Source organism: Pipistrellus hanaki (assembly GCF_964339955.1).
Source record: "Pipistrellus hanaki genome assembly, chromosome: 7".
In the NCBI taxonomy this organism is placed as follows: domain Eukaryota; kingdom Metazoa; phylum Chordata; class Mammalia; order Chiroptera; family Vespertilionidae; genus Pipistrellus; species Pipistrellus hanaki.
The window spans coordinates 79277493-79421671 of NC_140509.1; the positions used below are offsets into that span (position 1 = coordinate 79277493).

Below are 144179 nucleotides of genomic sequence, written 5' to 3' on the forward strand. Positions count from 1 at the left end.
CAGACTGGAAGTTTTTGTAATTCCACAATTATATTTCCATCTAATATTCCTTGCCCATCGCCAAAACACTAGCAGTCTCAGAAAACAGCAAAGGATGTTAAGTAACTTTCTTTTAGACCATACTAATTTCACTTTCTCAACTTCAATTCACAGCCTATTGTGGAATTACCCATTTCAACGTTATTAAGGATTAAAGGTGTGCTCTGAAATATTATCTTGGACCTCTTAGCTGAGTTTTGCTCAAGTTTTGGAGATCCTGTTTGGTACAAGTTGAGTAAGAGAAACCTCCCTCATCTCTACTTCTCTCTCTATTGCTATCCCTGACTGTCTCTGTCTCTATACCTAATCTTTAATTAGAAATATACATTTTTGGATTATGTATTTCCTGATGACAAACCTTTGTTTTCAAGACTTCTTTCTCAATGTAGAACAGAAAAAACGAATGAAATATTTACAGCTCTTTTATCCTTAAGTTCATTCATCAGCAAATGAAACCTCTGAACTCCAAGTCTGAGAAGCTGGAAAAGCTGTTAAGTGAGAAATAACAGCAGTAGCAGAAGGTATTATTTCTTAAATCTGTCCCACGTTTAATAAATGCTTCCACTGAGGGCACTTGTCTCATCTGAGCTATATGCTCTGTTTAGCTTAATGGCTGTTTCAGTTCACTAGAAACATTCAATCAATGCAACCAGCAGTGCACAAGAATCTCCTGTGTGCCAGCACTCAAGATATGAACCCTGGAAAAAGGATTTATCAGGAAAGAGACAGCAGTCCTTGAGTTCCCCCATTACTGTCAAAGATGTCAAGAAATCAGAAAAGCAACAGGGAGTAGCAGAAAGAGCTTTGAAGTCAGGCAAACGGAGTTCATATCCACATCCCATTACTTACTAGCTATATAACTTTAGGCAAGTCATTTGACCTCTCTGAGATTTCCTATCCCTACAGTAAAGTGAATTCTATCTATGTCATGAGATGACTTCTATTAATGATCAAATGAATGAATAGTGGTCTATTTCTAAGTCAACCTTTCCCACATTTTTTTTTAAAAAACAGATGTGCATAGAATGGGTTGCTCACAAACCAAAGGAAGTTGTAATATCATCTGAGAGTCAAAGAATTCACAAGGCAGAGTTCACAGCTAATGGGTGAAGTGTTATGACAACCAAAGTATCAAGTTAGATACCATAGTAAGAACTTTTCGGGTTGAATTAATTTTTATGTAGAAAGTAGAAAATGACTTTGATGAAACCTGGCTTAAAACCAGAGAGCTGTTTTTGTTCTTTTTTTTTTTTTTTTTTTTTTTTTAAATATATTTTATTGGTTTTGTACAGAGAGGAAGGGAGAGAGATAGAGAGTTAGAAACATCGATGAGAGAGAGTCATCGATCAGCTGCCTCTTGCACACCCCCTACTGGGGATATGCCCGCAACCAAGGTACATGCCCTTGACCGGAATCGAACCTGGGACCTTTCAGTCCCCAAGCTGACGCTCTATCCATTGAGCCAAACCGGTCCCGGCTGTTCTTTTTTTTATCATGAAAGTCTGGTTGTTCTAAAAAGGTTCTTTGACCTTGGGACTGTACTCACACAGAAAACTGTACTGATATTTCTGTGAGATTATGTATTAGTTCTGGAGTTTTAATGAACAGTGACAACACAAATTCATAACAATGTTAAAAAGTAGCTACTCATCTAAACTTCATACTATCCACAAAATGGAAGGTACATTTTCTCTTGTATGAAATTTCTTATCCTCAGGATTTTGAGATGCTCTCAAATATTGATATAAAAGTCATGTTTATTAAATGGTTTGACAATTTTTGGTACTGTACCAAAGAAATAACTATGATTCACGGTGACTTTTAAAAATCTATTAGCCTGGCTGGCATGGCTCACTGGTTGAGGGTCAACCTATGACCAGGAGATCAGGGCACATGCCCAGGGTTGCAGGCTTGATCCCCAGTATCGGAAATGCAGGAGGCAGGCGATCAACAATTCTCTCTCATCATTGATGTTTCTCTCTCTCTCTCTCTCTCTCTCTTTCTCTCTCTCTCTCTTTCTCATTTCCTCTCTGAAGTCAATAACAATGTATTAAAAAATAAAAGTAAAAATATATGTAATTATTTTCATTGTTTCACATACATTATTTTTATTTTATTTTAAATTATTTTACCTTACTAAAAACACATTAAGAGTTTGTCCCACCATGCATACATTTTATTATTTAAATGACTAATGAAATTATATAAAAATTTCAACTAATACTTCCTGCATTTGACTCATTTAACTTCCTTTCTATGAAGGGTAATGGCTCAGACACATTTGCAAATTATTTTAAATCTATAAGCTTTGCAATAAAGAGATATAACATCTGGATTATCTTTTTGATACCGTGTTTCCCTGAAAATAAGACATCCTCCGAAAATAAGACCTAGCACGTGGAAAGATAAGACATCCCCTGAAAATAAGACCTAGCGCAACTTTGGGAGAAAAAATTAATATAAGACACTGTCTTATTTTCGGGGAAACAGGGTATTATGTGAGCCAGTACATAAGTAGTTCTAGTACACTTAATCCTACTTATAAATGCACAATTTTTGCACACACACAAAAAAAATGCTAGCTGAAAAAATAAATTTTCATGAGTAAATTTTTCCTTAATACTTTTATAAAATAATGCCGGCTACCTCATGGTACAGCACTTTGGGTCTGGCAAGCCCTCTTTTTTTCTACCACCTGAAGAAATTATACGCATAGAACAGCATTGTCCAGCAGAACTTTCTGCCGTGATGATGCCATAAGCTGCCCAGTACAGTAGCCACTAGCCAGATGTTGCTACTGAGCACTTGAAATGCAGATAGTGTGATGGATGAACTGAAATTTTCATTTTATTTATTTTAATTAATTTGAATTTAAATAGCCACATGTATTTAATGGCCACTATATAGGACAGTGAAGATCTAGAATGCATGCTAAAATAGCTGGAGCAGTGGTCAAGTATGATTACTGTGTCTTCATGCCTCTTTCTCAAGCTATTCAACTCTTACCCATAGTAGGATAGAAGTCTCATTTTCTCCTTGAAACTTTCACTGATCACTCTAATCCACATGGATGTCTTTCTTCTCTGAACTCCTAAATACTTAACTGTTTCATAAGGGAATTTAGTGTACAATAGTTTTAGTATGTGAGTTTTAGCATAAAATTAAAAAAAATACTACCAGCTTCTATTCATTGAAAGCTTATAGTGCTAAACACCTTACAAATTTTATTTCATCTTCTTAATAGGCCCACAGTATAAAGTATGTATTATAACCTCTATTTTACTATGAGAAAATTATGGCTCAGAGCGATTATGTGACCTGCTCGGGTGAAACAGGTAATAAGTAGCAGAGCTCAAAGTTGAAACTAGGTCCATGACTCCAGTCTGCACAGTAATAAGCAGGATCATTTGATACTTTGGCTTAATTTGATCATTGGAAGCCATCATAACAAACCTAAATCTGCTTTAGAAAATGACTTTGTAACAGTTACAGCTTAGTGGAAATAACATATTATGATTCAATTTAAATTATGAATATTTCCTTTATAGCGAAAGATTTTAAAGTTCTTCCATCATAGACTAAGACATATCACCTTCTTAAAGACCAATTACTCCATCTAGTGGAACCAATGGAAATACCATACCCACCAAGTATTTAAAAGAGATTCCCAGCAGGAGCTGTACCTTCTCTAGGGCAGTGTTTTTCAACCTTTTTTGGGCAAAGGCACACTTGTTTCATGAAAAAAATCACGAGGCACACCACCATTAGAAAATGTTAAAAAATTTAACTCTGTGCCTATATTGACTATATATAAAGTAATTTCTTGAATAGGAATCAAATAAACACAAAGAAAGCATTTTATAATTACTTTATTATGAAATATTAAGTAAACAAAATAGTGAAAAATTATAAAATTCTTGTCTTGTCTGCACCTACAGCACACCAGGCAACATCTCGCGGCACACTAGTGTGCCGCGGAACAGCGGTTGAAAAACGCTGCTCTAGGGGATCTCTTGGAAATTAGTGGAAATATATTTTGGTTATTACAAAGAATGGGGGTTTTATTGGCTTTCATTAGATAGGATCAGGAAGGCATGAAATCCTCATCAACAAAATATTCCCACTTCCAAGGGGGAAAACCCACTTGTATTTAGTTATCTGAGCTTGAAATTTAACATTATTTTACATATAAAAACAAAAAGTTTACACTGTTTTACTACTCGATGAATTTTCCAGGAAGAAGATGATGGCATTTCACCAGTTGTAAAACACAGTATTATTTAAATATCACCAAGAAAAAAACAACAACATTCCCAATTAAACTAGGATGCAATGGCTCTGGCCAGCGTGGTTCCGTTGGTAGGATGCTGTTCTGTCCACCAAAGGTTGCCAGTTTGATTTCTGCTCAGGGCACATGTCTGGGTTCAGGCTGGAGCCCCAGTAGGGGGCATGGGGGAGTCAATCTGTGTATCTCTCTCATTGAGATGTTTCTCCCTTTTTCTCCCCCCTCACCTCCTCCCTGCCTCCCACTCTCTCTAGAATCAATGGAAAAAATATCCTTGGGTGAGGATTAAAAAAAAAAAAAAAAAGGCCTAACATACACCTATCTGCTTTCCCCTCTCAATCCTTGCTTCTCACTGGCCCTTCTCTTACTTAAAAGTGAGCATAACCTAGGCTCACCATCATCTACAATGAACAGTTATATATAATCACAATCACTTCTCTACTGTGACTTTCAGATAATTAAAATTAGAAAAGAAATTATTTTTCCTCACTTTTTGTATGAAGTCAATCAAATATTTCACATCACTGCTTTTCCAGTGATTGAAGGTAAGAGAAGGAAGAATTTCTCCAAAGTGTCTCAATACCATTGGGGGAAATTATACTCACCAGAGTCCTGATTACATTTACATGTACCATCTATCACCGGAGTTTCTCCTAACATTACCAGTTAGCACATGTGTCAAACACAAGGCCCGCGGGCCAAATCCAGCCCGCCAGGCCTTGCAATGTGGCCCGCACCGCGCTGTCATCACTGCACTCCGCTGTCAGTTTATGACATTGTCAGTTTATGACTGTTCAGTAAACCATTCGGCCCGCGATTTAGGCTGGATTTTAGATTTTGGCCCCTTCTCTGATTGAGTTCGACACCCCTAAATTAGAGCATTCATTTTCCCAATAAGCAGTAACAGAGAAAATATCAGGCTAACACTATGTAGACAGCATAATGGTGACATTGACAAATAAAGACATCTTCTGGGACTGGTCACAGCCTGGCGCTGTCTTCTGCTTAAAGGCATATTAGAGTATTAAATTAGAGAAGGCATATTAGAGTAAAAAAGTTTCACTTCAGGCCAAATTAAATTATTCCAGTTCCAAGACTGAGAATAATTTCATGGCAATTAGTAGTGGGCCTTATGGAAAATTCCATTATTCATTTCTTTTTAAAAAGATATGTTTTTATTGATTTTAGAGCGACAGGAAGGGAGAGGGAAAGATAGAAACATCAGGATAGACAAACATCGATTGGCTGCCTCCTGCATGGCCCCCCACTGGGGAGATGACACTTACACACTGGGCATGTGCCCTTGACTGGAATCGAACCTGGGATCCCTTAATCCACAGGACGACACTCTAGCCACTGAGCCAAACCGGTTTCGGCCAAACTGACACTCTTACCTCCTTTTTATATGGACCCATCTACCGTGTTTCCCCGAAAATAAGACATCCTCCGAAAATAAGATCTACTTATAGGTTTCCTTTTGAGTGAAATATAAGGCATCCCCCCGAAAATAAGGCCCCTCCCCTAGGCTAAACATGAGAGATTTGGTCCACTGATTCTGAAAGAAATGGAGTCACAAGAAATTCACCAGGAAATTCAGGAATTGGATTGTTATGATGGTGTTCCAGAAGATGAGGACATGATTGTCACTGACTAAATGAGTAAATTCTTGATACTGTAGGATTCACAGTTTGTCTGGTTTGTGTTGACAACTATCGTACTACTATACCGTATACAGGTATTAAATTTCCTTTATTTTCATTTAACAATAAATGTGTACTGTATTCTTCTTCATGGAAAAATAAGACATCCCCTGAAAATAAGACCCAGCGCATCTTTGGGAGCAAAAATTAATATAAGACACTGTCTTATTTTCGGGGAAACAGGGTAGTTATAGAGGGTCCACCCAGATAATCCAGGATAATCATGCATCTCCAGATCCTTAAGCTAATCATATCTGCAAAGTCTTCTTACCAGGTAAGAAACATATTCATGGGTTCTGAATATTAGCAATTGAACACTCTGGGAGCCATTACTCAGCCTACCATAGAAAGCAGAGCAAATAGGAAAAAAGTGTTTGCCTCTTTTACACTCTAACTGCATGTTGGCATTCTGCAAGTTTGTAATTCTATTATTTTTTTAAATTTTTTTTTTTATTGATTTTACACAGAGAGGAATTGAGAGGGACAGAGAGTTAGAAACGTCGTTGAGAGAAAAACACCGACCAGCTGCCTCGTGCACCCCCCCCACTGGGGATGTGCCCACAACCAACGTACATGCCCTTGACCGGAATCGAACCCTGGACCTTTCAGTCCGCAGGCCGACGCTCTATCCATTGAGCCAAACCAGTCCCGGCTGTAATTCTATTTTAAGACCATTTTGGTTATCCATTTTCATGGGCTTTTCTTCATAAAAAGGTGGCAGCTGGTCTTTCTCCCAGGCCTTGTGAATCTCTAACACCCGTTTTCCTCACAAACCAGCACTCTGAAAGTAAAGCAACCGGAGACAATGGCATAACTCTTAAATGAACTCTGTGAGCTGATTGCCACGAAGACACACTTCATTATGGCCAAACTTTCCTATCTTCTTGCAGAACTAAATTTGCAAACAGATGAATAATTTACGGGGCTGGAAATAGCTTTTCTGTTTTCTACAGCGAGGGGCCACTGAGCAAGATTTAGCAAATTGATCCTGGCTTAATTCTTGCAGACATTATGCCGCACAAATGCTTGGATGCAGGTTATAAATTTAGGATGGGCAAGGAGGAATATGCAACACCGACTGGCTTGTGCTCCCAGTGATGTTACAGCCAGATATTGGTATTTTCATGTCACTTCTCCTTGGAGAAAAGGGAAACAAGTGATTCATCCTGGTTTAAAAAATACTGAGGAGATTTTTTGCTTTCGGACATGATGGAGTAACAGGGGACAGACTTACCTTCTTGCCAAAATATTGAAAACCAGAGACACACATTTATACCAAGTATACGGTGTAGCCCTGTGGCCCCTACAATTACCCCAGCTTATGTGCTGGAGGCAGTTTCCAGATGCATTGTGGGGAGGCCCCTCAGTGCTATCGGACTCTGAGTTCCTTATACATTTATTTTATTTGGTTTGTTTTAAATATATCCTATTGATTTTTAAAAATATATATTTTATTGATGTTTTACAGAGATGGAGAGAGAGAATTAGAAACATTGATGAGAGAGTCATTGATCAGCTACCTCTTGCACGTCCCCTACTGGGGATGTGCCTGCAACCAAGGTACATGCTCTTGACCAGAATCGAACCCGGGACCCTTCAGTCCGCAGGCTGAAGCTCTATCCACTGAGCCAAACCGTTTTCGGCCTTATTGATTTTTTTACAGAGAGGAAGGGAGAGGGATAGAAAGCCAGAAACATCCATCAGCTGCCTCCTGCACATCTACTGGGGATGTGCCCACAACCAAGTTGCATGCCCTTGACCGGAATGGAACCCGGGCGGATGCTCTATCCACTGAGCCAAACCATCCAGGGCCCTTATACTTTGATTTGCGTGAGTCAATGTATCGCTCCAGCCGATAAAACTCCTCGGAGACAGAACTCGCTGGCGCCTGGCAACAGCCGCACCAATCCCCGGGAGCAGCCCAGTCGCGCGGGGAGCTCCGCAGCCGTGACGTCACCCTCACGGAGACCCTCGCGAGACCGGGGGGTGGGCGGCGCCATTCGCCGGTGGACACCAACTGCGCGGCTTCTGTGAGGAGAGCGGACGGTCACTGACGGTTGGTCTGGCTGCTACGAACGCCGACATGAGCGGCCTAGCCGGGGCCGAGGGGGCCCTGCACCCCCAGACCTGCAGCCCCGGTGCCCCCGCCCCCGGCCCCGGACAGCCGGACCCGGACCAGAGCCCGCAGCTCCGTGAGGAAACCGAGGCGTCACAGGTGATGGCGGAGCCGGGGGAGGGAGGCTCGGAGGCCGTCGCCCTCCCGCCGGCCCAGCTTCCAGAGGAGGAGGAGGAGGAGGAGGAGGAGGAGGAGGGAGCGTCACCCGACCCTGCGGCCGGTGGGGCCGGCGGCCGTGCCCCCCAGGCCCCGGGCGGCGGGGGTGACGGTGTCGGAGCGCCTGAAGCGGAGCCGGAGCAGGCCCCGCCCCCCGCCGCGGCCCCGGCGGCCGAGCCGGTGACCATGGCAACGGGCCGCGGCCCCAGCAATGGCGGTCAGCGCGGCCCCGGGGCGGCGCAGGCCGTGGAAGCCTGTGGCGCAGAGAAGCCGGGGTCGGAGGCGGAGGCCGAGGCGAAGGCCGCGGAAGTGAACCCGGTCTTGGTAGCAGTGGCTGAGGCGATGGTGGAAAAGGAAGGCGTGAAGGAGGAGAAAGGAGATCATGAAATGGAGATGAAGGAGGAGAATGTAGAGGAAGTGAAGGAGGAGAAAGGAGATGAAATGAAGGAGGAGAAAGGAGATGAAGAAGTGAAGGAGGAGGTGGAGGTAGAGGAGAAGCCAGTAGGTGAGGAAATAGAAATGGCGGAGGAAAACCGAGCGGAGGAAAACAGAGCGGTGGAGGCGGTGGAGGAGGGGGCGGAGGGGGCAGGGCTGCCCCGGCCCCTGAATGTGAATTTCCGCGTGAACCTCCGCATGAACCCCCTGGAGGCCATCCAGCAGGAACTGGACACTGTGAATGCTCAGGCCGACAGGGCCTTCCAGCAGCTGGAGCAGAAGTTTGGCCGGATGCGTCGGCACTACCTGGAGCGGAGGAATTACATCATTCAGAACATCCCGGGCTTCTGGGTCACCGCCTTCCGAAACCACCCCCAGCTGGCCCCCATGATCAGGGGCCAAGATGCCGAGATGCTGAGATACATCACCAATTTGGAAGTGAAGGAGTTCAGACACCCGAAAACCGGCTGCAAGTTCAAGTTCTTCTTCCGGAGAAACCCCTTCTTCAGAAACAAGCTGATTGTCAAAGAATACGAAGTCAGAGCCGGCCGAGTGGTGTCTCTCTCCACTCCCATCGTGTGGCGTCGGGGCCATGAGCCCCAGTCCTTCATTCGCAGAAACCAAGACGTCGTCTGCAATTTCTTCACCTGGTTTTCAGACCACAGCCTGCCGGAGTCCGACAAGATTGCCGAGATCATCAAAGAGGACCTGTGGCCGAATCCTCTGCAATACTACCTGCTGCGCGAAGGAGTCCGTAGAGCCAGACGCCGCCCACTGAGGGAACCAGTGGAGATCCCCAGGCCGTTTGGGTTCCAGTCTGGTTAAACTTGGTCCTTGGGACTACCTCTGCACAAGGTCCCCTGGCACTTCTTGCTGAAACCTGTGCTTGAGCAACAGAAATGGGTGGTATACCTTCTACTTTTTTCCCCCTGACATTTCTAAAACGTTTTTTTTTTTTTTCCCCCTCTGGACATTTGTTTTCTCAACCGCAAGATTGGGACCTTCATGGCTGTGCTTCTCCACTTCTATACAGCCTGACTTTTCCACTTAAATACAACCTTCATGCTGTTCTGCATCACTGTCACATCCTACAAGGCCATATTCACACTGCTGCTAAGTCAAGTAAATATGCTGTAAATTTCACTGCCTTTTTCTGCACTGCTTGGACTCTGTTTGTTTCCAGGGCCTCTGGTCTGGCTCTTACCATCTGGGATTCTAGCTTTTGTGTTGAGGCCTGTTCTACCCACTCTGTTCTGCAGGGCAAGCATACAGCCTATGGACTTTAGCAGAAAAGAAAACCACCAGAGACACTGAAGAGCAGCAGTGGTCCATTTGGTCTTCGTGATTCATGTGACTGCATTGCTCTCCTTGCACCTCTGGTCAGCTGTTGTTGCCTGCTTCTGGCTGTGCCCACTCCTCTTAGCCTGCTGCCTACTCGATGAACATCTTCCAGACCATTGTCAGCTCCTCTCATTTCTGGTAAACCAGAATCTCTAGAACTGGTGGTGGACCCAAGTTTCCTGCTAGCACAAATTTCCTTTCCAGTCTTTCCATTCCTCATCCTCTTTCCCCTTGATCCTCATCATCCAAGAGCCCTACTTCAGAGAAGTGGTTGAGGTGACAAGTTTAGACCTTGTCCTTATGACAAGTATAAGGATGGTGTCCAGGCTTTCTCAGTATCTAGTGAATTCACACAAAACTTCGGTACCTCTCTGTACCTCCTTTCCTCATCCTGATGTAATTAGCAGTACACTTTGTGTGTGTTCCTTATCTCAAAATAAAAAACAACACTTAGAAACATCTGCAAAAGCAGATCTTGTAGTTAATTTGGCTCTCCTTGATTTCCAGGGACACTTCGACTGGTTGCCTCCCCACATGCCCTGACCCAACGAGGGCTGGGGATGAATTTGCAACCCAGGTTTGTTTTCTTGACTGGGGATTGAACCCCCAGTCCTTTGGTGTAGTGGGTCAGTGCTCTAACCACTGCACATACTGGCCAGGATTTTTTTTTTTCTTATGTTGTTAATCCTCACCCAACGATATTTTTTCCATTGATTTTGAGATAGTTGGAGGGAGGAAGAGGGGTGTTAAAGAGAGAAATATCCATGTGAAAGAGAGAGCGATTGGTTGCTTCCAGGGCCAGCATCAAACCTGCAACCCAGGTACATGCCTTTGACCTTGACTAGGAATCAAATTGGCAACTCTTCACTGCTTGGATCAAGGCTCTAATCACTGAACCACACTGGCAAGGGTAGAAGAATTATTTAAAGAAATACAACTTTTGATGTTTTTTCTATATTTTTATTTGACTTAATTTATGGAGATAAATACTTTTATTTCACTAATACTTAATAAAATCCTGTTATTTTCTGTTTTTGCTTACTAGGAAAATTGAGTTATACAAGCTTTCTTTGCTTTTGTTTAGGAACATTTAGAAAAATAATCTTTCCAGATATATAGAGACTTAAATGAATATTCATAATGGTTTTTAAACTTGTTCATGTTTCTGTCAAAACTACATTCTTAGAAATATAAATAACTTGATTTTGTCAGATTATCAAGACTTTGGAAATTGTCTTCATGGAAAAATAACCTGTAAAAACAGTGTGGCTTGATTGTCTTGCTTGATAATTTGCCCTGCTAACAACTTATTAACAATTTAGCTTAAGTACTTGGAAGATTGCTCTGTCAAATTGGAAGTGTACCAATAACATATTTATATTTACATATATGCATGTTGTTAAAATAAAAGTATGTTGTTACTCAGTTAAGAGTTCTTATTTTTCACCCTGTTAACAAACATGCTTGAAGAAATTATTAGAGATACAGATTATGGAATTTAATAAAGTTCTTCAATGAACACAACAGGCATTATCCCAAAAGTAAAAATATAGCACACTACCTTGAAAAAGTAGGGAGGAATGTTCCTTTTGTTTACTTTAAAATGTTAACAATTGTAACTGCTTATTCCTGTCAGTTTTTCCCCATACACTTTGTGCAGTACCCCCATTCCACTCCAACCTTCACTTCCTTAAAGTTTCCATTTTTGTCTATATAGATAATAGTTTCAGGTCACTCAGGCTTGTCTTAGTCATTTGTGCATTTAATAAGCACATATTCAGAGAATTCTTATCATAAGTGATATACTCTTCCCATAATTTCTCAGCTGTAGAAACTTGTTTTTCCTTCAAACCTCACCACCTCTCTCTGTCAAATCCTTCAAGGTCTGTCATAAATAACTCTTCTGTTTTACACTTTTTTCTGTTCCCCTTAGAGAAAATGAAACTTTTAAAAATATATATATATTTTGTTGATTTTTCACAAAGAAGAAGGGAGAGGGATAGAGAGAAACATCGATCAGCTTCCTCCTGCACAACCCCCACTGGTGATGTGCCCGCAACCAAGGTACATGTCCTTGACCTTAATCGAGCCTGGGACCTTTCAATCTACAGGCCGACATTGTATCCACTGAGCCAAACCGGTTTTGGCTGAAACTTTCATGTACTTGGTGTACTTTGTAGGACATTCTGTTCTAGAAAATAACACAGTAATTCATTATGTTGTTAAGGCATCTGTCAGGCCCCAGGAAGATAACAAGTGTAAGAAGAGAGAATGCATTCCATTTATTGTTAAAGAACTGGGGAAAGACTAAGGGAAACAAATAATTGACATAGAGTGACAAAGATTTATTCACATGTCTTTCACTGTCCCTTTCTGGTTTGGAAGTTTTGTGAAAGCAGAGATGGAAAAGGATGTTTTTTACCTTCCTCACTACATCTAGCTTAATGTACATAGTTGTTACCAGATAAATACTGAATGACAAAATGAACTCAAATGGAGATAGACAAAATAACCTAGTACCCAGCCAAGCATGTCAAACTTGAGGCCTGCAGGCTGCATGTGGCTCACAAGGAATATTTTTTCGGCCCAGCCAATACAATGGTATGTAAGGAATGCTTTAATAAAAATTTGTAACTTAATTTTTACAATATCCTATTATATATAACTAGAGCCCCGATACACAAAATTCATGCGAGAGTAGGCCTTCCTCCCCCTGACTGCCGGCACCAGCTTCCCTCGGGCACCTGAGACCCAGGCTTCCCTCGCAGTCCCAGCTTCGTCCAGAAGGACATCAGGTCTAATTAGCATATCATGCTTTTATTATATATTATTAATAACGAACTACAATGTTTGCTAATGACTGATTAATCTTGTTGCATTCATTTCCCTTACGCCCCATATGTGCAGGTGGACCATTTCTCTCCACTGATACTAGCAGCGAATATTTAAGCAGCCGATTGCCATGTCATTTGCACTGACCTGTTTGGTGTGCGCAACAGGAAATACTTCGCTTTCAGAGAATAAGAAAAATAGGTTTATTTGCATTATGCTTATTAACTTGTGCAGTTATTCAGTGTCTGGTAAGTTAATGTTCAAGGAAAAATTTATTTCTATTAAAATGTTCTATTTTATGTTAACGATTACTCATTTATTTCAGCCCTTTGCATTCAGCTAAATAAAACTTTATTTAAATATCTAAATAAAGCTGTGTTTCCATGAAAAATGAAGCTTTTTTTTTTTTTTTTTTTTTGTGGGGGGGCCCTCACATAAACTTTAACCTTATTTATTTGGCTTTGTTAGCCTTTGAGTTTGACATGTGTATTAAATAAAAGCAAAAGTTAGAGAAAATCCAAACACTTAACATTTAACCTTTTCACTTGCCATCTTAACAGAGCATCAACTTTGCATCAACTTTTACGTGCTTTGTTTTTGTACATCTTAAGGTGACTATTCACTTGGAGATTGAAGTTCATTACATTCTAGACATGTGCTGTCTAATACAGCAGCCATGAGCCATCAATGACTATTAAGCACTTTGTGGCTAGTCCAAATTCAGATCTGATTTCTCATACTTAACCATTTTTTAACTGTGTCTATTGGTAAATTTTAAATTACATGGGGGACAGCATGGGTCTAGACTTCTTGAGTATCTCAAAGTATATAAAAAAAATCTAAAAATAAACGTTATTCTTTCTCCCTATGAAATTTTTTGTGACTTTAGGACAAGGATTATCTAGTCTAAATTCAAGTTGGGTAAAGTATAATTAGAGTAAGGTGACCAGATCGTCCCACTTTTGGCCAGACAGTCCCGAATCGGGACTTTTTAAAAACGCCTCGGGGAAAAATTGTTAAAAATCGGGACTGTCCCGCCAAAAGCGGGACGATCTGGTCACCTTAAACCAGAGGCCAGTGGGTAAAAAAGGATAATGAAATAAAATGTCTTTTATAATCTTATTCTAAGATATATCTTGCAAAACGTATTGTGTAAAACTATTTTTCTGGATATAAGTAAGGTAGATCTGGGTGCCAAACTGGCACTGATGGTTATATTGGTTAATAAGTTGCTAGTAATATTTAGACCTATAGCTTCATATTTTTCTAGAATAAAATATTCTGTACTTTTTTTGGCTTACAGAGTACATGAAGCTCAGAAAATAAAAATATTTTCAGTCATTAAATATACCATTTTGTGTGTATTACATGGGCTGCAAGTTTTAGCAGTTAGCCAGCAACAGAAAAATAAATCTGAATCTAGCATTCCATCAAGTCAATTCAATGCCCACCACTTGAGAAGCATATTTGATTGTTAAAAATTAATGTGCTAATTGCTGCAACAGCAATTATTTTATATATCGGATACTATATTAAGGATTAAATGGAATATAGATATTGTCATTGCTCTTGAAGAACTATCTTATTGGGGGGATATCACTCCTCGAATGTTTTCTCTAGCAAATCACATACTCAAACCCGGCACATGCACAAGAAAATGGGATTTATGTGGTCAAGAGGTGTCAATGATCAGGACCATCCCTTCAGGCCAACTTCTCCCTCCATGTTAATTTATATTGTAATTGAAGTGCCTAGGCTATAGAAATAATAAGTATAATCTTTATTAGTATGGGAGGTGTTTCATTTGTGAGCAGTATTTTCTTCATGTTTGAAGTGCTTTCAGTTCTAAAGGGCCTCCTTGATACATTTCCTTTGACCTCAGCATTTGTTAAGACCCACCTAAGAATTTACATCGTATCAAATTAGGAAAACAATGTCTATTTTTTGGCTTCATGTTCTCAGTACTTGCATTTAATGTAACTTTATTGAGAACAGGCCAGGAAGAAATGGTTCTATTGAAAATGAAAAGGGGCCTCTGTTTTTCTCTCTTAAAATCCATAAGGGAAACATAATTTTTTTAAATTAAAAAATAAAGAAAAGGGTCACTTAAGCTGCTAACTATTGTAAATACCCAGATGTCTTCCTACTGGCCAAGAGGCAGGGAAAACACATTAGCTTTAAGTTGGGATTAAATCACAGTTTTAGAATCTTCCCCCAAGAATATTAGGCAAAATAAACACCTTCTCTGAGCCTCAGTTTCATGTTCACGATGCAGGGATGATAATACCTATTTTATAAGCTGAGAAGCTACCCACCCCATGTCCACCTGGCCCACAGTGAATTATCACAGAAGCCAATTTTGGTAAATATTTGCTGGCTTCATGCCCACAGGCATTATGAAGCAACAACTTTTTTAGATTAAGATTATAATCTGGGGATAAGCAACATAGAGTATGCCTAATTTTAGAAATTAAAATCTTCCGAGATTACATTTCTTCCAGTAATGCTTAAAGGCTGAATTTGCACACTTGTGTGTGTCTAAGTCACCCCTAAATAAGGAAAATACAGTATCTTTCTACTTACACAGTGAAGAGGAAATATTGTCCAATTACTTTGTAGGTGTTGGCCAGAGTATATAAACTTTAAAATATGTACGGAAAATTGAAATTATCTTTTAGGACGCCTTCTGGGGATGAGCAGGTTTCCCTTTCAGTTGCTCCTAATGACTTAAATGCTCACACTTCACACAGTAACACTTCACTTTTCTTAAGCGTCAAAGTCTGTTCATCTCAATTCTTTGTAAAGAGCCATGAATCTCTGCCTTAAAGAAGGAAGGCCTGGGCATTGCTGAATCCACTTTATACAGGAGAAGCCCTGGGAGCTGACTTGAATATACAACAACGAAAGCCTTAGGAAATCCGCGTGAACCGAATTCGCACATGCTGGAGTTTGCTCCATCGATTCACGAAAGCCAAACCTCTCCCAGACCGACGAACTGAAAACGTTTTGTAACCTAAGGACAACGGACTACCTGGGATGGCCAGCATCATCCCAGGGAGCAGTTGCTTCTCGCGCAATCGCGAGACGCTGCCGTCCTGACGTCACCTGTTGCCATGGCAACATCCTCCGGGATGCAGGCGAGAGAGGGGTGGCGCGAAGGGCGGAGCACCACTGCTGCAGCGGACCAGGCTCGCTCTCCTGCAGGTCTGACTCCTTCCAAAATGAACGGTCCGGAGGAGGCCAGCAGCCCTTCCGCCGCTAAAACCTGCGGCCCCGCCACTCCCGACCCGGCCCCGGCACCCCCGGACCTAAGCCCGCGCCGGAGGAGCGAGGACGCCGCCGAGGCGCCGCGGGCGATGGCGAAGGCGATGGTGATGGCGATGGCGCCCACAGGTGAGGGCGAGGGCGGCGCGGAGAGCCCGGCGGAGGGGGGCGCATCCCCGGCCCCCGCGGCCTGCGGCCCCGAGCCCGGCGATCAGGTGGCTAAGGGTGGTGATGCGGCCGCCAAAACGGCCCCGGAGGAGGCTCGGCCCCCGGCAGAGGGGCCGGGCGCAGCCCCTGCCTGCCCCTCGGCGGCTGTGGCTGCCGACCAGAGCCAGGAAAATGGCTGTCCGCCGGGAGAGCCGCGCGGCCCAGCTGGGGAGAAAGCTCCAGAAGCCCGTGGCGCAGAGGGACCAGGGTCTCCGGCGATGCCTGGGGCCACGGCCGAGGACGGGGTGACCGAGAAGGGCGCCGCCTCAGCCTCAGCCGCGGTGGGAAAGGAGGGAGTGGCGGAGGAGGCGGCGGCGGCGGCGGAGAAGACATTGGCGCAGAAGGAGGAGAAGGTGGTGGGGGGAGGAGTGAAAGAGGAGGCGCGGGCTGGGAGCCCGAAGGCCAGCCACTCCATGGACTCGCTGGAGGCCATCGACCAGGAGCTGCTAAACGTCAATGCCCAGGCGGACAGGGCCTTCCATCAGCTGGAGCGCAAGTTCGGCCGCATGCGGAGGCTCCACATGCAGCGCAGAAGTTTTATCATCCAGAACATCCCCGGTTTCTGGGTCATCGCCTTTGGGAACCACCCCCAGCTGTCACCTATGATCAGCGGCCAGGATGAAGAAATGATGAGGTACATGGTCAATCTGGAGGTGGAGGAGCTTAAGCACCCGAGAGCAGGCTGCAAATTCAAGTTCATCTTTCAGGGCAACCCCTACTTCCGAAATGACGCGCTCGTCAAGGAGTATGAGCGCAGGTCTTCTGGCCGCGTGGTGTCCCTCGCCACCCCGATCCGCTGGCACCCGGGCCAAGACCCCCAGACCCATAGCCACAGGAACCGGCAAGGGAACGCGATCCCCAGTTTCTTCAACTGGTTCTCAGACCACAGCCTCCTGGAATTCGACAGGATTGCTGAGATTATCAAAGGAGAGCTGTGGTCCAATCCCCTCCAGTATTACCTGATGGGGGAAGGGCCCCGAAGATTTCGAGACCCGGGGAGGCAGCCGGTGGAGAGCCCCCGGGCCTTCAGGTTCCAGTCTGGCTAGCTCCTGGCCTGGGAGAAGCTTCTGCACCCCGTTTCTTGACCACCTCCTCTTGGATCCCGTGCTTAGCCAGTCGCATGCACGCTCCCGTCTGTTTTCTCTTCACCCTGGATTATTTTGTTCTTTGGTTCTTCTAAGTCTTCAATCAGTTGCAAGATTATGGCTTCTATGTCTGTGCTCATCTTCCTCTGGTTCTGCAAAGCGTTACGTGATCCAAGTGCATGGCCTTGTATTGCTTTTGTGCCAAGCACAAGATGCCACGGATATGCACTGACTTCCTTTGCATGCCTTGGGCCCCGTCTGTGACGATGGTCTTTCCCCAGGGTCTCCAGGGGTTATCTGCCACACGTTAACTTGATATATAGCTTTGCAAATAACCAGCTGGGCTTCATACTTTATGCTGGCTGTGCTCCTACACCTGGTACTCTGTGGCAAGATCTTTTGAGCTTCACCCCTGCAAGATGAAGCTGATGTAGATGGTGCCAGCCATCAACCCAAACTGGACATTCCAGGCTACCGCTAACTGGTTCCCAGCTGCCTTCCTGGGCGTATGCCATCCAACCTGCTGGTTATCTGGCAGAATAAGCAGGTGGCTGTGGATAGCTGATGGTCTTAAACCAGGTAGCAGATGACAGGGATACTGTGTCATGTTGATCTTTTGCCTTTGGTCACTGTACTTTGACCAAGTTCTGGTGAGTATGAAAGCTGGGCTTGTGGCCTCCCAAACCTGGTTTCAGTCTTTTGGATGTGCTTTGCCCACGTACCATAGCCTGCCTCTTCAGGAACTACCTGTGGACTGAAGCCCCTAGGCAGCACACAGGAACACCCCCCTTCCCCTGAACCCCTCCAAATGGTTACCCATAAACTCACTGGCTGTCAGTGTGACAGTGCCCAAAGCAAGGCAACAACCTTTCTGAGTCCTGGCCAATAAACCCCCCTTAATCTAAGCAACTTGGTTAGGCATCCCCTTCCTTACCTATTCTAAGCATGACGAAGTTGCTAGGCTGGGGGCACTGAGGACCATGTATTGCTACTCCTCTTCCTCCTACCCCCCTTCTCCCCCTCCTCCCTCAAGAAGCAATTACAGTTCAGAAACAAACAATACTAAAGCAGGGTTTTGGTTTCATTTGCTCTCCCCTTGACTGTGTCCAGAGGGAGAAAGCTACTGTATAATGGATTCCCCAGGTCTCATTGCCCTCATGCCTCCACCCACTTCCTTAAGCGAGATCTAAATGTTTCAAAGGGAGACCTATGGGGAAATTGTTTAGTTAGGCAGCGCTCTTTTGGACCAACTCTGACAATCTCATCCTTCCTCATGATTTACCAAAACCTCCTGTGTTTTTTCATCTTTAGTGTGAGAATCCGGGAGGAGAGACAGAAGCACTTCATAGAGATGGGTTCAAGACTCACCGCAGGTTGTGATTTAAAACAACCCAAAATTAGTTTGACTCTACTTTCCTAAAGATGGCAAAATTTTTTTTTTTTTTTGGGGGGGGGGGGGGGGGGGGCGGCCTTGGACAACTTAGAAATAATGCCAAAGCAGCATTTTGTGGGTCAGCCCTGTGTTCTATACTATTATAGCCCCGATGTCTTAGGGGCCTCCATCTTACTGCCTGGCCCTTGGCCCTCAGTTCTCAGCTTCCTCTTTTCCTTCCCTGCTTCTGCCCTGACAAAAGAGGGAGCAGGCTGCTGTCTGCATTGTGGCAAATGCCAAGTCTTCCTCCTAGCGTGTAAGGAGGTTTGTGGGCCCTCTGGATCTTCAGACAAGTTCTAGCTGGGGGGACAACAGTGTGTCAGGGCTGTGTTACTTCTGGAGGGGTGTGGTGGTGCTGATGACACCCATCCTCACCCTTTCTCCTTCCTTTGTGAAGGTTTGGCCATAAGCTACCCAGGGCTTGGGGAATCTGGGTACAGAGCAGTGGGGAGTATGCTCTAAACTGGAGAAACTGGAAGCCCAGAAACAGATGAGCCTGCTGTGGAGTGGCCTTGGGAAGGCAGGCAGGGAAGACCGGAACCCTGCAGGTTCAGGGAGGAGAGAGAGAGGCCCAAGGCTCTGCCCAGGAGATGTGGGGAAATTAAAAGTGATTATTTAAAGAGGATGCTTGGGAGAGGGTCTCCCCCTAACTTTTCCTATATCCTCCAATTCACCAGATTTTTATACACACAAATGCAAGCCTAGATATTTCCTATTATTCTAGGAGTGAACTTTTATATGTGGAAGATCGATGGTATTTGCTTATTTCACTGTGATTGAGTAAAATTCTATTCCTTTCTCCATTTTTGCCTTGCTGCGAATTGAATTGACATTTACAGACCTGTGTTGTTTTGTTTTTGTTTTTGCTTGTAATTGAGAATGTGTGCAAAAATATCAAACTTGTTTCCTGTGCAGAATGAAGACTTCTGTGAATATTATGAATATATCAGCTTGTTCTGGTCTATCTTCGTATATAGCTCTCTATCCTTAGAAGTAGAATTTGAATAATGTGATCTTTGAAGAGTCTGAAATTATGCAAACGTTGCTGTCTTGTGAAAGTAATCTCAAGAAGAAAAATGTAACCTTATTTGATATTTCTTGCCCTAGTAGTAATGTGGTACTTGATATTTTATGTTCCTAATCAGTGTAAGTGCTTGTAGAATTGCTCTGTCCAATTAAATAAGGGTCCTTTTGTCTTCATGTGCTCAAAGGAAAAGTAAAATCTGTCAGTCTGCTGTATTTCTTGTTTTCACCAAAATAAAAATTAATAAAGTTGTATGTTGTCTAGGTAAGCATTATTCTGAAGGTTAACAAAAGAGGCAACAACCACCAAACTTCCTAAGATCTTTTTTTGGCTTGGAAAATGGTAAATAGGCCCATTGCAGCTATATACTAATGGACATAATTTTCTTTCTGTACAACCAGTGATTCAACATGGTGATTCCTTTTAACAGGCACTTAGGAATGTATCCCCCTTCACTAATGTATTAAACTTTGTTAAGCTTTGATCTTTACCAAGAAACTACTAAGGTTAAATACCAAGAAAGTAAAATTAAGTTTTTGTTTTGTTTTGTTTTTGTTTTTAATGAGTCTGAGAATAGACTTATATGGAACAAAAACCTGATTATCAAGCAATCTGTGCTGTTGTTAATTTAAGTAATAACCCAACTTCTCTATAGGCCCAGATATCCCCTATCCCATTAAGTTTCCTTGGACCAGTTTTCATTATTCCTTCTCCATTTTGGTTTCCTCAGCACAAGAAAGGGAAATTTGCTAAGTATTCAAGGTGAACATTTGAACTTGACTACAAAGAAAGAGTAAATCTGCTTATTGATGCCTTTAGCATCTTGTGGCTTGCAGAGCAAATTTCATTCTATTCCTGTGACTCTTGGTTCTCTATTTTACACTTCCAGATAAGTTCCGTTTTAGTATTTTAAAGTTACACGTTATTTTAGGACAGAGCCCATGTCTTCATTTCTAATCCCTTACATGTCCCAGCATGGTGATCATTAAATTGAAATGTAGTTTTAGACAGACTAAGAATCAGTCTAAATCCAATGTTGGAAGAGTTAGCCAACCAACGAAGAGCGTGATTTTGGGGATCAGATTTAGGCTCATGTACAGAATCTGTTGCTTAGTAACCAAACAACTTTGAAGGAGCATATAATCTAACCTATGAATTTTCATTTCCTCATCTGTAAATCAGTAATTATACTCCTTACATGGTTGCTGTAAGAAGTAAATAAGGTATATAAAATAGCATGGTAAGGTGTCAGCACACATTGATTGCTATTATATTTTTACCATATTTCTGAGGATGATTCTAGAGGCCAAGAATTTACCTTTTTTTAAAAATATATACTATTTTATTGATTTTTTTCAGAGAGGAAGGGAGAGAGATAGAGAGCTAGAAACATCAATGAGAGAGAATCATTGATCAGCTGCCTCTTGCACACCCTTACTGGGGATAAGCCTGCAACCAAGGTACATGCCCTTGACCGGAATCGAACCTGGGACCTTTCAGTCCACAGGCTGACGCTCTATCCACTGAGCCAAACTGGTTTTGGCAGAATTTACCTTTTTGAAATTACCGTATATGGACTGGACCATAGCCAAGGGTTTTTAAGGGAAGCAACTGGACCACACCAGGTGAGCACTCTCAAATATATCCCAGTCTTGTAGTGATCCAGTAGCCAACGCTATGATAACCTTGTTATCAAGCGCCTGAGAAGAGGTACGGAAATGCTACTGCAACATCCTATTAAAAAAAAAAAAAAAATCTACTCATGTGATTCTAACAGTTATATCCAAAGAGACAGATTTACATTCCATTTTTTGCTGGCTGGTTATATAAAATAACCAGTTTTTTTTTTTCTTCATTCAAACAAGTTCACTAAAAGTATGTGTATACATATATAGTACATATATGTGCTTTAAATTGATGTAAAGTTCTTATGGGATGTGAATTGAGTTTAACAAACTCAGCAGATGGTTTTAGATTGTAATTCTAGGTTCAGTTGAAGTTTCCGCTGCCTCAATATTCTAAATACCAAATTCTGAGTTGTTTGACCACTGTGTCATTCAGAGTTCTCTGCTAATGAGATCAAGTGGCTGGCAAAGGAATCCCCAGCTCCCTTGACCATTATTCTTTGGTACCTTTTAGATTACGAATGTTTGCCTGTATACTAATATTAAACTTAAGTCTTCTGCCTATTTGCACAGTTTTCCTGCATTGTTAGTCATGACTTTATTAAGAAGATATAGCTTTTCTTTCATAAGATTCTCTTTTTAATTTCTGTAGTACCATTTTTTGGATGATTTTAAATCTTCATGCCCAATTAAAAACACTGGCACTTTTTAAAAGTGAAATAAAAATTTTAAAAGTCTAATTACAGCCCAAGAGAAAAGCGGCATTCATTATTATCAATGACTGTCCCTGTTGTAAATTGGAAGACAACTTGGAAGTAAACGCTAACATCTTTCGACAAGATAGGGAAAACTGAGGTCAAATTAGGTGGTTAACTTGTTCAGATTCTTTAGGTAGATACTAGTAAAAGTAGGACTAGAACTTCTTTCTGACTTGATTGAATTTTTTCACTCCTCAGTGGCCCAAAAAGGACGATTAACTTGTTTTAGGACTAGAGGCTCAGTGCATGAAATTCGTGCACTGGGGGGAGGGGGGGGGGGGGGGGGGGGCAGGGTCGGACATCCCTCTCACAATCCTGGATAGCTGGCTCCTAATTGCTCACCTGCCTACCTGCCTGGTCGCCCCTAACTGCTCCTACACCCCTACAGCTGGTCTAGTCACCCCTCACTGTCCCCCTGACAGCTTAATCAGCCCAAATGACACCGCCCCCCCCCCCCCCCCCCCCGCCAGCCTGGTTGCCTCTTACTGCTCCCCCCCTGCTGGCCTGGTCGCCCAAAACTGCGCCCCCCCCCCCCCTGCCAGTCTGGTCATCCCTAACTGCCCGCCCCCCCTTCCCCTCACCATGCAGTCTGCTTCAATCGTTTGGTCATCCCTCACTAACCCCCCTGTTGGCCTGGTCGCTCCACGCAGCCATCTTGTGAGGGTGTGAGAGTTAATTTGTATATTACCTCTTTATTATATAGGATTCTATATTAGCAACAGTAGTTTATAAGCACTTAAAGATGCATTCTTTGCCATCTATAAAATAAATGTCTAAGGAAAAATAGCTTTATTTTTTAAAAAAAATCAAATGTGTGCTGAAAGTATATATGAGACAGTATCTATTATTCAGCCTTAAGCTTGATTGTCATAGTCCAATGAGATTTTGGAAATAAAGTTCCAACACATTATTCTTACCAGTTGATATCAAAGAAAGTTATTGACTTTGAGGAAATAATTTCAGTAATTGTTTACCTACCCTGAGATACTCATCCCCACAATATATCTGGGGTTATTTTTGAGCATTTAAAATGCTTTAAATATCTTTCCATTGTATGCATTAATATGCTAAATTCTCTACTACAGTTCAAGTAAAATAATGATGGTGATGAGTGTTTTCTGTTATTGCTCATGCTGGACAGAGTGAAATTACAACATACAGAGTAGCCAGGATTGATATTGTAAACACCATCTGGCTCCAAACATCTTACAACAAACAGCTACTAATATGACTATGCACAGCACATAGAACACAACAATCTGGGATTGTCATATAACCATACACCCTCTTGAAGCAGTTTTTCTCAACCTTTTTCCCCCCCCCATTATCACCCCTCCTCTCCCAAGGAGAAAAATTAAATTTAACTCAAATTAAATTTAATTAATAAATTTAACCTTATATTCCTCCTTAATGAGAAAAATACTAAGGAACAAGATTTTATTGGGTAATGCTGAGCTTTGAGGGGCTATATTCCATTTGCATTATCTTATTTTTTTTCACCCTAAGAACTATTTCCTTTTCCTTTTGAGAATACATGCTTTAAAGTGAATGAAAATGAATTAGCCTTTAACATTATTGGGGGGTGGGGGGGGGAAGAGGAGAGGGTGAACCCTAAGGATAACATTGGAGGCTGAAATAGTTGGTTTCTGGTATCATCTCTGTCCCATCCTGGCTGCATGGTATCAGAAGCAATCCTGTCTCTATTCCTAGCTTTGGAAAATAAAAGAACAGCATAAAGCCTAGTAGCTTGGAGAAATCATTAATCTTGCTGGACTCAGTGTCTAGGAAAACTGAAGGAGGTGTGGATGAGTTTTCCCAATGCTGACCACATTTTCCTGGGGCATCTAAAAGATGTCAGTGTTCATGTACATACCCAGACTAAATAAACCAATCTCTAGAAGTTAAGGCCCAGCCAGTAGGTCTCAAACTTGTGTGAGAATCAAAATATTATTAAACATAGATTGCTGGGTCCCATTTCCATAGCTCTAATTCTCTAGGTCTGGGTTGGGGCCTGCAAATTTGCATTTCTATCATATTCTCAGGGGATGCTATGCTAGTGGTTAGAGACCACACTTTGAGAGCCACTGGTTTAGAAGTAGATGTAAATATGTGTGTGTATATGTGTCCCCAGGTGAATTCTAATCTCAGGACTATTGGTATACACACTGTTAGCAAAGTTCTTTTCAGTTCTAAGACACCGAGATTTTGACATAATGAGAGTTGTTGGACATCTGTAGAAAGAGGACCTATGGAAAAACATCAATTTCTTGATCAATTTTCATTAAGAATCTGTTCCTATAAAGCATTTTACAGTATTTGTTTTACAGTACATTTGCTGCATATATGGTTCTTCACTTCAAATTTCAGTAAAGGTAAGTTATTTGTTTGTCAATGTTTCAAAGCTTGATAAGGCCAATGGAGGGTTTGGATAGTAGCCAGCTGTTTTTGAACCATCTGAAGAGAATCTTGTAAACTTGTGGTCCAGGGGTAATTCTGGGGGGGAAAAAACCACACAACTTGATTATTCTGCAGGTCTCAAAAGGCCTTTCATAAATATAAACATCAATATTTGATAATCATCGATAATAAAACTTATTTTTTTAGAGTCTAATAAGTTTAATATTTCTTTTGTCAGCTGGATAGGTTGTACCTAGGATGAAGAGTAACGATGTCTTTCCCTATAAAATTTACAATATTGAGGTCAAATTACATTTAAAGATACTGTAAATCATCTTCAGAACTCAAACTAGTAAGTTTAATTTTCATACCCTCCATGCATAAAAGTTAATAAATAAAATAAGGATGATCATCTCAATTTTTTAAATTTAAAAATCTCTCAGGCCCTACTCAGAGGATCAAGTAATTTGTAAAGGAAAACTAATCTTCATACTCCTTAAAAATAAAAGTTACTGCCCGGCTGGCGCTCAGTGGGTGAGCATCGACATATGAGCCAGGAGGTCTTGAACCCAGGTTGTGCAGGCTGGAACCCCAGTGGGGGGCGTGTGAGAAGCAGCCAATCAATGATTTTCTCTCATCGATGTTTCTATTTCTCCCCTCCCTCTCTGAAATAAATTAAAATTTATTACAAATAAAGTATTTTCCCCTTTACCTGCTATTGCTTCGATACTTGGAATTGCAATGGTGCTGTAAGTACTGATTCTTTTACAGGACCACGTAGAAATCAAAGAGTCTTCTGTGTTTTCCAGGCCCGAAATGGAATCAGTAAAAAAAGAGCCCCATTTTTTAGATAATGAATATAGAGGCTTTCCCTTTTGTCCCTAAAACGAGAGGATAGAACAATAAAAACTGATTAATGTTCAATTGCATTATAATTTCCCCTGCTAAGTAAATAAGATTAGAAATCAGAAGGGTTTGTTTCCCTTAACCAAACTATATGTTATTTAAAAAGTACCTTCCTCTGGCTTTGTCCGGGAACCCTTCTCATCCTGTGGGATCGGGCCTTTTCCAGCCCTTCGCATCCTTTGGGTTTGGGCCTTTCCCAGGATGTTTTCCTTGGTCTTCTTCACGCAGGCTGCATTAGGTCACTTCCTCCACTTTCCTCCATCCCGAGTTTATCCCGAACATACTACTTCTCATACTGTTTCACCCTTGACAGATCATGATTCTTAACTATGATACATAAAGCTAAGAACTCATGTATTTATGTATCCCTAAATCTTAGTGCCTAGGGCAGAGCAGGCACATAAAAATTGCAGACTAAATTAAAGACCCATTCAATAAAAAATACTTCTCAGGGTTTTATGAATATGGCATAAAATTAAGGATTGAAAAAAATCCTATCTCATCCATATAATCTATATATATAAAAGGCTAAGTGACTGACCACCTGTCTGTCCGACTGACTGGCCAGTACATATGATGCGCACTCGCAATTTAAAAATAAACTTAGACTCACACATGCACAATACATATAAAACTCTTGCTGGTGCCAATTGCATGCATTGTATCTGAAGACCAACTATCAGCACTTTGTTGTTTTTATATCATGTCTTTTTATATCATGTTATTATTTATTAATCAATTTATATATTATTTTCATATACATTTTCTTTCAGCTCTGACACTTCTACTTAGAGAAAGGATGAATAGCAATATTAAAATATTTTGTATTTTAATTAATTTTATAATACTATATTATATATATTATTTTGACATGTAATTTTTTACAGTAATGTAATTACCACCCGAATCTTTTAATTAATTTCATTTCAATGTGCACGAATCCATGCACCAGGACACTAGTCTGAATTATAAAATCTGTCATGCTCTTCTGATGAAAATTTTATTTTGGAGCACACAGTGCCCCTAATGTCTCTAGATTCACAATTCTTTGTGCTGGAACTCGCTTTGTGAAGCAAATGAGAATGTATGTTTGCAGATGATGGTGTTTGGAAATCATTTACCAAGAGCCTATTTGGGTTTCACCAAAGAGCAGTATTGAAATATGAATATCCACACTCGTATGTGTACATCTAAGGTGTATTTCAATATAATTTCTCAATATCTAAATAGCAGTTTATCGGATAAATTTGATTAATTATCTTTCCTAAAATAATGAGTCTGAAAAAAAAAATGGCTCACATCACACACATATATAGAAAATGGTCCCGCAAGTGAGTGACAGAATCTAGGCTCCTCCCTATTCTTATAAAGACTTAGGGATACATAAATACGTAAGTTCATAAAGAGAGGAAAATAGATCTATCTACCCTTCCTGGTCCAATGTAATCTGGGTGCTTATATTCTAAATGTTTACATTCTCCCAGAATTCATATGTTGAAATTTTAACCTCCGAAGTGATATTAGGAGGTGGGGAGGTGTCTGGAGCCCTCTGAGTGGCTTAGTGCCCTTCTACCAAGTTCACGCTGGGGGCTCAGGAGTAAGTCTCAAGGAGCTGCCTATTGAGTTCAGCTAGACCCACAAGGCGAGCACCAGAGCTTCCAGGGCCAAGCAAAAGAGACAGTGTCACTACCGTGAGTCAGGATCTGGCAGCCTCGGCACCGACCAAAACATCCCCGGCGCCGGGCTGGATGAAAGCAGAGGGCAGGGAACACAGACTGACCCGCGTTTAACAGCCACAGGTCAATTACAGAGCCGAGACGGCAAGGCCACAACCACTGCCACAGAGTTCCCTGCTCTGGGCGCCAACAGCGAAGAGCAGCCCTTACCTCATACTTCCCTTTCTTCTCCCGGGGCTCTGCTCCCTCAGGCCTCCGGTCTCCGTCCCCCTTGAGCTCCTCCAGGATGAGGACTGTCTCCCAGTTGCTATAATGGCGGGCTGGGAAAATATCCGAATGCATGCTGTCGCCAAAGTACACGACCTGTAAGTCAGACAGCAAGTTCTGGGTGAGACATCCCAACTGTGCAGGCGTGGCCACTGTTTCACGGAAGGCAAAGAAAATTCCTCTGAAAGCTGCATAAATGTCTTAAATTGCTTTTCAACTTTAGTGGACAAATTGTGCATTGTCCACTAACCCCCTCAGGAGGTCCCAGGGGATGTGGCATCCTGGGAGCCGATGGAGCAGGGCTGTTACCCACCGCTCTCCCCTGCTCGCAGGGCTCCTGGCAAAAGATGAAAGGTCCTGCTGCTGAAAATGCACCAATGTCCAACATCGACCATGTGATCGGGGTGTCAAAAGCCAGCGTGTCCTTAGGCTAGTCTGTCTTGTAATTTCAGTTACTACTGCTTATCCTATATAATAAAGAGCTAATATGCTAATTAGACCGAACAGCAGAATGACAGTGCAGACAACCTTCCAGGAGAAGCTGGGGCTGTGAGGGCCGAGCCCCTTGCGTGAATTTTGTGCATCGGGCCTCTAGTTTTACATATAAAACCTTTCAGGGATTGTTATCAGGATGGCACTCCTCAGGCATCCCACACCAGTCCAGTGCATCCCCTCCATCTGTGGCCGCTTGCTTGGAATATTTCCTACACTCTGAGACAGATAAAAGTCCCAGTCTACCTCAACAAAAAGCTTATGTAAACCGAAGAGGTGAGAGAAGAGGTTGGTAGATAAGCAAAGGCAGATCATTTCCCCACAGATAACTAAGCTAAATGCAGTAAGAATCATGATTTTAGCCCAGCCGGCATGGCTCAGTGGCTGAGCGTCGACCAATGAACCAGGAGGTCACAGTTCAATGCCTGGTCAGGGCACGTGCCCCGGTTGCAGGCTCAATCCCCATGTGGGATATGCAGGAGGCAACCGATCAATGGTTCTTTCTCATCATTCCTGTTTCTCTCTCTCCCTCTCCCTTCCTCTCTGAAATCAATACAATATATATATTTTTAAAAAATGCATCACTTTTTGGTTTATAAAAGTTTATGTCTGCAAGTGGGCACCAAGCACCCCGCCTCAGGGAGAGAATACCTTGGGTTCAGGTTTGCCGGTCATTTTCTTCAGCAGTTCATACAGGTGGACAGCGTTCCCCTGGGAATACCAGCCAGGTTTATCCAGAGATGGCAGGGCTTCCTGCTCCTCGTCGTTCTCTGAAAATACAGTGTGACGGTCATATCCTTTTTCGTCAAGTGAGAGCACCCTTCTCCCACACTGGGCGGCTGCATTAGTCTGTCCCACTGCCAAGAACACCCATCCTCTGCTCTCCTCATGACTCACCCTTCAGGTCCCTCCTTACAGTCACCTTGCCTGACCTGTTCAGACAGGCCTTCCCGGGCCAGCTGTGCAAGGTGGCCTCTTCAGGCGGCCCCTTCCTTCACAACCTGCAGCACGACCTCTGGGGTTTCCTGCTTTTTACGTTTGTTTATGCCTCTGTCTGGTCACCGAGGACCTCTCAGTGCCCGACACCCCGCACTCTGAACTGAACCTGGATCCCACCGTTTCTGGGCTCCTCAGCGAGCAGAGGACCAAGCTACTGCCAATGCCGTGCACCGAATAGGGCCTTTAAGTAGCACAAAAAAGTGCTAAGGTAAAAATACTGCATCGCTCTATCTTTATTTATTTTTCCTTTTGTTTATAAAATGGTGTTAATAGTTCACACATTGTTTTACCTTTGTTTTTCACCTAGTGTACACCGTATCCCATATCCGTATACACAAAACCTCCTAACCCAGTGGTTTGCACACGGCTGTTAGCCAACAGATTATTTACTGAATAAATGAATGAACAAATCTTAAACAGGAGAAGAAATAAACCAAAACGTGCCGAAACCAGTTTGGCTCAGTGGATAGAGCGTCGACCTGCAGGCTGAAAGGTCCCAGGTTCGATTCCGGTCAAGGGCATGTACCTTGGTTGCGGGCACATCCCCAGTGGGGGGGGTGCAGAAGGCAGCTGGTCAATCTTTCTCTCTCATCGTTTCTAGCTCTCTATCCCTCTCCCTTCCTCTCTGTAAAAAAATCAATAAAATATATATATATTTTTTAAAGAAAGAAACCAAAATGTAACTTACCGAGTGTCTGGAAAGGCCTCTGACTTGGTAAATGGGAGAAGAAACCAGGCTTCAATGCATTTGTAATCACAATGTCAAAAAGATCGGCAAAATCATTCCTGAAAAGCAACAGAATTTTGAAGTATTTATTTTAAGGAATTAGAAACTGTCTATATAAAATTGAACGTAATCTTCACCTATCTACTTGACCACACTATCATTTCTTACCTTTTGATTAACTTTTTAGATGCTTTCTATACATTTTAAGGTCAATCTTACACTGGAAATAAAGGGTGATTTAGCACTAGTATTCCTGAACAATACCTCGACATAAACGTAAGAATGAGCACATTGACACTGGGTGCTAAGCTTTCTCATACTGGTCACAGTCACGGTAAGTGAATTCCATAGTTTCTAACAGCTAGAAACATTCAAAGCTATGTCTTCAGAGTGTTCAAAATGTGAAGAAGATACTTTATTTTGAAAATCAGTGTAGTCTTACAATGTTATTTAGATAACAATCATTGTTTTCAGTCTATTTAATACTATATTTGGGATTATTTGAAAAGGCAAAGGAATGGTAGTTCTTGCTTTTGGGGGACTCCATGTTGCACGGGGGAGACAATATTTATCCAACATTCCCAAATACTTTAAAAAAAACATATATATATTTTATATGATTTTTTCACAGAGAGGAAGGGAGAGGGATAGAGAGTTAGAAACATCTCTCTCTCATCGATTCTCTGCCTCTTCCACACCCACCACTGGGGATGCGCCCGCAACCAAGGTACATGCCCTTGACAGAAATCGAACCTGGGACCCCTCAGTCTGCAGGCCAAGGCTCTATCCACTGGGCCAAACTGGTTTCGGCCCAAGTACTTTTTGGGAACCATTGAAAGTTCCTGGGGAAGGCACGAAGCACATGTGTTCCATTTAGATCATCAGCAAGCATGAGCACACTATACCCTGGGAAAGCTGCTTACTAAAATGTACTTGAGTGTGCTGTGGATGTTGAGAGATGTTATGAGAAATGACCATTTGCCATTCAGCGTTGTTTAATGTACTGATAAGGTCGCGATGGAGCACATTTGAAAAAGCATTGGCCCAATTTGCTACCAGTATTTTATAAGACCATGAAAACAGAATGTCTCATCACTTACCCCAGGATGTGGTTGCAGAGAAGTCTACAGTAGTCACTGTGAGAACTGGTGATTAACATAAGAATCTTCCCAGCATTCTTTAGCTGTCGAAGCCATTTCTTTACAGACTCGGGACAACTGTGTAAATACTTGCCTGGGTCTCTTTTTATTTCTGGAAAATATAGTCCACAGTTTTCTGAAAAATAAAAATATCAAGGAGATTTTTTTTTTTGACTCAGCATGTTAATTTCTCTCAAAGCTATAAATAAAACAATACAGCAGTTACTACTGCTTCTTAAGAATATTTCTTTACTTAAAAACATAATGGTGGTTGAAAATGTCAGTTGAGAATATTTTTGGCTACTTCACAAGAACTGATAAACTGGTAAAACATAAAGAATTTAGTCAGCATTCTCAAATCAGAAAACCTTACTGCATTTGAAAATATCAACTGATATTTTTTCCTTACCTCTACTTGTACATGTGTCTAGTGCCCTCTAGTGACCAAAATGTAAGTTATTATTAAAATGCTACTGTCCCATTTCCAAATGAATATTTTAAAAACAGCATATAATTCGGTATCTTAAAATTATTGGCTGGATTAATTTTATTAGTATCCCTTAATAAGCCTAATGGAAAGTATGCAATCATAACAGTTTAGTTGAGAAAACTACTCTGAGATAATAATGGGAATTGCTGATTTTGTTCACAAGCAGATTGAAATGAATGAACTAGACAAATGCTGTAAAGATACCTAATGGTGCATTATGGGTTGCTCCTACTATAAAAGATCATTGACTGTTTCTGGGGAAAATACACCCATCTCCTTGAAACTTTAAAGAATTGAATAGGCGCTATATTATACAAAGACATCAATTTTTTTCCCTAAAATTTATTTTTATTAATTGGCAGATAACATGCAAGTTTAAGGTGCACAACATGTTGACTTGCTACATTTATATATTGCAATATGATTGTCACCTATCACCTCTATCATGTTATGTATTTACTAGAGGCCTGATGCATGAAAATTCGTGTAAGAGTAGGCCTTCCTTCCCCCGGCTGCTGCCATTGGCTTCCCTCCAGTAGCCCGGACCCAGGCTGGCTTCCTCTGGGCCGCCTGCAGGCACCCAGGACCCAGGCTGGCTTCCCTCCAGCCCCAGCTTCATCAGGAAGGATGTCCGGAATGACATCCAGAAGACACCTGGTCTAATTAGCATATTACCCTTCTATTATTATAGATTTTGTGACGGAAACAATTAAGATCTAGTCTCTTAGCAATTTTTTAAGTTCACAACACAGTGTTGTTGTCTATAATATCCTCATCTTTATACTGAACTAAATCAAGCTGTTGAACCAACAGAAGAGTTAGGTTAATCAGACTATAATTAAATTATTTCCCCAAAGAGATGGTAAAATTCTAAGGGGAGCATGTCTGTCTCTCTTCTTGGCACAGAGCAGGCATTCAGTGAATACCTAACTTAGTGCAGGGATATTTATGTTTATTTACATTCAAAGTAATAGTAATATGGTTTGTAACATATAACCTGTGATGACAAAAACATTGCCCTAGCAAAGTCATCCTATCTAAAGTACCTTCTTTTTTTTTTTAATCCCATAATAAAAACACATCATGTTTAATTATATTATGATACTGATAGATTAACACTGACTGCACAAGACAGGGAATTTTGACCTAAGGTGGAAAGAAAGGAATGGTTTTGTTTGTTTTCAACTCACAAAGTACTCCGTGTTTTCAGTTAACCTCAGATGGAATTCTATTTCACTGCCATTTTATGTAACTCGTTTTCCTGGCCTTTCCACCCCTCCAATATCCTTAGATGCTGATATTTTCTGCAAACAGATGGGATTAAAAGTAAAACTTAAAAATATTTTTATTTATTGAGAGAGAGAGAGAGAGAGAGAGAGAGAGAGAGAGAGAGAGAGAGAGAGGAAGAGAAGAGAAGAGAAGAGAAGAGAAGAGAAGAGAAGAGAAGAGAAGAGAAGAGAAGAGAAGAGAGATGGCATTCTGTTCTACTTATTTATGCATTCATTGGCTATATGTGCCCTGATTGGGGATCGAACCCCACAGCCTTGGCATATTAGGACAATGCTCTGACCAACTGAGCTAACCAGATAGGGCCAAAAGTAAAAAATTTAAAAAGCTAGTTCTAAAGAATAAAAGTTTAACTCTCCTACATTAAAAAACTGATTAATACAGAGTCATGGAAATAGACAGCAAAATGTTGCAACAATCTGATCCGCACATAAAATGGCCTGCATATATCAAACATAATTTTGGGTTTAGATATCTCTTTTGATTAAAAAAAATTAAAAAGTACAACTTGAATATTAAAAATACCTTTTAATGTAACAGACATTTGTGCCATATAACTAAATCATCACAGAATAAGTAACCATTTTCTCTTACTAACTGTATCACTACTATTTGTGTGATCTGTGGCTGGAGCTATGAACTAAATGTATTTGCTGTAAGGAACAATATTTATGAAATATACAATTTTTTTCTTGGCCAAGAGATACTGAAATATGTTTAGAAGGATAAAAGAAATAAACTATAGATTAAGTGTGTTCTGAATTTCTTTGGCTTACTTATAGGAGGCAAAAGATAAAACTGAAATTTAACATTTAAACAAATATTTTCTATTTATGATCCCTATATGGTTTGTTTTAATCTACTATATGTATAAATGAAGAAATCTAGAATACCTAGATTGAGTAAAGTAGAAGAACCAATGATTGTGAAGATTTGACAAAACAAAGGGTTTTTGCTAAGGTAGCAAGTTAACGGAGAAGTAACAAGGTCTGTTTCCTTTCTCGGCCGTGAATGCCTATCTCTGGCGATAATTCTATCCTCTTGGGACAGGGAGGATACATTCACATGGGAGATTACTTCCTGCTTTTGGGGAACAAGGACAGTCACAGTGTTCTTGCACTGGCTGCTTCTCAAGTAACTGTAATTCAAGATAATACGTCAAAATGACATGTTTGGGTCTGCCTTCCCCGAACCCCATCACCTCTAAAGAATAACTCAAAGGTTTCTATCATGTACACATTTACAGAATGCAAATGCATATACAGCTTATGTTCAGTGTCATAGCTGAACAATTCCAAACATTTTAATGGTTTTAATTTAATATTGAATTTTATAAATGGATTATTTATAACTAGAGACCTGATGCACAAAATTTGTGCACTCGGGGTCAAGGGGAGGTGTCTCTCAGTCCGGCCTGTGCCCTCTCGCAGTCCGGGACCCCTCAGAGGATGTCCAACTGATGGTAGTCGGACATCCTTAGTGCTGCCACAGGGGTGGTAGTGGCTCCCGCCACTGCCGCTGCACTCGCCAGTTATGAGCCTGGCTTCCGGCTGAGCGGCACTCCCCCTGTGGGAGTGCACTGACCACCAGGGGGCAGCTCCTGCGTTGAGTGTCTGCCCCTGGTGGTCAGTGCACGTCATAGTGAGCGGTTGAGTGGCCTTACCATATCATTAACATATTATGCTTTGATTGGTTGAATAGCTGACCGAACATTAGCATATTAGGCTTTTATTATATAGAGTTATCTTAACTTGTAATAATAACTGACATACTTTAAGTGATTACTTTTGCCAAACACAACTTTAAGATTATTAATGTATTTACTTATAACAACCATGTGAGTCAGGTCCGATAGCGTTTCCATTTTGCAGATGAGGAAACTGGGTTATAGAGAGGCTAGGGAATGTGCCCGAGTCACAGAGCTAGAATGTAGCCAGCCTGCCTCTCTGGGGATATGGCATGTGAGTACTCTGTAACTCCAAGAATACCATAAATTCTTACTTTTTTTTTCTTGGATGGTATCATAGTTCAGAGGCTATGGGGTTGATTGGAACTTGAATAAGTGGAATTTGGCAATATGAACAAATCAAATTAGATTTCTGCAGAGGAAAAAAGTAGCTATTAATATCAATTTGTCTAATTATAGTCATAGCACCTAGAACTGGAAGGGGCCTTAAAAATCATCTACTTCAAACCTGTCCTGTTAAAGACAAATTAACAGAGACCACAGATTTTGCTTAAAACGACAGTTGGTAACAAGCTTCGGAAAGGAACAGAGGGCTCAAGAATCCTAGTCCACTAAACCTTATTTAACCATATCACTTCTGTGTCTAAATCTAATCACACAATAATATAATCTATATATATATTATTGATTTTTTTACAGAGAGGAAGGGAGAGAGCTCGAGAGCTAGAAACGTCCATGAGAGAGAAACATCGACCAGCTGCCTCTTGCACACCCCCCACCGGGGATGCACCCGCAACCAAGGTACATGCCCTTGACCGGAATCAAACCCGGGACCTTTCAGTCCGCAGGCTGACGCTCTACCACTGAGCCAAACCGGTTTTGGCTAAATCTATGGGTTTTAGGTCTAAGTTACCTGGTGATCCAGTATCTGTTAAAGAAAAACAAAGTTTTCATAAGTCAAATGCTTCAAATGGTATGCGTGCTTTGCTCTGTAATTACTGAATTATGTGCTCTTCCTCAGAATTTCTAGACATTCTTCATAGCCAATGGACTGATGTTATCTATGCTATTATCTGGGAACTGAGACCTTATATTGAGATGGGGGAAAAAGCCCTCAAATACATGTCTTACATTAAGGAAAAGATAAATATATTCTTGGAAGGCTCTGACCTTGCTTTGCTGCTTAGGAATGTTTACAATTCATAACAGGGCTGTTCTCTGGGGAGCCCTCCCCCTCTCCTCCATCCGTGCCACCTCTGGACATCAGTGTGCTACAAGGCACTAAGTACTTGCAGTGAGCGTGTTTATGTATTTTTTCTTTCTCCTGAGACTGAGATCTTTTAGAAAAGGAACTGTCTTTACATTCATATTTCTATTCTTGATGTAAAGCAAACAGCAGAGGATTGATAATTGTAGAAATGTATGTGTGTGTGAGGGGAGAGCTACCAGACAAAGACTGAGCCAGGTTGCTGGAAACCGAACATTGTCACTAATAGTTAAATGTGAAAAGGGAATCCGAAAGGCTGGTAGCTCTGAATGGTCGGAGCTATTAACTCATTATTTAGTTGAGACATTGGTAGTTGAAGCAACTTTCACCTGTTAATCATATGTAAATTATTGCTGATTTTGTATTGTTGGAATTTCCTGCCTAAAGGATATGGGTGTTTCCCATACCCTCAATAAAAAGGATATAGCAAGGCCAGAGTAGTCCTCCCCCTAGAGGTGGACTCCTCCCTGGCCCCCCATTTTCCCAAATTTACTCTTTTCCAGGCTCTTTTGTGTGTGGCCTTCTCCAGAACACGAACCCTGGAGAGGAACCCTGAACCATGCGGGATGTGACAAGGGACCCCACACCAGGTGATCATCATAAAGAGCAGAGGTTGGCAAACCACAGGCCACCAGCTAAGGAAGGTTTTACCCTTTTAAATGATATTTTATATAAATATCTATGTAAAGCCTATAATCTTTATAATCTGGTCCTTTAAGAAAAAGCTTGCCTATTCCTGATATAAATACAGTATTTCTAATTATAGGCCAGTAAGAATAAATAACAACTGATTATAAATCAGTATTAGAAAGTGCCAGGCCCTGGCTGGTGTGGCTCAGTTGATTGGGTTTCATCCCATGCAACGAGAGGCTGCTCTTGGCATATGCCTGGGTTGGGGGCATGCAGAAGGCAGTCGACTGATGTTTCACTCTCATGTCAATGTCTCTCTCTCTCTCTCTCTCTCTCTCTCTCTCTTTCTCAAAATCAATTTTAAAAAAATCTTAAAAATATAAAAAAGACAAAAGACTGATTTTAGAGACTTTGTTTAAAGGTTATGAAGCCTCTCAGCAGAATGAATATTATAAAATCTTTGTGATGTAACTGCCTTCTGAAAGTTGCTATAAATACCTCTGTGTATTGATTCGCCACAGTGGAGCCCCAGGCAAGATGTCCGTGGCCCTCTGCCATTCTCTGGCCTGGGTCCCCCAACAGTCTCTTCCACTGAGCCAGGAGAGGGCTCCCTTCACTCTGCCACTTTGTCCAAACAAACCTGAATCTGCCTTTGCCACTGCCTCCATGACTCTGGTGCACTCTATTTCCAGTCTCTGAATGAAATGTCTTCAGGCTCGGCTGGTCTGTTTACTAACACAGCAAGAGTAGGGGCCACAGTAGGGCAGTGCACGCCTTGGACTGAAGGCTAACAGCTGGTAGTATTTTCCCTTGCTAATGTCAGAGGAAGTAGGAAGATCCAAGAAATGCACATGATGACACGATGACATCATCAGAAGGACCTACAGAGCTTGTAACGTGGGATGAATAGAGGCACTGTAGCCGCAGACCAGCCCCACCAGCCCTATCCTGTTTGGTGAGGTGCTGAGCTGTTTTTAGAGATAAAAGACCTAAACCACAAGCCATGCAGCCGAACTCTGGCCTCCAGCTGCACCCAGCACCAGAGTCCCTTCTCCCCCAGCCATGGTCACAACGCGCCAGGACATGGCTGGAACTTCAACACTGGGACCTGTTCAGAAGCCAAGGGTCCGCTGTCCAGGAAGACCTGGTGTTGGCGCGTCTTTACCTTACATGGCCAGGCTCCAAGGTTTTCCAACTTAAACTTGTCCACACCAGCACTCCCCATACCCATTCCCCCAACCCCCTCAGAGTCCTTGGCCTGACCCGGCTAGCAAGATGGATCTGAGGCACCACTAGGTCTCCTGTGTTCTCAGTTGGCGCCTTCTGAATCAATAAACCTTTCCCGGCTCGAGTTTTGGCCTTTCAAAGCATCAGGTGCACGAACTCCGGTTCAGTAAAAGCACTACGGCCTAAATGCAGCTTTACAAATTAGCTGCTAAGAAACGGGACTGTTTTTCTTGGGAAGGCAAGTTCAAGATGCCTCTGGGTAAAACCTGGGACAAGTTTTAGAGGCTAGCTTCAAAGAAATAAATGGAGTTTCTGGTCTCAAATAGTCTTCACATGTATTTGCCAGGGACAAAACCATCTTGGAAGGTTTTGTTTTCACCAGAGGAAGTAGGCCCACTGATTATCCAGACTCCAAACCTCCCTCTCACCTCCTCCAAAAGAAAGAAACTGGAAAAAATTAGGAGAACTAAAACGGGATAGCTTGGGGCAAAACAGGCTCAGTGACCGTGCCAATGATTATTCTTTAAAAAAACAATGTTATGGCTGACTTCTCCAGCGGGAGGCACCAAGATCAGAAACAATAACAGGGACAAAGGAGTTATAAGCTAGACATTAGGGTTCATTTACTACAAGGAAACTTGCCTCCCACTGAGGACTCAAGCTATTTAACAATTCTTCCACAAACAAAAATACAGAAACAGACCTTTCACTGTTTCTTCTAAGCTGGTTTTCCTTCTGGAGCATGTACCCTAACAGAATGTCAAGACAGTTATTTTGTATACACACACTATGCTAAGTTCAGCTCCTAAATGAACATGACCGAACATGACCAGTCATGGGAACCTCATCCTCATTTTACAATAATCTTAAAAAAAAAAAAAAAAAAAAAATATATATATATATATATATATATATATATATATATATATATATATATATATTATTGATTTTTTTTATTTTTATTTTTATAGAGAGGAAGGGAGAGTTAAAAACATCGATGAGAGAGAAATATAGATCAGCTGCCCCTTGTTCAACCCCCACTGGAGATGTGTCTGAAACCAAGGTACATGCACTTGACTGAAATCGAACCTGGGACCCTTCAGTCCGCATACCTATGCTCTATCTACTGAGTCAAACCAGTTAGGGCCCACTTTTTCTTCTTTTATCTTTCCTTTCAATATGCCAACTATGTTGTAGTGCACATACTACAATTCTTATTCATCAATTTTCCTAGAGTTTATTGATTATATAACAGATTTTTATTGTTCACTTTGTGCCATTAGAGCGGTTAGCACTACAGGGATCAGATTCTAGGCACACAGAATACATTCAATAAAGGTAATGTAGTGAAAACTTCTCTTAAGGAGGTTAAATGTACTCACTTGAAATCTTAGTATAGAGCACTATGTGGTTTAACAAAATAAACCATTTATTTATTTTGCTGCAAAAAGCTTATTGTTTCATTTGGTCCAATGCATGGGTGAGGGCTTCAGGGTGACTAAAAAATAGCTAGGAGTTTTGGGGAGAGGCTCACGTAAAAGCCAGGGTAATGCAGAGGGGCCCCTCAAAAGCCTCTGGGCTCCAAAGGCTCTACTGATGTTTGAGGGAGAGCCTTTAAGAAGAGATCCTCGCCCAGCCCAGCCTGGGGGCGGCAGCCTGCGGAGGTGAGTCAGGTGTCGCCCATCTTCTTGATGAGTTTCACCTCCTCACCCCAGAAGTGGTTCTCCAGGAAGTCCCAGAGCTGAGGGTCTGCACGAGTAGAACCCAGGGTCTACAGCTCCACCAGAGCCTGGTTCAGGTCCCTCTCCAAGGCCAGGGCGGCTCCCATGGTGCCCTGAGTTTTGCTCCTCTTGGGGAGGCATCAGCTCCTTCTGGAGGGAATGTGGCCACCACGCTGGCTTTGCAGCTTTAAGAGATGATCAGCACCCTCCCGCTTCTTCTCTGCCAACTCCCGGAATCAGTGGCCCACGCCCTCGGGAGCCACATCATCACAGTGGAATAGAAGCCCAGAGAGAGGTGGGTGTGGGAGGCCCCCAGAGGCAGGATAGGCAGGATGGCCAGGCGGCTGACCGCAGCCTCCCCCCCAGTGGAATAATGGATGAATCTGGGAGCTCATGATTGTTGGGCAATAAGGAAGTTAAGGCAGAAAAGAAACCGGGGTGTTGGCTGGTGTAGGAGGTGGTTCTGAAGGCTGTGACTGGATAAGATGCAGGAGAGTGGCCGGAGGCTGGAAGAAGGGGTGTCTCTGGGTTTGTTCTGTCCAAGCACTGCTGAAGCACAAGGCAGATCTGGGACCGCCAAGGACGCTGCCAATAAACCATTTCTTCCATAGTCAAAGGTAAACTCTATTTCTGCTTAATCCAAATGAGGCCTACTTATCCTAAGTTTGAGTTAAATGGGATCTCAAGGCCAAAGTATTAGAAGCACTGGTGTAAATCTGAATGTTGCTGTATATTTGGTGTCTATCTTCAGTCTTTTAGAAGAAAGCACCACAAATCTGCTAAAAGCAGAACCCAGGACTAGTTATTAACACAGAGATCCTACGAGTTTCCAGAAGACCCGAATAAAACAACACTGTAATAATCAAACTATTTACTGATAAAAAATTATAGTCTGCCTTTCTTTTGACCTAGGGAAAACATCTGTTACGAAAGCACATGACATAAGTGATCAGAGCATTTCTTTTTGAAAGGAAAGGAGGTGCCGACATAAACCCCGAGGACCCACACGCCTGGAATTACTCAATAACCAAGAAAACATTCAAAATTCAATTTAAATGAGGCAAATATTTTACTCACCGTTTGTTTGGCAAAGGTTAGCAACACACACTAAATGAGCTATGTGTACTCAATGAAAAAAAATGCGAATGAAAAGGAAATTGCACCAGGCCTCATAGATGACCAATAACTGTCCAACTTATCTGGAAACTGACAAAGGAAATGTTTTTCCTCCCAGAAAAGAACTCCACTTAAAACTTCAAAAGGAACTTAATTTAAATGTCTCATGCCAGCAAATTAAATCATTATAGAACAGAGGAGATGGGGAGGGAGGAAGGAATTCATGACTTGCAGATGACTTCATTAAGTAATGGCTATTGCTATTAAGGAGAGTGGCTATTCTGTTCCTATTTAAAAATCTTCAGAAGACAAAGCAGTTCTATAAGCAGCAGACACACATATATCAGCTCATTACAGGATGTGGTCCTGGGTGTTCCTGGGGGGTCCTATATCCAAACTGGACAGCTCTGATTCAAGACTCGGTTGTACTGCCGAAACCAGTTTGGCTCAGTGAATAGAGTGTCGGCTTCTGGTCAAGGGCATGTACCTTGGTTTCGGGCACATCCCCCGTTGTGGGTGTGCAAGAGGCAGCTGGTTGATGATTCTCTCTCATTGATGTTTCTAACTCCCTATCCCTCTCTCTTCCTCTCTGTAAAAAATCAATAAAATATATTTTTAAAAAAAGACTTGGTTGTACAATTTACTTATGCAATTCCGGGGATGCAAGGCTGGTACAATATTCACAGATCCATAAACGTGATACATCACATAAACAAAATGAAGGATAAAAACCACATTATCGTATCGATAGATGCAGAAAAAGCATTTGACAAAACCCAGCACCCATTTTTGATACAAACTCTCAGCAAAGTGGGAACAGAGGGGACCTACCTCAGCATAATGAAGGCCATATATGACAAACCTACAGCCAGCATCATACTCAGTGGACAAAAACTAAAAGTGTTTCCCCTAAAAACAGGAACAAGACAGGATGCCCACTTTTACTACTCTTATTCAACACAGCACTGCAAGTCCTAGCCACAGTGATCAGACAGAAGTAAAAAAAAATAAAAAAATAAAAGGCATCCAAATTGAAAAGGAGGAAGTAAAACTGTCATTATTCACAGGTGACATATTGAACATGGAAAACCTTCAAGACTCCACCAAAAAACTACTACATTTAATAAAGGAATTTGGCAAAGTAGCAGGATGCAAAATTAAAATTGAGCCTTACATTTGAGTTTTTAATCCATTCTGAATTTATTCTTGTATAAGGTATAAGAAGGTGGTCTAGTTTCATTTTTTTTTTGTATTTATCCCAACACCAATTATTGAATAAACTGTCTTTATCCCATTGTATATTCTTGTGTCCTTTGTCATATATTAGTTGAACACGCAGGATATATGTCTTGTTTTTCAGAGCAATGGGAAGAGAACCGTAGGGACCAAAACACCCCATCTCCTCACTGTGCAGATGGGAAAATGAGGTCCTGAGAGGGTTGACAATGAGGGAAAAAAGCATGATGGAATACAAATCCTATTCTACAGATTCTTTTGTTTCATACAATATTTCTGACTGTCTACTTCAATTAACCTTATTACCTCCTTTACTAAGGTGTTTTAGAGACTTTTTGTAAAGATATGAGAATGCAATTAGCAAAAAACAACAACAACAACAAACAAACAAGCAAACACAAAAAACCCAAGCAAACAAAAAACATACTTGAATGCTTCCTACAAATATAAAATCAGAACGAAGATGGAACTACATATAGCTGGCTTAAGAAATACGCAGAATCACTGGATGGCTTTTACCCTCTAATTTATTACACATATTCAAGGACCACCACTTGGGAAACTAAATTTAGCAAGCCTGTGCTGGGTGGTGGCTGCGGGGCTCCAGAGAAAGGAGCCCCTCACCCAGCAAATTTCAACCCAGATAACGAGGAAACCATCTTCCCGTAGCAAAATGTCATTTTTAAATGATCTTGTAATTACCCAAGCAATGCAAGTAAACATCCGTTTGCAGATTTGAAACACTGCAGAAAACTCAGGCTTCTCTGAATACCACTCCTAAAATCTGGTCCCTTCCCTTTGTCTACCCTTTGCCTGGGTGGGGAACCTTTTCTCTGCCAAGGGCCGTTTGGATATTTATCACATCATTTGAGGGCCGTCCAAAATGATCAACTTAAAAACTGAGCCTGCTGTATTTGGCCAAACATTTAATTAACTCACCCCTAATGCCTTGGCAGGGCCAGACCAAATGATTTCATGGACCTTATAGGGCCAGGCATTTTCCACCCCTGCTTTAGGGCATTATTGTTGTCATTTTGGTATATATCTTTCCAGGTAAGTTTTTGTAGACGTGCAAATACTCATGTGTATTTTACATTTTGGTATAAACCTTTGCAATAAGTTTTTATGGACTTTCACATATGCATGCACGTTTTACAATACAGATTTTCTGCAATTGCTTTGTCTCCTCAAAAACATGATTTGGAGACCTAGCCATGTACTTACAGATGCATGCAACCAGTAATTTCTACATTCCATGCATAGTTCTAGTTGTCAGAGACACGGGAATGAACAAAAGCAAATTTCCTGCCCTCAGAGAGCTTACATTCTACAGCTGCTTCATTCCTTTCGATCAATGGCATAGGAACCCAATGCATGCATGTTCCACAGATGACTATGTCAGTCCTTTACTGATGAGTTTTTTCATTCTTATAAATTTTGGGGTAAACATTGTTGTGCAAGATTCCTTGTGTACATATGAGTATTTCTCTAGAACTTATACCTACAGTTGAGACTGCTGGGCTATGGCATATGCACATTTCTAATTTTAGCAGGTACACTGCATTCCCTTCCAGAATGATAAAACATTTTAGCAGCATGTATGTGCATGCCTTTGCCTCACACCCTCCCTAGAACATATTTTCAGCCTTAATTTTTCCCAATCCAGTAGGTGAAAAATGGGCATCTCATATTTTTATCTTGCTCTCCCTGACTGCTAATGAAGTAGAGCATCCTGTTGTATCTTGATTAGTCACCATCTATCATTCCTTTCACATTTCTATACTATACAAGAGTGGGAATGAAACACTCACAAAAAAATGTTTGTTGGATTCAACAGAGTGAATTGAGGTCTATTTATGTCAAATTATTATAAAAATTCAACAAACACACTCTGAGAGTACTTGGAAAATTCCAATATTATTAACTCCTCAAGTATTTCTTACCCCACCCAAAGCCTTCAGGGCCACACCAGTGCATCATGCTCTCTTACCCAACTTTTTCCCTGCAGGACCAAGTTGCAAATTATATTGCCAAAAGCAAACTGGGCCAAAGGCACTGTCTTCAAGGTGTTTTATGGATAGGTCTGTGGAAAGTTGGAGGTGGGTACATTTGGTGACCACGGGGTGTGTGTGTGTGTGTGTGTGTACACACAGGGGTGCCTGTGTTCTAAAACCGTTATGCCAGCCTCTTCTGGCTCTTTGAAAAAGCTAAGTTATGATTATCATGAGAGATGTTAAGTGGTTCCCTCCCCAATCCTATCAAGTATTGGTGAGGATCCTAAAAATATAAACTATCTGGAACATTCCTATACTGTGTAAGTACTTTGGAAAACTGCTTAACACTACCTACCAAAACTGAATACACACACACTTACCCTGTAATGTAGTAATTCTACTTCCAGATATGTATCTAAGAGGAACATGTAATTACATGTAAATAATGTTTATAAAATATTATTGGTAACAGTCCTCAATTTAAATTTATGTAAATGTCTATCAGTTATAGAATGGATAAGTAAATTGTGGCATAGCCATACAGAGTGGGGCAAAAGTAGGTTTATATGGAAAATATAATAATAAATAATATAGGAATAAAATGTGTTTCGCATACTCACAACTGTTAACCTACTTTTGCCCCACCCTGAACAATGGTATACTATACAGTAATGAAAATGATTGACTTACTGTTATATTCAACAAGAGGAATGAATTATATCAACAAAATGTTGAGGGGGGGAAAAAGAGACTGAAGATCATACTTATATCAAGTTAAAAATCATACAAAATTAATCTATGGAGAGGATGAGAGAGGGAGAGATAGAAACATCAATGATGAAAGAGAATCATTGATTGCCTCATGCATACTCCTTGGGGATCAAGCCAGCAACCCGGGCATGTGCCCTGACTGAGAATTGAATCATGATCTCCTGGTTCATAGCCACACCAGTTGGGCTAATCTATGTCCTTCCAGGAAAGGGATATTGGCTGCACGGGAGCATAAGGAAGGTTTCTGGGGGACTGGAAATGTTCTATTAGCTGGTAATATGTTAATATTCAACTGAAGTCTTGGTGCACGAAATTTGTGCTAGGGGTGGGGGGTGTTCCTCAGTCCAGCCTGCACCCTCTTGTAATCTGCAACCGCTGGCTCCTAACCACTGGCCTGCTTGCCTGATAACCCCTAACCCCTCTGTCTGCCTGCTCACTCCTAACCACTCACCTGCCTGCATAATCGCCCCTAAACATCACCTGCCTGCCTGATCGTCCCTAACCATTCTGCCTGCCTGTGTGATCGCCCCAACCCTCCTCTGCCTGGCCCCTGCAGCTTCGTCTGGAATGAAGTCCAGAAGGTCGTTCGGCTGTCTGGTCTAATTAGCATATTACACTTCGATTATTATAGATAGTATTTAACAAAAGACGTTATAAGGAACTGATACAATATTTTCATGACCATGAAAATGAATCCAAACAATGAAGTAGAATCAAGTGCTAAATCAGAAATTAAAGATTCACATCAAAGAGAATGGGAGTAACATACCATTGTAAGACTGTTATAGAAAAGCAAGCATTTGGTAATTTAGTTTGTTCAAGTTTGCGTTAAATAACATTTTACATTAACTTCACTATTTCCTGTCTCAGCATATGGAGAGTTGTTTTAATATATTACGTGGCAGATAGTTGTCTATAAGCATTTGTATTAAGCAGTCAAAAGGCATGTTAGAACAAAAAAAAAGTTTCTTATGAGATAGCACCCCACTTTTTTGGAGAAGGCATTTCTATTCCTCCTAATAACGTTCGTTACCCCTTACTTTCCTCATTTTTTGAGATTTTTCCAGTCAAGGAACTGCTAGGTAATTAAGAAATGTCACTCTTTCTAATTTCCGATAGGGCTTATGAATTTATTTGCTTAATTTAACAGTAGTAATAAAAACAGCTGTCATTATTTTAATGTTTATCTGCAACGCATCATGAATTTATAAAACACAGTTCCCTTTTCCCAGATGATAATCTCAGAATTCCATTCTTAGCCTAATGGAAACATCACGTGACTAGCTTTTCGTCTGGCCCTGTAAATATCACTCAACGTCAGATTTAAAGTCTGCAGGCACCAAATAACAGATTTGTATCTATAAAAGCAAAAACGCTCTGCTCTCAGAATTAAGGAAATAAACCTCTTGCCAATAATAATTTTCTAAAGTTTTGGATTCTTAAAGGTAGAATTAAGGACATACATATGGATCACTATCTTTTCAGGTTTCCCCAAAAGAGTATGGTGGGTTAAACTCAGCGAATTTTATTTTTTAGGGTTGATTTAAGATCTCACAGCTTTAAATTTAAGTAGGTCAAAATTTAGAAGCAACTTTGTTCTACCACTTCTATATTCCAAATATCCAAACCATTAAAAAAAAAAAAAGGCTCTCAAAAATAGTTTTTCTCTAAAAAAATGGACAACAAATGCTGAGAGTTAACGTAAAAGAGGAACCTGCATCATAGTGGGGGATTTCTATGCCGTCCTGACCTGCGTTGTCAATGGCCACACGTGGTTATTTTGTGTTAAATTAACTAGGGATAAATAAAACTTAAAAGTCACTTCCGGAAACACCCTAGTCACATCTCAAGTGCTTGAAGCCTACCGCATGGGACAGCACAGACACACAACGTTTCATCAGGAAGGAGGTTCTATTGGTGGCACTCCTCTAGGCTAACTTCAGTTAAATTATCAGCCGTGGCTGCAAAAAGCTACAGTGTGGCGTTTGGATCAAAATAACAAGCAAACAGGATTCAGTCCAGAAATAGAGCATTTTAAAAAGTAGAAGCAATAATTAGAACCATGAAACCATGCCAAGGCTGCGGTGTGGGCTAGTGGGGCAAACACTCGGCCCGCATCAGTGGGTCAGGCGTGACACCTGTCTTTCAGCTGTGTCCTTGTCCTCAACGGTCAGGTGGCGGTGGTCATATGTCACCTTTCCTCCGCCATGGGTGGGATGGGGGACAAGCCTAAATGAGGAGAGTGTTTGGAGAGTGGTAAACACACGCTGATGCTGTTATTTTTATGCCAAACACATTTGGAATCCTCAGTCAACTTGACTAAGGTAAAGGCTCAGCTCACGGAGATGCTCAGAACTGAAGCTCATTCTTGAAGTCATTCCATAAGTCACTGGTCACATTAGGAAAACTTGGCTGGTTAATATGCAACCACTGAGATGAAGAAAATCATATATTAGTGCTTGATGATGTATCCTTCCAGATAAAATAACCATGACTTATAAAAGTGCCTTGACTTTATCTAACTATGGTTTTCTTTTTCTTTTCTTTTATTTTTAAATTTAACTTTAGAATAATTTAAGATTTATAAAGAAAGCACAGGGAATTCCATATACCTCATCCTGTTTCCATTATTACCATAATATATGTTTGTCACAAATAATGAACTAATACTGATACATTACTATTAACTAGAGTTCACACTTCATTTGTATTTCTTTAGTTTTTATCTAATATACTTTTTTTTTTTTTTTTTTCTGTTTCAGGATTCTTCCAGGATACCACATTATATTTAGTGGTCATGTCTCTTTAGGTTTCTCAGGCTTTTCTTATTGATATCCTTGCCAGTTTTGAGGAGCACTGGTCAGATGTTTGGTAGAAGGTCCCCAAATTGAGATTTGTCTGATGTGTTGTTGTTGTTTTCATGGTGAGACTTGTGCTATGGGTTTTGGGTTTTTAGAGGAAGACCACAGAGGTTAGGTGCCATTCTCCACATATGGTATCAAGAGTACACACTATCGTCTGGCCGTGTGGCTCAGTGGTTGCTTGTTTACCCATGAACCAGGAGGTCATCAGTTTGATTCCCAGTCAGGGCACATGCCTGGGTTGTGGGCTTGAGCCCAGTAAGGGGCTTGAAGAAGGTAGCTGATTGATGTTTCTCTTTCATTAATGTAAAACTATCAACATGACTTACCACCGCTGATGTGGACCTTCATCAGCTGGCTGAGGCAGTGCTCACCAGGCCTTCCACTCTGAACTTCCTCCTTTCCCCCCTCTCCATTTTCACAGCCCGCAACCAAGAAGTTAAGGGTGATGCTCTACCTCCTGGAGGGCAAAGTGTCTGCCTACATTTTTGGAATTCTGTTGCCTAAGCACTAAATTAGTCTCTTCTCCCCATCTATTTATTTGTTCAATCGTTTATTTGTATTAGAATTATCCATTGATATTTGTTTTATACTTTGGGTTATAATCTGATTACTACTTTATTTATTTGGTTCTCAACTTATTCCAGCTTTGGCCATTGGGAGCTTTATTATTTGATTCCTGTGTCCCTTCAACATACCCAATATTTATTTATTTATTTTGTTTTATTTTATTTTTTGAGCATTTCCCTTTCTGCATCCAAGGCTACACGATGTTACAGGCTCATTTTGTATATTGCCTGCCCCAGTCCTAGAGTCAGACATTTCTCCAAAGAGCCCTGATTCACTTTATTGAAGAATGGTTTCAGAAACCACACTGGATGCCTGCTTTGATTTAAAAAAAAAAATATATATATATATATATATATATATATATTTTATTGATTTTTTACAGAGTGGGAGAGGGATAGAGAGTTAGAAACATCAATGAGAGAGAATCATCGATCAGCTGCCTCTTGCACACCCCCTACTGGGGATGTGCCCGCAACCAAGGCACATGCCCTTGACCAGAATCAAACCTAGGACCTTTCAGTCCACAGGCCGACTCTCTATCCACTGAGCCAAACTGGTTTCAGCTGCTTTGATTTTTAAAGGTGTTTTCCCACAGACACTTCTCTCATTGCCACAACTTTGACAAATGGGTAAAGTTCTGAGTAATGAAGGGATTTGCTCAAGATCCAGGCTAATGATGGCAGTGGTGGGAAAACTCAGTCTTTTGATGATAGTTCTGTGTCCTTTTCTCTGGATGAGGACTAACCATCAAAAATCAGATGAACAATTTGGAAGCAAAATGAACAAGAAACAGGTATCTCTATAAGATAGTCCTTTCGAGAGGAAAATTTAACAGGGACATCTATCTAGAAGAAACAACTGGAATTCTTGTCTTTTATTATATTATACAATAGCTGTAGTTTTCAATTGGCGGTGATTTCACTCCCTTACCTCCCAGCCCCCTGAAAACTGGCAATGTCTGGAGACATTTTTGTTGGGCACAGGGTGTGCTGCTACTGGTTACTAGTAGATGGAGGACAAATACATTGGCAAGCATCCTATAATGCACAGAACAGCTCTCACAACCAAGAATTATCCAGTTCAAAATGACAACCGTGCTCACGTTGAGAGACCCTACACCAAAGGAGATACCACTGAAGAACTTTATCCAATTTGACACTCTTTCTGTACTTGCTGGGTTACCATCCTATGGGTCATTATGAGGAACAATCATGGAAGATTCTATGTGACCCCATGACTTCATGAGTTAGCCTACCCCTCCCATCTTGGTTCAGAAATGTGGCTCACAGTCAGATAGAAGAGACTCCCTGGTTCTTCAGGGTGGGTCCAATGGAAGCAGGGCTGCTCTTTAAAATGAGTTGCCCGAGTTAAGCAGGGAATGAGCAGAACGATGATGAGCAGAGTTACATGTCACCAGCCTCTGGCCACGCTATGCTGCCTGCCATCTTTTGGTTTAGAAACAAGTTGCACAGAGCAGTAAGGTAGCCTGGGAGAATCTGCCAATGAATCGGTGAACTTTACTAAGTAGATGGCTGTTGCCCAGAAACTGCTCACTGCTCAGTGACCTCAATTTGGAAAGGAAGTGAGTGACCGAGTCCCTGTTTGTTGATGTAGTCAGTCACCACCAGGCCGTGTAACAGAAGAAAGAGCCCTCTTGTTTACCAGGTTCCCTCTGGGAAGCTTTAGAAGAAGCTTGCTCACTCCTGGTGCTAACGAGTTGATGAAGGACAGTTTCTGAGCAAAGCTAAGCTGCCATTGTGCTCTGAAAGAAAATGCAGGGGCAGGAAGTTTTGGGGTAATTCTAGTTGGAGAGCTCCTGATGATGTGAACATGTGTATGTGAAAGCACTCAAAGCATTATAATGTCCAGTACATAGTGACTGCTTGCCAACGAAAGCAACAATAAAGAACAAATATTTAATTAGTGGATTTTTGTTTTCTTAGATGGATATCTAAAAGCTCTGTGTGAAGTGCTTTTAGATATCCATCTCACTGGATCCTCATCACTAGCTTATGAAATAAGCCCCATTTCAGGTTTATTTTCATGCTAAATTTAATAATAATTGTGTCAACTGGCCAATACTAACCAACCGGAAAGCAGTAGAACTGGTATTTGCTAAACTTGGGTAACTTCATGACTTATATTATCCTTTATACCCATCAGAGCCACTAAAATGGTTATTCACCACGCCATCTGGCTATGCGTTCTTACGCCTGGGGTGGCAGAGGTAAGAGCTGGTGAGCACTAAGAATGTTGACAGTCATTCTACCCAGAATTTTCCAAGAACTCCATTCTACTTTTTCAAATTAGACAAGATGGGTAAATCAGAGTTAACAGAGACTAAAGGCCTTTCTGTGGGCTTTGTAAAAAGTCTAGTAATACGTCTTCTGTGGACCCCGGTGAGGGGAAAGGTGTCTACAAACACCTTTAGTCTGCATCCTTCACCAGGCAAAGCAGATCCACGCCCAGAGGCCACTGAAGGCTCAAGCCTATAGAAAGTAAGGCGAAGACAACGGAAGTGAGGAGGACAGCAGGCAGATGAAACGGGGAGAGAGGAGGCAGAGGTGGACAGGAGACCAGAGGATGTCCTGCCCTACAGGAAGTAGAAGAGACCATGTTTCCCACGACCCCCTGCCCCCAGGGTGGTGGCTCTAACCATTCAGCACGGGAAGAGCGAGGAGCCACTAGAGACCGGGTCTGCCTTTCACAAGTAGAAGGGAAAAGAGCAGATCAGGTGCTACCAGACAGGACTCTGGAGAAAACACGCACTTCATCTGAGGATCCTCCAACCCCAGGGCAGGAGAGGGGTGAAGACAGAAGAAGCAAGCCCTGTGTGAGTGTTTGTTCAGACCAGCACACACAGAGCTGCACAAGCAGCAGGAAGAAAAGTGGAGAGACGGAGCCAGCACTCCTGACACTGCAGAATTAAGAGGCAGTAAACATGTTCTACCCAGAAAGCCAGAGCACCGGGGACCTCCTAAAATGTCACAGCACACAGGGACGCCGACAATTTATTTGGTGTCATGAAGCTGCTCCTCCTTTCCCCCTGACCTCAAACTCCTGTATATTAAAATTGGACAAAATTTAAGATAGGTCTTCACATTTTATTAGTTGTATATATTTTGAGAAAAATAACACTCAAGTATTTTGACTATTTTTTCTAAATAAATGTTTTTCACAATTTCTTTGTGCTAATAAAATAAACACCTAATTAAAAAGAAAAAACTGTCTTTTCTAAATCAAACTAGTTGCCAACAGTGGCTTGATTGATAGTTTGGGAAAAACACTGAGGAAATATTTAAATACTATGAAGTATAACAGGCTCAAGTATTTATTAACTAAGGAGCAGTGAGCAGAAATGACAGGAAAAGGAGATGCCTCCAGGCTGGAAGGACTGCAGTAGATCATCCAGATTTGGGTCTGGGTGAGACATGCCAGTATCCATCCGTTACTTTTTGCTATTAGCACATTTCTAAGTCCTTGAATCAAAGTAATATGTGTAGACAGTAAGAATGATACTATAGTTAAGTACCACAGAACAGCTTACAATGGAAAATAGGTTCTAGCCCTGCCCTGGTTAGGGTGGGCAAGGAGGCAACCTATCAACCAATCGATGTTTCTCTCACTCGCTTTCTCCCTTCCCCTCTCTCTAAGCATGTCTTCCTGTGATTTTTTTTTTTTTAAGGGTTTTAGCCTTACACACACCCTCTTCAGTACTGTTCTCAAAGCCCACAATCTTTAGTCATTTGTTATAATTCTTCTGATAATTTACATTCATAACTCTAAATAATATAATTCTCAGCTCATAAGCTTTGAACAACATCTTTGGACTTCCCACCAAGAAATAAGAATTTACTTAACTCATTACCCTTTATTTTTCCTCTCCCTCCTCTTCACAATTTATAGTTACAATTTTGTTCTTTCTCTAATCACTTTTCACTTTAAATAATGCACTTCAAGCTCTAATAATGCTCCATCCATTTTTAACCCCTCGTGACATAAAATAGGCTACTAGTGATTCTCTCCTTCCCAACTCTCTACAGCTTAACCTCTTCTACAGCTTAACCTCTGGCTGCCATCTTATTTATTTTTCAAATGATCAACTAGCCCTTCTATGCTTTGTTTACAAGGTGTTTCTAAAAATTAAAGGCAAATAATCTGTGTTTACTGTATGGTGACATATAAATATTATTCATAGCAGAAATAAGTTATGTGCTAGAATTACATTTCTATTCCAGAGTCCATTTTTATGAATGGTCATTCAAAAGAGCAGCGTGTTCCTAGAATAAAGGTCAAATGATTTCTTAGTGTTTTTTTTTAACTGCTCAAAATCATGCCACATTTTTGTTGCATTGTGATTGGACTATGACATCATTGTACAACTTTCTGTCAAGAATTTCTAGGGGAGAAGTCAACCAAAGGACTTATATGCATGCATATAAGCCTAACCAATGGACACAGACACCCGGTGGGGAGGGGGAAAGGGGAAAAGATGGGAGGGCATGAGTGGGGGGACACTAGGGGGATAAGAACACATATGTAATACCTTAATCAATAAAAAAAAATTGAAAAAAAGAATTTCTAATTGCCTTTACTTTATTCATTAAATCATCACATTTTTATAGCGAAGTTATATATTTGGGTCTAACATGTAAAAATGAAAAAATTTAAACTTTTGAAAATACTAGTTTGTTATTAAATACTTAAATAGAACTTTCTGCTTATGTGTCCACTAACACAGAGACGAGATGTATTCCGTGTATATAAATAAGCTCCATTTATTTGATACTTTCAGTCTATGGAACACTGCTTACCCATATTTTTCTTTTTATGCTCTCAATCCGTGAGGGAGACAATATCTTCTCCATTTCACAAATACAGCGACTTCAGATGAGAGACTGAAAGATTCAGCCAAGATCAGCCAGCAAGTAAACTGCGAATTCCAGATCTGAAACCTGGTTTTCGTTTTTCAAAGGCCAGCGAGTGTCCTTTGCTTCCACCGCAGCTGCCTAACACATGGGCTCTTTCTGCTTTTGGTTCGGGAGTAAAACATCATGTTTTGTTTTTTGTTTTTTGATTTAGAGGTTTTGTTATCAATTACAGCGCTCCTATGGAAAGCAACACAGTATTACTAGATTCTATGGAGAAAGACTTTTGGGAAATAAACAGTGGAAAAGCGGGCAGAATTAGGAGAAAAACACAAATAAGCTAAAAGGCCATTACACAAAGAGCTGCAACAGTAACAAATGGAATAGTCAAGAAGTCCAAAGAATCATAAGCACTAGCTTTCTTAAGTAATATTATGAAAGTGTGTGAGGCATTGGGGTTATTATGTACAGCTTTAATAATGCAGCTTTCATATAAAACGGAACATGATCACAATCACACTCCGATGAACTAAGCGTATCTCACACAAAGAGCTTCACAGGAACAACTCTGAGTATTGACCCTGAAAGGTCAAGGGCGACCGGAAACCATGCAGGAGAACGGGGTCTGGAGAAAACGCAGGTGAAGAGTGGGCGAATCGAGCCCAGAGAAGCAGGCTCACCTCACAGCGGGGTGAGCACACAGAAGCAGGCTTCCCTCATCACCAGGAGGAATTCCTAACGGAGAAAATGTGCCCTCAGAAATAGATGCAAAATATTAGTGTCTGAACCAGATGGAGCCTAGTCAGTTGAGGCTTTATACTCTCAACATAAAGAAATATCTAAACATTTAATTTCAAAATTCTGAGTTCCTTGCTTACCTTTTCACAATACACATAAATGAAAATTCTTTCTTGTCCATTTAGATTTGATTTTTGATTTTACATCAAAAGGGAATAGTTCAGAAAAAGGTTTAAAAAAAAAACACAAATAAGAACCCACCTAACTTAAATATTAAGTCCTCTATAATAAAAAGCTAATATGCAAATCAACTGAATGGCAGAAAAACTGGTGGATAGGATGCGTACTGACCACCAGGGGTCAGACGCTCAACACAGGAGCTGTCCACCCCCCTCAATCCCCCCACCCCCGGGAGTGGAGCTTAGCCGAAGCCATGCTCACGGCTGGCGAGCACAGCAGTAGGAGCCTTTCCCTCATCCGAAAGTGCTAAAGATGTCCGCCTGCCAGCTTAGGCCCACTCCCCATGTCAGTCAGACATCTCCTGAGGGCTCACAGGCTGCAAGAGGGTGTAGGCTGGGCTGAGAGACACCCCTCTCCCGAGTGCATGAATTTCGTGCACCAAGCCTCTAGTATTAATATAAACAGACTCCAATTTGAGAAAGGAGGAATGACCATTTCAAGTCTTTCATTTGTATATGCTTAGACGCAAGTGCCATTTTTTTCCTTTCTAAAATGGGAGAAATGAATATAACTCTCTAAAGCAGAAATGCATTTCATGAGAATATTTGATTATATACAAAAAGGGAATCATACCTTTTCATCAATAATAATATGAGCTGATATTTCCTGAGCTCACTAAATGTTAGGCACTGTGTTTAACACATTATACACATTATCTCACAACAATATGACTTTATCTCATTTTTCAATATGACCAATTGCAGATTTATAGGAGTTAATTAACTTGCCAAAGTCACATAGTAAAGTCACACTCACATCCACGTCTTAAACATCTATCTACCTAGGTGCACTGAATGCCCAAGTGACCAATTCTTATCATGATATTAATACTATATTAATGATTATCAATTTTTTACTGAATAAGGGGCAAAGGGAGATTAATTAGATGTATTTCATACCCATCCTCATATTTGTTAATTTCTACCTCATCTTTATTAAGTCTTAAAAAAAAAATGGGCAGCCCTAGCCGGTTTGGCACAGTGGATAGAGTGTCAGCCTGCAGACTAAAGGGTCCCAGGTTCGATTTCAGCCAAGTGCACATGCCTGGGTTGCGGGCTGGATCCCCAGTGTGGGGTGTGCAGGAGGCAGCTGATCAATGATTCTCATCTTTGATGTTTCTATCTCTCCCTCTCCCTTTCTCTCTGAAATCAATACAAACATGTTAAAAAAAAAGGGGGGGGGGCAATCAACATGGTTAGCAAGTAGCAAAACTGCTTTGAATTTATCTGATAATGTTTCCTGCTTCCTTACTGGTGAGTATTTAAACCAGGAGAATCTGAGAGTCTGAATTTCAGGGAATACAAATACAGTGGTGAGCAAAAGTAGGTTTATAGTTGTTGTATATGTATACACACACACACACACACACACACACACACACACACATATATATATATATACACACACACACACACACAAATGCACACACATATATATCAACACATACACAGTTTAGGAGTAACATTTCAAACTTTAGGTGTTGATTCTAGAAATTTATATAATCTATATTAATACACAAAGATATTAAGAAAATTTAGATGATTTTTAGCAACAGGAATATTTTCATTGACCTGCTGCAGTTCATCCCCTATACCTGGTAGTATCATGCACAGCGATTAATCAAGATGTGGTTATTCTTATGTGTAATTAATCAAATACACACAAATCTTTTTGACTTAGACAGTGATGAAGGCAATTTCATCTTATCAAGAAAGTATAAATTCTCAATAAATGTTTATGAAGCACCTACTGAATAGAAATTACTTGCACTTACATACCCTCTTCCCTCCCCTCCCTTCCCCTCCCCTCCCCTCCCCTCTCCTCTCCTCTCCCCTTCCCTAGAGCAGTGTGATCTACCACACAGCAAGCACAGCAGGGTTCTTTGTTTACTCAAAGTTAACTAATATTTTTTGAAAACCTCAGATGCTCTTCCTTGTTTTGTATCTTGAAGCAAAGGTTTCTGGAGTTTGGGTCAAAGGTATAAATTCTTCCTAAACTACAGAAGGAAGGGGAGGAATTGTTTATTTTCTTTCTTTTTCTAGTTGAAGATACGGACTTGCAGAGTTGAATAATGTTAAATGCGTAGAAGCACACATTCCATTTTTTTAAGTCGGGTTTCTCCTGCTCTGAGCATTTAGCTCAGGAATTCAGAGGCTCAAGTCTTGGCCTTAGTTCTAACATCAACTTGCCCTGTAATTCTGGGGAAGTCACTCTGAGCCTCAGTTTCCTCATTTGAAATAAAGAGCTGGCCCTAGCTGATTTGGGTCAGTGGATAGAGCTTCAGCTTGTGGACTGAAGGGTCCCGGGTTCGATTCCAGTCAAGGGCACATGCTCAGGTTGTGGGCTCCATCCCCAGTGGGGGCATGTAGGAGGCAGCGGATCAGTGATTCTCATCATTGATGTTTCTATCTCTCTCTCCCTCTTCTTTCCTTTCTGGAATCAATTAAAAATATATTTAAAAAATAAGAAGTTGGAGTTAGATAATTTCCCAAGTTCCTCCCAGTTCTGGAATTCTAGGATTTCCTTGGATTGGTCTTTAAAATAAATAGGGGCAACTACTAATGAGGACCAGGGAGAAGCCCCGCACGGGAGCCTTCCAATGAAATCACAGAGCACGCCTCTGGCACCTTCTCGGGTTTCTGGAATCCAGCAGACCTGTCACTTGCCCCTCCGCAGAACGATTCTTTCCAGCCGTTTTATGCACCACAAGATCCTGGCAGTTCAGCTGTCAGGAATCCAGAAACCACTACATTTTTGGCAGCTTCGCAGGTCTAAAGTCTTTCCTGTTTGATTTTGTTTAAGACCCAATAAAGCAAAGACCTGTGCAAAAGCAGAAGCTTTCTGCACTGCCTACCCCACAACCACTGTCATCTGTGTTCCTTTTCACGTACATTTAGCTGCGTAAGAAGAGCAACTAATGTGATGGGGGGTGGGGAAGGTTGTAGGTTTTGTTTTCTTACGGTACATTGCCAGGAACTCCTTTATCTCACCCACTGTCTCTCTCTCCGCTCAATCCTCCTCAGGTGACACTCCACATTCCCCTCTCTTTCTACACCCACTGACAACAGAGTTTCTCTTCTCTCTCAACTAAGAACCATCAGAAATCGCTTCCTTGCATTATGTGGCAATAGCCTCACTTTTCAAGGAAAAAGTACACACCAATATTTCACATAATAATAAAAGACAAAAATAAACAGCTTAAAAGATACTGTTTTGCCCCCAGAGAATGCTAAGCTTTCCCTTGTTGAAAATTTGTTGATAGGAAGAGAAGAAAATAGACATACTACATGCCAGGTATATACCCCATCTCCTGTGACACACTGCTATCCCTGTGACTGCAGACAAGAGCCCCGAGGCTGATTCAGAGGGATGGCACTACGTGTGCATATTTAAACAGAGCTCATACAGTTTCTATTATATCATGCTGCCCACAGTACTCTGCCACTATCCGAAAAGAACATAAATTCCATTTCTCGATTTGAAATGTTTTTACATCTCCTTATTTCAACAAAAGTGCTTCTGCAATTTAATAGATAAAGGAAAAGTAAATCTCAAAATGCAATTGCATACATATAGCATGGTGTACAATAAAATAATGTACTTCCTTTGAATGGATACTAATAAGCATTTTGCATTCAACTTAAATAACTGCTGCCTACAATTACTTCATTGTCCAACCTTCTATATATGAATGGATTTTTTTAAAATCCACCACCTATTAAGGATACAGTTCTATTAAAATAATTTTCTTCACCCTCAGAACATTTTTCCATAGCCAACTATAAATATTTACTCTCACTTGACAAGCAAGAGCCCTTTTAAAGGAGAGAAAAACAGTCTGCATAGCTGGTCTAAACTTTTGAACTTTATTTCATCCACAAGAACTATAAAGAACCAGCAGTTTCATAACTCAAGTCAATGCCACCCAACATTCATTCATTCGTTTGTTAGTTCATTTGTTCTCCTTAATGTAAAAAGAATTTGAATTATTGCACAAAATGCTTAGAAGAGATATAAAGAAGAAACATCATAACCAGAGAACATCAGAATAAAATGTCTATTCTAGGAAGACAAAAAAAAGTAAAGTGCCACCATACAGCAATATTGGGACTATAAATTGGACTCAGAGCTAAGTGGCACTTAAAATCAGGAAAATAGATATACACAATTGATTATACAATTCTAGTCGTCTATGAGAGAGAAAAAAGTTCTAGTTAATTAACCAAAGTAAAGCTTAACTTACACCTGGAAAGACATTTCTCAAGAGTGACACTAAAAAAAGGAGCAAAATTCAAGTAGAAAAGGTATTCCTAAACACTCCATTTCAACCAGATACAATGAATCTTTGGGAAATCCACTGTAATGATGAGGGAACTGAAAGGTGAAGACTGTGCTCTAAGTTGAGAATATGCAAGGCTACAACTTCTTGCATTTTTAAGATCTGTTTTAATAAGTAAACATCTAATGTGTGAATCAATGTTAATGTTTTATTTATCCATTGGAATTACAAACTTAGACTTCATAGGACAATGCTCAACCAACGAAACCACACCAGCTAGGGCTACTAAATTAATTTTAAACAAATAAAAACAAAATAAAATGAAAATCAAGGTATTAGCTATGAAATGGGCATTATATCTTAATTCAGAAACTGTGCATGACTCTTTAAAGAAATTACTGAAATAAATATACATATACATAGAAGCATAAAAACCATAAATCTATACTTTGGTGAAATATTATCAACATTCATGTACCTACTGATCAGAGCAAGAAGCAGAACTTTTCTTTCATTTTTTAAAATGTATTTTTATTGATTGCAGAGAGAGAGAGAGAGGGAGAGAGAGAGAGAAACATCAATGATGAAAGAGAATAATTGATTGCTGCCTTCTGTATGCCCCACACTGGGGATTGAGCCCACAACCTGGGCATGTGCCCTTGACCAGAATTGAACCCAGGACCCTTCAGTTTGCAGACTGATGCTCTGTCTACCCAGCCTATAACTGGTGATAGCAAGCCTCCTTGTCTTATTCCCAGTGTTAAATAAAAGACTTTCACCAAGAGCATGGAGTTTTGGAGATATCCCATAATGGGATTCAAGAAGTTTTTTTTTATTCCTAGTTTCCTACGATTAAAAAAAAAAATTTAATGGATGCTGAGTTTTACTAACTGAATTTTTCTGAATTTACTGACCTCATGACCCCATCTTTAATTTGCTAATGTCATGAATTAAATTATTCTAATGTTAAGCCAATATTGCATTCTGGACAGGGAGTTACTTTTATATACTTCTATATATCCTATATATTGAGTTTGCTAATATTTTTATGATTCTTTAATATCTATACTACCTTATATTCTTTTACATAGAAATTTAAACATTTAATGTTTGTGATATTTATCTGCTATTTCTAACGCTGACACTGTATTTTAATTATTATGAAAGTTTTTAGATATATATAAGCAGGAAAGACAGCATAATAAACTGCTACACCCAGCAACTCAGCTTTTATAGATACTAATGTTTTCATCTATAAATATTCCCTACACATCTGTTGGATTACCTTAAAGTAAATCAAGCATTTTAAATTTACACTGAACTTCATATGTAACTAGAAAGTCTATATTCTTAATATATTTTAACCCACTTTATACTGAAACAGATGGAAGCCATTTATAATATTTAGAGATTGTGAGTTTCAATCACAGAAATAATAAAGTCTAAATCTTACAGTAGCATTTGTCTTTGAATATAGTCTATCCAGTTTTTCCCTTAACGCCCTTGAATGAAAACACAGATAATTGAAAATATGTCATGAATGTTATGAACCCAAGAGAAATAGCAAAGGAATATAATCTGAGGCAAAATTTAATTATTTGTCCTGAGAATTTGTTGGAAATGAAAAGCTCATGCAATAAAAGACAATTTTACAGTCTTGTGCATGAACTCATTCTGTGAAAATACTTAGTATTTATATTGCAGTTATTCTACATATTTTAACAGAAAGTACATTATAAATGAGAACTTCATACTTCATGGTGAGAGAACTTTCATTCATAAACCTGTTATATTTGTACTATAATAATGTCTAGTATAGATCTATGAGGATGCTAATATATATAATTTTCCTGTAATAAGTTGCTTTTAAGAAAACACACAGAGCTGAAACCCGTTTGGCTCAGTGGATAGAGTGTCGGCCTGCAGACTGAAGGGTCCCGGGTTCGATTCCGGTCAAGGGCATGTACCTTGATTGTGGGCACATTCCCAGTAGGGTGTGCAGGAGGCAGCTGATCAATGATTCTCTCTCATCGATGTTTCTAACTCTCTATTCCTCTCCCTTCCTCTCTGTAAAAAAAAAACAACAATAATATATATATATATATATATATATATATATATATATATATATATATATATTTAAAGAAAGAATAAAAAGCTTTAATTCTGTTAACTCCCAAAGCTTAGGGATAAAAGTGACCAGAAAAAAAAATCTGCCTTAAACTGCTACTTACATATTACGTGAGTTTAAAAAAAAGAAAGTAAAACTAAAAGTAATATAACATTTTAGAATATAGCATCATAAATTAATTTTCCTATGCCATATCTGAGCAGTATCAATCGGTTAAAACATAGAGGCAGAAACTATGGAAAAGTTGCAAAAAACAGCATAGATGATGGAGTTCTGCCCTTCTCTCAGTACACCTCCTGTGCTGCAGTCTGAAAAACTCTTGCTCTTCCTCCAAACACTGGAAAATCTGCAACTGCTTCTTCATTCGAGAGCTCCTACCTCACTCTATCAAGAAAACAAATGTTACGTTCCCCCACACACACTGACAAGGTATTTCCTAACAATTCATAAACTTTGCAGGTGAGTTATCTTGCGTGGAAAAAGTTTAGGCAGATTATGAAGTAGCTGAAAAATCAACAGCTAATTCTGAAATATCAATAGTAAATAATAAAGAAGGATGGGGACAACCTTCACTACTGCCGAGAGCACAGCAAACCCCCAGATAAACCTCAACAACACACGTTTCTTTAAAACCACAGAAGAGCTGTGAACACGCACAAAAAGAGAAGCGACTGAAGAGGAAGAGGCCACCTTCGGCCCAGGCGGTGAGCTGGGGAAGCGGCTCAGCGGAGGGGCAGGTGGCCAGATGAGAAGAACCCAGACAGGCTCTGGCTTTGTCTGTGGGCCACTTGCTGGGTTTAAATCTGGGCAAAGACACTCTTCTCTGGGAAGCCACTGCCCCACAACAGGGGAGTTTCAGGAATCAGCAGAGGCCGGGAACAGGAAACATGGATGAGCTCCCTGTGACAGAGCATGGGAGGGAAGGGCCAGCCAGGATCCCAGCTGGTAAGACGATGGCCGCTAACATGTCAAAAACCTGCCCGAGGCCACGTGAGAGTCAGCATCACTCCGAAAGAGCAGAGAGCACTGGACAAAGGGAGTCTCTGCATTCTCAAGGTCTCCATAGGCCTCTTCCAGGTACAGTACATCCCCAGTCAACATCATTGGTAGGTTCTGTGGTTTTAAGGGAAATCACATATGACAAAACCATTTTTACCCCAGGCTAACCGATGTAAACAAGAGTTAAGTTCCTATGGCATCTCATCAGCTATATAATGAAGTGATGTTGAATGAAACGTTATTTGAGAACCTGCTGGACTGACTCCTACCAAGAGCCTGTGGGGGCAGAGCGGGAGCCCCCACTGGCGATGCAGATGAGCAGGTGGTGACAGGGGATGGTGGGGAGGGAGGCAGAACGCCTCGCCAACTTCCTTGGATTCCTCTCTTTTTCGAAAAAATATTTTAAGCCTCGGAGCAGGGACAACAAGTCCTCTAGGCAGCAGGGCTCCAAGGAGGTGATGAGCAGTCATTGGAAGGGGGAAGGAGTCTTCAGGAGAGAGCCACAAAGCCCCAGCTACCTCCTCAGGCGCTACAAGTGAATGAAGGCAGAGGGTGAAGCAGCTGAGAAAGAGCATCAGGTCTCCATAGGGCAAACGGTGTTGTTTTTTTTTGGGGTGGGGGTGGGGGAGAGACTGTATCTTGGAGAAGGATGAGAAAGCTTTATGCCTAAGATCAGATACCAAGCGGAGGTCTCTTCCTGCTGGGAGGGGTGCAAAACACCCGCCCAAAGCCCACTGCAAGTAAAAGGCAGGGAGGAGAGGCAGGAATGCTACAAAAATCTCCAAGGTCCAGGTGTATGTGGCCTTCTCCAAGCTGAAGCCGAGCAAGAACAACAGAGAACCACCTCAGGCCTCCACCCCAAGCATAAGCCTGGCACAGCATGCTAAGCAAGGAGGGAAAACCACTGATCGGCTCCTTCCTAGCCGCTCACGGAACTTCCGGGCTGCTCATGTTGTTCACCTTTTTTTTTCTTCTTAAAACATATTTTATTGATTTTTTACAGAGAGGAAGAGAGAGGGATAGAGTTAGAAACATCGATGAGAAAGAATCATCCATCAGCTGCCTCTTGCACACCCCCTACTGGGGATGTGCCCACAACCAAGGTACATGCCCTTAACCAGAATCGAACCTGGGACCTTTCAGTCCGCAGGCCGATGCTCTATCCACTGAGCCAAACCGGTTTTGGCATGTTGTCCACCTTTTAACAGTTTGGTCCTAGCTATTTTTAAGTTCCAACATCTGGATCTCCTGAATTCTCTCCTCTGTCTGTTCTCCATATCAGTTGTTATTTTTCATTGCCTTTATATCATGAAAGCAAGCAAGAATGGGGAATACTTTCTTCACTTAACATTTACACTCTAAGTCTTATAATCAGTGGCGAAAAATATATTCCATCTAGACCTGGGCATACTGTGAGTTGAATCTTCCATTGAATGTGCATGTCATGTTTTGCCTCAGGACAGAGGGACAGAAGTAACGCTGGAGAAGAGTCTAACCGTGGTCAGAACAATCTGTCTGCAATTTTTTTTTTATAGTGGAATTCCAAGTAAGTTATTCTCCCCTGTTCCAAGCAGGGGAGTTTAACTTGACGGAGAGCTGGACTTAGAGACTTGCTTCCAAGAACAGAATATGAAATGGAGAAAACCAGTAACGTTACAGTAGAGAAACCTGGCAAATGCTATGCCGCTTAGGTAACCAAGGTTAGCATCATCAGTGACCGTATACTGATAGCATATAGGCCTGATATGGGATGAGAATACTTTTTCACCTCTGTGAGTCTTTCTCCAAACCCATAACCCCAGTCAAGTCATGGGAAAAACATCAGACAATGGAGGAACATTTTGCCAAATACTTGGCCGAATACTCCTCAAGACTGCCAAGGTCATGGGAAATAAGAAAGGACTGAGAAATGTAACAAACCAGAAGACACTGATAATAAGGCATGATGTCTAAATGCAATGTGATATCCTGGGTGGATACCTGGCACAGGCAAAGGATATTAGTTGAAAAATTGGTGGAATCCAGATCGTCTGGAGTTTAATTCACAGTAATGGACCTTAAACCATGTTGGTTTCTCAGTTTTGGTGCCCTGGCAATGGAAGATGTTAATGTTAGAGGAAACTGGATGAGGGGTACACGGGATCTCTCCATATTACTTTTTTAACTTATCTGTAAATCCAGGGATTATTCCGAACCAAAAAGTTTATAAACCAACAGAAAATAAACAAAAAAAACCAGAAATAATATGTCTGGTAAAAGTGATGACCAAGTGGGTTCTCTGACCTGTGTCTGGTTCTTCCCTCATGCATCGTCCCTGTCACTGTTGCTTGGATGGGACAAGTGATATGCATGAAGATACTGTTTAGAATGACTATCCTCTCATACAAAATCACTAGAATATTCTTTTCTGCTGCACAAAAATCATGCAGGTAGAAGACACACCTTCTGTGTTTTCATTACTTCTGCACATCATCTGGCCACCACCCCAGATGGATGCAGGAATTTCAGTTTCAGGTTGTTAAAGGCAAATGTGCCAACTTCTTCCTAATGTTTAAGCTTCAATTTTGTAGCCTTTTAAAACAAAATGTTGAGAACCTTGATGTGTACTAGTACTTCTAGGGAGTGGTAATGAGCAGCCTCTAACACAGACGCACAGTTTATTACTTACACGGACACTGCTAGTAGGCACTGTGGTTTTGACACTTACATAGTGTTTTCAGTTATTTTGAGTAGATTGAATTTAATTTATTCACATGATGAACTGCCAAAAAAAAAGAGATAATGCATAAGAACCACAAATTTTGAACTTTAGAAAATTATGGAAGTATGTAAAAATGACTAATCCTATAGGTCCTGCTGGGAACCAATTCCAGCATGTAATAATTACAAGAGTTTCACCAAAAGGTTGGTGAAGCTTGGGCGGCTCAACAAGGGTGAGCCACACATGTAGTTTACCTATTGGAATGGCTAAACGGCACTTCCCTCAAACCTGAATAGGATTGTCTGCTGCCAGACAGCTCAGGGCATTGTATTGCCTCCTGTTGGCCAAACACCTGTACAGCTATAGGCTATTCCCCAAACTGACAATGCTTCTGTATTCTACCCTTTAAAGTGTATATCTCCACCTTACCTTAGGACAAATTGTGTTAAATAAATAGCATGGGGTCCTTAAACAAAATTAGTCTTCAGTTCCTTTAGCTGAAGATCCTCTGATCCCCAATGCCTTTCCAAATTATCTTTCTCTTTAGACTCCTTCAATCTATTCATCAGCCCCTTTCTTCAGAATGCTGAACCCTTTGTAAGGCTAGGAAAAGAACCCCGGCAGGTCCACCCCAAATAAATTTTATTTGTGAACTGTATTTATCTGATCAAATGTCTCATATAACAAATCAAGATTTTCTCTGATAGTTCAGGGGGGGAAATGTTAAAAGAAACAATGTAAAGATGATTTTATTCGAAGTGGTTATCTACATCTTCAATGAGAGATTGTGGGGAAATGCCTGCAAGTAGAACCCTGGCACATTCTTTCCTAACTCATCACTTAGAAACCAAACAGGAACAAAGAAAGCAGATTTTCCTAAAGGTCAAAATGCAGGAATCCTAAACATCCAGACATGAAAATAGTTTTTGACTATTTTTGATGCCTTAACACATAAAAATAATAAACACTTGAAAGGGTTCACAAATTTACAAAAGGTTAAAAAATTTTTAACTAATTTACAACCACCTTGATTTACAGATGGAAAAAACTGAAGCCCAATATTTGTTTAAATTCATACAGGATTTGAATAAGAGTGATAGTGTTAGAGCAAGAACCCTGCTCTCTTTCTCCTTCATCATCTTTCCACAACATAACTTCTCCTTTCAGACACTGCAACCTTCAATCAGTGTCTTTCTAACTTTTTTAGAAAGTATATCCCAAATTTCTGATAACTAGACTATATATTACCCTTTGGGATAGGGTAATATATAGTCTAGTTATTTGTAATTCCTGGCTCAAACCCCTTTACCAAAGGAAGGTTCTTCTAAGCCAGAGCAACACACACACACTGATTTGATTTGATGACTTGTACTATGTAAAATAACCTCAGCAAATAATTAACAAAGACATCAAGTGATTAAAATAAGTGAAACCATAACAGTGGTGACAATTATGTTAACAGTTCATTCAGACATTTATTTATTTATTTTTTAAAAATATATTTTATTGATTTTTTACAGAGAGGAGAGAGGGATAGAGAGCTAGAAACGTCAATGAGAGAGAAACATTGACCAGCTGCCTCTTGCACACCCCCCACCAGGGATGTGCCCGCAACCAATGTACATGCCCTTGACCGGAATCAAACCTGGGACCTTTCAGTCCCCAGACCAACGCTCTACCACTGAGCCAAATTTATTGATTGGTTCAGCAATCACTTAGGGAACACCTACTTATTGATTGGTTCAGCATTTATTGATTGGTTCAGCAATCACTTAGGGAACACCTACTATGGGTCAAGTATTGTGCTGGGGATCGAAGGAAAAGATGAATGTTCACTAGTTTTAAGGATGTTATAGGCCGGTAAAGAGAGACAGACCCCATGAACCAAGTCCAAGGACGAGTACGAGGATAATAATAGGCTAAAATGAGGCCATAGAGGGTGAAGGGCGAGGTCAGTCACAGAATTAGGAGGGACAGATGGGTGTCAGGGAAAGCCCCACAGAGGGATGACCTTGAGCTGGAGTTTGTTGGCCTTGATAGATGAGGATAGGATACTGGCGAAGGGGGGGTGGGGATTGGGGGTGGAGCTGGGCAGGCAGGATGTGTGAGAAGTGCAACATTTTCTAAGATGATCAACTGAGAGGCACAACATACTATAAAGTACACAGAAAAACAGCACGCAAGCTGTCTGGTAAGGCTGGATTTTGGGAACGTGAGGTCCAGCAAAAGCCAGGGCTTAGCTATTGCTAAGAAATATGACTCTATCCACAAAGAGTTCTTAATTGCTCCTGAATATAGACCCTTTTCAGATGTTTCAAGATAACTTAAAAAAACATAATAGCCCACTTTACGAGTCAGGCCCTTTACATACATTTCTCACTTAACATTATTCTCAACAACCTAGAAATAGGAATGATTTAGTTATTTCTGTACATCCACCCTTTTCAGAATTTAAAGATAATAACAACAAAGTGACCAGTGTTTTATTATTTACTACAAGTCAGGCACTATATAGACATTTCTTATTTAATTTTATATTCACAGCAATTGTAGGAATAGGAACTATTTCTATCAGATGATCCAGACTGCTAGTGCCCTGGCTGCTTGCCAGAAGCAAAGCTTAAGTTCTCTCTGTAGAAAACTAACATCAAAATTTCTCTATAATAAGAAGAAATAACTGATATCAATAAAAAAAAATCAGGTCCTCAAAGAGGCAATGTAACATGAAAACAAAATAAACCAAACACACAAGAGGGAGAACAGATGATGGGACCTGATGCACAGTTCCCATCATCTACAATAATGAGACAGACCTTACACTACAGTTTTCCTCTATCCATAGTAAATGCAAGGAGCTACAAGATAAAAGTTAAGATTTTTTTTCAGGGAATTACAAAATGTAAAAGGAACTAAATGGAATTATAGATCTAAAAAATATAGCAACCAAAATTAAGAGTTTAAAAGGAAAGACTTGAAAACAGACTAGATGCAGCTAAAGAGATAAAAAGAAAAGATGTTAGACATCAGATCACAAGAAAACAGACAAAAAAAGAGAGAAAATATTGAAAAAGCGTAAAAGATATAAAGGCTCAGTGACTATATCTATGTCTTTTAAAATATGTGTAACTGAAATTCCAGAAAGAAAAAGAAAACAATATTTTTAGAGGTAATGGCTCAGAATTTTTAAAAAATCAATCAATGGTCTTAAGCACACGTTTGAGAAACCCTGCAAATCTCAAGGGGGATAAAGAAAAAGAAAACTATACAAAGGAACATTATTTTTTAGAATAAAAATCAGTAAAGGTATAAAAAAATCAGAGATAATTGTGTATTAAAAAAATATATCACTGATCCCAAAAGAATAGCATAAGAAGCCAGTCTTCTAACTCCCTCACATTGCTAACAGTAGTCAGATACAAAGTAATTCTCCTCCTAAAATGCACACATCTTGTAGATTTATTGGTTAAAACTTCCGAAGCATTTGCTCGTTGAGCCATCCCAAGGCCAGGGTTCCTGCCAAGGTGTCATTCCATTCTTGCATTAACACATGGGATCAAATAAAATGGAATTCCCCAGCCCCCATCCACGTCTCAGAGAGTCACCGGCTGCTGGAAAACAACAGAAATTTATTTTCTTCTGGAAATGAATCAGAAGGCAGACCATCACTTGGTAGCCAGCATATGATTCAGCAGAGCTTTGTGCACAAAAAAAAAAAAAAGGTATAAAGTTCAAAGACGACCCCAAAAGGCTCTGGAAGTAAGCAGGGAACTGCTTTTACTCTTCCTGGAGCCACTGCTGGCAGCACCTATGAACTTCTGACTGTGTGTAACCGAAGGAAGAACCCACCGCGATGGCAGAGTAGTGGCTTTAGAGAGCAGCCAACGACAAGCACGTGGGCACCAGCCAACACAGGTAGGAGAAACGCTCATGTGTGGCAGCAGGTTTATATGGCCAGGGACGCGAGGAGGTGGAAACCAGGGCATGAACGTTGACTGTGACTATTGAAACCGTTTCTCAGAAAATATGATACTTTTTGTGTCTCGTAAGATTGTGTTGATAGCTTTTTGTCTTCACTAAGCCATGGTTACATAAAGAGCAAATCATTTATAAACTCAATATTTTTTCTGGATTTGACGGGATGTCAGAATCGGCAATTTAAGCAGGAGGATGAAAGCACAGAACATGAAAGCCAGTGTTTGAAACGCCATGCATCTTAACACGATCACCTCTTTAGGGCACTCCCTGATCTGCACTCACGTTTTTGACACTAAGCACCTCCCAGCAATGGGAGACCATCCGTGCTGATAATTAGAGTTATTATGTAATAATAAAAACTGCAGTAGAACAAGTTGTACTTATTCCAGCTGTTAAACTAAAAGTTCTTGGGAGTCTAGAGGAATTGCCTTCTTTTGAGCTCAAACTGGCTACATGTTTGATGATTTTACTCTTTGAAAAGGGAACTGTTCTATAGAAGAGGGGGGAAAATTAGGAAGTATGAAAAAGTTTAATTCTTTTTTATGCTTTTCCTTTCTCTGAATGTTCTTGTAACACGTGAAGGCATTTTGGTTTTCTATTTTAAGAATGCTGTACAACTCTAAGTACTCTAAAAAATGGACAAATCAAGGGCCCACAATAGGGTCCGGTCAGCAACGGGTCTTTATTCATCTTTATGATTTCCTTCTTAAAGCCTCGGAACTGAAGCGAGCTTCCATCTTTCCACCCATTTTCACCATTTCACCATTCTAATGGTTTGATTGGTTTTGTTTAAAAAAAAAAAATGGGCCCAAATTGGGGAGGACAGGGAGATCCTCTTGAGGATTCATTTTGCTATTTATTATGATCTACTGAAACAGAGTAACTTATAAAGATTCAGTTTTACACATACCCGATCTTTCTTTGGATTCATCTTTTCTGCAACTCATGTTAACTATTTTTCAAATAAAAAAAATATTTCATTTTAAGACTTCAACACTGGTTTTTGGCAGACAGCTTTTTCAACATAGTTTCAACTCTTTGAACCTGTCCCCACAATTCATTTCCCACTGTCTCGGCTTCCAAGACAGCAATGGCCAAAGGACTGAGATGAGTGTGGAAGCCCATGAAAGTTATTTTTCTAGCGTTCCGTTGAGCAGGTTACAGTAACAACGGACAGGTCCTGCATAATTTGACAGCTTTACAGAACCTCTTAAATAAATTTAAGAGATTGGGGGGTGAATCCTCATTTTTAAACCAAGTTATTCAAGAGACCATGTGATTGAGGGAAAAGAGGCAAAATATCTGGGACAGAAACTATCTGGGATACACACAAGTTTTGTTTTGTTTTCCCTACTCCCACCCCCAAATAATCCAGGTAACTGCAGCCCAAGGGGAACCTCCCTCCTTTCCTATCTTACTTGTTTAGAGGGAAAGTAGTGTTACAGAGTGTCCTTAGGCAAAGAGGAAACTCAACACTAAGCAGCCTGCAATAGGGAAAGATGCTACAACCATCTTTCCAGGGAGTCATGGCTCCTCCATGGAATAGGGGCCAGTGGCATAAGCTGCCTGAGAAGAACGTGATGGCCTGTGTCCAGAATGGTGTTGTGATGAGAGTGGGTGGGGGTGGGGAAAGGACTTGAAGCACAAAGTTACTGTCATCTAATCTCTATTATCTTCACATCCATGTGGAGCTTTGGTAAACTTTTCAAATGTTCTCATTCAAGATATATTGAATTTTAACAGCAAATGTTATAAAAGTGTCATAAGAATAACCCTAGTGTCATCCCCCTGACGTCTCCCCTCCTTTCTACTCTATCTGTGAAGGCAGCTCTAACTTACCACTGCCTCCAGGCAGACTTCCTTACGCCCTCCTCATCCTTTCCCAAGGAGGAAATATTATCCTCCCTTCCCTGACCTTATCCATGTCTTCTTCATGGCACATTTCTTTCTACTTCTTACTGTACATAGCATGGTAATTCTTAACAGACTATAATAAACCAGTTTTAATACTTTGGGGTTGAAAAGCAGAGACCACCTGTTTCTTTTCAAACCTTAAAAGTCAAAGCTCATTAATTTTGTCAGAAAATTAGAAAGACCGGGACCGAGGGAAACACTACAAAAGTAAATGTCACATGAAAAACAAGAGTCAAATGGAAAATATCATTCTTTTACTTATTCCTCCCCAAAATGAAGGGTGATCAGGAACAAATGGCCACTAATATTGTTTTTTTATTCAGAGTAAAGAAATATTATCAACCTTAACACAACCTCAGGTTTTTATGCAAAGCATATAAGAGTATATTGGCCACTTCATGATATTTCATTACAGGAGATAGTGTATTTCTGAATTTGATTTAAGTCAATGTAATTTTTTCCTAACTTATTGCCAATCTGTAATGCCTTTAGATAACTGCTTATATTAATTTCTTATATCTTCTTCCAGTATGTGTGTGTGTGTGTGTGTGTGTGTGTGTAAATACTTATCCACCCTAATTCCTGCTTATACAAAAAAAGCATAAAATGTATACCACTCTGTATCCTGATTTTTTTATTTGCACTGTTCCTGTTTTAATTTTTAAAAATAATTTATTGTCTTAAGTTTTACATATGTCTCCTTTTCTCTGCTTGACCCCGCCCACCCCATTCCCACCTCGGGCAAGCCCCCACCACCTCAGTGTTTATTCAACTAGTCCTTTTTACATGAACAAATGCCTTACTTATAATCTTTTCATTTTATAACTTTTGTTGTAATAGATACCCTCTCATTAGTGTGTCCTTTCATTGATGGATAGAATACTGATAGGTAAATATATTTGTCATTTTTGATAGATTCAAAGACATTTTAAACTGTTCACTTTAGCCTTGTAAAGAAGATGTTCAAATTTCTCAAACTAGATTTAAGGTGTTATATTATTTAGTTTCAAAATATGGTCTTGGGCAAATTTTGATTTCCCATGGTCCTTTCGGTGACCTAGTAAGAGGCACTGATTTTCAGAAGAAGTGCTTGTGCTGGTGAGTGACAAGAACCTACAATAAAAACTAATACTACAAAGTGCTAACTAAATTGTTCACAATAAGAAAGATGGTTATTTTTCTCAGATTATCCCAGATCTTTGGAGCAGTTTGACGAAGTTAGTAAACTACAGCCATGTTCAATATTTGTAATCTTAAAGAATTCAAATTGAGAAATATTTCAATGCAATATTTATTCAGATGGCCACGTATAAAGTCTATAAACTCCCTGTCAAAGTGAAGTTCTAGTCAAAGAGCCTCAATTCAAATTACCACAAGAAATAAAAACAAAACAGATAAAAAAACAATGTGGTTGTAATTTTTTAAGATCTCAACATTGCTTTCTATTTTTCTCTCCCAAGGAAATACTGTATTTTCTAAAAAAAAAAATTCATTATTTTTCCTCATGTACAAGACATTAGTGACAGGTCAAAAGATGTAATAAGATGTCTCTGCTAAGAAGTACCTCCTAATCAATCTTGAGGCATAAATAGTCAAACATTGCTTTATTTTAGTTTGATGAATGAAATAAAACAGAGCAAATGAGAAATTGTTTAATTCCACCATTAAAAACAGCCAAATATTTCTCTGAGAGCACCTCTTCCTTTCCTCATTAAAGTAACCTGTAAGTTTACCAAATAAACACCATGAACACTTTCAAATCGTCTTATTACCTCACTGTCCTAGCATTAAAAAACAAAACAAAAAAAACCCCACACAAAACAAATACAATTTTTTTTTTTAATAAAAGCAAATACAACATTTGTGTATTTTAAAAAAATCAACATTTTGCTGGAAGGCTTAAAATAAGGTTGACATAAAAATTCCAAAACATGGGTAAGATCGCCCAGAGCAAGGAGTACATGTTTGGGCGAATCTGTTGTCAGAGTTCAGAAAAGTAAACAAGTAATGAGTTGTTTACTTTTCAATTGATCAAAAAAGCATGCCTCCCCGAGGAGAAGCTGGATCAGCGTGGGCGGCAGTAGGATATTGGAATGGACAGAGATCAAGACCGCGAGACAAGCAACCGTAAATTTAGCCCCAAACATCCCTTCCGATATTTTGCTGTTTTCTTAAAATATTAAATTTACCAATTATTTTTAAATTTCACATATTTTGCTATTTTCTTAAAATATTAAATGTACCAATTATTTTTAAATTTCACATATTTTAAATGTTAGCATGACCACTGAGTAACAAAAAAATAAAACTCACGCTCGCGCAAGGCAGAAAAGGACATACAAACAAATGTTAACCTGAGACCCAAGATTTAACACCTTTTTGGCCAATCACTTCAACTAGCACGGAAGCAAAAGAAGCCTAGATCTATGCCCTGGAGACATCATTGTACATCCTGTTTTAAGAGATGATATCTTAATCAATAAAGAAATTTTAAAAAAAAGAAAAGAGAGATGCTCCTGTGTTTTCTGAGTGTGACACATACACCTTCACACTGAAATGGTACCTGGAAACGCTGGCATCTACTGAGACCTATTGTTACCCTGCAGGTTGCTCTGGCACACTGCATTTCTGTGCATGGACCCCCCACAAAACCCTGCGGACAAGGCAAACAACCCCGTCAAAGTCAAACCTCTGCTCACCAAGCTCAACCGCCCTAATAGGGCAGGAACTGTTCAGTTCATTGCAATGTAAGAAACAAAAATGACTAACACAATAAAGAAATGATTAAGTTGAACTACATGAAACCGCTGATATTTGACTGTTTTTGATAAATGAAAGTGGAAGTTCATGGGGTTCAACTTTATATAATTCCTGAAGCCTGACCAAAAATAGACATTCATGACCAAGAGTTGATTCAAGGAGATTTAAAAACTGGAGCAAAAATGGTTTACAATTTAAAATCTAAATGATAAAATAGAGTATTGGCTTTTTATTTCATTTTAAACTCTAGTGAACAGAGATTCTACAAAATTGTATTGAAAGATAAAGTGAATATACTCATCTGACACAGATACCGGTTTTCTAACAGAGCTAAATTCACCCTCATGGTATCTGTGAAACTTTAGAGCTGATGTTTGTGGATATTCTATGCAAGAATATGATTTTAAAATATACTGACCTTTTATATGTCTTAGAAAACATATCTTATAAATTAAAGCAAAAATCATTCAACGCTATAATTTTACAACATTTTCAGAAATAATTCTTAAGCCAATTAACCTGACTATTCAAATATTAAATTATTTATGTGTGGTATATATGCGTGCGCGTGTGTAAATGCATATATTTAAGTGTCGGACACATTTTGTTCAGTGCCACATATTAGGCTGCTTTGAATGATTAAGATTTTACTTCTTTTCCAAACGCAATGTAATTCAGCCATCTAGTGGTAAAGTATAAAGCCATCATTTCTCTGTATTTATTATACTATAAAAATAAGACTAGAAGTATGGAGCGGTATTATAGGTTGTTTAAATTTATGGTTTCCTTTTCCTGGTGAGCTCACGGAGCTTAATCAAGAACCCAGGAGCATTTTCTTAGTGAGTCATGTAAATATTAACTTCATTTTTAAAGTTATTTTTATTTTACTTTAAGGAGCATATAATTATAAAACATTCTGCCAAAAATTCTATTATTTTAACAAATAAGTAAATTTGGCCCTAAGCTTGCCAACACATGTCTTAGGCCTATAGAAGACCCAGTCTAGTGGGAAAGGTACTATACATACATGTAAGTCACAGGAAAAAACTATAGTAAGTACCATCCTAAGGCACCATGGGAGCAGAGAGAGAGGAATGCTTAAACCTGATGACAGCTTCCCGGAGATGCTAAAGTGAAGTTGGAGGATAAACGTTGGAGGATAAAATTCACCAAATGGGCAGGGGGTACTAAAACACTGATCAATGTGTATAAGACAAAGGAAAAAGGACAAGGCACATTAAGAGAACATCAAGGATTTGCCATGGTTACAACAAAGTTTACATGTGAAGATGGGGAGAAACAGCTGGCGGTGGGGTCAGAAATTTGAGTGTAGTGTAGTGTTTACAGAAAGCTGTGACATTGGCCTTCTCTGTGCTCCATGTCTTCAATGTCCATGTCCAATGGTTGCTTCCAAGTCCATTACCTCCATACCAGATCTCTCTGATACTCATGCAAAGTCAAACAAATAATTGAAATCCAACAGATACTTCCAACTTTAAATGTTCAAAAATACAAGCATCATCTTTGAAAGACCTGCTTATTTTTCTACCCCACATCTTAATGGAGCCACAAACCTTCAAATGACCAAGCTTAAGGTCTTCCTTCTCTCCCCAATCAAATGGAATAGAAGATTCTATAGATTCCACTTTCTTACTATATTTTGTAAACACAGCTGCTCTATCCCCTCTGAGACTCCTGAGTTTACTTCATGTCATCTTTTATCAGGACAATTACAACTGTCTACTGATTCCTAACTCCCTGTATCTAGTGATTTCCAACAAGGTGGTGAAAATATGGGTCAGGAGAAGAGACAAGAGATCTTAGGCTGAAACCAGATAAGGGAGCAATGGGCATGCAAATAAATGGGGAATGAGTGTGATCATCCAGGCAGCCCCTGCAGTACAAAGATGAAGTCCAAACACAGGACCTTCAGGGGTCCCAATATTCATGGGTGAGCAAAGTAAAAGAAAAAAAAATCAAGAAATAAGAAAGTCAAAGTTGATAAGGAGATGAGGGAGAGAGGTATTAAGCAAGGCAAGAGAGGAGTAAGTTTTGAGAAAAGTGATTTATAAAGTTAGATATTTAGAAGAACAATAATGTGACTACTGATAATACATCATTGGATCTAGCAAGTTGGAGTTCCCGGTTGACCTTATTAGTAATGGTTGCCAAGAATTGCATTAGGGTTCTAAAAGGAAACAGAATAACGTGGAGCAATTGTCCAAGAAGTATGGCTGTGAAGTGAGAGAGGAAAAGAGAAGAGAAGGAAATATAGGGCTGTAGGAAGATGTCTCTTTTCAGAGCATTCAAAATCTTGAATATTTAAGAGGTGTATATATAAAGATATGGTGAAGACAGGATGGAGAATAAATGTCAGAATAAAAGTTCCACGTGAGATGGAGGGTGATGGATCCACTTGGACTGACTTAGAGAAAGAGCAAGGCACCCCAATTTCTGACATGGTAGTTTGTATAATCACAATCATAGATGAAATTAAAGGTAGAGGAGCAATTGAAAACATTGCTACCCAATGTTTTGTTTGAAACAAGAGATGAAGGAATGTACCTCATGGTGAAGAAACAGAGGCTAAGATGAAAGAGATGGAAATATTAATAAATGAAGTTGACTGCTTAATAAAATGTTGTGTGCTATGTTAAGGCATTAAGACTCTAATCACTAATAGATGAAAAATAATCAAATAGTTCCTGTATTTTCCAATCATGTACTCTCATTTCAAATTCTGAACCTTCAAACTAGTTTAACATTTGCCATTTCAAAAGTCAACTGTACTGAAAGGATAATGAAAATGAACACAGTGCTTCCTTGTAGACTACGAAATACAAACCTCACAAACTCCATCTCCTCCAAAATTTCCATTTCTCTTTCTCCTTTGTAAGGGATGGTGTACAAGAATCAACTAGGACACTGTAATCCTCACTCTTAGTCAAAGAGGTCGCTTAGTCAAATAAAATGGGTGTTTTTAATAAAGTTGGCATCAATTATCCCCAAAGAACATGTCCTTCTAAAGCATTATAAGCCAAAGTAAACACCTTGGTGCTCCAGAAACAAAAGGATATCTGATGAGCTGAAATTATCAGTTTATAAATATCTCAATAATCAAGAAAAGAGCTGTTATTATTTGCAGGCTACAGTAAAGTATTTTGTTGCTGCTTTTTTTAAGTTTAACGTTTTATTTAAAGCTGGTATTTATTATAGAAATGCTAAAATAGACTTTATTCCTATTATTAATGGGAAGCGGGAATAAAGAAGTAACGGTTTTTAACACACTATCTCTATGCCTAACCTTGTATTTAACAACCCAACCTCACATTTCTCAATGTGCAATGTTATCATAGCTTTGTGAATTTAAAAAGCATACCAAGAGACCACGTAAAATGGTTTAAATTTAATAGCACCATATTAGCAAACTTAAATAAAAAACAGCATGCAAATGCTCTATTATTTCAAGTGAATAAATAAATTAATAAATGGAATAGATTTTGCTCTACAAATGCCTTTTAATAACACGGTAAAAGGCGCAACCCAAAAACAATGTAAGCTAAAAGCATTATTTTTTCTTTGTGTTGTTAGCCAAGAAAAATATGTACAGTAACAATGCACTTGTACATATGAATGGGGTTTAAGAGGAGGACCGATAAGCTCATTGGAAGGCACACCATTCTGACATGAGGGTCCTTAACATGTGGGCAGAGAGGGGGAGAGGAGAGCGATGGTTCAGGCACGGACAGTGGGAAGGTGGGCGTGACAATGGTACAGCAGCAAATGAAGGGCTAAGCAGGTGATACAAATTACACCAAGGCGCTGTGAATTCCAATTCCTGAACAAATTCAGAAAGATATGTCAACCCAGAGATGTCAAGATTTCAATCGAGCAAAGATAGCATTTTTAAGTGTCATAAAATGTAAAATGCCATCTCATTCACTAATTTGTCAGTCATATTATCTGAAATTGTTTGTAAAACTTAAATGCCAATAGAATGTAATATTGAAATATATATTACATACAGTTTTAAGTGATATGCCCACCCAAGCTAATCACATTTGAAGTTTACTGTACATATGTGTAAAACTCCAAGACTCTCCAGCTTCCCCAAATTCAGGTATTATATTAAATGACAAGAATATAGTATAAATGACAGCAATAATAGCAAGCAACATCAAATAAAAATAAGTTTACCGAATATTGCCAGGTTAATGCCCCGATCTCTAAAAATCAGCAAAGTGTTTAAATATTGGTCTTATCTAGCTACCTCATTCCATCTACCCTACATCACTTCAGTCCAAAACACTGATTTTTAAACTGATCTCCTAGTGACCACTAATTCCCAAAGGTCTGAATATGGCAGCCAGAGTAATCATTTAAAGACACACACATCTAATTAGGTCACTCTTCTATAAATGTCCGGTAAGCCTGACCAGGGACTACAAAGGTATACGATCCAGCCCCTAAGTCTCATCTTTCATGGCCCACAAATCTTTTTTCAGGTCCTCATCAATATCCTGGGGTAATCCTCCAAGAGAGCTAGCTATCTGAGGGAATAAAGGTCAAATGCTCTATCAACACATTCAACTGTACCTACACTGGACTTTAGGTAAAAAGCCAAGAGTCTTAATCTAATGCTATGTTAATTGGATTTCTTTTCAATTTCCTCATCTCTAAAGAAAGGATATTGGCCGAAAAGATCTCTAAAACCCTTCAAGCTCTCCGATTCTATAATTCTTTCACAACTTATTTTACGTGAAGACTGCAGAGTCACTGGTTCTACCCCATTCTCTACACTGATCTGTTGTACTAACATTAAGTTCAACTATTTCCTTTTCAATTCAGTGTCTGCACTAGGCATCGGGGCACTTTTGGAAAATACCTATTTCTCCAGTTTCAAGTTTAGCTACCTGTTTTGACAGCTGCCCTTTGGTTCACCTTTGTTAAGAGCAACAGTGCCATATGCTTCCCCATTCAAACACCGCTGTGTGGAAAGCTCCATCTCAGACTCAATTTATTTATCCTCCTAGAGTAACATTCGAATAGGTCAGTGTTCTGTTAATACTGGCAAGAAAATAATGTAAAAGATTATAATCCTGAAACTGCAGAGTCAGTCTAGTAAAGAAACACGCCGTCTATTCAATTTCCTGTCATACACAGTGGGAAGAAGCTTAAGTCAGTGCTGGTATATAGAAACGGCGCATTCTGCTCTGAAAATTTACAGTCATGAAAACAGTGTCTAAAGCTCTTAATTATAAAATAGTTCTTAATTTAACCTTAAAAACTCACGGAGTAATTTTAAATTGTGTTGAAACTGCTAATAATATCACCTACACCTTCAAATTCTGAACCAAGTATGTAATTAAACCAAAATGTCCTGCCAGACAAAATATATTTTGAGAATTTTGTTGGTTTACTGTCCACCTGTGTTTATCCATGGATTATGTACCTGTCTTGTAATAAAGAAAGAAAAACTGAAGACACACATGAATTAGGCGAAAAACCCAAACATCTAGGAAAGTTTGAGCAGTGTCAATTTCTATGCCTTTAATTTTGGGTATGTCCTAGTGATAAAAATAAAGGATGTCTCCTTAGTAAACTGTAACTTATAAACCCGTGCTATGTAATGCCTATTACTGAAAATATCTCTTTGGAGGACCCTTACTTTTCCTGCCATGCTTTCATTTTGATTTACTTATAGAAATGACCGCCTATAAAGTTAACCACTCAAGATGTTAAAAAAAATACATCAGTCCACTTAAGTGTATCTTAATACTAAACATTACTTCGCTCATTTAGTTCTTTCCTATTGAGAAGAACAAAGAATTCTCAAATTTTAGTTAATGATTTTGCTATATAAGCCATCCAACTTTTAGCCTTATCTTCCTTAACAAAAAAAATAAAATGGGTGTTCTGAAAAAATACATATAATAAACTTTGCTATCGTCATTGACACTTGTACTAATTAACATGTCTATAGTTTGTGAATACAATGCAAATGATATTCACAATGACAGTCCCAAGGAATGCAAGATTCAGTATTATTAACTGAACTTTAAAATGACAGCTGTATTTCAATGCTCAGAAGAGCAGTCTTTGGAGGGCATGCATGGTAAGCTGCAAGGAAAACAAATGCTACATTCTCTTTTCTTGCTTTTTGCCTTTTTAGATGATGATGTATTCTGGAATAGACTATATTTGTACCTGTTGCAGCATTCAAAGGGTAAAGACCAGCATACAATGAAAAGTCAGTCTCCTTTTCCTCAAAAAAATAAAAATGGAACTCCCATTTGACCCAGTGACCCCACTTCTAGGAAGATAGCCCAAGAAACTAGAAACACCAGTCAGAAAGGATATATGCACTCCTATGTTCATAGCAGCACAATTTACAATAGCTAAGATTTGGAAATAGCCTAAATGTCCATAAGCAAACGAGTGGATTAAAAAACTGTGGTACATCTACACAGTGGAATACTATGATGTTATAAAAAAGAAGGAACTTTTGCCATCTGCAGCAGCATGGATGGACCTGGAGAGCATTATGCTAAGTGAAATAAGCCAGGCAATGGAAAAAAAAATACCACATGATCTCACTCATTTATGGAAAATAAAGAACATTATAACCTGGTGAACAAAAAGATAGATACAGAGGCAGTAAAGCATTGAACAGACTGAAAATTACAGTGGGAAGACTGGGGAGTTTTGGAGAGGGGAAAAAAGATCAAACAAAAGGACTTGCATGCATGCATATAAGCATAACCAAGGGACACAACACACTATGGGGGATGGGGGAGAGATGAGGACATGTGCCAGGGTGTAGGGGAGGCTGGGAGAAGGTCAATGGGGATATATGTACTATATATAAAAAGGAGATACATGTACTATTTATAATACTTTAAACAATAAAAATAAATTTTTAAAAAAAGTCAGTCTCCTTCCCACTCCATATAAAAACTGCCATCTTTGTTGGGTTAATTTGCATAGTTGCTCTGATTGGCTGGTGGGTGTGGTTGGTGGGCATGGCTTATGGGTGTAGCTGAGTGATGGTTAATTTGCATATTAGGACTAGCACCTTGTCTATTACACAAGTTGGAATTTTTTCTCCCATTTTTGTCTTTACTGGTAATTTAGTTAGTATTTTTTCTTATATGCAGGATGTTTTTAATATTGTCACATTCATCCATCTTTTCTTTTATGGTTTCTGGGTTTGGGACCATACTTAGAAAGGCTTTCTGACTCCAGGATTAAACATCAGACTCTAGGTGATTCCTCTTCCCTCAGATCATGTCCCCAACTGCTGGCTACTAGCATTTCAAAAGAAATCCAAAAGCTTTCAAGCAAGTTGTGCAGAGAACAGTCAATGCTATCAGTCTAAGATCTGTTTGAAGTAGTCTCATTCTGAACAGAGGTTTCATTCTCCTGCCCTGCATATTTGTGGCTGGGGAATGGTGAACCAGCTCAAAGTCATCAGGCACAAATCACTGGCTCATCACTCCAGCTTACTTCCTGCTATCACACCCCATCCTCTTAACAATTACATTACTGTCATCAAGTCTAAAAAATAGTCATCCCAAAGTCTGGTGTGGATTACAAATAAACTCTGAGAGTCCATTCACTAGCTTATTGGAAATTGAGGTTAATTTAAATCCATCCAAATATTTGAGTTCTATATTTAGAATCTTATATTTAAAGTAATATGGGAAACTAGGAAAAACAAGTTCAAGCAACATATTTAGCAGCTCAGTGTATATGAATGTTCTTTATGTTTTAATGTTGTAATAAGAATAAATGTATCTTCTCCTATATTGTTATAAAAAGAATTCGGATTATATAAACTCCTAGAAATCTAAGTATTCAAACACCAGTAATTAATATGCTCTGGATATCTTTATTATTACAAGAAAATAAAATGACCATATAAATGTATGTAAAGAATCATAATGAAAAAGTCCCTAATCTCTTTTTAGTAATTTATTTTTAATTGATTTTTAGAGAGAGAGGAAGGGAGAGAGGGAGAGAGAGAGAAATATCCATGTGAGAGGGAAACAAAACAACCAGCTGCTTCCTGCACGCCTCTCTTCCAGGGACCCAACCCACAACCTGCGCATATGCCCTGACTGGAATCAAACCGGCAACCTTTAAGTTCATGGATGCTGAGCCACACAGGCCAGACGGCTCCTAATTTCTCTATCCCCCCCCCCACCCCCCCCGCTCAGGTTGTAAAAAGGTTTAAGATATTCCTAATAGAGAAAAGACATCATAACCAAACACTACTACAAATTCAGCCATGTTGCAGGAATACCACTTAGTAATAATCTTTCTTGATTTTATTATAATAAAATAAGTAACTACAGCTAATTTTTTGAGTGACTTATTCCCTAGGCTTATCCATAAAAAGATCACTTACCTTAGTATACATATTTTACATCTACAAATATGTGGCACCACAAAATGATTAATAGCCATAAAAAAGGCAAACTCTCATTCCTTCAGTATGCCAAAAGGATAACTGTTTCTTTGATGGCAGTTTTTATAGAAAAAATAATAATCTATAAGTAATAGAACAAATTCATTCCAAACAACAAAATCATTAAAATTAAAAAGTGGCAAAATACAGCATTATTGTTCTAATGTTCTCTAAATTGGTGCAATGCCTTCAAATATTATTCATGCCAGAGTCAGATTTAATATAAGTAACATATCAGGAATTTTTATCTTACTTCTAAGTATTATTCAAAATAACAAAATCTTGTCTCCAGGAATTTCACATCAAAATGTGAACGACAGAGCCATACCCTTTTCCAAATAAGATATAAACCCGAATGTCTATGTTATTATTCACCTTTTTTTCCCACCGTAAAACAGAGAAGAGTTTCTACACACACCTGGGAGGATCTGCTTGATCTCCAAGCACTCGAAGTGACATGTATGAAGAAACGAAGGCCGTTAGAACCAGAAAATGTCTCTCAGAGCTGGGTATGCAGAAGCTTGCATCTCCAGTCTGAAGAAGGCAGTTAACAGAAATGAAAGGGAACAAGACATGCAGTGCCAAATGATATTTTTTAAGATGGGAAGAGATCTGCAAACTTATTCCACTGATTCCTTCCTGCTTACCTCTCAGCCATTGCCACGAACCTGAGCTTATTCTATTAAGATCCCCAGGCACTAAAGACACTTCTTACCATAAGCACAAAACTTAATGGTCATCCCCACCACAAATAAAGGCTCTCATTCTCCTGTACATGTTTATTTACGGATTCCAACATAACCCCATAATCTTATCAGAAGCAGGTCAAAAGCTCATTTAACAAATTTTAAGAGTTAAAAATGAGGTGAAGAGTAGAAGCAACGTTGATGACATATCAAATAATTCTAGCTAATAAAAGGGTGATGTGCAAATTAACTGTCACTCCATCACAAAGATGACGGCATCCAGTTCTCTCAGGCCCGCCAGAGTCCCCCAGCCCCGGGGGTGGCCGCTGAGCGCGGGCAGAGTGAGTGGCCTGGCAGAATGCTTACTTACTTCGCGGCAAAGTGTTCCACCCCAGCCATGGAGGGCCTCTGGGCAGCGGGCGCGGAGCGACCAGGCCCCGTAGAGAGCTACTGGCACAAGGATTCGTGCGCAGGGCTACTAGTTAAATGTAAAATATGAAATCTGAAACTGAGCAGGAGATGTTTTTAGTAGACAAATTAGGTTTTGGTTTTTATGTTATTAAAAATAAGCTTTTTTAATTTAATACAACCACTACTACTTTTTTCCTAAGAATTTGTGCAGGCAACAACTTTTTTAAAGGTTTTATAAAAAGCAAAAACGGCCGTGGCCAGGTGCTCAGTTCGTTGGGTATCTCCCTGTGCACCAGAAGGTCACCAGTTCAAGTCCCCATCAGGGCACATGCCTGAGCTGCAGGCTCCATCCCCAGCAGAGGACATGCAGGAGGCAGAGGATTAATGTTTCACTCTCACATTGATATTTCTCCTTTCCTCCCTCTCTCTCTCTCTCTCAAAAAAAAAAAAAAAAAAAAAAAAAAAAAAATCAATAAAAAACACTTTAATAAGTAAATAAAAAGCAAAAATGATATCTAATAAATTGTTTGTGCTCTTCTTATCTTTAAAAATCAAATTACTAAAATTGGTCCCATAAATTCTGAAAAATAATGTGGAATACCTGTGAACTATACTACTAGTTTCATATTTTAGAAAGGTTATCCATAGCCCCCACAAATATTTTATAAATATAAAAGTAATAAGAGTAATACCCTGGCATCAATCTCATTTGTATCATGCATTACAAATAAGCTATGAAATAAAAATCTTTTGGTTTATATCCAAGTAACTTCAAAATTTTCCTGAACAAGGGAATTCCAATATATTTTCTATCTCACACTGACAGTATTTTTCTCAGGAAATCACTTACTGAAACCATCAGGACCCTGTACAAGGGTTTTCAGTGATGAAATGCTGGTCCTAACCCTCCCCTGGAAGCAGTCTTCTGGTAGAAACGCCAATAAAGAGAAGGTGGTACTAGTGATCACTAAGTGAGAGGAAAATACATTTTTCTTGAATTCAAGTGCTGACTATAAACTCACATTAATGATAGATGTCGAACCTTTGCAAGTAAACTTAGAATTGCCAATTCTATAAAAAGAACGATCATCTATCTTCATTAGAGAAAGGAAAAGAAAAATTTGGTGAGACATTCTGCACCACCGTTCAGAGAAGTGCCAGGCCTTTTTTTGAATATACAATGGTTTGGAGTCCCACTGAAAAGTTGGGGAAAATCAACATAAGTAACTTACTGGGTTTCAATGAGTTATTTTAAACAGACCCAGAGAAAGAGATCCAGCGATCAGACTCTCAAACCTCAGAGGGAGGATGGAGGTAAGGGGAAGAGATCAACCAAAGGACTTGTATGCATACATATGGGCCTAGCCAGTGGCCAAGGACAACGGGGATTGGAGGGGGGGGGGCATATCTAGGGAGGGGTTTGGGATGGGAATGGGGGAATAAGGACAATTATGTGAGACCATAATCAATAAAAATAAAAAATAGTCTTTCTTGGCTAGACGATAGCAACGTACAATGTTTCAGACCCCATATGCCTTTCAAAACATATGAAAACCAATATGCAAAAGATGTAAGGAATATTAAAAAACCAATAATAACAACAAAAGACAACCCAAGAAAGTATGCATAAAGATACAAAATAGGTATTTGAATACAAAAATGCATAAAGATACACACAGGCTTTGGGAAAAAGAATTAACACAAATCACCAATAAACATGAAAATATGCTCACCCTCATTAAAAATCAGAAATATACAAGCAAAAATTTAATGAGGCAACATTTTACAACTCCTGATTGGCAAACCTTAAAAAATCTAGACGGTATCAAGTGGTTGTAATTCTTATGCCCTGCTGTAAAACATAAAATGGCTTTAGCAAACAATTTGGCCTTAGCCAGTAAAACAGAAATATGTATACTTAATATTCTGCTCCTAGGAATACTCCCTAGAAAAATTATTCTGCAGGCGGTCTGGACACATGTATAAAAATGTTTAAAGCAGCATAATTTTTAATAGCAAACAAATAAAACTAAGCTAGGTATCCACCAGCAGATAAACAAATTCTGATACGCTCATACCACTGAAAACTATATGGCCCTGCTGTGGTAAACAGCAGCCCGGGCTGGTGTGGCTCAGCTGGTTGAGCACTGTCCCATGCACTGAAGGGTCGTGCCCAGGGCTGTGGACTCAATCCCCAGCGGACACATGTGCGGGAGATGTCCTATCCATGTTTCTCTCTCACACTGATGTTTCTTTCTCTCTCTTTCTCCCTCCCTTCCTCGCGCTCTAAAAAATTTCAATCAAAATGTATTTTAGAAAATGAATAAACAGCCACATAAATCAATATGGGTAAATCTCAAAAACATAATGTTGCATCAAAAAAGTAAGTTACAGCCCTAACCGGTTTGGCTCAGTGAATAAAGTGCCAGACTGCAGACTGAAGGGTCCCAGGTTCGATTCTGGTCAAGGGCATGTACCTTGGTTACGGGCACATCCCCAGTGGGGGGGTGTATAGGAGGCAGCTGATCGATGTTTCTCTCTCATCGATGTTTCTAACTCTCTGTCCCTCTCCCTTCCTCTCTGTAAAAAATCAATAATATATATATAAATATATATATTTAAAAAAAAAAACAAGTTACAGAAACACACACAATATAATTCCTTTTAAGTAAATTTTAAAACATGCAACAGAAAGTTATTATGGAATATATATGTGCATATTTGGGGGTGGGGGTGTACTACCTATGAAGACAGAGAGAATAATAGACAAAATTCATTAAAACCTTTCAGTAGCAGGTACATAGATGTTCACAGTATATATATATATATATATATATATATATATATATATATATATATTGGGTCGGCAGCTAAGTAATTGCGGATTTTTTAAAGAAAATCAAAGACAATTTTTTCATGGAACTAAATAACTTTATTCTTTAATGTATTGCCCATTTTGATCAATGACCTTTTGCCATCTTTCAGGCAGCATCATAATCCCACGTTCAAAAAACTTCTGGTTTTTATTAGCAAAAAACTGAATCAGGTACGATTTGACATCATCATCATTATTGAAATTTTTACCATTCAAGGAGTTTTGTAAAGATCGAAACAAAAAGTAATCAGATGGTGCAAGGTCAGGACTATATGGTGGATGTGGCAAAACATCCCAACCAAGCTCCATTAATTTTTGCCGAGTGACCAAAGATGTGTGTGGCCTTGCATTGTCATGATGGAATACAACACCTTTTCGATTTGTCAATTCGGGCCACTTTTCTTCAACTGCATTGTTTAATTTCGTTAGTTGTTCAATGTAGACATCAGAATTGATCGTTCGGTTGGGTGGTAAGAGTTCAAAGTAGACAATTCCTTTGTAATCCCACCAAACTGATAACAAAACCTTCTTTTGATGAATATCAGCTTTTGATGTTGTTTGAGTTGGTTCACCTGGCCTGCTCCATGATCTTTTCCGCTTGATATTGTTGTAAACAACCCATTTTTCATCGCCAGTTATCAGTCGTTTTAAAAATGGATCATTTTCATTACGTTTCTTTAGCAAATCGCAGCTGCTAATGCGTTGCGTTAACTGTGATTCTTTCAGTTCGTGAGGAACCCATGTATCGAGTTTTTGAACATAGCCAAGTTGTTTTAAGTGATTTTCAATGCATGTATGTGATACATGAAGCTTCTCTGCAATCTCACGTGTTGTACTGTGACAGTCCGAATTGATTATTGCTTTGATTAGGGCGTCATCAACTTCAACTGGACGACCAGAGCGTCTTTCATCTTTGAGTGAAAAATCACCAGAACGAAATTTGGCAAACCAATTTTGACACTGCCGTTCTTTTAAGGCTTCGTCACCATAAACAGCACATAACTTTTTATGAGCTTGTGATGCGTTTTTCCCTTGCGGAAATAAAAAAGCAAAATATGACGAAAATGTTCCTTTTGATTTTCCATTTTTCAACGAACGCCAAACAAAAACTACAAAACAGATCAAAAAACTTTTTTTACTGATTAACAGCTGAATAGCCAACTATCAAATACAAAATGTGTTTTACATTTGTACTACGTCTGCAAACCTAAAAATTCAACTGAAGCCATATATGTGTGAAACCCGCAATTACTTAGTTGCCGACCCAATATATATATATCAAAGTATTCCAACTATAATTCTTGAAAACAGAGAAAAACAGTGATGCAAGGCAGAAAAGGGAGCTAAGGCATGAGGTGGCCAGAAGAGCAAAGGAGGACATTAACATCTCAGCCCCCTTTGTAAGGGACGGGACCTAAATTGATTGATGTCAGTAACAATCGGGGGAAACTAAACAAAAGAGGAATGTTTAGCAAAACCAGATGGTGTGCTCTTGTGGAAAATGCCATCGGATCTTTAAAGCTGACGTCCAAACTCTCCACTCTGCCAACTGCTGGCTTCTTGAACTATGCAACTCCTTAACCTCTTGGGCCTTCGTTCAGAAAGAGTGATAATACCTATCACAAAAGGTTCTTGTAGATCAAATGAGAAAAGCAAAGTCCCTGACACACAGAAGATGTTCAATAAATGCAAGTCCAATTTGAAGACAACATTAAAGCAGACGGAATCAGAGTGGTTACCACAGAATGCTGGTGAAGAAATTACCCACGGAAGACTCAACTGCCTTACAAAGAGAGAGCGCTTTTCTACAAACGGCCCTCACCTTGATGAAATGAAAAATTATAAACTAACATTTACCAATGTGAGAAATCAAGCTTAATGAAGAAAAACACACCAAAATCAGTACTAGAGACAAAAATAAGAAATATCTATTCTTATTCTTTGAACATCATGTTGCAATTATTTTTAACTCATGCTAAATATAAAATACTATATAAATAGGAAGATCCAGAAATGAAATTCTAAAGGTATCATATTAATGTAAATTAGTGCAGCTCTTTGCAAAACCAAGCATTGATTCTAATACCACTCCATCAGCTCCACTCGGAAATTTAGTCTAAATACTAAACACAAATAATGAAACTGCCATGAACTCACCAGAGGATATGCTTATTGATTTTAGAGAAAGGGAAAGGCAGGGAGAGAGGGAGGCATGAAAGGAGAGATAAGGGAGTTAGGAGGGGGAGGAAGGGGGTGGGGAGGGAGACATCAATACGAGAAAGAACTTTGAATGGCAACCTTCCATATGTGCTATAACTGCAGATCAACCCTGCAACCTAGGCACGTGCTCTGACCGGGAAACGAATCCAAAACCTTTCAGTAGAGGGGACGATGCTCCAATCAATCAAGCCACACTGGCCAGGGCAAATTTGAGTTCTTTATGTTGTATTTGACAATTCAAAAATGATTTTTCTATTTGAAAGGCAGGAGTAAACTAAAGATAGGAATTAGATGAATCTTTAGCTTGGAGTTATTTTCAGCATCTTAAATCTAAAGAAATACTAGCATTGGAAGAGTAGGTCAAAGATTACCTAGGATATAAGAGAAATCAAATTATAAATCAATTCATAAAAATTGCTTTCTCTTTTGAAAAATAATCCCACATTAGGTTTCCCCATTTAGGGGATCAAAGGCTAAGCAGACTATGACCGAGCATTACTTAAACTGAACACTCAGGGATGACTTAATTGTCAATATGAGCAAGTGAACAGCTGCACAGGCAGCAGTCTTGAAGGGGGGTTTCTTGGTGACCCGTGTTGCCACCTGCAAGAACTGTGCTGTGTACCCGCTAGGTACTTCGCACCTCACAGGTGGGTGGCAACCGGGGCGCTGCTCTGAAGCATGGCATTAAACTGGGGAGCAAGAGATTCAAATAAAAAGTGTCACCCCGTGACCTCCCCAACGAATACTTTAGTTCTCTTCCCCCTTAAACTGATCTCCTAGTGACCACTAATTCCCAAAGGTCTGCATATGGCAGCCAGAGTAATCATTTAAAGACACACATGTAATTAGGTCACTCTTCTATAAATATCCGGTAAGCCTGACCAGGGACTATAAAGGTATATGATCCAGCCCCTACGTCTCATCTTTCATGGCCCACAAATCTTTTTTCAGGTCCTCATCAATATCCTGGGAGCGGATGTGAAGACCAAAGTTGAGTAGGCATGTGTTCCAATGGCCTAGAACCTATTGGGGGCCAAGATCCTTGAAGATCTTAGGTCAAGGCAGTAAGAAGGTCTATATTTTTAACTGGGCAAGTTCCTATGGAAAGACAAGCATATCATTACAAAACCATGAATTCTTCAAGTCACGTAGCAGTTTCTGTGTAATAGAAAATAGAATACAAAGCCCTTGTTCGAACTTCTTAAGAGACTCTCAATAGCAGTTTTCTTGACCTTGCCTGAAGTGTCAGAGGTTTTCGTAAACACCTGTTTTTTTGCATGAATTTCTCCTTTCAAACCCCCCAGCAGGTATCTTACCACCAAACCACATTAGACTGTTTACACAAACAGGTCATTTTTAGCTTCTGGGCTCTGTAATAGCACCCGTGGTGTTCTTTTTCAGGAGGGGTGAGGTATCGGAGGTGGTGGAAGCTGTGGGTCTCCGAGCTCCCTCGTTAAACTCCCGGGCACTGTCCCCGTTTCCACTGCTAAGACAGGAAAGTCAGTATCCTGCCGGGTGAGGAGAGGAACACGCTAACTCGGTGGTGTTTCCCCTCAGTGGGCTCTCTCACCAGCAGCCCTTCCCTTCAGAATTTAACAGGATTAAATATGAGGGACGGAGCCATTCCTAACAGACACTGGTTTCCTCACCCCAAGAGTGAAGTGATGACTTCAACGACCTTTCATTCCAAGTCTCTAAAAGAACAATCACATTCCGAATCAAAATGTATGTGTCTCACTGGAAAATGTCACACTTAAAAAATCCTTATAAGCAAACTAAAAAGACAAATGACAAACTGGAAAGAAATACGTGTAAACCATAATCACAGAAAAGAGGTTCAGATTTCTCAGGTATAGAACACTTAGGAAAAGCGGGCTAGAAATATGGTCTGATCTCTGCAAAAAGATGCTCTACCACGTGCTTAGCAAGAAGAATGTGCGTTCCATGCGTGTTTGTGTTTTGTTTTGTTTCTTGCCTTTTCCCTGCTGATGGTCATCAAAATTACAACTGGACTAAGATTCCAATTTTTACCTCAAAAATGGGCAAAAATCTAACAACATATCCTATTGGGGTGAACAGGTCCTGTCACACTGGTAGAAATGCAAAATAATACACTGACTATGAAGGGCAATTTAATAACATATCACAAAATTACATATACATTTATCTGTAACTCATGAATCCCAGTTGTAAGAATCTCTCCCAAAGACATTCGGACAAAAACACACACACACACCACACACAAAATTATTCACTTTAGTAACATTTGTATTAGCAAAGGAGAGGAAACAACACAGATGATCATCCACAGGGAAAGGCTGGAAAAACACAACATGGCACATTCATACAATGGAGTACTATGCAGCTGTGAAAAAGAATGTGGACATCTGTACATAGTGATCTCCAAGATAAACAGTTACGTAAAGAGAGGCAAAACTAAATATGTATAACATGATGACCTTTATCTGAGAAACTGAGAGGGGATATGAATGAATTATATTTTTAATAGATATTTACTTTTTAAATAATATGATAAACCTTAAATTTTTTTTTAAATGTTACTTAGAGAAGGAGGTGAAATACGGCAGTCACAGGAGCCAGTCTCCTCTGCATGTTCCCGGTTTAATAAATTTGATTTGGGAAATATGCAACGTATGCTGGAGCTGGCTTGTACTGCTCCCTGGCCAACGTTCAGGCGTTTTGGGAGCCAGTTATCCTGACCTTGGGAGCTTGAGATTGGCGAGGGGGAGTACCTAGGCGAGCACTGTACCTCTTCTCTCTAACCTCTATTGAGGTTAGACAAAATTTCTGTAATAAAGCCAGAAACCGTCTAACCAAAAACAACAGAATTATGTAGCTAATTCTAACAAAGCTGGTTCTAGAACCCTGACATAAGACCAAGATATTAGAAGTTAGAAATCCATGATGATCACCTAGGGAGCTTTGCAAAATATCGTCTCTGAATGAACCACCATTATCTTAATACACCGCAAACGTTGAGAGAGTTCTGTCACATTCCTCGGGACGTGCGAGTGGTGAAAAAGATTGAGAACCACTGTTCAAACACTATTGAGGGCTGTACATTATTCATCTAGTTTTCACCTCCGTGCTTGACACAAAGTGGTGCTCAAGTAGTATTTGGTGGATTAATGAATGAACCTGGGAAATGAAAATAAACAGGCAAACTTAATGGGGCTAAATGACAGATGGGCAAAAACCATCCTATGTGATAATCAGCTGGCCGGGTGAGTCAGCTGGTTGGAGCTCTGTCACATACATCGAAAGGTTGCAGGTTCTGTCCCTGATAGGGGCACATATGGGAGGCAAGTGATCGATGTTCCTCTCTCTCTCTCTCCCTCTCTCTCTAAAAATCAATAAACATATCCTCGGGTGAGGAGTTAAAATTTTTTTTAAAAAAATCACTTAAGTTACTGAGTTTAAAGAGTAGGCTCTCTGTTTTAAGTGGAATGGCTTTTTGTCATAAAGCCACAGACCAGTCACTTCAAACATCTACAAGTAAACTCCCAGAATAAAAATAGTTTTAAATACACAATTGGGTGGGGTGTGGCTAGCAAATATTCTGATTCTACAATCTGTTTGCACAAGGCATTGCTTCTTATGTGACTAACAAAGCAAATAGTAGTCAGATTCCCTGAGCTGAAATTAAGACACTATTTGCAAAGAGGGTTGAATGTCGCAGGCCTGTTCAATAAAGACACTACATTTCCCAAAGCTGAAGGGGAATATAGAATGACAGATACCCGCATATGTTTACAGAGCCCACAGGAAAGCATATGGCCACCTGGTATGGATTCTGTCTCCCACAGGTACTTAATGAAGCCAACCCCACTGTCTTATCACGGGAAAGAGAATGAATACTTTGAATTCTAATATCCTAACTTTAAAGCTGGGATGAGCTTGAAAACCTAGTCCAACCCTTGCATTGTGTTGATGAATAAGAGGTTAAGGTGAAAAGCTCTGAAAGGAGTTACAGCAGCCACAGATGAACAAAGAGTCTATGCGGGTGCACGATGAGAGCTGAGAATAAATCTCAACTTTCGCATGAATGACATTTAAAGGGTATCAGTCTCAATCATAAACAAATAAGTGTGTGTAAAACCACAAATACACACAAAAGCACTAGAACATGTACTTCCAATAACTCCTTTCAAATAAATTCTCCAGTCTAGCATTCAAGAGCATCCACAGTGTTACACCCTAATGACTTTTTCAAAACCTTGTCCAAATGAACCATAAGCAGATGGAAGGCAGCCACTTTCTCTCACTTACCTTTTGTGGTCTCTTATAGACATAGTGCAGTACATGTAATCATACAAAAGCTACTCCATAGAATATTTCCAAAGGATGAAAGATTAAAAGAAAAACTTTCCAATTCTTCTGTTAACCTGAGCTGCTATAAAGCCATGTTTCATGTGTATCAATGAGTATTATACAAGCATCCTATATAATAAAAGGCTAATATGCAAATTGACTGAACGGCAGAATGACTGGTCACTATGATGTGCACTGACCACCAGGGGGCAGACGCTCAAATGCAGGAGCTGCCCCCTGGTGGTCAATGTGCTCCCATGGAGGAGCACCGCTCAGCCAGACGCCAGGCTGGTGAGTGCACTGGAGGTGGCGGGCGCCTTTCCCTCCTCTGTGGCAGTGCTAACGATGTCCAACAACTGGCAGTCGGACATCCCCCGAGGGCTCCCGGACTGCAAGAGGGCACAGACCGGGCTGAGGGGGACCCCCCCCCCCCCAAGTGCATGAATTTCGTGCACTGGGCCTCTAGTATATGGTAATGTAGGTTTTTTTAAATTATGGTAACCAATAAAAGATTTAAAAGTAAGAATTAGGAGGAAGGGAGGCAGTTAGATGAGTTACCATTTACCTTTCTACAAGGTGCTAATCAGGCTTTAAAAGACAGAAAATTGTATACAGGGGAGGAGGAAAGAAAAGGACAAAGAACAAACTTTTATTCTGTCCACTAGCCAGACATTCAGTTATTTCCATTGCTGGTCAATCCTGAATCCATATCACTCTACTGCTACAGAGATTTAAAAAAAGATGTATCTAAGCCTACATATGAAATGCTTCATTCGCCTATTTTGCCTTCACCTGCACAGTTGATCTGATTTAGCCCCAAAATCATGCAATTAAGATACAAAAATTAGCCTCTCAAGTTTCTATCTTTATTAGTTTCTTCAGGATCCCTCAAACCTATTTTAAGAGTCTCCTAATTGTTGAAGAGAATACTACCTACATTGACAAGTACAATGACAACATTTAGTGTTATCTATAGGAGAAAATGTTTTCTAATTGGGCTGACTCAAGATTCCTGATGGAAATTCCAACATTTTTTTAACAGCTGGAAGCAAAGTTCAAAGAATGTATTTTCTTCTAAATTGAATAGAGCAATATCATTTAAATAGACATAGTATGACATTATCAAGTTAAGGTTTTGTGGGGTTTTTTGGTAATCTCTACTGCAACTCTAAAGTAAAATCCAAAATTAAGCAATACAATCTGAAGTCATTTACTGAACACAGTGTTGTGAATATAAACCTTCAGGGTAATTATACTGCTAACTCTACCATCAAATTCATGAATATCTTGCTTCTGTCTGAAAAATTTAAAATATTTAACATATAAAACTTAAAATATTCATTTGCTATCATATTTAAAATTTCTCTTAATACCTTCTGAGGAGTTACACTAAAATCCTAAAATACGAAACAGCATACCTACATTTTCACCACTATGTTACTCCAAGGCTAAAAATAAGTCAGAATTGGGGTAAGCTATTTTCATAAAAATTTAGGAGCATTAATGGACACATTGATGGCTTTATGTAATAATTGAAGAATTTAGATGCTGTTTAAATCCACACTGTCCTCCAAAAAAGACTTCTTCCCTTTATACACTACCAAACATGTTCAACCAAATAACACAAGAATGTGGTTTGCAAAAAATATAACGGGGCAGTATCATCCCATCATGAACAGACCTAAACATCTGAGTAATAACGTCTAAAATAAAATCACAGGAAAAGATGGTGTTTGGTTACAACTATTAATATATGTTTAAGACAAAGACTTTATTTTTCAATAAGAAAACAAGGAGAAAGACAGGCCAACCTGATCTTGTATGGCTGCCCAATAGAACTTTCCACCATAATTACTTCCCCCTCTGGGGGAGGAGCTTACGCTCAGGGTGACCTCATGTAGCAGAAGGAACCAGTATAAATACAGCAGGACAGCTCTGGAGGGAGCATCTTCTGCATTGCTCACCTGGGAGCAGGAGGCTCAGAAAGTGACCAAGAAGCCATTCCAGGAACTCCCAGCACTCAGGTAAGACTATGGCTCAGTGCTCACGGGCGGACTTCCGTGTCAGCTTGCTTGGAAATAACTACTTGGATTAGTGAACTCACTACTTGGATTTTTAAAAAATGGCTTTCCACTAAGATGCACTCAGAAAGTTTAATTTGCTCCATTCTCTATAAAAGACAGTCCTAGTAAAACAGGGTTTGCAAAAACGAATGCCCTAATCTGAATTTAAGTGTATTTTTAAACTATTGGGTATTTGTGTCTATGTCAAAGATCCTGAATTATTTAATACAGACATTCAATTATAGTTTCTGTTGTGTGTGTGTGTGTGTGTGTTTTTTTTTACTTCATTTTTACTTGAATATTGGTTTCCCAAAATATATATTTATTTAACTAAAAAATTATAACTCATTAATTGTTAAATATACTCAAAATATATACAGTAAGACAAAAAAAATAGGTAGCTGTATAAGGAACCCATTTGCACAACATTAGAAAAATAAAATGGGTCAATAAACACAGTTGAACAAAATCATTCTTTCTGTTTTTCAGAATCCATCTGAGAACATGCTGCCACCAATAGCTCTTTTGCTGCTAATGTCCTTGAACTTGGTTCATGGAGTGTTTTATGCTGAGAGATACCAAACACCTACAGGCATAAAAGGCCCAGCAGCCAACACCAAGACACAGTTCTTCATTCCCTATGCCATCAAGAGTAAAGGTAAGCTGAACTGCTTATGTTGTTTGATTAACTAGTTGGTTGTTGCTTTCTACAATCTAATGATCTCTTTAACAGAATGCTACTAACTCTGGTGTTAAATTATTTTCAAACTCTGGAATTAGCCCAAAATGATTTTTTGGAAAAAGTAGGTCTATTCAAGAACAGTAATATCCTTTGCACAATAAGTATAATAGAAAGATATACCTGAACTTTTTAATGTATGGGAAAATTTTTCCTTTACAAGATGCTTTTGCATAAACCATTACTCATAGTCTAGAAATACTAATCCAATCAAAATTACTCACATGGCAAATGGTTTAAATAAAATGATTGCCAAGTGCACAAAAGAAGAGTAGGAGGTTTATCTATCTGTTCAGCTTTCTTGGCACCTGTGAGAGGACTGAAAAAAATGTTTAATAAAGTGCTAATAGATCCTCAAAGAGCACTGATCAGGGTTCACAGTCACTAATTCCATTTACTAACATCTGACACATGCTGCCTGTAGAGCATCTACTGAATTAAACTGAATAATCTAAACTGACTGGAGGATTCAATTTTCTTTCCATAGTATTTTCTCATTATAGTTATATATTTTACCCCACAAATAAAGCTAAGGATATCTGCCATTCACTTTAAGTATTATGCCTTTGGAGACAACAATTTTGAGCAAGTTAAACATATAAGACTGTCTATTAAAGAAGAAAGTTGAAATTTAGAATATTGCATAAATGGTAGCTTCATGTTTAAAAATAAATGCACAGATGTACAATAGATACTCTTGAATGTCTCAGACTGCAAATAAGAGAAGCAATAAATGGCATTTTGAAATGCTATGCCCAGCAGCTCTAGGTTACACTCTTTATGATCACAAATTCAGACTTTTTATAGTTTACCAAGATCATAAGAGATGGTTTTAAACTAAAAATAAAACACACCACTTTTAGAAGGTTAAAAATATTTCTATCCCCCCACCTTAATTTACTGTATAATCTTGGCTAATTTTTGCAGAGTAAAAATATGTATCTCGTTTGCAAATAAAAAGTTGAGAAGCTGTATTTGAACTATTAAATCCACCTTACCTTCTACTTGATCATATAAGGTAGGAACTCAGTGTATTATCCCCCCACTGGCAGGCACTGTACACTGAATGAAGACTTTTGTCTTCAATCTATAAGTTAAACATTAAGCTGGTAACAGAAGCACAGCACGCATCTCTAAAAGAGAGATTAGCCAAAGCACACTAAATTATGTTTCTGAATCTCTATTAAACAGAAAATTATTTTAATTTATATAAATTATGCAACCAGGTATTTAAAAATAATATGTAATTTTATTACCATCTTTATTAGCTGTTAAAGAAGTTTTCTGAGAAAGAATGAATATTTTCTGTGGCTGCTTGTGATGATTACAGCCTAAAGATTCTTTGACATGGAAATACATCCCTAATGGTATATCCCAGGCCCAGCAATGCTGTCTTAGCCCACCTCTGAATGACTAAAATAGCTTGCACATCTCTTACCATACTTACAGCAGCTCTCATAGAATGCACCCTCTGCTCCTCCCACACTTGTGGCTCAATAGCACTTTTCACATAAAAAGTAATGAATAAGTGGTTTTTAAAATATATTTTTATTGATTTCAGAGATGAAGGGAGAGGAAGAGAAGGGAGAGAGAAACATCAATGATGAGAGAATCATTGATCGGCTGCTTCCTGCATGCCTCCTACTGGGGATTGAGCCCACAACCCCAGACATGTGCCCTTGACCATAAATGAACCCGGGATCCTTCAGTTTGCAGGCCAAGGCACTATCCACTGAGCAAAACCGGCAAAATAAGTGATTTTTTTTTTTTTTTATGATTAGTTAGCTCAAAGGAACCCATAGCACTATGACACCAACAATATTTATGTGCATTTATCAAGGAAAACTTTAGATAAGCATGTTAACACTACTTTATGTACCTCTCCCGTTAGGTCCAATTCTCTAATTCTCTGTTTCAATTTTAAGGCAATAATGGAGACTGTAGGAATGCACAGTAGGTGCTGAGGTTAAAAACTCAACTTCAATCTAAAACCTGTGTTCAGCAGGGCCACGGCTGATGTAAATTAGAATTAAGGGCATGTCTTACTTATGCCTTATAGACTAGCTTTTGTGAGGGAAAACTGTTACCGTTCTTAAATATTTTCCCGTTTATCCTGTACTCGTCTTTTTCTCCCTTTTCTGTTAGACACTGTTTTTTCTTTCTTTTTTTCCTGGGAGGATGATTTCCCCAAAATAAACGCAATAAATGTGCTTCCAACTGCACTCTTATGATACTCGTGGACGGATTCTTCAACCCCAGCTTATTTCCCTGGGCCATTTGGTCGTGATGAAAGTATTACGGTAGCCGCAGTCTTGTAAAACCACCTTCTCTGGCAGTGTTTGTAAAAACCATATAAAACGCACTGTCTAAGCCCAATTAAGACTGATCCGCCCAACAGGGCTGACTGACACTGCCCCGCCTGTCCTGAGTCACACCTCCAGAAGCAATGCTTGTCCTTAACGTCGCTCACCATGGCCCTCCCTGGGTGTGTGTCTTTCAGGTATACCGGTCCGAGGACAGCAAGGCACCCCCGGCCCACCAGGCCCCGCCGGCCCTCGCGGGCACCCGGGCCCCTCGGGGCCACCAGGAAAACCAGGCTACGGGAGTCCGGGACCCCAAGGAGAGCCAGGGCTGCCGGGCCCGCCGGGACCATCGGGCACGGGGAAGCCAGGCTCGCCGGGACTGCCAGGAAAGCCAGGGGACAGAGGACCGTATGGGCCGAAAGGAGACGTTGGACCGGCCGGCTTACCCGGCCCCCGGGGCCCGCCGGGACCCCCGGGCACCCCCGGCCCCGCTGGGATCTCCGTGTCGGGAAAACCTGGAGAACAGGGGTCGCCGGGGGCCCCGGGACCCCGAGGCCTGCCCGGAGAAAAGGGGGCGCCCGGAGTGCCCGGTGTGAACGGACAGAAAGGAGAGACCAGGTACGGCGCCCCGGGCCGCCCCGGGGAGAGGGGCCTGCCCGGGCCGCAGGGGCCCGCGGGCCCGCCCGGCCCCCCGGGCGCGGGGAAGAGAGGGGAGAACGGGTTCCCGGGGCAGCCGGGCGTCAAAGGGGACCGGGGCTTCCCGGGAGAGCGGGGCCCCATCGGCCTGCCGGGCCCGCAGGGGCCTCCCGGGGAGCGGGGCCCGGAGGGCGCGGGGAAGCCGGGAGCCCCCGGCGCCCCGGGCCAGCCAGGGGCCCCCGGGACCAAAGGCCACCCAGGGGCTCCGGGGATCGCGGGGCCGCCCGGGCCTCCGGGCTTCGGGAAGCCGGGCCTGCCCGGCCTGCAGGGCCAGAGAGGCTCCGCCGGCCTTCCCGGCGGCCCGGGGGCCAAGGGGGAGCAAGGCCCGGCCGGCCGCCCTGGGGAGCCGGGTCTGGCCGGACCCCCCGGGAGTGCGGGGCCCCCAGGACCCAAGGGCACCCCGGGCACCCATGGGATGCCGGGCCCCAAGGGGGAGGCGGGGCCCGCCGGGCCGGCAGGGCGCCCCGGGGCCAAGGGGGAGAGGGGGCCCTCTGGCTTGGACGGGAAACCAGGGTACCCGGGAGAGCCGGGTCTCGACGGGCCTAAGGGTCACCCGGGGCTGCCCGGACCCAAAGGGGACCCCGGAGTGGAAGGACGTCCCGGGCTCCCAGGCCCCGCAGGCCCTGCAGGCGCGAAGGGAACGCCCGGGCACAACGGCGAGGCGGGGCCCAGGGGCTCCCCTGGGATACCGGGCACCCGAGGCCCCATCGGGCCGCCCGGCATCCCGGGCTTCCCCGGATCCAAAGGGGATCCAGGAAGTCCAGGCCTTCCTGGCCCCGCCGGCATAGCCACCAAGGGCCTCAACGGGCCCACGGGGCCCCCGGGGCCCCCAGGTCCGAGAGGCCAGGCCGGAGAGCCGGGCCTTCCGGGGCCCCCCGGGCCTCCAGGGCCCCCCGGACAGGCAGCCGCCCCGGATAGCTTCACCAAGGCCGGCCAACGGCCCAGCATCCCCGGGGTGCCCCAGGTTAGTGTCAACCAGGGAGTCACAGGCATGCCCGTGTCCGCCTTCACCGTTATCCTCTCCAAAGCCTACCCGGCCATAGGCGCCCCCATCCCGTTTGATAAGGTCCTGTATAACAAGCAGCAGCATTACGACCCGAGAACCGGCATCTTCACCTGCAAGATCCCGGGCCTCTACTATTTCTCCTACCACGTGCACGTGAAAGGGACCCACGTGTGGGTGGGCCTGTACAAGAACGGCACCCCCGTCATGTACACGTACGATGAGTACACCAAGGGCTACCTGGACCAGGCCTCGGGCAGCGCCATCCTCGACCTGGCGGAGAATGACCAGGTGTGGCTGCAGCTGCCCAACGCCGAGTCCAACGGCCTGTACTCCTCCGAGTACGTGCACTCCTCCTTCTCAGGGTTCCTAGTGGCTCCCATGTGAGCGTGAGCCCACCGCGCTCACATGCACCTGCTTGAGAAGGCACCTGCCCCACAAAGCGCATATGGACGTAGGCCGAGAAAGACAGCACTCCCTTCAGTACAGATGTGAGCTTCCAGACCAGCCAGCTTTCCCTCGGAAGAGCGAGCAGCAAAGGTAAACTATAGGAGAAGACCCTGTCCAATTCCTAGTCCGCAGTCCTGAGGCTCCTTATTCTGTGAAGTCCTCCCGTCCTTAAAAACCTCACCATAAAGTCCTGCTAAGCTAAAGTGTAAAATGACCACAAAAACCCTGATCCGTGATGCTAAGTCACGTTAAATCTGATTTCAGAACCTCAGCATCCCCTTTTAAAATAAGCCTGTTTTCTTCCAACAATGAACAGAACTTCTAGGAAACATTCAAGAGGTATATCTTTCTAGAACTTAAATACTTGAATATTCAAATTTCAAAGACGTTATCATAGGATCTTTCTGATGGTGCATTTACTCAAAGGCTTAAATGGCCCCTTGTGAAAAAATTTATTCATATATAAAGGTGCGTATAGATTTTTTTATGGCTCTCATAAAAAACACACGCAAAATATGATGTTGAAATGAACCGGAAATGCAAGGTGCTTTGGTTATGAACCTTTACAAACTTTTCTGTGACTGCGAAAAAGCGTTCTACATACCCTTCACAACTTGGAAGTTGGTGTCTGACCTAATGTATTTATTTAACACGAGTGTTAATTAATTTGATTTCATCCCTTTGTTGAGTTTTGTATCAGATGATTTTGTGGGTTTACAGTATGTACCTAGTGCCTCCCATTCCAGTGAAATTATACCTGATGTCAAAGGTTTCAAAATCTGCCTAGAAAGGAAAAGACGTTATTTATTTATGCTCCGTACTGTATTTTTATATTGCTGTTTAAGAGTTGTAAGCTGTACCTCACTTACGAAAGCACGAAATGTTTTACCTACTCCTTATTTACGATGCAATAAAGTACCATCCAGAGATTTCTGTGCGGAGTTTATTTGCCAGGAGCACTTGGCAATGCACAACCGTTCTCTTAAGGCTCCTCCCTTTACAAAGCCGATAGAAAGTCAAACAGTGACTCGGTGGGCGGCTTCACAGGGGTCAGGATGTGCCTCTCCCCTGGGAGGGGCATTCCCACACACCCAGGCACGGAGGGTGGCCTGGGACCCCCTCAGGACCACGGGTGACCCACAAGCCCGTGAAGGGTGGGCGGCTGGGAGGGAAAAGTGAGGTAATCACCCCCCATCAGGGATTTTCTTCTGGGAGGGAAAGAAAGAGGTGGCAGAGAAATATGTAATTGGAACAAATATTCTGCAGTTACCATTTGTTGCCTTGATACATTTTAAAAATATATATATTTTATTGATTTTTTTACAGAGAGGAAGGGAGAGGGATAGAGAGTTAGAAACATCGATGAGAAAGAAACATCGATCAGCTGCCTCTTGCACACCCCTCACTGGGGATGTGCCCGCAACCAAGATACATGCCCTTGACTAGAATCGAACCTGGGACCCTTGAGTCCACAGGCCGATGCTCTATCCACTGAGCCAAACCGGTTAGGGTTTGATAGGTTTTTATCATAACATTTAGGATTATTTTGATGGCTAAATTACATTGAAAGGCAAGAAATGTTTATGTCAATCCAAAGGCAGTATTTTTCCTGGCTGTTGTGGCTCAGTTGGTTGGAATGTCCTCCCATATACCAAAAGGTGGCAACCAAATCTCACTCTCTTTCAATCTCTCCCTCCCTCCTTTCTCCTCTCCCCCTCTCCCTTTCTTCCCCCCTGCCTTTCTCTGCCAATAAATAAATAAAAAGGGCAACATTTTTCCAAGCTCAAAAAGTACCGCTCTTGAGCATCCATCAGCCGCCCACTGGTTGAATCAGGACAGTCTGGTTGAGGCCACCAGGGTCACATACTGTAAAGGCATCTCTTTATTGCTTAGAAGTAATCTCTGTCCCCCAGGCAAGCCTGTGCACAGAACCACGAAACCCTGGGCTCGGGTTGGTGATTTCTCTGCCCCCATTCCGGGTCAGCTAGTCCTGTTCTTTAAGCAAAAACAATGGCATGTTCACTTTTCCCAACTGTATATAAGGTTACAGGTGTCACCAGCCCTCATTCCCAAATCGGGAAAGGGCAAAACCAGATCTTCAGTTCTGGAGAATGGACAAACGACCCCACTAACAGGTATGCAAAGGACGGCACAGCTCAAAATGTTGGCAAGTATGGCCATGAGACAGATGTAAACAAAAGGCCCTCTTCACATGTAAACAGTGCAAACTTTATAGTGACATTTAGGGTCAAATTAAGTCCCAATTAAGGAACACAGCAGAATAGGTAATGTCTAAGTAATTCACTAAACACATAGCATTTAACAGACTTCTATTAGAAAGTATTCACCTTACTCACCCTTAAAAGCTGACATCTTATAATTGTGTTGTATACCAGCAACTATATCCTTCCAAAAATCAAATGCTTTCTGACCGTTGTTCTGCTAAAAAAATAAAATACATTTCCAAATGTAACATATCCAATCATTATTTTTTACGCATAATAGAAAAATACTTGGCAAACAATTACAATATCACTGTATTCAAAATGGGGACTTATTTTCAGAAAACATACTGGGTTAGTAAACTTCTCATTCTTCTAAACATGATTTAAAAGAATAAAAATCTTGCATGAAAATTACTGCTACAAGGATGTTTATAAACACACACACACACACACACACAGGACTATATTAATGTAACTCACATAACCCAAATAAAATAAAAATTCCACTCATTAGAAAGCATAAAAATCACAGAATGTTTTAAACACAGGGATAAATTTACTGTTACGGCCTCTGAGACACCAGAATGTGTCACTCTGTGTCACTCTGTACAATGGCATCAATGGGGCTACAAAGCCTGAAATCCTAAAATCCTAAAAGCTGGTCACTTCAGAATTCGGTGCATGTATGCCTGGATTCCAACATAAAAGAGCAACAAGTCTCTACAGGAGGCATGAAGGAGAGTCCAAATCCAGAATGTAAACCACTTTTATTACCGGTAAGTCTTTTTTAAACCAGGAAGCAAGTAAACAATACATTGAAGTACACAACCCTACAACCCTTCGCTCGCTTCCTTGGAAATATTAAGCAGTGTTTCCATCTAAACAAAGACCAACTACTAGGTATCTGTAACTACTATAAAAACTCCAAAATACTTAAAGACTGATACATTTGCTTGTAGTCACTGTGAAATGAGAAACTGACTCTATCTCCTGACTCTTATAATGATTTCTACAAACACACCAGAACTAATGCTCCACAGAAACTGTCACAAACACATGACGGCAATTCTGAGTAAAAAACAAACCATTACCTATGTCCTAAAGTGAACATGATCACTGTGACTTTAAAAGATAACGTGTGCAAAAAGGAAAGCGATTCTGACATAAAACCAGTTTATGTTCATAGGTCTTAAATTCTAAGTGTAAACTGATATGACTAGAAATCTATTTAATTTTGATGCACAGTACAAAAATGTATATATGCATTAAACTATGCTCAAAATGATTAATTTTAAATTTTCATCTTATTTTCTCTTGTATTATTTAGAATGCTTAAGAACATGTCAAATTTTCTTAATTACCTTTACATTTTTATTGTTAATAAAACAAAGAAAATATTTTTCCAAATGAAAGTTCTTTTTTTATTGCTTTAAAAAAACAAGTAAGCATTCATCGAACTGACATTAATCAATAATTTTGCATATTTTCTTTTTGTGTTATTTCCCTTGTCAGTTCTACAAGTTGAAAGCAAAATAAGACACTTCTATTCTTTTGTTTCATTTAAAAGCAGTGAGCTTCTGTTCCATAACCAGACTACATTATCTGAAGAAGCAAATAGTCTATGCACATTGCTTTTGATCCACCTCAAAATATTAAATCTAAAATGGGTGTGTGTGACTTGAGCCACAGAAAACTGAGGCAAGGCACAGGAATATAATAATATATATTATTATTATATTAATATAATATATATTAATATATATATATATATTTTTTTTTGCCAGCATATGGGACCAATTGGTAGAAAATGCAGAGTCAAAGCCACACTGTAGACTTGATGGTATCTATGTAAGAATGTTTAAACCTGTAGAAAATTTTTTTGAGAGTTTATTCGAGCCACATTGATGACATATGGTAGAACAAGATCTCCAATGCTCTGGAGAATACAGTTCTGCGACTTCTGTAATGCCTTTGAAATGAGGAGACAAGGAAGATGACGTGGAGTTGGGAGGAAGCAAGGTGGGGACTGGATTACAGGATAGTTAACAAGGTTATGTGCTCTCTTAAAGATGGCTACAGTTTATTTCAAAGGTGTGTTAACCTAATGCACTAAAACAATAGACAGGGCTTGCTTAAGGCAAAGACAAACCTTTTACTAAGAAATTATATGCTTGGGGCATGTCAACCACCATAACCTGCCCAGTAAGAAGGCAGATGCCAAGTTCTGGATTTTTCCCTGGACTTTTGCACCCCCTGCTGGAGAACAGGTTTATCGTCCCTGGGGGAAATGGTCACTGCTCATTTAATTTTCCAAAAACATTTTGGCTAAATTCTCTGTGTTTCCTCCTCAGTCTCCCCTGAAACCACAAAGAGGAAGTTGAGTACAGTCTCCACGGAAGAGACATATGCTGATTTACAGTATACCACCGTTTTCTAAAATAAAAAAAAGTCTTCACCTTTGTCAACAAGTCCACCACTCTGGCACACAGAAGAGCTCCTGGCAGGTCAAAGTAATTATCATAAAAATAATACTTTCCTGAAAAAAAAAAAAAAAAGAACAAAATTTTAAACTGGGAACAAATTCATGCCGAAATTATCAGAGGGAACATCTCAGACTGTTTTTTATTCTTAAGAAAGGTTAGGAATGGCTTTGCCAGAAATCTAGAGGAAAAGGAAGATGTCTGCCCCCGCTCTGCTGTTCTGTACCCCACCATGCTCCAGGGCTCCCCCAACCGGACAGTGGGCGAAGTTCATTCCCTGCACATGATCTTATTTCTTGCCTTTGACACCAGAGGGACCTGCCTGATCCTGATGGCTAGCTGTCCTAAGCCCTGTGGGACATCCATAAACCTGTGTATCCTTAGCGCATCATTGCCAATTGTATTCTCTTCTTTTTCCACCCCCTTCCTCTCCCTTTGTGGGCATTAAGAGCTGAAATTCAGTTGAAGAGCTGAATGCTGATGTGTGTTGGTGGGAGTCTAATAAATAACTACGGAGTTTGATGGGAAGGGCTCATGGCAAGGCAAGAGGCCACTCAACTGTCAAACACGGGCTGGCCCATGTGGACAGTGAGGCTTAGTCAGCCTTGACCTATTAACTGGGCCAGGCTGCTGTCAATGCTTCTCCTAACACCCATGCTCGGAGACTGTACTGTATGAAGGCGTCAGCCCTCCCCCTGCTTACAGAACAGACGGCTCAAAGGGTGTGAAGGGATTGGTGAGCTCAATGAAGCAACCCTCTGAATCACGGCCAAGCCCCTGAATCATTAAGCTGTGGACACAGAAACACTGTTCCCCGAGAATCCACGCCAGCACTGTTCTCTCCGCAAACTCCACATGCTTGGTGATCACGGGCACATGAGTGAAACCGCTGAGGGGAAGAGAACAATGTATGTTCGCCTAAGTCTCACTTCTGCAGATGCGTGATCTCTCCATTTAAAGATGAGGACAGTGATGCCAAAGGTGGCTTAGGAGCTGACCAGATCCCTTTATCCAGCAAGTAACAGAGTCACTATGATCCAGGCCTGGCTCCACGTTCCTTGTGATTTCCACTGTACCCATGGTCGGCAAACCGAGGCTCTCGAGCCACATGCGGCTCTTTGACCCCTTGAGTGCAGCACTTCCACAAAATACCACGGCCTGGGTGAGTCTACTTTGAAGAACTGGCATTAGAAGAAGTTTAAGTTTAAAAAATGTGGCTCTCAAAAGAAATTTCAGTCGTTGTACTGTTGGTATTTGGCTATGCTGACTAATGAGTTTGCCGACCACTGCACTATACCAAGCTGTTTCTGCATAATCTATCCGTGTGTGGGAGTAAAGCTCAAAAGAACTTGCTCTCTGCCCTAATCGGTTTGGCTCAATGAATAGAGCGTCGGCCTGCAGACTGAAGGGTCCTGGGTTGGATTCCTGTCAAGGGCATGTACCTTGGTTGTGGGCACATCCCCAGTAAGGAGTGTGCAGGAGGCAGCTGGTAGATGATTCTCTCTCATCGATGTTTCTAACTCTCTATCCCTCTCTCTTCCTCTCTGTAAAAAGAATCAATAAAATATATATATATATTTTTTTAAAAAGAACTTGCTCTCTGGTAATCGGTTGGTAAGGAAAACCATACTTAAGCCAAGTCAACATCCTGAAAAGGGATTATAAAAACATTAGTGCTTGAAATGCCCTAAATAGACTGGTAGGGAAAGCACTTCACAACCCTCTATTTAACTCAGAGATAAATGGACTCATATACATGGAAATGGCATGTAAAGACACATGCTACCTGGCCATAGTGATCGACATTTTAAACCGCATATCCTGAGAGCATCTGTACTTGCAGGAGCTCACCCTGGATATACTTATAACACTGAAAGCTGTACACGTATGAAAAATGTGACCGCAGGCTTGTCTGTAATGGCCAAACATCAAACACAACGCAAATGTCCCCCATCCGGGGACTGATCAAATAAATCGTGATACAGGCATTGGATGCCGGCATTTACAAGGATGAGGTACATGAGTATGTGTGCGGATGTGACAGGATCGCTGAGATGTAAGTTACAAAGAGCAAAGTACAGAAAATGTATGGTCCCTGTGGTAGAATTAAAAAAAAATAGCTTTGGGGAACAGAGAATTTTGAGGGGCAGGGGTTGGACATGATTTCATTTTATTCCTTTCTATAATTTTTAAATTTCCTAAGCATATGATCACATTATTATTGTGTGTGTTTTAATGAAAATAAAGTTTAACTGCATTGTAGAACCACAGGCCATTTTTCTTCTATTATATATCTCTACACTAAAAAAAAAATAAGTTTGTTTTTATTAATCCCCACCTGAGGATATTTTTCCATTGATGTCTAAAGAGAGTGCAAGGGAGGGGGAGAGACAGAGAGAGAAACATCGACTGGCTGCCTCCCACAGGCACCTGACCAGGGCCAGGATCAAGTCTGCAACCAAGGCATGTGCCCTTGACTGGAATTGAACCTGGGACCCTTCAGTCCGTGAGCCGGTGCTCTATCCACTGAGCCAAACAGGCTGGATTAAGCCTTAGCTTCTTACTATTTTGTAGAAACAACAGGCATCTGTTGTGTCACAGCCTGACCACCAGGCACCTGGAGTGAAACCAGCTCCCTAACCCACCCAGTGAAGAGCAGATAACCTTCCAGTCCACCCTCAGAGGCTCCTGGGCAAACTGGGCACCTGGGGAAGCTGCTGGTTCCCATGGAGACCGGGCGGAGCAGTGAGCACACAGCTGGCTCAGAGAGGGCAGATGTCCTGTGACGGCTGGGAAATGGTTGATTTTTTAAAACACTCCCCGTATTGAGTGGATGTCAGGACGTAGCTGTGTGCCTCGCTTCTCTGGGTTATTTACCACCACCTGTACCTGGAGAGACAACACTCCTCCATCCTCCCTGGACGAAAAGGCTATCTAGCCATTTAACGTCCGCTAGTTATTCTGAGTCAACATGTGCGAAAGCATTCTAAGTCTAACCCCAATCTGAAGTCTCGGCATTTCCTATCAACTTACTTTATCAAGAATACTCATACTTCCTGCCATTTTCATCTCTCCACAAAAGCGAGACTCTCAAAAGACGGCAAGGGTAACAAAGAAAGGAAGCGCAATCAAGACAAGGACTAACTGACTATTTCCAGGTTATTACATTTTCTAAAGGAGAGCAGATGCATTTCAGAACTGCCATGTGGGAGAAAGTGGCAAAAAAAATTTAGAAAAAATGAAAAACCAATAATGTTGACTTTTAATAAGGTCTGGCTATAACAATGTTTTCGTCATTCCCTCTTCATGCGCACCTATGTCTGTAAAATCTTTTCATGTGTACACATGGTGAAGCTCTTTAAAAGATTGGGAAAAAATGCATACAAGCATTTAAAATCAAGAAAAAGAAAAGATGAAGAGAAAAGATAGTAGAACTGGCAGTAAGAAGGAAAATTCTAGCCTGGCCAGCATGGTTCAGTGGTTGAGTGTCAACCTATGAACCAGAACTATGGTTCAATTCCTGGTTAGGGCACATGCCTGGGGTTGTGGGCTTGATCCCCAGTAGGGGCATGCAGGAGGCAGCCGATCAATGATTCTCTCTCATCACTGATGTTTCTATCTCTCTCTCCTTCTCCCTTTCTCTCTGAAACATATATATATATATATATATATATATATATATATATATATATATATGTTTAAAAACACTGAAGGGGCCAAACAGGTTTGGCTAAGTGGATAGAGCGTCGGCCTGCGGACTGAAGGGTCCCAGGTTAGATTCCAGTCAAGGGCATGTACCCTGTTTGCAGGCACATCCTCAGTAAGGGGTGTGCAGAAGGCAGCTGATCGATGTTTCTCATCGATGTTTCTAACTCTCTATCCCTCTCTGTAAAAAATCAATAAAATACATTTTAAAAAAATTACACTGAAGTAAAAGTTTAGAAAAGAGAAAGAAATGAGGCTGGAGAAATAAATGTAAGGACTGAGCCCATCACAAACTGATAAAAAAGACGGATTCCTAAGGGATGAATTACTCCCAAGTGCTAGTCTTTTTCCTCTAGAACAAGTGCTAGAAAAGGAGCATCAACAAACCTTAATTAACACAGAACCAATGGCCAGAGAGAAAGCAGACAGATGTGGAAGGAAACACATCCTATGTCTATGAAACCACAGGTGCTTCCTTGTACCTCATGCCCAGCAGGACACGAGAAAGGCCTTCTTCAGGTCCTCATGGAGCAGGGTCAGGGACGGCAGTGCTGCCCGCGTGAGACATACCTGACCGGAAAGCCATCCCGGTGTCGGGCATGAAGTACTTCCACTCCTTCCCGCCGTACTCCTTGGCCAGCTCCTCGGGGGCCAGCATCCTGGTGCCGTGGCTAGCCCTGGTTTGGGGAGAGGAGGGACACTGCTCGTCAATGGCTCCCTTGAACACCCCTTCCCCCAGCCTGGCTATGCTGGATCCCTTCTAAAATGAATGAGAGTTCTATTTGTTTCTGTTTTCCATTGTTTGGCTTCCCCACTGAGGGATCTATAAGGCCTTTCTCTTGACAGCTCCGGCTCTTCCTCCCTTCATCCACCAGTGAGCAAGCGATGAGGAGCAGCGCACAAAGTGGACCGATAATGTGGAAACGATGAGCTGGACTCTCTCTGGAAGGAAGAGGACCCTTTCCTAAGGAACGGTCTGTAACCAGGAAGGCAAGGTGAACCTAACTGGGACAATTAAAAAACAACTGTGCGGCCGAAACCGGTTCGGCTCGGCGGACAGAGCGTCGGCCTGCGGACTGAAAGGTCCGATTCCAGACAAGGGCATGTACCTTGGTTGGGGGCACATCCCAGGGGGGGGAGGGGGGGATTGCAAGAGGCAGCTGATCAATGATTCTCTCTCATCAATGTTTCTAACTCTATCCCTCTCTCTTCCTCTCTGTAAAAAATCAATAAAATAAAATAAAATAAAATAAAATAAAATAAAATAAAATAAAATAAAATAAAATAAAACAAAACCTGTGTGGATTGGGTGTGGAAACAGGAAAGGAAGAAAAAGCAGCAGGGAGGAGAGTTAGCGTGTGAGCTGCGCCAGGTCCACAGGAGAGAGGTGGGAGGAGCCTGGCACCTGGGGGTGGCCAGCTTGTGGGCACAGGAGACTGTGAGGATGAGCGAGCATCCTGCCCATTCAGGGACATACAGTGGAGGGCAGTGCGACAAATGCGACACAACTCAGAACAGCAAGTTAGGATGTAGCTACTTCCTGTGCTCACAATATGGCCCTTGCATCCACTGGTCTTGAGGAAAGCCTCTTAGCCTAGAGAGAAACAGCTGATAGTTTGTGTAGTTTATTGGGAGAGATGATAATGCTGGAAAGTATCATTTTTCTTCGCTTGGGGTTATATTACGATAGCAAAGCAAAATTAAGGAAAAAAGAGATGGAGGGAAAAAAATCAGTTTCCTTTTTATAAGGAGGTTAATGTTTTAGAAAGTGGTATAGAGAGATGGAAGAACCCTGAGTGGGAACTATGATAAGACAAGGAGGCTACTATATTCAATGGAAGCAGGCATCAAGGAGATAAGCTCAATTGAGGAAAAACTGCAGGGTAGCTAGAACTTGAATGGAGAGGGTCAGACTTGCAGGAGAGGCACTGGGAGGGGAGATGAACTGACATAACAATGAAAGAAAGAAGCACAACTGTGGATGCTTTCCATTCTTTAACTCAAGGATTTGAGACAGACAAGTACATCATGATAAAATGATAGCCAGGTTAAAGGTCACAGTTAAAGCTGCACTGAGTATATGTATGCAGATAGAGATACAGATACAGGCACACATATACTCTATCTCTTGTTGCCCAAGGAAAAACATGCAAACGAATAACAAAATAATCAGAAGTGGGGCCACACCAACAGCTGTAGCTAGCAGCACCTTAAGGGAAATTCTGGGGGAGAGCAAGAATTTGTAACGTGCAGAAAAATGTGATGTATCAAAAGGGAGAGTATGTATAAGAAGTAACCTGTTCTGAGCACCCTCTCCTTGGACTCTTAGTATAAACTACGGGGATATCCAACATCCCCTGAGGGGTCCCGGATTTCGAGAGGGCACAGGCCAGGCTGAAGGACCCCACTGGTGCACGATCAGGGCCTAAGAGGGACCATGGGAGGGCTCCAGGGCGTGTCCAGCCCATCTCGCCCAGTCCTGATTGGCCAGACCCCAGCAGCAAGCTAACCTACTGGACTGGTAAAACGGTTGAACGAATGGTTGGACACTTATCATATTAGGCTATTATATAGGACAATAAATCGCACAGCTGCATGGCCATGCTAACTTGCTGTACTATCAGCAAGACTCAAAGGGTTGGGCTCACCCTGAAAGGAGGGAAGGAAAGCGAGGCAGCAGTGAGTGCAGGAGAGACTGAGGAAGATTTGAACAGTCTGAAATACTTCCAGAAGGAGCTGGGACACCTCAGAATCCTGCACGATGGGGGCAAATTTGGATGAATGGAGGAAGAGAAGTGTGCACAGACCATAAACTTCTATCCCACATCTATTCTCTCCTTCCACCTTAATAAAAATAACTCCTACTTTATTCCAGGTACCTACATACCCACCTAACACAATGCAATTCCCAAGCTCCTTTGCAGTAGGGATGGTCAATGACGGGAAGCAAGTTATTAACATTCTACTATATTTCCTGCAAATATTTCTGATGAGCTAAATTTAAAGAAACTAGATGTTGAATCCTAATGCTCAGATTTGTTATTTAAATGACTCAAAGGATGCATACAAAGACATGTAAACACACAGATCATCTATCATCTGACTAAAATAATGATCTTATTTAACTACTAGTGCACGAATCTGTGCACACTGAAAGGAAATTAATTAGAAGAAATATTTTAATATTGCTATTTGCACTTACTTTATAATAGAAGTGTCAACCAAATTCATGATTGACAATGACAGATTGAAACACATGTGTGCGATTGGTGCCAGTGAGAGCTTTCTATGTATTGCGCATGCACGAGTCAACTTAGCCTTTTATATATATATATATATATATATATATATATATATATATACACACACACACACACACACACACACACACACACACATACACACACACCCCCCAACACGATGCAGATTATTATTGTAGATCATGCAGGGAGAACAAAGGGTAAAATATTTAACTGCAGCAGTGTTTGACTATATTCTGCACAGTGAGAAAACCTGAAGTCATTTTAAGGACCACTATTTCTTACTTCTCTTCAGTCAGGTCAAGTTTCTAAGCTTTCTAAATCTCCGTTTTCTGGCTAACGAAAAGAAAATAGGATTCCACCGAGTCTCCTATCTACCTACTCCAGGACTTCTGTGAGGATCAAATGAGATCACGAGAAAATGCTTCACACACATTTTGTTAAAGTGTAAAATGTTTCCACCTGTGTTCCTGGGCTGAAGAAACTCCAAGGAGGCTAGTCGCTAGGGAGAGGAAGCTGGGCGTTGCTATGTGATGTCATTACCCGGATGGACACTTGGCATATTAGTTTTATATATATAAAACCTTAACATTAAAATATTACAGAGTAACAAAGTGTCCTGAAAAGAGCCAAGTTTTGACCTCACAACTACATTTTATTACCTGAGGACGGTGCCATTGTCTGCAAGTTTAATGAAGTTTCCATCTTCCAGATCCAATGCCAAGCCTTTGCAACTAAAACAGAAATATTTGATTCCCAATCAATTCATGCATTTTCCTAACTCAAAAGATAATAATCTATATTCTCAAAAAGTCATAATGCAAAAAAGGCATTCTCCCACCAGGGGAATGATACGTTAATCAAACAGTTAAGAATATCCAAGAACTCTAAAACTAAACATCATCCACAGAGAAAGCATATAAAGAAAACCGTTACAGGAACAAAGGACAGCATGTTTACTTTCTAAAATAATTAAACTTTTAAAAAGAGAAATACAAACTCAAAGAGAAGCAAAAATGAACCTCATTGCATGTCTCTGTTAAAAAGTGAAAATGGTGCCCTGGCTCGGTGGCTCAGTTGGTTGGTGCATTGTCGTAAACACTAAAAGTCTGTAGGTTCAATTCCCAGTTAGGGCAGATACCTAGGTTGTGGGTTTGATTTCCAGTTGGAGAGTGTCTGGGAGGCAACCAATCAATATAACGCCCCCCCCCCGGCTCCCTGTCCCTTCCTTTCTCTCTTTAAAAAAAAAAAAAAATCAGTGAAAACCACATCCTTGGGTGAGGGTTTTTTAAAAAGTGAAAATGTTTTTATAAATTAAAACACATAGACACACACACATTCATATTCTGTAAGTTCAGATCTTAGCAGAGTCTTTTCTGACTCTTTAGAATTTGCCTTAATTTAGATCAGGATATAAAACTAGCCCTCTGGGTAAGGTATATTATTGGAAAAAAAAACTAAAAGAAAGTCAAATATTAAGTTTAGGGAGAAAAATGGATACAGAGTCATCATTATAAATAATAAAAGCAAGGAGGTATAATAAGCCAACCAATACCAAGGGAATTAAACAAAAAATGGCAGGTACGTTAGAAGTATGATTTACTTTGGTCCACAGTAAAATTCCCAGTGTTAGCAGTTTCATATAGTAAAATGTTTCTGCTTCTCCTTCACAAAAGGGATTGACTAACAAAGGGCTAACCAAACATTGGAGGAGTGCCTAACGGAGGAACACCGTCATGTGTTTTAGGATTATTATTAATTTCCAACTAAACAATGGAAAGTGGTTTAACAGGAGTTACTGTTTGGTTTTGTCATCTAAATGAGGAAGAAAGACAAAGGAAGCCTTGAGAACCCTAACCCCGAAAGGGAAGAAGCAGTCAGAGCCTTAGACAAAGGGGTGTCTGTCCAATTACCCAAAAAGCAAATGTCCTAATTCAGATACTTACCCAAAACATCACTCTTCTTCTCCTATACGTCTGTGTTTGAAGAGCAACAAAACAAAACTTTTTTTAAAGATAACATTTTAGAGAGAGTTCTTATAACCTCCAAGACTCTTAATAATGACAAATGTCACCATGTGAAAATATCCAAATTAGTCCCATGCCCTTTTGGCTTTTCATATTTGAGTCTAAACTTAAAGTAGAAAGGACATTCATTCATTAAGCATAATTTATTTATTTTTTAGTAGAGAAGGCACTTGGTCCTTTGGCTCCATTTCACTTTCTGCCTTCATCGAAGAGGAGGCATTCATGTTTTATCAGCAACAATTAGAAATCAGAAGGGATGTGCAAACCTTAAAAACGAGGACCTACCAGAAGTCCCAATCCTCTGGAGTCACAGTGAGCAATTCCTTGTCATATCCTTTCTCCTTGACCAGGAACTGAGCAAAGCTGTGGTAAATGAGCTGTAGACAAAGGGAAAGAAAAAGGAGAGGTTAAATATAAAATTCACTATTCATTCTGAATTTCACAGACCTGAAGACCTGATGGAATCACTCATGGGGCAGTGGGGGAAGGGAATTTCTTAATTATAAAGCCCTTCAGTTTAATTCCCTTCACAAACCATTAAACCACCCCCGTGAGCCCCCAGTACCTGTAGTGTCTTTTTTTTTTTTTTTTTTTTCAAAATTGTACCATCATCAGTATACAACTAGAGGCCTAGTGCATGAAATTTGTGCACTGGAGGGGAGGGGAAGTTGTCCCACAGCCCAGCCTGCACCCTTTCCAATCGGAGACTCATCAGGGGAAGTTGGACATCCCTCTCACAATCCAGGACTGCTGGGAGCTGGGTGGGCCGCCATACTGTCTGCTGGAGAGGCAGGAAGAAGACGACCAGGGCATTTATTTTATAGCCCCAATACCAGGAAGTTATCACCAACTTATTTGCATTCTCCAGTAGGCCCTAGCATGCCTGGATTTACATATCTAGTGCCGCCCTGCCAACACCTGGGCTGATATGAAGGCCAAGCTGACAACATGTCCACCATCTTGAGGAAACATGTTCCCAGGGTGTGGCTCTGCCTACAGCCTTTATCCAGGTCAATTGCAAATAGACACACATTATGTCAACACTGCGTATCAACAGCTCTCCACCCTGTGGGCGATTCACAGCTACAGGTGATGGTTCCTAAAACCACCCAGAAATTCCAAGCCTATAGGACAGAGTGGGGCCCAGAGAGGGCCCCTACAGGACTCCTGAAGCCCAGACATGACCGAACACTACTCCTTTACATGCTACACAGATTCTTATTCAATCATCCCAAAATACCAATGCACATGTACTGAGTCATCCTGATGTGAAACATACTAAGTAAAACACACCCACACATGATCCTGCCTGCAAGAAACCGGTGCCATGGGATTAACGGATGTAAAGAGCTTAGAGCTGAGCCTGGCATAGGAGTAAATCCAATTTAGGTGTTGCTATTCTTATCCATCACGCCGTGGTTTTAAAAAGGGCCCTGACGTGTAGTATCTGCCCATTGTCAAGGTATATATACTCCCGCCTGGGTCAGCTTCCAGCTGCCAAGGGCACAGTCTTACACTTGCCTCTGATCAAGGGCACTTGATTTCGCTCTGGACAACACTCCTCACCCCCGGGGCAATACTGACTACGAGCATGCTTCCAATGGGGCCAGGTTCCTTCCTGAGACAAAGGGGCCCTTTCTCACAGGCTGCCGATGGGCACCAGAGCTGTGTTTCTTCCCTCTCCGAGGAGACGCTTCTGTAACAGGAGACAATGGGGTCAACGTGCAAGGGGGAGCAGAGAACACGGGTGCGGAGAAAAGCAGGGAACCCTGTGCCTCTGACACCCCTCACCACCGGGGCCCCGAACCAGCCTTTCCGCGCTCAGTCCCCCCAAGGCCACCTGAAGGCCCGGATGTTACCTGTGTATCCCCACTCCATTAAGGTGTTTAGCACACTGCAGCCCTTAAGAAAAGATTTCTAGACCGAACAGGACCCAAAGCACACTACGTTACTGTTTTCAGCCTTGAAGCATCACATATATTCGAGGCTTGTAGTAAAGGATCCTTGACTTCAAGGATCTTATGTTCTAAAATCTTAGGCTCGCACATGCACAATTTGGGCTCTAACATGACAGTGGTTTTTTAACAACGTTTCTTCCAAATGAAGGTGATTGCAGAGGAGATGCAGAAAACATGAACCAGGAGGGGATTTTTAAAGGCACAGAGGGAAGAAAAATATGAATCAAAGACCTAGAGGCCTAGCCGGCGAGGCTCAGAGATGGAGGTTCAATTCCCCGTTAGGGCACATGCCTGGGTTATGGGCTTGATTCCCAGAGGGGGCGTACAGAAGACGGCCAACCATTGATGTTTCTATCTCTCCCTCTCTCAAACCAGTAAATATATATATATTAAAAAAAAGACAACGACCTAGAGCAGTGGTTCTCAACCTTTCTGATGCCTCGACCCTTTAATACAGTTCCTCATGTTGCGGTGGCCCGCTGCTATAGAGCCTAAGACCACCAGAAAACACAGATATTTACATTACGATTCATAACAGTAGCAAAATTAGTTATGAAGTAGCAACGAAAATAATTTTATGGTTGGGGGTCACCACAACATGAGGAACTGTATTAAAGGGTCTCAGCATTAGAAAGGTTGAAAATGGATACTGAGGACCAAACCAGAGATGGTCAGACCTGCATCACCACCATCTGTCCACCATCCAGATCTGAAATATCATGGCTGACATGTACACATAAGGAACTGTTTGGCATTGAAATTGGGACTCAAAAGAACTGTTGGCCCAGAAAGAAACTCACTACAGACTGATTCATTTGCCTCTCAGCATAACCATTATGGCTGGTCTCAATCTCGGTTCTTATATTTCTTGTATCACTTGATCTCACTCATCTAGGGGAAATAATGAACAACATAAACTGATGAACAAAAACAGACCCAGAGACAGGGAAGCATTGATCAGTCTGTCAAACCTCAAAGGGAAGGAAGAAGAGGGTGGGGGGAAGGGGAGAGATCAACTAAAGGACTTGTATGCATGCATATGAGCCTAACCAGTGGTCACGGACAACAGGGGGGTGGGGGCATACCTGGGGAGGGGTTTGGGGTGGGAATGTGATACCATAATCAATAAAGAAATTTAAAAAAAAAGGATGAGAACCACTGACCTAGAGGAAGTAGTGGCCAAAAAATCAAGTAGTAAAGAAAAGCCTTCTTAACTCTCAATACAAGTGAGGGGACATCTGGACAGAGGGAAAGCATGAAGTATAGCAGCAGGAACAGCACATTAGTTTTGTTTAGCATCTGATGTGTAGAAAACACAAGTGATCCCAACTCCTTTCTGACCTTTGTCGGGGACCTGAATTGCTTAACGGGACCCTTACCTCACCACAGCATGGAGCCTGGGCGATGGGTGCGCCAATGGCCAGGAGCTCTGCTCATACATGGGTGAGGCTTCAAAGTGCTTTGGGTGGCAACCATAAGAGCAACGCTTGTACGTGCCAGACGGGTGGAATGTACTTGTATGCCAGCACCGCTCTCAGCGTTGTACACCTATTCATTCACCTCTCTGATCTTTGTAACAGCCTCGTGAAGTAAGTCCAATGACTGGTCCCATTTTACAGATGGGGAAACTAAGAATAGACACAGGTTAAGATGCAGAACTAGCAACAGAGGAGCTGGTGCCCTAAGCTAGGCAGACTGGCTGTAGAGTCCTTGCATGGAAACACTGTGCTCTTTAAAATTCTTTCCTTCTATTTGGATAGGTAGATCTTTGACCACAAAAAAAGGGGGGGAAATTCTGCTGATTTTTCACAGTGTTTTTTTGAAAACCAAAGGAATGGGGTTGGGGGGAGTACCATCCAGTAGAGGGTACAGGTGTGGAGTCATACACTCCACTTCCCCATCCCTTCCAAAGCGCAGTGAGGACCCACACTCTGCTGGTAGTTAGGATTACACTTAACTGGTATTCAAGGTGCATGAAGCACGCAGTGGGTGCGCGATAGGAGCAAAATTAGGGCTAAGATATCTTAAGTGACTTGTTGGCTGATGCTCCTTCCCATACGCCGCACAGCCTGTCCCTGACCGCGGCGCCGGACACTGACAGGTGGTCGCGTGGACGTGCAAAGGGGAACACGCCGCCGAGGAGGACACCAGCGCTTCCCCGGCGGCGGCGGCGCGGCCGGGGCCCAGAAGGACTTGCAGGAAAGTCCCGGGCCTGGGATCCGCAGAGGACACCCCGGTGCCGCTAGCCCCGCCCTTCCTCTGCCCCAGGAACTGTTTCCCTCGCCCGATCGCGCCCAAGGTGTCCTTCCTCCCCCCCCTTTCCTTCCGCAACCGGCTCCCAACTTCTCCGCCCCGGCCCGTGCCCACCGCCGGGCGGGACCGGGGATGCCTGCGCGCAAAGGCCCCCGGCGGGGAGGGAGCTCCGCCCGGCGCCCGGGCGCCACTCACCGGGGCGCTCTGGGGCAGGTTGTAGCGGCACAGCGTGTGGTCCAGGTCGAAGCCCACCACGTCGCAGGCGGCCAGGGAGAAGGGCTGCGCCATGGCTGCGGGCAGCGCGGGAGCGGGGAGCGCCGGCCGACGCTGCGGGACGGGACCTGCAGGAGGCGGCGGGGCGGGCGGGGCGGGGAGAGGCGGGGAGAGGCGGGCCGGGGCGGGGAGGGGCGGGGAGAGGCGGGGAGGGGCGGGCCGGGGCGGGGAGGGGCGGGGAGGGGCGGGGAGAGGCGGGCTGCGTCCGCCCCGGGACGCGGAGAGGCGGTCCTAGCGCTTCCCGCGCCCGCCAGCACCGCCCCGCCTCGCTGCTCCCGCCCCTCCCCGCCCCTCCCCGCCCCTCCCCGCCCCTCGCGCGGCCGGCCTCCCCCGCGCCCCGCGGCCACTCTGCGGGCTTCCCCTGCTGATCCTGCAAGCCCGCCCCTGCCCCCCGGACCCCCCAAGGCAAGGTGGGGCCTGGTGCTGGGCCACGCCTGCAGAGATTGGGGTGCAGCTGAGCCCCTGTTGGCACGCGGCCCGCGCCCCGAAAGGAACGGGTGCGCCCCTTCCTTTGACAGGCGCCGGGGAAAGGAGGAGATGGAGCAGTTAGACTCGAGCCAATGGGAGAGGAATATGGAGTTTTTATCCACTGACGTTCCTCGGATGTTAGCCAAGGATTTGGGAGATCTTTTTGCCTGGGAGATCTTTGACCATGGGTTGAACCAGAAAATTGAAATGCCATAGTAAATTCCTAAGTAAAAAACACCCCATAAACTCAATAACCCAATAGAAAACGAGCAAAGGACCGGAATAGACTTTTCCCCCAAAGAGGACAAATGGCCAACAGACTTAGGGAAGGGAAAGATGCTCACTCTGGTTACTGATCACCAGGGGAATGCAAATGACAAACCACAATGACCTGTCACCTCACACCTGTCAGTTGGCTATCATCAGTAAATCTACAAAGATCTAGAGAAAAGAACCCTCAGGCGCTGGTGGTGGTGGTGGAAACTGGGGCAGCCACTAAGGAAACAGTCTGGAGATTCCTCAAACACTTAAAAATAGAGGTGCCACCACCCAGCAAGCCCACTTTTAGGTATTTATATGAAGAAATAAAAAACACTAATTGGAAAAGTCTAAGCACCCCTATGTTCATTGCAGCATTACTTAACAATAGCCAACTTAGGGGCCCATCAATGTTCCTGAAGACCAACCCAGTCCGAGGGGGCTCTGCCCTCCTTGGCTCTTGTCACGCTCAGGAGAAAAAATTCAGATGAGTGATAGAAAGCAGTGTTTAAGCCAAGTAAGCAAATCGATTAAGAAAGCTAAGAGGGATAATTTATTAAGAATACACTTGACAGAAACTGGTTTGGCTCAGTGGATAGAGCGTCAGCCTGCGGACTGAAAGTTCCCAGGTTCGGTTCCAGTCAAGGGCATGTATCTTGGTTGCGGGGCACATCCCCAGTGGGGAGTGTGCAAGAGGCAGCTGATCGATGTTTCTCTCTCATCAATGTTTCTAACTCTCTATCCCTCTCTCTTCCTCTCTGTAAAAAAAATCATTAAAACAACAACAACAAAAACAAAAACAAAACACAAAGAATACACTTTGCATAAAGCACAAGCCACCACCTCAGGTAGACTGAAAGTGCTTTCTGGTGGGGGTTCAATGGTTTTATACTTCCCTCTGTAGGTTTCAAGGTTCCCCTATCAGATAGACTAGATTTCAAGGCCCTCTTCTTATTTTGTTGTGGCTTTTTTCCAGAATTTAGGAGAACATCTGTCAATTTCATCTTGGCAAGTCCCAAGATTGCTGACTTCTTTTTTTTTTCCGTGAGTGAGATAAACTCCTCCTTTTCCCCCTCCTCCTTTCCTTCCTCCTGCCTTAGCAGCTACCTACCCTGCCTATCAGATAGATGAATGTATAAAGATGTGATATACCTATACCTAAACCTATACCTATACCCATATGAATTCACTTATATGTAGAGTGTAAAACAAACCAAATGAATAAACAAAATAGAAACGGAACCTTAGATATATGATAGATAACAAGCTAATGGTTGCCAAAGGGGATGGGGTGTGGAGAAATGTGGAAGGGAGTCCACGGATGTGTTTACTCCAAATCCTATGATGAAGGCCCAGCCCTACATTTGGAGGAAGGGAGTTATTGTCCAGTGAGGTCTTAGAAGGGGTCCTAATTCAGAGTGCCTGGAAGAGACAGACAGAAGCGGAAGAGGCACCAGAGATGCTCATGCACAGAGGAGAGGCCCGTGAAGACACAGGAGAAGGTGCAGCCTGAAAGTCAAGAGAGGTTTCCCAAAAACTAGTACTATTGGCACCTTGATCTTGGACTTCTGACACCCAGAAATGTTAGGAAGTGATTTTCTGTTTAAGTCTGTGGTGTTCTGTTAAGGCAGTCCGAGCGGACTACTACGGTCAGTAAGGAGATTTGACTCTAATCAATGTCGTTGAGACAAAAGTATGGGATTTGCTATTTGACAGATCCCTAAATGGTAGAAACTTTGGCTTAAGTTATTTGTTGGTTTTTAAAATTTTGGTACTTTCACTTGTACATAATATTAATATAATGTAAAGTTTTAGCATTTTTTTTTTTTTTTGGCTTTCCATGTACTGAGTTCTTAGAACTAGAAAGTTATTAAATAACTTAGAAATCCTCAGAAATAAGAAGTAATGATATACATTGCTAATTTTCCAGAATTCAATTTTATTTGTATAACTGAGCTGCATTTTAATAAATATAATTCTATAATTTAGCAACTTTAACCTTAGGTATGCCTTTTACTTAATTTGTTACCTAAACAATAACTTTGTGAATAGCCGTACTCAGTAAGTGATCTTTTGTGGATTTATAATAACATATGTTAACACCTATATTGTAATTGTCATTTACCAACCTGTTATTTTGGGGCAGTGAAAAATGGCCAGTAGGTTAAAATGTGTGTCCCTAAATATATCAGAGTAAACATTGTAATGTTCAACCTTTTATATAATCTAAGCCAATACACACATCTCTGGATAACATAATTTATTTAGGCGGAACAATAAAAGTTATTTAGTAATTTAGAAAAAGGATGAATGCCTAAAAATTAATTTCTATGTCATTTAAATATTAATCATTTAGGTCAGTGGTTGGCAAATCACGGCTCGCGAGCCACATGAGGCTCTTTGGTCCCTTGAGTGTGGCTCTTCCACAAAATACCCCGTGCAGGCATGCATGTACAATGCTATTGAAACTTCATGGCCCGTGCGAAGAAGTCGGTTTTCGGCTCTCAAAAGAAATTTCAATCGTTGTACTGTTGATATTTGGCTCTGTTGACTAAGGAGTTTGCCAACCACTAATTAGGTAAATAGAACCAAAAGCTGGTTTGTAATACTGGGCTGCGGCCTTGAGATGGCAGTAGTTCTGCACTAGAAATATTTTTAATTTGATTTCTTGAGTAACCTTAAAAATCATTAAATTTCAAAAAAACACACCAAAAACACACATTATTTTCTTCTGTCCATTTCTGCTCTTGCCACAAGTAAAGAAGCCTACTTAGAAATTTTGCTGTGTTTTATTTATTTCTTATGGTGATGATGGGACACAGTCTTCTGATGGGAAATTTCTTACTAAGGTTGTGTCTGCATAAAGAACTAAATGTTTAAATTATGAAATTATTTCCTCTTGGAGACAGTGCTAACATATTGAAATGGCTAAACTGTGATTCAAAATATTTCAAATGATATAGTAATGGATTGAAATTTAATTAAGACAAATGTTAAGTTTTGGGGTTAGGTTCAAACAATCAACTTAACAGTATGTGAAGGAGAATCTTGGTTAACTAGTAGTATCTGTTAAGTTAAAAATAAAATGTGGACAAACTCAAGGTAGACTCAGTTCCAATTTAAACGCACTACATATTTATTAAATATTTTTTTAATTGATTCCAGAGAGGAAGGAGAAGGAAGAGAGACAGAAACATCAATGATGTGAGAGAATCACTGATGGGCTGCCTCCCACATGCCTACTGGGGATCAAGCCCGAAACCCAGGTGTTTGCCCTTGACCGGAATCGAACCTGGGACCCTTCAGTCTGCAGGCCAACCCACTTTCCACTGAGCCAAACCAGCTAGGGCAAACTGAGGATCATCTTGGCAGTCCCTTCACCATACTTCCTATGCCTTGGCTGGCCTTCGGGAGTGTGGCAGTTCTAAGTTACAGAAGTTATGCTGCCACGGAGTCTTGGAAGAGACTTCTGGCCCTTAGCCGGTGGCATCCATACATATAATGTCTTTTCCTCAACTAGGCCATCCCTCTCAGCCTTCGGCTGCCGCTGGCCACACCAGCCACACTGTCAGCAGCCATCCCTGCAGACACTGAAACACCTCCAGTTACAGTGGCATCAGAAAAACCTGTAGTTTTGTCTCAGATCAGCCAGCCTCTCCTGAGCATCCCCAGGAAACATTCCCAGGAACCTGCCGGTTTCCCAGCCTCAGTAAGGAGGCTCTATGCCAGGGGAGGGGAGGCAGGTGACCACCTCAGGCCCTCTCTCCATCTAGATGTGACTCTATTCCTTCTCTAGTGAAGGTCCCGTGTGGCACAGGCCACTGCAAATGGTCTTTTCTCAGAATTCCAACTGGCAATCAGAACCCCGTTTCCTCTGCTGTTGGATTCATGTGGTGGGTCTTTTGTTTATTCTATAGGACTGTGGTCGGCAAACTCATTAGTCAGCAGAGCCAAATATCAACAGTACAACGATTGAAATTTCTCTTGAGAGCCACATTTTTTAAACTTAAACTTCTTCTAACGCCACTTCTTCAAAATAGACTCGCCCAGGCTGTGGTATTTTGTGGAAGAGCCGCACTCAAGGGGCCAAAGAGCCGCAGGTGGCTCGTGAGCCCCAGTTTGCCGACCATGGATCTAGGGGATTTGGCTTTGTATTGGGACAGGGTGTAGGGATCTTTCTCAGGGACCCACACAAATGGCCATAAAATGGAAAAATGACTGTTACATATCAATGTCCAGAAGTTACCATTGTCCTTGGGAAATCACTGGGAATGCTTTTGCTATGGTAAGAAAACACTCTTGGGTCAAGCTTCCTCATCGTCCGGGTTCAGCTGGTTTTATGTTTCGTGTGCTACATCGGTGTGCACTGACATGTTGAGTTCTCATGTCTGCCCCCTTATTTCTATTTGCAAAAATGCATAATTGCTCAAGGTTACTGTAAGTACTGCAATTTCTCAGGGGTGGCTTATTCTAAAAGCAGAGCCTGGGACAAAGACTCCACTGCAGGGGGGTTATTTGGAGGGAATCCCGGAAATCAGCAGTGAAGTAGTAGAGAGAGCAAAAACAATGACAATACAAAAGGCAGCGTGAAGGTCATGCAATAGGCCACAGTGGCTCATCTCCGTGGGCTGGCTCCTGAAACGGAGGACAGGACCTCCTGCAGGACTGCCCGCCAGAAGGAGACAGAGAACTCACCTGTTGGCTCCTCTCACCTGTTCTCTCATAGACAGTAACCCACACACTGGCTTTCAGGCTGTGATTAAGCTGGAGCTCCTACAGCCTCAGGAAAGGCCCCCAGGCACAAGGAGAAAGCCCTGGCAGAGCTGTCCTGAGGGGGACACTGTGAGTGTGAGCTCACGTGACTGTGTGAGTTGAGACTGACATTAGAGGTGGGCAAAGGGGTGTGATACAGGCTACCGGTACTATGTACTGCAGCAATTCTCCTAAAAGCTTATTAGCTTCAGTGGAAATAAGAATGTGTCTGGGGATGGTGTCTCCATCTGTTGGTCATTCTATATCCTCTTTCTGTTCCATCTGTGACCTACACTGTGTATTCTTTTAATTTTATTTTTAAAATATATAATATTTTTTGTTGGTTTCAGAGAGGTAGGAAAAGGGAGAGATAGAAACACCAATGATGAGAGAGAATCATTGATGGGCTGCCTTCTGCACACCCGCCACTGGGGACAGAGCCCACAACCCAGGCATGTGCTCTTGACTGGAATTGAACCTGGGACCCTTTAGTCCAAAGGCTGGCATTCTTTCCACTGAGCCAAACAGCCAGGGACACACTGTGTATTCTTTAACCTAATGCAAAGTAATAAAACTCGGTTCAAACCACCATCAATGTTTTACCAGTAGTCCAGTGCTTTCCAAACTTGTTCACATCATGGCTCACGTGGGAAATGGTAATGTTTATTTAACATGCTGGTGCAAACAGAAGACTCCAGCCCAGAAGGTGGGGCTGGCTGGGCTCATGAAGCTCTGAGACTCCAGAAAGGCCCACAGGGTAAGGCTGTTCAATATGTTAATGAACGTAGGGAACATTCAAACCTGTAAAGAATATTTGTGAGTTTATTTAAGCCAGATGGTTGACAGTTCTGGGGAAGCAGAATCTCAACTAATTAAGATCGTGCTCTGGAGAATGGTGGTTTTTCACTGAGTTTTATAAATGACCATCCAAGGAGGAGACATAAGTGGGTTACATGAAATCCACTGGTGATGGATTAGGGAGGTGGGAGAAAGCAAAGTGGGGAAACCTCTGGGGTTGGATAAAAAGTAAAATGATAGACATTTGTTTCTTTTACACAGGTGGGTGCAGGATAATTAACAGACAACAGTAACAGATAAGAGCTGAAGCTTGGTCCAAAGGCCTTCCCCACAATAATGAATGAATCAGCGGTCTCCACCCCGGCACCTGGGTTCCGGATAAAGGGAAGTTACTAACTACGCTGATGATAAAGAGGTTTGTTATCATAGGTGCAAAAAGACAATGGGCTCAGTTAAGATCGAAGTAGATTTTTTTGTCAGGGAATATGCTGGTCTAGGACATGATTATCTGCCTTTTAATTTTAAAAAGTTTTAATTTCAGAGATAAAAAATGGCAGCAAGGTAAGCAGATGTTACACTGACACGCTCCCAGAAACAAACTGGAATTACAACTGGTTCCAAAGCTCAATCCCAAAAGGGGGATCCTAAACCCCAAAACCCGAACCTAGACCAGAAGAGCCAAGTGCAGACTGAAGATCTGAGTCTGGAGCGGAAGAGCCCAGCGCAGGCCCAGAGGGGTGGGACTAGCCCCTAAGAGCTGAAGCTGGTCCCAAAGGCCTTACTTTAGTTCCAGAGAATTTAGCTCATAGAGCCAAGCCCTGCAAGAAGATGTTTGCAAAGGTGCCCTCTTGTGTGGACATTCTGAGAACTGCATCCTGGAAATGAATTCTGTAACTGAAAAGAAAACCCAATTGACAGTCTCAGAAGGATCTTGCCTTGCATGGTAGTGTTCAAAAAGTGCCCTCTTGTGGACATTCTGAGAACAGCACCAAAGTCATGAATTCTGTGCGTCTGAAAAGAAAACCTATTGAGAGACTTAGAGGACTCTCACCCTGCAGGAAGATGTTGCAATAATGGTCAGTCCTGAACAGCTGAGCCTAGTCCCAAAAGTCTGAACCTAGTCCCAAACAGCTGAGCCCAACCCCGAAGGGCAGAGCCTAGCCCCAAAGCTATACCTGTCCCAGAAGGACGGAGGTATCCAGCCTCCGTGTGTGGGAGTGAGTTTCCTTGGAGAGCAGGCCTTTCAATCTCTGGCTCTGAGGCCAAGTGTGCTCACTCAATGTCCTTTCCTGTAAGGCAATCCTGGGGAGGCTGGGGGTTCCCCATGGCCCAGGTAAATCTGTGTTTAATGGACTCAGGTCTCTCTCAAAGGGATCTGAACCTTGTGAATGTTGCACACCCCTAGAAATAAGCCCTTCTGATGAAAGGTCTCTGCTCCTCATTGTATGAACACTGGAATATCTGTAGATATGTTTTTCTAAAGCTGTGTAAAGTTGGTGTGCATTGAACTGAAATGAAACTGGCCAATAGCAGTTGCTGCTCTCTGGACAGGCCATGATGGAAGTCAGAAGGAATGGGGAGGGAGCTGGAAGAATGTCTGTTCCCTGCAGGCCAGTCTGATGCTCAGACCCTTCAGACTCATTGTAAGTTGCCACTGCCAACACTAGCACAAAGAAGCCCATGATGTGCCATTGTGCAGCGTGGCATCATTAAAGGCCAATGCTGGCCTTGAACCTAGGCTAGCCTCAGAGCCTCGGAGTCGAACCTCAGATCCTCAGAGAGCTGAGACGAATCCAAGAGACCCAAGAGCGGCCTCGTCCCCCAGGGCTGAGCCTAGTGCCAAAGAGCCACGCCTGGTCCTGAGGGAGGGAGTGTAGCCTCAAACAGCCAAGCCCAGCTCCAAAAGCCAAGCCCTGCCCTCAGAGCCGAGCCCATTCCTGAAGGGCGAGCATTAGATCCACCTCAGCCTGGCCCCCTTGATTATTTAATTTAATAATAAAAAAATTATGGAAGAAAATTAAGCCTTCAAAAGGTAGAAAAATATCAAGGGAAAAATAGAAGAATATCAAGGCAATAATAAGCCCAGGAAAATAAAACACTTTGCAAGAAAGACAACATAATGATAGATTGCTTAGGTTTTACGAGGAATATTATTTACATGAACATACTAATGTCAGCACTTTTATTGACCTCGCTGAAAATGCTTCATAAGTATTGGCAAAATGGCAAGAGAGGAAATGGGGGCAGGGATATAGAAACAGTACATCTTCCTCTGGCATTACAGATAATCAATAGCTAATGCCCAAGCTGTAAAACCTCATATAAGTATAGTATTTAGAAATCTAGAAGTAACTAGCAAACAAAACAGTGATTAATGTAAAGTGCTCTCCTGTGAGGGTCAGAACCATGGGTGGGGGAGGGAGAGAGGGGAGGCAAGGACAACTGTTTTTTGTTATAAACCATTTAGTGCTATTTGATTTTCTTTCTTCCTGTAACAAAGAAGACTAATTCAAACAATGTGTGCAAAGTAGAACTCTATGAACTAACAAGTAGCATTTCTGAGTTTCTCCACTAAGCTTTCAAATTGCAATATTTATGGCTGCAAATGTATTTGGAGAGTAATTTGCCACTATCATGAATGTAAAAAATGTTTCTGCCATAACATGTGCAGTCAATTATAGGAACACAAAAAGAATTAGAGATATACAAATAAGTCAATATTTAAATTCTCCATTAAAAAACAAAGATAGCCTTATCCTTTTCAAAGCCATTGCTTTCACCCGGTAGTTGAATATTTCTTCCCTTTCTGTCCATTTCTGGAATCTTTAGTCTCCCCATTTATATTATTAAAATGATATTATAAATATCTTACTGTCTTGTAGTACTTTATAGTTTTCAAGTGCTGTCATAAAAATCCCATTAAGTCTTTTGACCAGAGTGTAAGCTAAAGGTCAATAGATAGGGCAGGTGGTATGATCCCGTTTTATAGAACAGAAGCTGCGACTAAGAGATTTGACGGCTTGCTGAGCGTTCCTGAGCTGGTCAGCAGCTTCAAGAGTTTTACAACTGTCAACAGTCTTTTTAAAAAAATATTTTAAAATTAATTTTTAGAGAGAGAGGGAGAGGAAAACATCAGTGTGAAAACAAAACAGCATCAATCAGTTGCCTCCTGCATGTCCCCTAGTGGGGACTGACCCACAACCCAGGCATGTGCCCTGACTGGGAATCAAACCCCAACCTTTCAGTGCACAGGATGGTGCCCAACCAACTGAGCCACACCGTCCAGGGCTGTCAACAGTATTTTTAACTCTCTCCCCAAACTCTTTGTCTTTCTTTCCTATTTCATTTCTAATATTTTATTACCCTTTTTTCTCAATATGATAGCTGTATTATTATAATAAAAATCTATTGTTTTTATATTTTTAAAGTGTTCACTTTCTGTCGTTAATAATTTTAAATAATTTAAACAATCATTTTAATAATTATAAAAATGGATATATTTAATGAGCTTATTATGCTAATATTAGTTAAATATAAGTGAAAGTATAACATAATTGCAATTTATTTATTTCACGAATTATGTAAAATTTAATGATCTAAAATAATTTAAAATTTATTCATTTTTAAACAAATGAATAATCTTATTTATGCTTTCATTCATTTATTTGTTGTTGAAAGGAAACATTGAGAACCATATCCAAATAGAAGCCAATGCATTTAATAGAAGAACATATTACTTCTTCCAACTGGAAACCCACTACTAAATCAATGTTTTACAAATGAACATATATTGCAGAAACAGACGCAAGACATTTTTAAACAGCAAACTAATGTCTTTGCCAGGTTGCAATAATGTATTAAAAAATGCTTTTCATTATAGGTAACACACAGTATTATATTGGTCTCAGGTGTACAACATAGCCATTCAGCATTGATAGACCTTACAAATTAGTCACCGCAGGAAGCCTGGTAGCCATCTGTCACTGCTCATGTAGTTTCCGTATTGACTCTCTGTTCCCTGTGCTCTATGGCCCATCCCCGACCTGTTTTTTACCTGGAAGACTGTGCTTCTCTCTCTCTCTCTCCCTCTCTCTCTCTCTCTCTCTCTCTCTCTCTCTCTCTCTCTCTAATTGATTTTTTACAGAAAGGAAGGGAGAGGGATAGAGAGTTAGAAACATCTATCAGCTGCCTCCTACACACCCCCTACTGGGGATGTGTCCTCAACCAAGGTACATGCCCTTGATGGGAATCAACCTGGGACCCTTGAGTCGGCAGGCCGACGCTCTATCCACTGAGCCAGACAGGTCAAGGCAAGACTGGGCTTCTCAATCCCCTTCCCCTTTCCACCCAACCCCACCCACTGCCCTCTGGCAACCATCAGTTTGTCCTCTGTATCTATGAGTTGGTTTCTGTTTTGTGTGTTCATTTTTTTTTTTTTTTTTTTAGATTCCAGATATAAGTGACATCATAGGGTCATATCATGAATAGTTTTAGAAGTAAAACTAATTTTTCTTAAAAAGTTCATCCTTTTTATTTGCATATGGTTCTGTGTTCTCCCCTTTTCCCATCCCGAGGGTCATGGGGTTATTGGAAGGCGATTACCACTCCAGAAGGGAGTCCAAAAAGGTCCCCTGGGACTCCTCGCCCACAGGGTCCCGCTGACGGTCCTGGGGGCCTCCGTTTCAGAAAACCTTTCCCAGTTCTGAGATCCTGCAAGCCGTCAAGAGAGCAGGTCTGAGGATGGCTCACCCATTTCCCCAGAGGATGCTCTCACGTACAGAGATGCCCCACAGGACTGGAATAAACACCAGCCTTTCTAAGCGCACTTTAAATTTCACCCAATTGCCATACAGCCAACCTAAAAAAAAAATTCCCTGGAGTGTCTGGGTTCCTCCCCCAGCGGGCTGCGGCGGAGCTGACCACACCAGCCATGGGGGAGCGGATGCGCTGCAGGTGACCGGGGACGGTCCTGCATCAGCTCAGGGCAGTCACAGAGGCTGTCAGCAGAAGACGCCCTTCCAGGGAAAGGAGGCAGGCGGAAGAGGAGGGAAATCAGTCGGAGCGGTAAACCATCGCCACGTCATCTTCTCCTCTCCGGGGTCCTGTTTCTGGAGTTCAGAGCATCATCCTGCCTGCGGACGCGGGGATACAGGACAGCGGCAAACGCGTGGCAGAGTGGCAGGAGCGGTTGCTGCGCGCTTCGGCTTGGACAGACAACCCTTTGTAGGCGACCGTGCCCTGTCACAAACTCTCCACCAGGGGTCAGTGTCTTTAAAAAATATATATATTTTATTGATTTTTTTTTTACAGAGAGGAAGGGAGAGGGATAGACAGAAACATCAATGAGAGAGAAACATGCATCAGCCGCCTCCTGCACACCCCCTATTGGGGATGTGCCCGCAACCAAGGTACATGCCCTTGACCGGAATCGAACCTGGGACCTTTCAGTCCGCAGCTCTATCCACTGAGCCAAACCGGTTTTGGCTTAATGTGTCTTTTTTTTTTAAATTAATATTTTATTGATTTTTTTTATAAAGAGAAGGGAGAGAGAGAGAAAGCTAGAAACATCGATGAGAGAGAAACATGCATCAGCCGCCTCCTGCACACTACCCACTGGGGATCTGTCCGCAACTAAATGTACATGCCCTTGATCAGAATTGAACCTGGGACCTTTCAGTCCACAGACCATCCCTCTGTCCACTGAGCCACACCGGTTTCGGCTGAACGTGTCTTATTAAGCTTGTAGTAGTGTTGTGTTTTAAACTCAAAACGTAATTAGTCCTGTTCATTTACTTCCTTTGCCTCCCAGCCATCCCAGGTATCATGGAAATGCATTCCTCCAGCAGACAGGTATGTTGTGTTAGTGACCAGGTAAGTAGAGAAGATTTAGGCACATCTGTCCTGAATTTCGAAGACAGTGTCCAGCTGGACCTCTGGAAGAAGACATCACACTTGCTAAAGAGAGACGCTCGCTTTCCCTGAGATGAGGCAACCCAGGCACCCCTGCAGGTCCAAGATAGTCTGGACTCCCTGAGATGGTCCCTTCTGGCTCAGATACCGTCCTCGCTTCAACAACCTGCCAGCTGGGGGCCCGGCCTTGCCTCTTCCTCATCCGCCTTCGCTAGGCTCCAGAGGGGTCGCTCTGAAATGCAAACCTGAAAACATGCTACTCTGCTGTTTATTTATTTACTTTTTGTCCTCCCTGAGGATATTTCCCCCCCATGATTTCAGAGAGAATGTAAGGGAGGGAGGAGAGAAAGGAATCGAGAAACATCCATGAGCTGTCTCTTGCATCCATCAGCTACCTCCTGAATCCAACTGCCACCTTTTGGTGTAATGGGCAATGCTCCAACCAACAGAGCCACATGGGCAGGACTCAAATCTCATTCATTCATTCTTTTTTTTATTGTTTAAAGTTTTACATATATATTCCTTTTTCCCAATTGACCCCCACTCCCCCCAGAAGGCAAGTCCCTACCGCCCTAATGTCTGAGTCTATTGATTATGCTAACATGCATGCAATACCAATCCTTTGGTTGATTTCTAACCTCCTCCCCCACTTTCCCCTGCCATTTGTCTCTGGATCTATTGCTGCTCATCAGTTTATGTTGTTTATTATATCCCTCATATGAGTGAGATCATGTGATACTTATCTTCTTCCGACTGGGTTATTTTGCTTAGCTTAATGCTCTTAAGTTCCATCCATGCTGTTGCAAATGGTAAGAGTTCTTTCTTTTTTATAGCAGTGTAGTATTCCATTGTGTAGATGTACCACAGTTTTTTAACCCACTCATCTGTTGATGGGCACTTAGACTGTTTCCAAATCTTAGCTATGGTGAACAGTGCTGCTATGAACACAGGGGCGCATATATCCTTTTTGTTTCGTGTTTCTGATTTCTTGGGATATATTCGTAGAAGTGAAATTACTGGGTCAAATCAGAGTTCCATTTTTAATTTTTTGAGGAAACTCCATACTGTTCTCCACAGTGGATTCACCAGCCTGCATTCCCACCAGCAGTACATGACGGTTCCTAATGGAATCAAGACAGTCTCTTCAATAAATGGAGCTGGAAAATTTGGTCAGATTCGTGCAAAAAAATGATACTAGACCACCAGCTTACACCAAACACAAACACAAATTCAAAATGGCTAAAGGACTTAAATGTAAGACCTGAAACCATAAAAATCCTACAAGTCTCCATAGGCAGCAAAATAGCACACACATGTCGTAGCAATATCTTTACCGACACAACTCCTAGGGCAATGGAGACTAAGGAGAAAATAAACAAATGGGACTGCAACAAAATAAAAAACTTCTGCACAGCAAAAGAAACCATCAACAAAGTAACAAGAAAGCCCACTGCCTGGCAGAACATATTTGCCAATGCTATTTCAGATAAGGGTTTAATCTCCATTTACAGATAACTCATACAACTTCAAAAAAGGAAGATAAAGAATCAATCAAAAAATGAACAAAGGGCCTAAATAGACACTTTTCGAAAGGGGACATACAGAAGGCCGAAGACATATGAAAACATGCTCAAATCTCTTCTTTAAGGGCAATTTCTTCTCTAATTTGATGTAGATTCTTCCAGAATTTTTCTTCTTAAGTATTTGCATACAGGATTTAAAAAAGATAAAATGGGGTTTTCTGTGCTTCCCATTCAAGATGCTCCCTTTTGAATTCAACAATAAATCATGGATAGGTTTCCATGTTATATCAAATCCATTTCACTTTTTTAACAGCTGCATAGAATTTTGTGTTCTTTTTTTTGAAAATGACTCCCAAAGGCCCTTGAACCACTTTTTATCTGACTACATCATGTCCAAGTCCCGATTTACACCCTAATCCACTAAGGCTGTGATCAGCAAACTGCAGCTCGCCAGCCATGTGTGGCTCTTTGGCCCCTTGAGTGTGGGTGGCTCTTCCACAAAATACCACGGCCTGGGCGAGTCTATTTTGAAGAAGTGGTGTTAGAAGAAGTTTAAGTCTAAAAAGTGTGGCTCTCAAAAAAAACTTTAACCATTGTACTGTTGATATTTGGCTCTGTTGACTATGGAATTTGCCTACCACCGCCCTAAGGCATCCATGTGTCTAATAAATGGATTAACTTCCTTCCTAAGGCTCTCCTGTGATGGTATATCACATCCTGGGAAGAAATAAAAAAATAGTCACTCAGGTAATTCTGTGTCTATGGCACATATAAGTAACCCATTGAAAAAGACTAGATCTCAGACACAACTTTGGATGTTCATCCCTCTCTTTCTTGAGGATTCCCTCAACTTTCTCAGTTCCCCCAATTCTAGCAAGCCATTAATTCTGTGACTTTTTTTTTTTAAAATTTGGTTTCTTTTTCTGTGACTTCTTTTTAAAAGAAAAGTTTATTGATTTTTAGAGAGAGAGGGAGAAGAGAGAAACATGAGTTGTGAGGAGTAATATCAATCAGCTGCCTCTTGTAGGTCCCCTGCTGGGAATGGAGCCAAAACCCGGGTATGTGCCTTGTCTGGAAATCAAACCAGCAACCCTTCAGTGCAGGGCCGATGCCCAGCCCACTGAGCCATACTGGTCAGGGCGATTCTATCGCTTCTTGGCCTTTTGGCTAAGATCAAGTGCACCTCCTTTTTAAAGCCTTCCAGGATCAATAGATGCGATCAATGTTCCTCTGGACAGACAATGTTATCACATATGTGCACACAGAGTATATGCTGTAGGGGAGGGAAAAAATGTTCTACCCCTTTAAGTTCTGTAAATAGGACTCTAAAAATTAAACTGGCAGAAGTCAGACCAACAAGGGAAAAACAGTTGGTTATTTTGTGCTCAGTGATGAGTTACTCAAAGAGGTAGTTACAACTAGGGGCTGTGATAGCACCTGAAAGGATAATGAATTTGTGGAGAAGTGACAGGGCAAATGAAAGGAGTTTAGGCGTTCGAAGTGGCAAATTGTGGGAAGGAGAATATATGGGGGAAACTAATGGACCATCAAGGCTGTTTTGGTAAGATTTGTTTTATAGATCCCACCTCTCTTCTAAGAATCACTGGTAGCGAAGAGAATCCTACCCTCCTGCTAGAGGTGGGCAGCTTTGTCCTGGGGAATTTTATATAGAAAAGAGGAGGTCACAGAGCCCTTCCTGCATCTGCTGTTCCTCTCAAATGTTTTTATTGCAAAATAATTCTTATGACAAAGTGACATATTTTTGGGAGTAGCATATTCTGATCCCCTATCATGTATCCAAGGTAGATTAAACTCTACCTCTCGTATCAACTTTTACTATAGATCCATTTAGTGAATACTCATTGAGCCTATATAATACTCATTCTATATGCCAGTGAATGTGCTAAGCTTGCCCAATAATCGATTTCATTCAATTCTTTCAACAACTCTCTGAGGCTCAAAGAGGTTTAGGTAGACCTCGCCACATCACACAACCAGTAAATGGGACTAGACCGGGAATCTAAATCAACTCCGTGTGACTGCGGATTGCTTCTGGTTCTCCCCAGCCTCGCTGCCACGATTGGGCTAAACTCAGCCAAGAGTTGGACTGAAATGATCTTTACTGTGTTTGAAAGCTGCTGTGTCAAGCTACCTCCAAAGCTAAGAGGTTCCTGTTATCTGTCTGAACTTGTTAGCCCTGGGAGGTGGGGGAGCTCCATCATGCACACAATGGGCACTTAAGTCCATCTGAATGATGACTCCACTGCCTTTATAACCCTGACAGAAGTCCAGCACTCTCAGCTGTTCAATAAATCCCTGTCCAAGTGATTGCTGATGGCTTGTTTTCTTCCCTTTGCTGGAGTATTTATAGAACTTCTAGCAAGCTCCAAAGTGTAATACTCTCCAGAGATATTTTTTGGACCTTGATACCATGTCTTACAAAGAGAAACCATCGCTAGGATTTCAGATAAAGCTCAAATATTGATTTGTAAGTACCTCTCAGAGAACTCAACTGAGTTGAATCCTGTATTTTTCCTCTCTAATTCTACCATATAATAAGCTGTTACCATATTTAATAAATTCTGACTCTAGTATAATTTTTGAAATAATTTTAGTAGTTTTATTGCCAAAAAAATGTTGAATGACTTCAAACTCTTCTCAGAATCTGAGAGTCAAACAGGAAATCTACAAGCCATGTAGTTCAATACTGTTATTTTTCAGAATAAGACAGAGCTACAGAGAAGAGAGTGAATTTGCTGGAGGTCACAAAGCCAGTCTTTGTCTCAGTTTTAAGTAAACAAATCAAACTCAATGACTATAATAGATGTTTTTGGATGTGGATGCCCTTTTCCCAAATTTATTTTTTTGGTATCTTCAGTGCTTGGCATAATACAAACACAATACACAGTGCTCAAGAAATGTCTATTGGGTTGAAAAATGAATTAAAACTATGATATATTCTCAGATAAAATATCTGCTTTTATTAGGTACTGATCCAAGTAATTTTTAAAATTTAAATGCATACATACTGTAAAAAAATCATACCAAAGAGAATTAAACAATCAAGGAAGACTTTGTTCAAAACTATTGCAATAGGGGAGAGACACTGAGAGCAGTCTTCTGAAATAAAAGGTGGGGATACTTTTTAAACACAGGGGTGAATCAGTGAACAAGTACTAGAAAACATTAGGAAGGGTGTTGGTCAATGAGATTAGGACACCTGTGTCTGCTACTAGACTTCTCTCTCCCACAAAGACTGGGATATAGGTGTACTATATATTTTTAAATATATGTTTTTATTGATTTCAGAGAGAGGAAGGGAGTGGGAGAAAGAGATAGAAACATAAATGATGGAGATAATAATTGATTGACTGCCTCTTGCATGCCCTCTTCTGGGGATAGAGCCTGTAACCTGGGCATGTACCCTGACCAGAGATCAAATTGTGACACTGGCCAAGCTCATTAAAAAAAAAAATATATCATTATTTTTGAATTTATCATTACAGATATCCCCTTGTATTCCCCCATTGAACCCCTTCACTCTGCCCCCCCACCCCCCTAGGCCTTCACTGAACTAATGTCTGTCCATGGGTTATGCATATATGCATTTAAGTTCTTTGGTTTATCTCCCCCTACTCCAAGATTCATCTGTCTGTTCCATGCTTCAATATCTCTGGATCTATTTTGTTTGTCAGTTTATTTTGTTCATTACATTACACATATGAGTGTGATCATGTGATACTTGGCTTTTTCTGACTGGCTTATTCAGCTTAGCTTAATATTCTCCAGGTGCTTCCATGCTGTCTCATAGGGTAAGAGATTCTTCTTTTGTACAGCTGCATAATATTCCATTGTGTAAATGTACCCTAGTTTTTTTTATCCACTCACCTACTGATGGGCACTTGGGCTGTTTCCAGATCTTAGCTATTGTAAAAGCCAGCACTTGTCATTTTGTTGACAGTGTCTTCAATAAATCGGTTAGGAAAATTGGACAAGTACATGCAAAAAATGAAACTAGACCACCCACTTACACCGTATACAAGAATAAACTCAAAATGGACAAAAGACTTGAATGTAAGTCATGAAACCATAAAAATTCTAAAATAAACCATAGGCAGCAAAATCTCCGATAGCTCTCATAGCAATATATTTGTCAATACACCTCCTAGGGCCGTGGTTGGCAAACTGTGGCTCACGAGCCACATGCGGCTCTTTGGCCCCTTGAGTGTAGCTCTTCCACAAAATACCACGGCCTGGGTGAGTCTATTTTGAAGAAGTGGCATTAGAAGAAGTTTAAGTTTAAAAAATGTGGCTCTCAAAAGAGATTTCAATCTTCGTACTGTTGATATTTGGCTCTGTTGACTAATGAGTTTGCTGACCACTGTCCTAGGGCAAGGAAAATAAAGGAAAAAAATAAACAAGTGGGACTACATGAAAGAAAAAGCTTCTGCACAGCAAAAGAAACCAACAAAATGAAAAGGGACCCACTGCTTGGGAGGACATATTTGCCAATGAGACATCTGATAAGGGGTTAATTTCCAAAATATAAAGAACTCATTCAACTTAACAGAAGGAAGACAAACAATCCAATTAAAAAATGGGCAAAGGACCTAAATAGACACTTTTCCAAAAAGACATACAGATGGCTAAGAGACCCATGAAAAAAAATGCTTCAATTCACTAGTCATCAGAGAGATGCAAATTAAAACGACAATGAGGTGTCACCTCACATCTGCCAGAATGACTACCATCAACAAATCAACAAATGACAAATGCTGGTGAGGATGTGGAGAAAAGGGAACCCTAGTATACTGCTGGTGGGAATGTAGACTGGTGCAGCCATTATGGAAAACAGTATAGAGTTTCCTCAAAAAATGAAAAATGGAACTGCCATTTGGCACTATCTTTCTTAATGATTATATTTCAAAGGAATGACTCCAAGGTTCTTGAGAAAGACATTCCTGGATTAGGCAAGAGTCTGGAAGAAGATTTACTCACAAAAGGACAGGAAGAAAATTTGTGATGGCCAGTTTTCTGGAGTAAATGGTCTCAGCAAAGGGAGGTCAGGGCCTGGTTTCAGGAGGAAGCCTGTGTAAAGTTTAATCAAGCTGAGGGAAATGTTAAGGTTGTTTTGGTCAATACCTCTTGGTAAACAATGAAGAGTAAACACATATATTTACTTTCACTATCTCGGGTCCACCCTCCCCCAGTCAAATGATAATAAAAACATTTTTGTTAAAATTAAAACCACAAGGAATGGAGACAACAGTAACAAACTTCTGAAAACAGGAAAGCAGATTAAAATAGCAGAAACTGACTCTTGGTAGATCAGAAGTTTAAGCCATTAACTGGCTATGGCAAAACCAAGATGCAACCAATTTTTGTTGCAAAACCCTCGACAATTGGCAATATCATGACTTTCTAGATGTAAACAGAGAGCTAAACACAGGGTGAGTGTTTGAATAGCAGATATGAAAAAAATTAAATAGCTGTATGATAAATTTGAGGAAACGAAATGGAATAGAACAAGAAGACCAAAAGATGAAAAAAGAAAATGAGGGAAAATATAAGAAAATTAAAGAACTAGTCCCTGAAGTAAAATACATATACACTATATATGGAGCTTTAGAACTAGGAAAGAAACAACCAAACAATCCTATCTAATAAAAAGGGAATATGTTAATTGGCCCTCGTGGCATCGCAAAGATGGCGTCGCCCATAGCCAATAAGAAGGGAATACACTAATTGACTGTCATGCCCTCAAAGATGGTGGCACTCACAGCCACAAGATTGGAACACCCATCCCTTTGCTGAGGCACCTGCCTCTGGAGTCCTTCAGTCCCCTCAGGCTCCCTGCTCCCAGGGCCAGCTCGAGGTGCAGGCAAGCCTCGGATGGCAGCTGCCCAGCTGCTCAGGGCCGCCCGAGGCTCAGGTAACCAGGGCTGGCCATGGCTTGTGCTGCCAGCAGTGGCAGCAGCAGAGATGTGAGAGGGTGTTGCATTCCCCTGATTGCTGGGTCGTCTCCCGCCCCTGAGGGCTTCTGGACTGTGAGAGGGGGCAGGCTGGGCTGAGGGACCCCTCTCCAGTGCATAAATTTTCATGCAGTGGGCTTCTAGTTCAAGATAATATACCAGCAGCTTCCAGATTAAATGGTACCACTGTGTGCCCATTTCATTGATCAAAAGGCTTCCATGCTAAGATTTTAGAATATTAGTTACAGAAAGAAGATCTTAGGCATTTCCAGATAGGAACAAAACAAGTTATGTATAAAGAATGAGCAATCCTTGGGGGGGAGGGGGTGAGGGGGAGGAGATGGGAATAGATTAACCTAAGAACTTACATACATATATGCATAAACCAATGGACACAGACAATAGTGTACCGAAGGCCTGGTGTGAGGTAGGGGCTGGGAGGAGGAGGATAAGAAGGGGGAAAAGTTGGGGTACATCTGTAATACTGTCAACAATAAAAAAAAATTGATTAAAAAAAGATTGAGGAATTAGAATGACAGCAACATTTGAAAGTGAAAAGGTAATGGAGCAGTGCCTAATAATTAGGAAGGAAAATTTTTAAAAATTTCCAATAGAGAGTTGCTGCCCATCCAAGCTCCCTATAATTTATGTCAGGTTAGGTTAAAAAGAGTTGTAGATGTTTAAAGTCTCCCACATTTTATTTCTCGGATGATTTTTTTAAAGAAATATATTTTATTGATTTTTTACAGAGAGGAAGAGAGAGGGATAGAGAGTTAGAAACATCAATGAAAGAGAATCATCAATCAGCTGCCTCTTGCACACCCCCTACTGGGAATGTGCCCGCAACCAAGGCACATGCTCTTGACTGGAATTGAACCTGGGACCTTTGAGTCCACAGACTGATGCTCTATCCACTGAGCCAAACTGGTTTCGGCTCTTGGGTGATTTTTTCTCAAAAAGTTAACAGGCAACACGAAGATCAAGGAATGAAGCTAGAGAGAAGAGGACATGGAATGTAAGAAGTGTGAGATCCAACACCGGACCGAGGAGAAAGACTCTCTAGGAGACCACGGAAGGTTGACTGGCAGACCACAGCTTAGAAAGTAAGTTTAGACTACAAATTCTATATGGTATCATTTATATGTGGGATATAAAAAGGCCAAACTTATAAACACAGAGAGTAGTGTGGAGGGAGGAGGAAATTTTCCTCTACTTTCCAAAGTTCCTTCTGCAGGTCTACTAATTAAATCGACATGAGGCAGATTAACAAGAGAAGACAGCCCATTAGAGTTGCATATATACATATTGGAACCCCACAAACATGAGAGAATCTGAGCTCCCACATACACAAGAAGTTCAGGGACAGGAAGGTAAAATGAGGTACATACGATGTTTGGACTCAGGATGGGGTGGGACGTCTGAGGCTTCTGAGGGGAGGAGGGTCATTGGCGGGGCAGTCAGAGGAGCAGATGTTCGGTAATTAGAAGTTTGCCATGCCCTTTAGATGGGCCATAAAAGGTTATTTCTGGTAATAGCTCTTATTACGGGAAAGGCCCCTAATCCAAATTCTCTAAGGGAGAAATAAAAGTTTTTCTTGAGCCTGCAGGGTCTTGCTTGCCTTCTGCTCAACATAATCTACATGCCAAAGTGGCACATTTTGGGGAGGCTGGTTCTGAACCCCTTCAGTGAAACCGTGGTCTCCAGGGGCTGGGGGATTGGCGACTTGGGGAGATGTGGTTTCTGGTACAAACTTACAATTAGTAGATAAATAAGTCCTGGGCATCTATTGCCCAGCAGAGTGGTTATAGTCAAGTGTGGTATTATAAACTTCAGAGTTGCTGAGAGACTAGATATTAAATGTTCACACCACAAAAAAAATAATTATGATATGGGATAAAGATGTTAGCTGATGTTATGGTAGTAATCATATTGCAACATATAGGTGCTTCAACTCAACACACTGCACACCTTAAACTGATACAATATTATATGACAATTATACCTCAGTTTAAAAAATAAAAGGTGAAAATATTCTCAGTAGTTCTTGTTAGGAAGATGAAATATTAGAGTACCGGGGAAGAGAGTTAGCTATTTGATGATGATTTGGGGCTTACCTTAAGGATAAAGTGATAGAAACTGGAGAAATTGACAATATAAATGGACCATGGCCAGACCATTCACTAGTGTAAACATGGAATTCTGACCTGTTACCTGCAGCAACCAGCCCAGGGAACCAACCCATTAGCTACCGTACCAGGCCAGGAAGTCAGACAGCTACTGTAGAAGCCAGACTTGGGGAGGTCAGACCTCTGTCTAGCATGGTCCAGGTAGCCTGATTATCATCTTCTGACAATCAGCCCCAAACGACCAGGCATTTCTTAAGAACTAACATCTTCTCTAGTTTTTGCTCCCACTTCCACTTTAGGACCAACCAAAGGAAGCCAAATCTGTTTCCCACAACCAATCACATGCACCCCCCTCTTCCAGGTAGCCCCACCAATCAGGACACCGCACGTGAAGCCTCCCCCACCCCTTTTTAAAATTTTAATAATTTTTTGTTAATCCAGACACAAGGATATTTTTTCATTTGTATTCAGAGAGAGTGGAAGGGAGAGGGAGAAGACCGAGAGAAACATCGATGTGAGAGAGACGCATCAATTGGTTGCTTCCTGCATGCTCCCCTACTAAAGCTGGGATCGAGCCTGCAACTAAGGTATGTACCCTTGACAGGAATGGAACCTGGGACCCTTCAGTCAGATGCTCTATCCACTGAGCTGAACTGGCTAGTCCTCCGTCTCCCCCCCCCCCCCTTTTATTTCCACCATAAAGCGTTCCCATTCCTCTGCCTGCCTTTGAGCTTTTTGCCAAAACACAAGTGGTGGTGGCTGACTCCCTTACTATAGCAAACTTTGAATAGCCTTTGCTTTTCCCCATTTAGTTTGGCTTTGTTTATTTCCACAAACAGAAGAGGGGAAAAAATTAAAAGAGGCAATTTTTAAATGCTTGGAAAAGAAAAAGCAATAATAATCGCCTATGTGACTTAGCTGCCAGTAGCCATTTCACAATTAAAATAATGGAATAATGGAAGCATTAAATAGTAACCCATATCTTTGTTTTCACTGGCTGGGTTAAAATACATCTAGTCCATTGTACTGCAGGAGACAGAAGCCACTAAACTCCTGGCGGGAAAAAACAAAAAACCAAAAACCACAACAACAAACCACTGCATTATTGTGATACAGTGTGTCTATAATAAAAAGCATACAGTTATGGATAGAGTTTAATGAGTTTTGACAAATGTATTCACCCATGGGCTCACCCACTACAGTCAGGATCATTTCAGCACCACAACCAATTCCCTTGTGCCTGCTGCAGTCCGACCCCCTTCTGCACACGCAGCCCCAGGCAACCACTGCTTTGCTTGCTGTCACTATAGATTGGATTTCCCGAGAAGGATTTCATATAGAGGGAGCCATGCAGTATCATTACTGTACCATTCTGTACCCTCACCAGCAGTAAATGTGAGCACCGGTTGCTTCACATTAGCTCCAATCAGTCTTGTGAGGCTAATAAAATTTAACGCATCCTGCGAGCGCCCGGAGGTATCTCTTTGTGGCGTGGCTTTGCTTTGTGTTAGGTGCAGAGAAATTGCTTTTGTCTTCAAGGCTTTTTCTCTCACCTGGGCTTTCAACGATTCCATTCCCTCGGGTAGGAGAGAAAGACAGGGCGCCGGCAGACAGTGTGCTTCAGGATGTCAGTTCCAGGTGTGGGATTTAAGTTGCTATGGCTGGGCTTAAAAGGAAGCGTTGTTTGAATGGGAGCTTCCGGACTTGTTCAAAGGAAAGAGGAGAAGGAATCAAAGCATAGGTTCCTCGATAAAGATCCTGGGAAACGTATGAATCTGCCGGGACTGCACCTGCCACTCCAGGCATTAACCATTGTCCTCCCATCATTTCATCATTTCCTTTTCATGAGTGAGGTTTATGGAGATGTAATCTGTAAACTGAAAAACTTACCCTTTCAAGGTGTATTACAGTTTGACAAGTTTTCACAAATGTATATCGTCCTATAACCATCACCACAACCAAAATATAGACGATTTCTGACAAACCATATGATTTAACTTACTTTTGGAGTTTAAATGAGAAAGTAAAGGAACAACGTTGAAACAGACGTATAGACACTAAGAACAGGCTGATGGTTGCGGGGGAGGAGAGGAGGGAGATTGGGGGCTAGGTGAAAAAGGTGCTCAATGCTTCTGCATTGAGCATCTGCCCCCTGGTGGCCAGTGCATGTCATAGCAACTGGTGGACCTATCGTTCTGGTCATTTAGTCATAACAGTCACTTAGGCTTTTATATATATAGATTATTACTGAATTCTAAGGGTTTGCACCTGGGACCTTTCGGTGCACAGGTCAACGCTTTATCCATTGAGCCAAAGAACCTGGCTAGGGTTCTTATTTTGTTTTGTTTTTGCACTTGAATTGCAGATTCTTTTTTTTCCACTTGGATGTCCAGTAATTTGTTTATGTCTTTCTCATTGAATTACCTTGGCACCTTTAAAAATAACTTAAAAGTGTATTACTTAGTTTCCAAATATTTGAAGGTTTTTTTCTGATAACTTTCTGTTATGGATTTTTAATTTAGTTCTGGTTAAAAAACATATTCTGTATGACTTAAATTCTGTTGAATTTTTTGAGATTTGTGTTATGCACTCAGGTATGGCCTATCTTGGTAAATGTTTAGTGCGTACTTGAGAAGAATGATTGACTTTTCATTCTGCTGTAGCTCAGTGGAGTGTTTTATAAATGTCAATTAGGCCACTTTGGTTGATAGAGTTGTTTAAATTTTCTATATCTTTACTGATTTTATGTCAACTTGTGTAATTGGTTATTGAGAAAGGGGTGTTGAACTTTCAAGTTATAATTGTAGTTGCCTATTTCTCCTTGTAGTTCTGTCAGTTATGTTCCATGTATTTGGAAGATCTGTTATTAGTTGTATAAACATTTGTGATTGTTAGGTTCTCTTGGTTAGTTTACCTTTATCATGACATAAAATGCCTTTTTATCTTAAGTAATAGTCTTTGCTATGAAATCTATTTTGCCTGACATTAATATACAACATCCAGCTTAACATTTTTCTTATTTATTTATTTATAGTATTGGCATAATATATCTTGGGGTTTTTAGACTATTTACATTTAATGGATTTTTTTTTATCCTTTGGAGTTTTCTGAAACATTTTTGTGCACTGTCCTTCAGTCCCACTGCTACTGAGTTCCAGACAACTCAGTCTTGCCAAACTTCAACCTCTATGTCCTCAAATACAGTAAGATAGTTGTTCTCTACATGGGATCTCTCTCTTTGTGTTACATGGTCCACAGAAACATCGAAACAGATAGCCAGGGTGAATTCATCTTATTGGTTTCCATTCTCTTAGAGATCATAGTCCTGAGTCCCCTGTTGTCTAATATCCCCAAACTACTTCCTTGCATATTTTGTCTAGTTTTCTTGTTTATGGTTAGAGGGTAAAATCTAGTCCTAGTTATTTAATCATGGCTGGAGTAGAAATCTTCCTCAAAATCTTTTAAAATAAAAATAAATAAATAAGGAAGTCTCGACATATATGCTGTCAGATGCTTGTTATAAATTGGTATAACTTGATGTAAATGTAATATAAAACAATGGAAATATGGCACTATCATATCTGCTTCACTGTCACTCTCTCAGTTATGATATGCTCAAGCCAGCTAAGTATTAATTGCAGAGCTAAAGTCCAAGTCTTCTGGTCCCAGGTCCTGTGTAGTTTTTTTTCACCATAAAAAAAACTTGTCTGAAGCTCCTCTCTTACTCAGTGGTCAACTTGTTGTGTCTCAACAAGTTTTGCCTTCCAAGCTCATGTTCAATGCATTTGGTTTTTAATCCCAGAGTCTTTCAACCTCTCCTGAAGTCACAGAGCAGTACTCCCGTTATCAACATGTTAGGAGAATCCCCTTTAAAATAAGATTTACGGTATAAATATTTGTTGTTTGTACTTCTGTCTTGAAAGCTTTTCGTGACTCCTTTTGTTCATGAATCTAAAGCGTTACTTTTAAGTCAGTTAACGTACTCATATCCACACAAAATTAGATTTCTCCAGAGACCGTGCCTATTGATGACATCAGTTCAGAATTTCACACTTTCTTGGCCCTCTTCTTATCACTTTCATCCATTTCCAAAAGCTTTGCATTTTTTGGACATGGCAGAGTTAATAATTTTAATAAATGAACTAAAAAATTACAAAATAGTCTGGCCTGCAGATGTGGGTGTGTCAGGTCTGTAGAGTGCTTTTATAAAAAGTGAATTAGCTGCAAAATTTAAAAGCCAGGAAATTTCACAGAAAAATCAACATTTTCCACATGACTTTTTGTACCATCTTGAAAATCTTGCAACAGTGGGCATAAAACCCTCATGATAACAACCAGCTAGAACTGAGATTTGGCTGGCCTGTTTTCATAGCTATGCACTCACTGGACTGTCACAAATGTTATTACTCTTCATTGTCTTACCTGGGCATCACTTCATTCATTTACTCTACCTGCCAAAGTTTATGATTTTGGCCACAGACTCATAAACTTGAGTTGAGACTAAAACATCTGTGTAAACCACGGGGCCACGCATTGGTGAAGAGCAGGGAGGGTGGGCTTTTGCTTGGAAAAGTAGCTTTGTTCATCTGCACGGTAGGTTGTGAGTTCAACGTTTATAAATAGAGAAGCACCTGTATGCATTATGTATGAATATGTAGCTGCATATTACTTTAAACATTTAAAAAATATATTTTATTGATTTTTTTTATAGAGAGGAAGAGAGAGGAATAGAGAGCTAGAAACATCAATGAGAGAGAAACATCGATCAGCTGCCTCCTGCACACCCCCTACAACCAAGGTACATGCCCTTGACTGGAATTGAACCTGGGACCTTCCAGTCCACAGGCCAACGCTCTATCCACTGAGCCAAACCGGTTTCGGCCACATATTAGTTTTCATGTATCCCACACCTATGTACCTGCAATGGACATTAATTCACTTCCTGACCTTGACAGGCCCTTCAGGAGGTTCGGGCATGGGTGTGGGTGTGTGCATGTGCAGAGGTAAGGTGGGACGTAGGAAGTGGAAGGACATTAGTAAGCTGCTCCCTTTAAGGATTCTTTTTGGAGATCTAGCATGGCAGGCATTTGTTCATCCGTCTTTTTGGAAGAGGTCCCACCTTCTCTGCATTGCTGTTGAACACGACCTCTCATCACATCGCTCAAAGAGCTAAATAAGCAACACTGGCATTGAACGCCCTTGCTAACAGTTCTATTTCTGCCATTCACTATTTGATCTGGATCAAGTTCCCAAGTTTCTATGGTCTTTGGTTTTCTCATCTGAGAAACAAGATAATATAATAACAACTGTGCGACTTAGCAAGGTAATTGTGTGTGATCATCCTTGTCAGATTAGAAACAGAGACGGTAAAAGACATAACTTACGTTTATGGTTGATTTACATAGTGCTTCAGGCTGGGCGGCTGAAATATCCCATTAATATTGAGAAATTGTTTTTAAAATTGAGCAGAAGTGAATACATTTGAAAAACAGTTCCCTCACAGAGTTCCAGTAACAAAATGGCGATGTACACATCTCTGTTATTCTAACGTCTCTTGGTGCTGGGCAGACCTCCCA

At 41.2% G+C, this 144179-nt stretch overlaps 4 protein-coding genes across 6 annotated transcripts; 3 read left to right on the plus strand and 1 right to left on the minus strand.

Annotated features, from left to right (window-relative positions):
• Nucleotides 1-8004: 8004 nt before the first annotated feature.
• TSPYL1 (TSPY like 1) lies at nt 8005-13276 on the plus strand. The gene has a single exon (XM_084890891.1). The coding sequence runs from the start codon at nt 8108-8110 to the stop codon at nt 9554-9556; it is 1449 nt and encodes a 482-aa protein (XP_084747017.1). The 5' UTR covers nt 8005-8107; the 3' UTR covers nt 9557-13276.
• An 84-nt stretch (nt 13277-13360) lies between these two features.
• TSPYL4 (TSPY like 4) lies at nt 13361-20168 on the plus strand. The gene has a single exon (XM_084890892.1). The coding sequence runs from the start codon at nt 16018-16020 to the stop codon at nt 17419-17421; it is 1404 nt and encodes a 467-aa protein (XP_084747018.1). The 5' UTR covers nt 13361-16017; the 3' UTR covers nt 17422-20168.
• Nucleotides 20169-23101: 2933 nt separating this feature from the next.
• On the minus strand, nt 23102-116889 carry NT5DC1 (5'-nucleotidase domain containing 1). 2 transcript variants are annotated; one of them, XM_084890153.1, is made up of 12 exons: nt 116719-116889; nt 112598-112689; nt 110948-111019; nt 107596-107702; nt 103297-103376; nt 100973-101054; nt 30864-31038; nt 29725-29822; nt 28689-28807; nt 27489-27641; nt 25409-25577; nt 23102-24792 (listed from the first exon to the last, which is right to left on the minus strand). In XM_084890153.1, the coding sequence occupies exons 1-12, from the start codon at nt 116809-116811 to the stop codon at nt 24677-24679; spliced, it is 1356 nt and encodes a 451-aa protein (XP_084746279.1). In that variant the 5' UTR covers nt 116812-116889; the 3' UTR covers nt 23102-24676. The 2 variants fall into 2 exon arrangements, with proteins under 2 accessions (XP_084746279.1, XP_084746278.1); XM_084890152.1 differs by having other exon boundaries at nt 100973-101057.
• On the plus strand, nt 67310-99544 carry COL10A1 (collagen type X alpha 1 chain). 2 transcript variants are annotated; one of them, XM_084890142.1, is made up of 4 exons: nt 67310-67627; nt 93198-93385; nt 93914-94082; nt 96664-99544. In XM_084890142.1, the coding sequence occupies exons 3-4, from the start codon at nt 93929-93931 to the stop codon at nt 98550-98552; spliced, it is 2043 nt and encodes a 680-aa protein (XP_084746268.1). In that variant the 5' UTR covers nt 67310-67627; nt 93198-93385; nt 93914-93928; the 3' UTR covers nt 98553-99544. The 2 variants fall into 2 exon arrangements, with proteins under 2 accessions (XP_084746268.1, XP_084746269.1); XM_084890143.1 differs by lacking the exon at nt 93198-93385.
• Nucleotides 116890-144179: the final 27290 nt, after the last annotated feature.

What these genes read in the sequence shown, in the direction of transcription:
- TSPYL1 (XM_084890891.1), top strand. Translation starts at nt 8,108, where the DNA reads ATGAGCGGCCTAGCCGGGGCCGAGGGGGCCCTGCACCCCCAGACCTGC.
- TSPYL4 (XM_084890892.1), top strand. Translation starts at nt 16,018, where the DNA reads ATGGCAACATCCTCCGGGATGCAGGCGAGAGAGGGGTGGCGCGAAGGG.
- COL10A1 (XM_084890142.1), top strand. Translation starts at nt 93,929, where the DNA reads ATGCTGCCACCAATAGCTCTTTTGCTGCTAATGTCCTTGAACTTGGTT. An exon ending in CTATGCCATCAAGAGTAAAG is followed by an intron (nt 94,083 to 96,663) that starts GTAAGCTGAACT and finishes TGTGTCTTTCAG; the next exon opens with GTATACCGGTCCGAGGACAG.
- NT5DC1 (XM_084890152.1), bottom strand. Translation starts at nt 116,811, where the DNA reads ATGGCGCAGCCCTTCTCCCTGGCCGCCTGCGACGTGGTGGGCTTCGAC. An exon ending in CGGGATGGCTTTCCGGTCAG is followed by an intron (nt 103,377 to 107,595) that starts GTATGTCTCACG and finishes TTTTTTTTTCAG; the next exon opens with GAAAGTATTATTTTTATGAT. An exon ending in AAGTATCGAAGCAATAGCAG is followed by an intron (nt 24,793 to 25,408) that starts GTAAAGGGGAAA and finishes TTTCCCCCCCAG; the next exon opens with AATTACCCCTGGACCACAAG.